This window comes from Tiliqua scincoides, chromosome 5 (genome assembly GCF_035046505.1).
Source record: "Tiliqua scincoides isolate rTilSci1 chromosome 5, rTilSci1.hap2, whole genome shotgun sequence".
NCBI classification, from domain to species: domain Eukaryota; kingdom Metazoa; phylum Chordata; class Lepidosauria; order Squamata; family Scincidae; genus Tiliqua; species Tiliqua scincoides.
The window spans coordinates 122,721,759-122,831,094 of NC_089825.1; the positions used below are offsets into that span (position 1 = coordinate 122,721,759).

At 46.1% G+C, this 109,336-nt stretch overlaps 8 protein-coding genes, 1 non-coding gene and 1 pseudogene across 12 annotated transcripts; 3 read left to right on the forward strand and 7 right to left on the reverse strand.

Moving 5' to 3' along the window:
- Positions 1 to 3,496: 3,496 nt before the first annotated feature.
- On the forward strand, positions 3,497 to 12,435 carry YPEL3 (yippee like 3). The gene is made up of 5 exons (XM_066628712.1): positions 3,497 to 3,731; positions 8,138 to 8,341; positions 10,299 to 10,342; positions 11,870 to 11,978; positions 12,089 to 12,435. The coding sequence occupies exons 2-5, from the start codon at positions 8,225 to 8,227 to the stop codon at positions 12,176 to 12,178; spliced, it is 360 nt and encodes a 119-aa protein (XP_066484809.1). The 5' UTR covers positions 3,497 to 3,731; positions 8,138 to 8,224; the 3' UTR covers positions 12,179 to 12,435.
- An 8,760-nt stretch (positions 12,436 to 21,195) lies between these two features.
- Positions 21,196 to 31,433, forward strand: TBX6 (T-box transcription factor 6). Its single transcript, XM_066628857.1, has 8 exons — positions 21,196 to 21,319; positions 22,567 to 22,795; positions 24,084 to 24,351; positions 25,289 to 25,432; positions 28,444 to 28,514; positions 28,757 to 28,824; positions 29,817 to 30,009; positions 31,175 to 31,433. Exons 1-8 carry the CDS (start codon positions 21,196 to 21,198, stop codon positions 31,431 to 31,433), a joined length of 1,356 nt encoding a protein of 451 aa, XP_066484954.1.
- A 771-nt stretch (positions 31,434 to 32,204) lies between these two features.
- PPP4C (protein phosphatase 4 catalytic subunit) lies at positions 32,205 to 40,942 on the reverse strand. 2 transcript variants are annotated; one of them, XM_066627160.1, is made up of 9 exons: positions 40,849 to 40,942; positions 36,870 to 36,975; positions 36,736 to 36,787; positions 36,567 to 36,617; positions 35,535 to 35,636; positions 35,224 to 35,397; positions 34,914 to 35,040; positions 33,871 to 34,060; positions 32,205 to 33,679 (listed from the first exon to the last, which is right to left on the reverse strand). In XM_066627160.1, exons 2-9 carry the CDS (start codon positions 36,965 to 36,967, stop codon positions 33,550 to 33,552), a joined length of 924 nt encoding a protein of 307 aa, XP_066483257.1. In that variant the 5' UTR covers positions 36,968 to 36,975; positions 40,849 to 40,942; the 3' UTR covers positions 32,205 to 33,549. The 2 variants fall into 2 exon arrangements, with proteins under 2 accessions (XP_066483257.1, XP_066483258.1); XM_066627161.1 differs by having other exon boundaries at positions 40,776 to 40,932.
- A 2,998-nt stretch (positions 40,943 to 43,940) lies between these two features.
- Positions 43,941 to 54,996, reverse strand: ALDOA (aldolase, fructose-bisphosphate A). 2 transcript variants are annotated; one of them, XM_066626868.1, is made up of 9 exons: positions 54,893 to 54,996; positions 48,707 to 48,832; positions 48,357 to 48,568; positions 47,530 to 47,584; positions 47,224 to 47,384; positions 46,470 to 46,553; positions 46,156 to 46,330; positions 44,991 to 45,190; positions 43,941 to 44,358 (listed from the first exon to the last, which is right to left on the reverse strand). In XM_066626868.1, exons 2-9 carry the CDS (start codon positions 48,816 to 48,818, stop codon positions 44,263 to 44,265), a joined length of 1,095 nt encoding a protein of 364 aa, XP_066482965.1. In that variant the 5' UTR covers positions 48,819 to 48,832; positions 54,893 to 54,996; the 3' UTR covers positions 43,941 to 44,262. The 2 variants fall into 2 exon arrangements, with proteins under 2 accessions (XP_066482965.1, XP_066482966.1); XM_066626869.1 differs by lacking the exon at positions 54,893 to 54,996 and adding an exon at positions 49,699 to 49,784.
- Positions 54,997 to 56,491: 1,495 nt separating this feature from the next.
- Positions 56,492 to 60,411, reverse strand: LOC136651481 (crk-like protein). The gene is made up of 3 exons (XM_066627914.1): positions 58,527 to 60,411; positions 57,924 to 58,379; positions 56,492 to 57,206 (listed from the first exon to the last, which is right to left on the reverse strand). The coding sequence occupies exons 1-3, from the start codon at positions 58,698 to 58,700 to the stop codon at positions 57,081 to 57,083; spliced, it is 756 nt and encodes a 251-aa protein (XP_066484011.1). The 5' UTR covers positions 58,701 to 60,411; the 3' UTR covers positions 56,492 to 57,080.
- Positions 60,412 to 62,562: 2,151 nt separating this feature from the next.
- On the reverse strand, positions 62,563 to 67,836 carry LOC136654270 (uncharacterized). 2 transcript variants are annotated; one of them, XM_066631219.1, is made up of 5 exons: positions 67,681 to 67,836; positions 66,036 to 66,113; positions 65,412 to 65,549; positions 64,779 to 64,925; positions 62,563 to 62,904 (listed from the first exon to the last, which is right to left on the reverse strand). In XM_066631219.1, the coding sequence occupies exons 2-5, from the start codon at positions 66,039 to 66,041 to the stop codon at positions 62,782 to 62,784; spliced, it is 414 nt and encodes a 137-aa protein (XP_066487316.1). In that variant the 5' UTR covers positions 66,042 to 66,113; positions 67,681 to 67,836; the 3' UTR covers positions 62,563 to 62,781. The 2 variants fall into 2 exon arrangements, with proteins under 2 accessions (XP_066487316.1, XP_066487317.1); XM_066631220.1 differs by lacking the exon at positions 67,681 to 67,836 and adding an exon at positions 67,479 to 67,637.
- TRNAG-GCC (transfer RNA glycine (anticodon GCC)) lies at positions 67,570 to 67,640 on the reverse strand. Its single transcript has one exon. It is a non-coding gene; the product is annotated as a tRNA-Gly (tRNA).
- Positions 67,837 to 76,542: 8,706 nt separating the features above from the next.
- Positions 76,543 to 82,145, forward strand: TLCD3B (TLC domain containing 3B). Its single transcript, XM_066629054.1, has 5 exons — positions 76,543 to 76,667; positions 77,887 to 77,970; positions 80,346 to 80,577; positions 80,719 to 80,814; positions 81,584 to 82,145. Exons 1-5 carry the CDS (start codon positions 76,543 to 76,545, stop codon positions 81,893 to 81,895), a joined length of 849 nt encoding a protein of 282 aa, XP_066485151.1. The 3' UTR covers positions 81,896 to 82,145.
- A 3,544-nt stretch (positions 82,146 to 85,689) lies between these two features.
- Positions 85,690 to 101,800, reverse strand: MVP (major vault protein). Its single transcript, XM_066628339.1, has 18 exons — positions 101,722 to 101,800; positions 101,412 to 101,483; positions 100,897 to 101,026; positions 99,663 to 99,858; positions 99,354 to 99,477; positions 99,146 to 99,277; positions 98,966 to 99,060; positions 96,543 to 96,779; positions 95,695 to 95,820; positions 95,432 to 95,590; positions 92,328 to 92,566; positions 91,532 to 91,729; positions 91,054 to 91,189; positions 89,969 to 90,180; positions 88,018 to 88,134; positions 87,789 to 87,915; positions 86,524 to 86,712; positions 85,690 to 85,957 (listed from the first exon to the last, which is right to left on the reverse strand). Exons 3-18 carry the CDS (start codon positions 101,016 to 101,018, stop codon positions 85,835 to 85,837), a joined length of 2,532 nt encoding a protein of 843 aa, XP_066484436.1. The 5' UTR covers positions 101,019 to 101,026; positions 101,412 to 101,483; positions 101,722 to 101,800; the 3' UTR covers positions 85,690 to 85,834.
- On the reverse strand, positions 86,216 to 86,336 carry LOC136655090 (5S ribosomal RNA; annotated as a pseudogene).
- Positions 101,801 to 109,336: the final 7,536 nt, after the last annotated feature.

A 109,336-nucleotide genomic window follows, 5' to 3' on the forward strand; every position in this document is an offset into this window, starting at 1 on the left:
GGATGCAAATACCCAGTCCTAAGCATATCTATTCAGAAGTCAGTTCCATTGAGTTCAATGGGACCTACTCCCAGTAAGTGTGCATAGAATTGCAGCCCAGATGAACTCTATCTATGCCTCTAATACATATCTCCTGCTGTGGGTTACAGCACAATCCTATGCATGTCTACTCAGAAGTAAGACCAATTGAGTTCCATGGGACTTACACAGTACTGCACCCGTAGAATGCAGACTTGCCTGTGTGCATTCAAGACCTATCTCGAGCTCCCCTTTTCACCTTGAAATGGGTGTTTCTGGCCAGTCATGCAATAGGTGACTATGATGTTGGTTATACCAAACCCCTTGGCTGGGTTCAAATCTGTCTTACCTGGTTCCCAGCCTGCTTAGGTCTTTGTCAAAGAATACCATCATCCTAGAAAGATGGCAATTAGGAATTGACACCTTTTGGGGTATACTGAAGCCATTTTTAGATACATATGCACAGAGTATCTATTGTAAATGGATTACGGTTTGTTTATGGATTTGAAGAATTTATATCCTGCCTTTCAGATAAAACTGATACTTTGTATTGGCAACCTTCAGTCTCGAAAGACTATGGTGTGCTCTGAAAGGTGGTTCTGGCACAGCGTCTTGTGTGGCTGAAAAGGCCAATCCAGGAGTGACAATCCCTTCCACACCGGGAGCAGTGCAGTCTGTCCCTGGTCTGTCTCCCTGGCTATGGGCCTTCCTTCTTTGCCTCTTAGCCTCAGACTGTTGGCAAAGTGTCTCTTCAAACTGGGAAAGGCCATGCTGCACAGCCTGCCTCCAAGCGGGCCGCTCAGAGGCCAGGGTTTCCCACTTGTTGAGGTCCATCCCTTCAGATCCCTCTTGCAGATGTTCTTGTATCGCAGCTGTGGTCTACCTGTAGGGCGCTTTCCTTGCACGAGTTCTCCATAGAGGAGATCTTTTGGGATCCGGCCATCATCCATTCTCACGACATGACCGAGCCAACGCAGGCGTCTCTGTTTCAGCAGTGCATACATGCTAGGGATTCCAGCACGTTCCAGGACTGTGTTGTTTGGAACTTTGTCCTGCCAGGTGATGCCGAGGATGCGTCGGAGGCAGCGCATGTGGAAAGCACTCAGTTTCCTCTCCTGTTGTGAGTGAAGAGTCAATGACTCGCTGCAGTACAGAAGTGTACTCAGGACGCAAGCTCTGTAGACCTGGATCTTGGTATGTTCCATCAGCTTTTTGTTGGACCAGACTCTCTTTGTGAGTCTGGAAAACGTGGTAGCTGCTTTACCAATGTGCTTGTTTAGCTCGGTATCGAGAGAAAGAGTGTCGGAGATCGTTGAGCCAAGGTATACAAAGTCATGGACAACCTCCAGTTCATGCGCAGAGATTGTAATGCAGGGAGGTGAGTCCACATCCTGAACCATGACCTGTGTTTTCTTCAGGCTGATTGTCAGTCCAAAATCTTGGCAGGCCTTGCTAAAACGATCCATGAGCTGCTGGAGATCTTTGGCAGAGTGGGTAGTGACAGCTGCATCGTCGGCAAAGAGGAAGTCACGCAGACATTTCAGCTGGACTTTGGATTTTGCTCTCAGTCTGGAGAGGTTGAAGAGCTTTCCGTCTGATCTGGTCCAGAGATAGATGCCTTCTGTTGCAGTTCCAAAGGCCTGCTTCAGCAGGACAGTGAAGAAAATCCCAAACAAGGTTGGCGCAAGAACACAGCCCTGCTTCACTCCGCTTCGGATGTCAAAAGGGTCTGATGTGGAGCCATCGAAGACAACAATGCCCTTCATGTCCTTGTGGAAAGATCTGATGATGCTGAGGAGCCTGGGTGGACATCCGATCTTGGGGAGAATCTTGAAGAGGCCGTCTCTGCTGACCAGGTCGAAAGCCTTTGTGAGATCTATGAAGGCTATAAAGAGTGGTTAAAACAATATTTAAAAAGTTAAACATAAAAACTATTAAAACAGAACAAATCCCCAGGAGCACACAAAATTACAAAACTGTAATTATTAAAATTAAATGGTTAGTAACCTTCAGTCTCGAAAGACTATGGTATAAGCCTACAGCACCCAGTATTCCCAGGCGGTCTCCCATCCAAGTACTAACCAGGCCTGACCCTGCTTAGCTTCCAAGATCAGACAAGATTGATTATATCTCATTTAAAAGTGCCAGCCCACAACATCAGTCAAAGGCTTTCCTGAATAAAAAGGCCTACAAAATTGCTACAAAATTTATTTTTTGCTGTATTTTTATATGTACAGTAATGTTAATTATATGTACATAGCCTTGTTTGGTTTCCTTGTTTTCCCCTCTTCTTTTTTTATTCGCTTTTGTTTAAACTTTTTCCTTTCTCAAAAATAAAAGTTGCTTTCAGTTTTTGCCCCCTTGCTGTCTGGGCCATAGTAGTTTCTGCAACAGGAGGCACTGTTTGAGATCCTTTTGTCAGACAGGTTGTGTGCTGGCAGCTCCCCCCATACTTGGCAGCAGCAGTGGTGGCTGTGTCAGCTTTTCTTGGAAGCCACTAGGAAACCTTAGCCCAGTGCAGACCTTCACTGGTGCCAGCCACTGCTTCCTCCTCCTTTGCAGGGAGGGTTAGTTTGGGGGGGGACAGACAACAATGGTCTGGCAGAGGCCACTATGTTGGACTGGGTGGCTGATTGGTTTCTTTCATGTCTGATCAATGGGGGCCATTTTGGGGCAACTACCACATGGCTGTTCTGTACTTTAGGTTTCCATGAACACTGGAAAGGTTACTGGGAAGGCGACGTCTCTGTAGAGTTGCTCAAGCCCTTGCTTATCCCTCCCTCCTTGCACTGGAGGGGCTTAGGAAGTGATGGAAATGGTGCCATTTAGGTATAGGATTACACCATACAACAGCTGCACTTCAATATTAAAATAAACTTGCTCCCTGGTAATTTTTCAAGATGATGTTTTCAGAGTTTGACAGCTCCAAGAGAAGGTTTTGTTTTGATGTGATGACTTTGTAATTCTTAAGGATATGCTCGCATTCATACTCAGGCTCACTCTTTTTCTTTGTGCTTCTCTGTTACTGAGGATAACGCCAAAGACGTGATGAAGTGGGCTCCTCTAGTCCACAAAACATTATACTGTGTACAGTCCTACAATAAATTTGCCTTTAGACTCTGTTGCTTTTTGTTGCAACAGACTAACACGGCAACTTGTCTGAAAGTTTCTAACACAGGAAATGGGGCTGGAGGCTGCTTGAAAGTTGTATTCTCTGATCAAGAATCCTCAAGGTGGACACATGGTTCTCAAGGAAGGCTCAGTGGTGCTCATTTTGAAATGTCTTGGAGCGCTTGGACATAGCAGGCTGGTCTGGTGACTTCTCCACCCACCCTCATACGTGTCCATGGTCTGCTTTGGCTAATGACTTCCCCTCCCCTTTAAAAGTTCTGCAGTTTATTTGCATATCCTGCCCCCATTGGCTGGAAAAAAAAGAGGAAGAAGCAAAGGGGAAAGCCCGCAGAAAGGAGGAGGGAGAGGGAGAAAAAAGGGGAGGAGAAACCTTTGTTTCTCAGCTTTGGTTTGTAAACAAGAGGAAGGAAGTCTAGACTCCCAGCTGGATCTTTTTCTTGGGGTGCCATAGGTCTCTTGGTGGGGTGTCTCCCCTCCCTGAAAGCGGTATCAGCACACTGTCATCCTGATCTAGTGGGGCATCAGGAGAGTGAGGAGGATCCATCAAAAGAAGGGGATCGTCTGCATTTCTCTTCTGCCAGGTGAGCGGCGTACAAAGTGGGTACAGAAACCTAACATGCAATAAATCTATTAGCCTTTAAGTGTCACAAAATGCTGTGGTTTTTTTTTTTGCGGTTATGTCTTATAGGAGTTCAGCATTAAGGGCCCAATCCTATCCAATTTTCCAGTGCCAGTGCAGCTCTGCCAATGGGGCATGCACTGCATCCTGTGGCAGGGAGGCAATCATAGAGACCTCATCAAGGAGCTCATCCCTTACCTTGGGGTTGCATTGTGGCTGCAGCGGTGCTGGAAAGTTGGGCCCTAAAAGAGAGGTGACAGCAGTGGTAACAGTGGGCATGTAATCCTGGTGTCAAACTATAATCCAATTTGCTACAATGAGACAAAGCATAGCAAAGCATAGCATAGCAAAGCATAGCACATATGCCTTCGGGTGATTTTAACCATCCTTACAGCAAACATTGTCAATACTGTTTCCATTCTATTGGGCAAAGCCTGAATGTAAATAATCTATAAAATCAGAACTATAGGAGAGCTTTCCTTTATTACAATAACATGCTCACATTTGAAGGGTCCTATAATAAGCACATATCTCCATCTTCATCCAAGTGAGTGCAGCTTTAGGTTTGCTTAATCCAGAGTAATATGGCAACCCTCGCATCTTGAGCAGTCAGTGTTGTTGTTTTTCCCTAGAATACAACTGCCAGCTCAGTATTGATTGGCGGCACAGAGCCAAGCCAAATGGAGTCACAGCTCTGAGACTGTTTATGAAGAGGGGGCTACTTAAACCTATCCTTATAGTCTAAGACAGCAAGTACAACCACCCCATTCCTAGACTCCAGGAACACAGGATTTTGAATTTATAACCAGATGAAGAGGAAGAAGATTGTCTTTCCTGGCCTGAAATTTCAGATTTTGACAAATATTTCAGCTGGGAAAAAAATGCTCATCTTAGCCCCAAGAGCAAACTAACAACTTTTCCCTCTTGAAGAGTCCCTCGTCAATACTTATTCTACATCTGTATGAGTGTATGAAATTCAGATTTTCACAATTTATCAAAAACATTGAAAAACAATAACATTTTCCCCAAATAAGCCTACCCTAGAAGTTTTCTTGGAAATAGCAAGGCTGGCATATTATTCCTCAACTTCTATGCATTTTTTACTATAAGCCATTAAATTAAAATGCTACTATTTCCATGTGGCAAAGAATGTAAATAGAAATTCTAATTTATGAGCATTCAGACCCTACCTTTACAAACTGCACAAATAGGATACCCTTTATTGTGTCGTCGCCCCACTGTATATGTTTTATAGATTTCCTGTTGAACCTTTTACAGTTGTTCATATTTATTGCTGCCTTTTTACTGATTGTTTGTGTTTATTGTGTTAGATTGTGTTTTAAAATATGTTGTAAGCAGCCTTGGGAGTTCTGACTGAGGGAGGTAGGACTGAACATAAACATTTTAAACAAACAAACCGATAAGAATCAGATTTATTTAAATATACATCATCAATAACTCATAACAAAGGAGAGAAAACAAGACACCTGATCTTGTTTAGCTTTCCCTTCCTGACCCACCTCCTTCATCACAGGCTCCTCCCCATTCATCTATTAGCTCATACTGTATACTTTTGAAAAGAAATATGTTAATAAATCATATTTTCCTCAAGAACTGGACTGCTTAAATATTATTTCCCACCAATATTCACATTGAACTTTCTATAAAATAAGATTAATAACTTCGATTCATGTATTCTGTAATTTAGGACCAAGTCTATATTTTATATATGGTGCCATAAACATATTTGTTTATATGGGCCCGAGAAATCAGGAGATCAGGGGCAAGATGGACTCTGTGACCTCATAGGGGGCCCACATACCTGTTTACAGGGTTCCTACATTAAACTGTCTTAAGCAAATCCCTCTTCACATTGTATCAGCATGCATAGTTCCCACAGTCTTAAAGGAAATCCACATTGCTGAAACTAATATATAATATCTTATTAAGGAGTGTTCATACCTAAAAGATATTTGGTATCCAGATTAGAAAGAATACTGTATTTTTTTTGTCTGTGATTACTATTTAGCAGGTGATCAAGAGGAATTTAACAAAATAAAATGATTCCATGTTAATGAAGCTACTGGCTAGTATGTTTCCATTGTCCATTAGACAATCCCACATTCTGCATAGAAAAGAATCCAAATCACCATTAATATCGGTGATTTGCCGTATCTCCTAGGAGACAAATATTTTTGTTTAAAATTTCTGTTTAAAATTTTTGTTTAAAATGTGCATGGTATTTCTCAGAGCATGCAGCCAAGACTGGAATGGGAATATAGAGACTATATTCAAGATATCAGTTAGATTCCCTCCTTTCTTTTACCTGCCTCTTAATTCTTTCTTATCTTGCTTTATATTTACGTTCCCCTTTTACTTTCACTTCCACTAATTTCGCCTCCTTTGTCCCTTTAGTTCTACCAGATCTTTAGCAAGAAACTACCTACTGATCCCTAGGAGAAATAAGGGGCCACGCTAGAAATGTGTAAGAGGATGAGAATTCCCATTCTTCTCCCCTGCACCCCCTCAACTTGGACAAAACAGAATCTGTGTGTGTTTGCTTAGTATGTAGATCTGATCTAGAGAATGCAATGGTAGGGAAAGGGAGCTCTGGGAAATCTGGGCATGCAGAATCTTATGCATTACAGTGCTGTGAATGCCCCCCCCCCCCAAAACAGTACTAGAGCACCCGGAACCAGCTTTTTGTTTGCAGAGATGCAGCCTCCATTTTCCCAAGTCAGCATTCCCCTGTCTGTAGGGTTGGCTGATTTGCTTCACTTTCAAGGAACCGCCTCTCTTTCTCTCTCCCCCACCCCTACATCATGTTTCAGACTTCCGCCCCCCCAGCCCACCCCACCCACTCTTCTTTGCAAAGGAAGCTTCCAGTCCTCCATGCAAAGGGTCCGCCACAGGCTTCCCTCCCACCACCACAATCCCTCCCCTACAGCATTTGTCTAAGACAGTGTATTTCCCCCAGCTCTGTCTACCCTCTCATAGATTCATCTGCAGGCTGCTTTGTGTCCATCTTCCCCCTCTGAATTCACTTGGCATTTATAGTTTCTTTCCTGCTCTCAGTTCTGTACTCATCTGCCCTGTTCCTTCTTTTCCACACTTAGATGCTCCCAACACAGCAACTGCTCTCCCATCCTTTCATAGCGTTTTTTTTTCTGCAGTACTCCTCTCAAGCTCTCCGTCATTTCTCCTTCTTTTAAAAGCCCCCCCCATATCTTCTAATACAGTAGTTCTCAAATATTTAGCACTGGGACCCACTTTTTTAGACAGAGAATCTGTCAGGACCCACTGGAAGTGATCTCATGACCGGAAGTGACATCATCAAGCAGGAACATTTTAAACAATCCTAGGCTGCAATCCTACCCACACTTACCCAGGAGTAAGTCCCATTTTCTATCATTGTTAAATATACATAGTAGCCTGTTAAAAGTACAGAGCTGTAACATTTCACCATATGCAGTCACATACCATGGTAGCATCAAGTCTAATATATAAAATTAAAATTGAAATGAATGGGGACCCACCTGAAATTGCCTTGTGACCCACCTAGTGGGTCCCGACCCACAGTTTGAGAAACACTGCTCTAATAAAACTCCTTCTGCAATCATCCATGATTTGTATTATCTCCTCCACCCCAACATCTTTTCATAACTGCATTTTCTAGCATTTTAAAATCAGTTGTTTCTCTCTCCCCACCCATTGCTTCTGCATACTTTACACATTCCTACATATAGCCTCCATGCATCCTCCATCCCAAAAACTTCCTGAGCCTAAAGCAGAGATTTTAATCCCGAGTATTTGGGCGAGATCAATAAACCAAAGGTGGGTGGCAGAACTCTCAAAAAATGGCTCACTGGAACAAACAGTAAAATGGAATCTTTGACCATATATCAGAAACTCCTGGATCTTTTGGTGGGGGAGCACTGGAGGGGCTTGAATGCCAAGAATTCTGAGGTTCTTCAATAAGGGGATAAAATTCACTTTGGTGCAGCAACCCTCGTGTTACTGGAAAAGTGAAATGGCCATAAACCAAAGGTCCTTTGGAGAGGAGTGGTTTGGGACAGCTTGAGTTCTATTCCTGGTAATGCCGCTTCATCACGAGATGATCAGTGCCGACCTACAAACTGAGGTTAATTACAGGCTGAGCCTCCAAGAAGCTGCCTTGGGAGAGAGGGAAAGCACATGATACTGTTTTTGTTTAGATACCAGACCGGTTAGACAGAACTTGGCTAGCTCCCAGAGCTAGGAAACAGCACCCAGGAATTCTGATTCCCATACTGTTCCCCCACCCACCCACCCATCACACACATAGCTTTTGGTAACTATTTCTGTTCTCATACCTGCCTTCTCTTTCAGGGTTTGTGGGTACAGTCCCTATAGGGACTGTCTGTTTCTTCACAACTCTCCTGTGGGTTCTCTCTCTTTTGTGACCCCCCCACCACAATGGTGAGGCTGTCCAAACCCAAAACCTTTCAAGCCTACCTGGACAATTGTCACCGACGCTACAGCTGTGTGCACTGCCGGGCACATCTGGCCAACCACGACGACCTCATTTCCAAGGTAAAAAAGGGGACGTAAGATGTCCCTGTTAGAGAAGCTCACAGAATATGAGGGTAGGGAATGCCGCTCTTCTCAGCTGCTGAAAAAATGAAAGAGAGGAAAGTTGGCAAGCAGGCCCTACTACGCTTAATTATTTTTATCCTATCCCAAGTCTAACGATTATTATAACTATTATCTGTGTAACACTTTCAAGGCGACCAAGTCCTTTACAATCTTTGTTTTCCTTATCCTCACAACAACCCTGTGAGATAGGTTGCTTGGGGACCCAAGAGGACTAAATTAAAAAAATATTTCAAACAAATAAATACTGTAATATGTACTTGCATTTTGCATATGGGGACAAAAGCTAGAAGGGTGTGGGTTATTCAGGGCTATGATTTGGGCTGTGATCTCTTTGACTATTTTATCCACTGCTACCATTCCAGCATGAGGCACCTTCCCCACAGTACTATGCTCCATCTTTGCTTTTGCTCAAATTCTTAGACAGGGTATCTTGAGAAAATCCTCAAGCCTTTCAATCCAAATCAGTTAGAAAAGAGGCCTGGAAGTCTTCTTTTGGTGAGCAATACAGTTAATTCAGCAAGATAAGAGGGATCCCTGATTAATTTTACTTATTATACATTTTTTCATCCTGTCATAAGAACATAAGAAGAGCCCTGCTGGATCAGGCCAAGGACTTATCTAGTCCAGCTTTCTGTATCTCACAGTGGCCCATCAAGGGAGCACAGAAGACAACAGACAGAACCTGCGTCCTGGTGCCCTGGTGCATCTGGCAATCAGAGGCAGCCTGCCTCTAAAACCAAGAGCTTGCACATACCTACTATGACTTGTAACCCGTAATGAACTTTTCCTACAGAAATTTGTCCAATCCCCTCTTAAAGGCATCCAGGCAAGATGCCATCACTACATCCTGTGGCAAGGAATTCCACAAACTAATTACATGCTGGGTAAAGAAATATTACCCAGCGTGTAATTAGTTTGTCCTGCCAACAGGACAATATATACATGTCTCTCTTTGCTCCTGTTTTATCCCTACAACCTCCCTATATGAGGTAAGCTGAAAGATAGTAACTGGTCCAAGGTAAACAATAAGCTACATGGCAGAGTGAGGAGATCTGAACTTGGGTCTTTCTGGTCCTAGTTGAAGTCTACCATGCCATCCTCCAGAAAGTTGCATTTCATACATCAGGAATAAATAATATGCCAGGAAGTTGCAATTCAGCAAACAGGTACCACTGTAGACTTCCCCAGCTCTCAAATGAGGGAGAGGTGTCTGGAACTAGAAGGCGGGGAGTGGGAGAGATCCGGGTAGCAGCTGGGCAGTGGGGTATAGGCTTCCTTATGCCTAATGCTTCTCTCAAAAGGGGCCTGTTCTTTCTTGCCATGTCTCCTCCACCCTCATGCTTGAGATACTGCAAGGTCAACAGGTTTGTGCTGCTGGCTGATTAATGATTAGAGAATTCAGTGTGTATAGCTGGGGTGTGTCTGAAAGTGAGCCATAAAAACAAACAGGGAAGTGCAGACGGGAGCAAGGAAAGCAAATCTTGGCCTATAGTCTATCAGAGGACAGAGAGAATTGGGGTTTAAGACTAAAGGCTGTTGGTCAGGACTTCAGTGAAACTGGAGATCTTAAGGTGGAGAGAATTAATTATTATTATAACAGTATTTATATACCGCTTTTCAACAAAAAGTTCACAAAGCGGTTTACAAGAGAAAAATCAAATAACTGCATTGCAGGGATAGAAGAACTGCAGGGGAAAACACTCAAGACTTTTTTTAAACAGAAAGGAGAGTCTTGTGGCACCTTAAAAACGAACAGAGTTGTGTTATGGCTTATGGTACAATAAATAAAGCCCTAGGACTCTTTTGTGTTTGCTGTAACATATCTCCCACTCTAGAACTTTTGTATGTGTGGTATTGTTGTTTTAATGTGTTCACTGTCTCCTTGTCGTTACAGTCTTTTCAAGGAAGCCAAGGTCGGGCATATTTATTCAATTCCGTGTGAGTATCAGAGGTGGGGTACAGACTCTGGTCAGACAGCACCCAATACTCTATCCCAGTCCTGCTGCAGGCTTAAGATACTATGACTGTGGTTTGGCTTTCATTGAGGTGGTCAACTTGTATCAGGGCTGTACCACTTCAGACTGCAGGTGGGGGGCTCATATGACTGAATGCTCCTCTCTACAGAAAATCTAGATCTCAGGAAGAAAGGTTCTAGTCTAGCCTTCAGTACTGACAATGCTAATTTCCTATGTTTAGGAATGTTTTTGTCCACTGAAGAACATTCCACTGTGTGAGACCCTAACTTCAGTTTGAAGCAGTACAGCCTCTCAAACACATGTTCACCTTCTCAGGGAAAATCGTCCCCTTCTATCTTGTTTTTCATGAATGTATTGTTAATGCCTGAGAAATAAGGTTAGAGATAAATCTGATGCATAAAAGAAGAGTGATTACAAAGAGGGATGTAAGCACATAAACGAAGAGCGTATTCAAAATGGGAGATTCCAGACACAGTCGTTTGCAAAGGTCCCTCCATGACCAAGCCAACCCAAGAATCTGCAACATACAGCTCACAGGAGATGGCAGGAATTGAACCTGGGACCGCATATACAGAAATCCACAAACGTTGGCTGGCTGCAGTAGCCAACCAAAAATTTATGGTTGCCAGGGATCTGTCCCTCCCCTTGCATCCCAAATTTTGCAGGAGGTCAAGGACAACTCCCACTTAAGCTTGGAAGAGGGCTAGATCCAATCTTTATTGGACTGCATTCTCGAGGCACTAAAAATATCTAAACATACATGGCTGCACAGAGGAACCCTAGGCCTCTTCCCAAGTGCAAAGTTCAGGAAGGAAGGAGGAGATTGCTTGCACAGTCAGTTGTGCTTCTGCAATGCTTGTGGTCCCTCAAAAGCTCAGTGCATCATGAGCAACACCCCAGCCCTCCTTCCTGACTCTAAGGGAGTTCCTGCTTCTGAGCACCTCTCTGCTGGGATGATTGCACTTTCCAGCTTTATGTTCAGGAGGAGGACTGCAGTTTGTCCTGTTGCACTGCATTTTCAAACCATCTGGAATATCTCAGAAGCACAGCCCAACAGTGGGAATGCTACTCCACACCTTTCCAAGCTCCAAGGTCAGAAAAACTACAGGGGCTAGTCATGCTCACCAGTGGAGGATGGCATCTGGACACTTTCTTTGGAGAGCAGAATTGTGGATTGCTACCCATACATGGAAAGCTTGAGGTCTGCCACTGGTGTATGAGCAAGGTGAAACTCGGTTTAGGACAAGGGTGGCCAACCTTCCAACTTTAAGGCTCCTGGACCTTCAATAACTGTGTAGAAGAGGGAATTTCAGGGCACAACTGCTGAAATTCCCTCCTCTTCACATTTGTTGAAGGTCCAGAGCCCTAAAGTTGGAAGGTGGGCTACCCCAGGTTAGGACAATGCAAGGAAATGTGGGTAAGAACTAATGGGTGTTGTCAGACCCAACACCCAATAATCCTGTGCTCCTCCACCTGTTTCTGCATACAGAGTGAATGTTGGATGCGGTCCAGCTGAAGAGCGGGTACTACTGACAGGCCTACATGCTGTGGCTGATATCTACTGTGAAAATTGCAAGACCACACTTGGATGGAAATATGTGAGTCTTCACTTTGTGCCCCTTATGCTCTCTCCCTAAAACTGATGTACTGCCTTAAGGAAGCTCACCACACTTCTTCCACCACCACCTTTCTTTCTCTTATTCTGCAGGAGCAAGCCTTTGAGACCAGTCAGAAATATAAAGAGGGAAAGTACATCATTGAACTCAACCACATGATCAAGGACAATGGCTGGGACTGAAAAGAAGACTCCCACCACCTTTTGCCAGCTGCTCGTAGGGCTGGAGCATAAGAAATGACAATTTCCACAAAACCTGCCTCTGCCTTCCCAACCAACGGGCTGCCATCCAAATCACCTCCAAATGCATCTGAGTTTCGAAGGAGGAGGCAGAGCACCTGCCACTTGGACACACCCATGGCTCAGATATGTAGCCATCGTGTGACAAAAGGTGGCAGCACACCAGGAGACACCTAGGCCGGGGCAGTGTGCAAGTAGGGTTTGGGGGAGGGGGGAGGAGTGGGGGGTGTACAGAGGATGCCTGTATTAAGAGGGCAAATGTACAGTGGAATGGGGAAGGGTTGGGTTGGGTTGTACAGTATTTGTGAGCTTGTGTGAGTATGTATTATATATAAAAAAATAAAAGCATTGAGGCTATACATTTTTCCTACAGTAGGGAGCAGCGTACACTGAAACTGAGGAGACCATCCATAAGCAATTGACTGGCTACTCCAGTCTTGAGTAGTCTGAGCAAGGCCATGTTTCCAGTTATTCAATTAAATTTCCAAAACTTCACAAGGACCAGTAGAGGCAAGCCCCAGACAGAGAGCGTTAGATATAGCCAGTCACCACTCCCATTATATTTCATCCATCTTATACTGAAGGTACGAGGGCATACAGGTGTGCACCACTTAATGACAGGGATACGTTATCCTGTCCCCGTTGTTATGTGATTAGGTCATTAAGTGAACATTCAGTCAATCTATTGCCTTTGTTGTGTAAACAGGCACTCCCTGCCAGACACTAGCTGGCTGCACAGGCTACTGGCGATAGATTGCCTCTTCTTTGCATTAAGAGCCTCTCTGTTTTGTAAACACTCTGCTGTAGGCTATGGGAGATGCGATTGCCTCATTAAGAACATCTTTATTGTGCTTTGACCACCATCATATATGTGGTCCATTGTTAAGCAAATGGTTTTTAAGTGGCACATACCTGTATTTCCAAACGGGCTAAGCCAGTGGTTCCCAAACTTTTTAGCACCTGGATCTACTTTTTAAAATGATACTAGTGGGACCCACCCAGGTTTACCAGCCTTTAAAAAAGAACTGGAAAGAAATAATATTTTATTTATTTATAAGGAGTAATAATCCCTCAAACATTTATCTCCCTATATTTACATATGCTTGCAAACTGCAGGAGCTCAGCTCCTTGCAGGGCAGTTAGCAGCTATCTTGCAAACTGCAGGAGCTGAGCTCTTGGCAGGGTAATTAGCAGCTACAATATCTGATTTTTTAGTAGCCTCAGGGCTTGAGGCAATTATCTGATCTTGGTTGAGGATTGGAAAAGAGTTGGTGATATATTTGCATGCTTATGAGGAAATTGAATTTATGAAGCTGCCTTACACTTTGTCAGAGCACTGGTCCATTTAGTCCAGCATTGCCTGCTCCAACTGCCAGTGGCCTTCCAAGGTTTTTTCCTGCCCATCTGGAGATCCTTTAACTAGAGCCAGGGATATATCTTGGGCTTTTTCGCATGTAAAGCATGCAGAGTACAGTATATGTAGAGCATGCATCTACTAGCTATTTGTGCATGAAGTAGTTATTTAGGTAAAGGGCCTCCAAAATGTGTGGATTAATACCAAGTCCCTTTTAGAGGTTCAGACACCAAAAGTCTCCTCCCCTGATGAAGAACTGCAAACCCTAGACAAAAGTCTACCCATCCCACCAACGTATCTACCTCCTTTTCACATATTTCTCCACACATGCTGCCCCGTCTGTCACATAACACTTGTCCCCACCTCCAAGACCAACCAATTCAATAACTGCAGAATGGAGCTCGTTCCAGAGTGGAGAATGTTCCAGAGTGTGAATGTGTATGCTGTGATATAGTCGAAGGTTTCCTACCCTCATCTGGGTGGCTCAGTGAGAGCAGGGGGCATAACCTCTTTCCCAGCAGGCCTCCTAATCAAGATGTCTTTGGAGAACAGAACACACATCCTCAAAGGAACCTGGTGACCCACTTCAACCATCACAGTTCCTTTGTTCAAAACTGTGAACTTCAAGTGCCCCCCCTACTGTTCAAATGCAGAACTAGAGTTCTAATTATAGCTTAATCCATACCTGACAATATGCTGTGCTCTTCCCTGTGGTTCTTAAAATCACTAACATGGATTAGAATAATTGCTCCATACTTTTAAGGCATGTCCTCATGGTCACCTAGTACAAATGAAATGCCACATAATACTTTAAGCACCCATTTTAACCACACTTTCTATCTAATTCAGTGAACAAAAGGATCACTTTCTCTTCCCCCCCCCCTTCAAAAACTGTGGAAGTTTTTGAGAACAAGAATTTCCTTGCTGGGTCAAACCAAAAATCCACCTAGCCCAATGGTCTGTCTCCAATGATGACTGGCAAGAATCAATCCTATCCCTCTTCAGCAGCTAGTTATCAGATATATACTGCCCCAAATATGGAAGCTTTATTTCAAGGGGGAAATACTTATGGATCTCACCAATTTACTGCACAACTTTTGTTTTGGCCCAGGACAGGATAAAGTCAGAGTCTCTCAGCTCAGTATGAGAGATATTATCAAACTCAGATGAAAACAAAACAGCTACTGTGAAAACAGAAACCTCTTGTATTTTTCCCATACCTTGAGAAAGCTATAATAGCATCTACTGATTTCACAGCAATCCTGAAATCTATGAATACCATGGACAATTGCAAATAAATGGGGTTTTGTTTGAAGGCAAATATAGAGATAGGTCTTCTGGTTCTAGATCTATTAAAGTGATAGGGGGCTTTACAAGACACAAGGGAGGCTGTCGTCTAACATTCCTATTCCTCACAGAAATAACTCAGAGGTATATATATCCGGAATACATTGTAGACACAAGTAATGCGAGATGTCTTCTACACATGGCATCTAAACTTAAAGTCAAAGAGAAGGAAGATGTCCACATAAACCTTCCTCCCATGCCAGAAATGCAACGAAAGAACACTAGGATCAGAGGGCAGCAAGAAGAGGGAAATGGGTGGAGGCTGTATCTCTCCACTGAAGGGAATCAAAACTTCTCTTTTCATAGGACTTTCTCATAAAGAGCATCACAAGAGGGCGCTCAAATCCCACACTCTATGGCAGTGGTATTCAAACTTTTCCGGCCAGTGGCTCCCTTGACCCCCCCTCCCCCATGGCTGTTGGCCAAGACTCCCCATCATGTTCCTGATGGCTGGAAATGACATCATTAAACAGGAAGTGGCCAGAAATATTAACTATATTAATATTAATTATATTAATCATATCATTAATTAAATGCAGATCTTAAAAATATATTATTAATACACAGCAATATACATGCTTTATAAATGATCAGCTGCTGATCACTGTTGGAGACAGGATGCTGGAGTAGGTAGATTTTGTCTGGTCCAGGAGGACTCATTTTTTTAAACTTTGTAAGCATACCAATAGAATTGTTTTAACAAATGAACTTTGTGAACAACCAGCCTGACCAACATTACACACACACACCCCTGTGGACCCCAATCCAACCAGTCATTTCTCCCATTCTCCTTGGATAGGATTGAACCCTTTATTAATTTAATGAAATTAAATTTTTCCAGCAGCTGATGGGGGAAAAAAAAATAGACCATGAAAATATATCAGAGCTGATAAGGGTGTGGTTAGGAAGCTGATTTGTCTCCTATACTAGGAGATGCACAGCTCAAGTCTATGCATGTCTACTCAGAAGTAAGTCCCATTAGAGTTAATGGGGCTTACTCCCAGGAAAGTGTGGATAGGATTGGGCTGGCAATCACTTCATCATTGGCTGATAAGTATTCCCTTCAAATAGCAAGATTCATCACTTTAAAAATACAGCCTCTCCTCTTCAGTCAAACAACAAGATTAATAAATCACTTTAAAAACAGTACCCTTTTTTTGCTCCTGGCCAAGTAAAGTGTGTGATTCTCTCTCTCCTCCCCCTATGACAAATGCATGGAAGCAACTTTAAGACCCCTGGTGACTGGTAAAATAGAAAGCCTTTTATTTGGGGAGGGGGGAAGAAAGCAGGAAGATTTGGAGATCAAAAGGGGGGAGTGGAAGAGGGAGGGGGTTGAAAAGAGAGATTTCACTTTGATGAGAAGCGATCCCAGGTTGGGAACTAGGAACCAACCAGACAAGGATCAGCCAGGGTTAAGGACTGCAAGTCGAGCATAGTCGGTACTTGCCAGATGGGGGTTGGAGTCGAACAGCTTAGGAAACAACATGCAGCGAACACGGAAGGCAGCAGCCTCGAAGTGGAGGAAGAAGAGGGCCGGATGGCAGCAGCCACTCTTGCAGCTGAGCATCTCCCTTTTCTTCTGCTTAAAAAAAAAGACAGGCTCGTATTCTGCCCAGGGGTGTGACTGTATCGCTGCGAGAAGACATCCCGCGCCTCCCCTTTGAGTTCCTGGCACCTCCCTAAAGAGTCCCGTCTCACAGTTTGAATAACACTGCACTATGGTATAGTCAGTAATGTGGTGTTGCTGCCATAGAGGAGATTTCTGATTTAACCACCTTGGCATATAAACGAAGTTATTTCTTCAGAGGAGGCAGCAGGGGTCAGTCAGGCTGGGCAAAGGCCAAAGGTCCACAACCATTAGAGGACCAACCCAGTCAGGTCAACCACTGAACCCTTAATACTGGTGGTAACAGTAGGGTCCAATGCACCATCAGGAGGTGGGCAGGGGTGTCATGGGGTGCCCAGTGCAGGGTTTTGGCCCAGAGCTCCCAGCAACTTGGCACCAGCACTGTTGCTAAAGCAAGATGTGTAAGAAAGAAAACAAAACACACACCCCAACAAATGGCTCAAGTGAAAATTTCACTTTCACAAAACTCTGTTTTGTGCAGTTTCTCTCAACAAAATGCTCATTCTATATGAAACCCACTCCCGATCCCACTTCTTAGGTAAAGATGAAAAAATAAGGAAAGGATTTTCAAATCTTGCTTCCCACTGAGCTCTGAAGTTCTCAGCCTTAGGCTACAGTTTCTTCCCACAAAGCACAAGAGGCCTAGGTTCCAGAATATGTACTGTCCTCTTCCTTCAATTTCCTCCTAGCCAAAAAAATACCACACTGCCTTCTGACACTGAGGACAGATTATGATTCACCTGTCGCCCTGCTGCACAGAGAGGCAACTTCTGCATTCAGTTCTAAGTTAAAAGCATCAGTTATTGTAACTTGTTTAAGCAATAAGAACAAATCTAACTATGGGATGAACACAACTGTAGGCTTCCAGCCAACTCTAGGGTACATAATGCAACCAATGGAAATAATCACAAGGTAACTTTCACATTATAAAGAAAAACCCTGAAGTGTGTTGGTCACATCTACACTACTCCAGAGGGATACGTCAATAATAAGTCCACCCAACAAGCAACGCTAAGATTCTAACCATATATTCTAACCTATATAGTCTAACCATTTAAAGTCTAACCTATTTTATTACATCTATATCTCACCCTTCCTTCACGGACCTTAGAGTACATGACTCTCTTCTTCCTCCTCCTCCTCATTTTATTCTCATCACAACCCTGTGAAGTAAGCTGAGAGACAGTGACTCCCAAGATCACCCAATGAGCTTCATAGCACAGTGAGAATTTGAACACAGGCCTTCCTACTCCTAGGGTCCAGTGCTATCCAACTTCCCAGCACTGATGCAGCCACAATGCAGCCCCAAGGTAAGGGAACAAATGCTCCCTTACCATGAGGAGGGCTCTGTGACCCCCCCCCCCACATATACACACCACAGGATGCAATGCATGCCCCATTGGCACAGCTGCATCGGGGCTGGAAAGTTGGTTAGAATTTGGCTGTAACCTTTGCTAACTAAGTAAGAGGCACTTTTTCAAGTGGGTGCTCCTCTTTTTTTAGCAGGGGAAGAGTAACTGGCCCCCCTCACCCCAGCAGTGTCTTTTCTAGTGGCTACCTGCTGGTGTTCTTTTGCATCTTTTTAGATTGTGAGCCCTTTTGGGACAGGGAGCCATATTTGATTTTTCTCTGTAAACCGCTTTGTGAACTTTTTGTTGAAAAGCGGTATATAAATACTGTTAATAATAATAATAATAATTCTCTAAATCCTACATCACACTGGCTCTCTAACCTACCTCATAGGATTGTTGTGTGTACACATTGGGGGAACTGAAGGGGGAACCAAGCAATTCTTTGAGCTCCTTGGAGAAAGGAGCTCAAAGGATAAAATGTAATCTTTTAAAAATCAGGATAAAAATGTAATCTTTATACATATAAAAAAGACTCATTGCCAAGCCCAAACCTGACTCATTGTCTTGACTCATTGCCCAGCCCAAACCCCTGGACCAAGAAACATGAAATTTAGGGAGTATATTCCTTCCATGACATAAGGACCCACTAAGAAGCATTTTTTAGAAATTTGACCCCCTAAGGAGGTGAAAGGGGGTGAAATGTGTGTTTCACGGATTCCTCAATATCTCTCAGGCCCAATGAGAAACTGACTTGGTTTTTGCTTACAAAGGTTACCCATACAAATGCTTATTCAGAATTTCACCCTAATCAACCTCTAAAAGGGCAAATCTACTGTATATTCTGGGGTGAATTAAAGAACCCTTCCTATTACTTAGGCCTGACTGTCTTTTTCCCTGTGCTACTGTCTGAGAAAGGCTTGTGGCCTATACGGCAACTGAGGCCAGACTGGCCCTTTTAACTTAACCCTTTTTAAGTCGGGATGCCAAGGGGTAGTCAGTAAAATGACAGAAAAATATCATTTTAGTATTTACTCTGAACAGTAAAATAAAGTGTATTTCTGGTTTAACGTGAAGTTCTGCTATCCCAAGATTTTGACAAGCTTTTCTCCGGGGAACTTGTGCTATCCCCAGCCCTTGCTCAGCATATTCTTGTGTTCCAGTCAGAGGAGCGTTAGGGAAGGGCACTGGCTCAAGAGTTCTGTGGTGCAGTCTAGTTTCCCTTATAGGAGGCATTTCTTAATCACTATAGTTACTGTAAATGAGGGTTCCTCAATTTAAGTTGGCATGGGAATTGAGTATTTAAATGTCAATGGGGCGAAGGTGCCTCATACTACTGTCCCCATCACAGGAGAGGGAACCTGCCTGTTCTGGTCGGTCTCCTATCTCATGTATGACACTTAGTTAATGGCTAGGGAGTTTGTGAGCTCATCCTGAGGCATGTGGTGGACAACTGGAATTCTCCATCATGTCCCACGACAGCGAGGGGGACAACTACATCAGCTCTGCTGAGTACCTTGCTCACATGTCCCAACCCTTTACTTATGGTGGTTTATGCGAGCTGGTCACCTCTGGACAACTGTTCGAGTTTATCTTCGAGGTTTACCACAACTGGGAGCTCTATGAGAGTCTTGGTGCTTAAGGTCACCCTGTGAGGAGGCTATACTTCACACAGGACCTTTCTAGGGGCCATTTTGATGCATTCCTGCCATGCGAATCTGAAGAGGTGTCCACCACACCATCCCTCCCTCAGCCCAATTCATCATTGCCACAGGCTGAGGCACCTCTCACAGCTATCGCCTCTTCCTGTTCCCGAAAAGGCCCTTGGCAAACATCATGCCAGATATACCAATGCTAAAAGGAGGAAGCAACTTAAGGATGCAGCAATTACTTCCAGTAATTACAGGGTGTGGCCTGACATGAGATAGTTGTGCTAAATTTCAATTGTTCATTGCAATCAAAGGAAAGTTTATTGGAGTCAAAATGAATTTAAAGTCGCTAAATACTGTAGCAAAGCACAAGTATCACGCTAGTAAATAAATATGATTACCTGGAATCTTAATTTTAGGTTTTTCAATTACAGTAAACACAGTCCTGTTAGTTGTAGACACTTCCCAGTATAGGAGTTATCCCTCAACCGGCATAAGATGCACTGAATTTGACTATCCATTTGGCACTGTACCCTTATCAATGGTACAACACACTTCCATCTATCACAGTACAAATTTCCTCCTCTGGGCCAATTACTGTCATAGTACCTAATCACATACACCTCCTAATAGTAGTTACCACAACACTACTGTAAACCAGAACAGTTTTGTATTATGAGGCTCCAGGAATCCAGGTATCCTGGCTCCCCAACTATCACACCCTAAACCCCACTCTGCACTACCAAGAGCTGGCAGTCTCTTGCAGCTGTCCTGCCCAGCTGTGAAAACATCTGGATGACAAATGACCATGGCACCTCCCCCCTCACCCACTTGTAAACCAAGGATCCCATAGGTCAGGATCAATCAGGAAACTTTGGAGTCTAGGTGTTAATTAGGCAATTAGGAGGATTCAAGTGGTGGGCAAAGAAAGGGACTCAGCCAAGACTGTTAATGAAGTCTGAGATGAAGTGAGGAAGCTAGGCATGAGGACCACAAGAGGGGGGCACTTGGATTGGGGGGGGGCATCAGAAGAGATGGGGTAGGGGCAAATGTTGAAACAGTGTGATCTGGATCTTGAGACAACCTCATGTCTGAGGGATGCAGTGTACAGGCAAAACAGCACAGAAAATGGAAGTGGGATAAAATAGAGGGATGTTGATAGAAATAGCTGGGAGGTGTAAGGATGGGACATCCTGGGATATATGTTCCTGCTACTGCAGTTCCCCTGCCTTCAGCCCCAAAGCCCTCCCCCCTCGAGGTGTGAATGTGCCATTTGGGGTCTCACTTCAAAGAGCCTTGGCGGAATCATAAAGACAGCCACAGCCAGGGGCTCTTCAGGGAGAGAGAAGGAGTTGGAGGTGGACGCATCCCAGACCTGCCTGAAGAGACATAACTAAAGAGACCTGGCTCCCAGCCCCTCAACTCTACTCCAACCCAAAGAGTCTCCCCTTCTTTTTACTCCAGCACGCTTTATCCTACTCTCCGCATCATCCCTCTAATGCTATAGACCTTCCTCCCTACCCACAGAAAGCACAACCTCTGGCTTCTAGCCTCACCTGTTCCAGCCCACCAAATCACCACTCCCTGTTTAGAGAACCTAGGAGTCCTGGCTCCCAGACTTCCTCCTGCACCCCATGTATCACCCCCCAGAGATGTTCCCACAGTATGGGGGCTCCTATCCTCTGCGACCTCCACCACCTCCTGGGGCTGGGTATCCCCAGAGTCAGGCATCTCAATATGAAGCCTTCAGATACCCAGGTGAGAAATTGGGATATGGCGGTGGGAGAATGGGAGGAAAATGAAATGTTGATGCAAGATAGAAGGGTGAGTGGAAGTGAAAACTGGAAACTAGAAATACCGAGTATTTTCACAAGTGATTGAGCTTGAGAGCAGGGAGGACCCAGGTTCAAATCCTCACTCTGTCATGAAGCTCAATGGGTGACCTTGGGACAGTTTCTATTTTTTAGCCTAGCTTATCCTACCTTACAGGGTTATATGGAGGCGGGGAGGTAATGCATGCTACCCTGAGCTCCTTAAGAGAAGGGCAAATGTGATAAATGAGTTTGACCAAGAGGGTGGAAAACGCATAGAAGGAATAGAGAAGAAGAGCTGCAATTCTGAGGTTTCTCCAGAACAGGAAGCACTTTGAAGGCTGGATTATTCTGACTGGTTGTTGTTATTTATATAGGATCATCAATATGTCTGGTGCTTTACAAAGTATAAGAAGTCAGATCCCTACTCCAGGGACTTAAAATCTAAAATTTAGCTGTGGGAAACAACAGTGGAAGGGGAAAGAAGCAGAACTGAGGCTGACAGCAGAAGAATGTGTACAGATTTCAGTTACATGTGGTTTTAATGGATTAGAAGACCGAACAGAGGACTGTTCCTGATTTCTTCAGGAAGGGAATGGGGTGTGTGTGTGTGTGTGTGTGTGTGTAATCAGTCAGAGAAATCAGGGTTAGAGTGATGCCAGGGCCTCTGAGTTCAGCAAGGGGTATATCAGAAAAGAAAGGGATTCCTGAGGACTTCTGAATTCTTAGAGAGAGTTGGGTACAGCAGTGAGGTTCAAAGCTAAGTTGCTTTATGCTCTGAGCGAAAAGTAGAACTTAATTTGAAAGAAGAGAATACTTGACAGTGGACAGAATCCGGAACATGCCAAAAACACAGGCATAACTCAGTAATAGTCAGAGGAGGGAAAGGGGCCAGGGCTGAGACAGCAAAGAGGGTGAAGAGCTGCAAAATTCACAGAAATTCAGTGGCTTGCTCTCTTCCAGCATCAACCCCCAAGTCAGCTGGACTTTTAGCACCCAAGACCAACTGGTCAGGGGAAGAGTGGGGGGGGGGGACAGGCGGAAGCCAGCAGGAAGGTGACAAATTCCTGGATGATGCCCCTTCGTGTTGTTTATAATCCCCCTCCTCTCTATTCTTATATTCTGCTCAGTGAATACCTCTTAATTCCATCAACTCTCTTCTCTGACTTGTCATCTTCTTTTCCTTGCACCCAGACCTGGATGCTGCCCCCAAGCTGGATAGCTTTTTCCCTGGTTTGGAACCTCCAGGGCGCCTCTTACCTTCAGCCCCTGGCCTTTCTTATGGCTCTGGTCAGCCTCTGCCACCAGGACCCTCACCAACTACACGGCTACCTCCTGGAGTACGGATGAGCCTGGAGAACGGAGAGCTTTGGAAACGTTTCAGTGGCATTGGCACAGAGATGATCATCACCAAGGCAGGCAGGTGAGAAGCCAAGTAGGAAATGACCCTGAGCCAGCCTGACCCCTAGAACTCTTTTCCCAGTGGCAGTACTAGTCCTGGAACCAGTGAGGATTGTACTTCTGAAATGACTTAAAAATAAATGACATTTATTTTACTACTGAAGAACCAGTCAGTCCCGATTCCCATCCCCCATGCCAAATAATCTCTTTTTAAAAATTAAAGCATCACCCCATAAACCTGTAATAAGATCTAGGAATACGAGACAGAAAATCTTCTCTCTCCTTCCTCCTAACACCAATACAGGGTCACTCTAATGAAATTGTTCACCTGAATCTTCTGACAAACAAACAAAAAAGTGCATTATGGAATTCATTGCCACACAAGATGTGTTGGTGGCCATCAGACTAGATGGCCTGAAAAACTGGGTAGATACATTTCTGGAGGATAAGTCTATCAATAGCTATTGTTCATAGTAGGTAAATGGATCCTTCAAATTTAGAGGCAATATTCCACTGAAAATTAATAGCTGGGAGACAAACAGCAGGGAGGGCTATTATTTTTATGCCCTGGGTGGGTTTGCTGGAAACATCTGGCTAGTCACTGCTGGCATCAGAATGTTGATTAAAGGGACCTTTGGTCAAATCCAGCAGGGCTCTTCTTGTGTTTGTGTGTTTCTTTCCTATTTCCTTACTGAAACAGTTAACATAGTGACAGTGATCTTTTGAAGTGAGGTATGGGGACAAGAGAACTGGGTGAGCAGCCTGGTGGTGTCTGGGAGTGGAGGTCAATGAGAATGAAAACAAAACACACTCTAGCTTTCAATCTTTAGTTTCTTGGATAAAATTATTGAAACGGGAGAGAATCACACAAGAAATTAAAGCACTAGGAAATCAGGGGCAGGTTAGTTTATCTAATCAGCCCAAAGGGAGTGTTTCGTATGCTTCCCGTCTCCCACAGAATACAGTAACACACATGCTGTATGGGGAAATCCTGATATTGTCCCACTATTTCAAGAAGACCAATTTTTATTCCGCTCTGACAGCCAGATGAAAAATGTTATCATGAGCATAACACGGAGGTCAATCTGCACCTCTTTCTTGTGAACCTGACAAATGCCAGTTTGACTGGTAGATCCAGTTCACTCATCCTACAATTTATTATTCTGCAGTTGTTTGCCTTAAATTTAAAAACTTGGAGCAGCTCCAAGGAGCAGGGAAGAAGGTAGTGCAAACCCTACTTTGTCATGTTTCCAAAGTCAGCTTGCCCCAATTAGAACTTTCTGACCCAAATAAATGAATTTGTTTCCCAGGCGGATGTTTCCACAGCTGAAAGTTTCAATAACAGGGCTGGATCCTGAGGCCAAGTACCTGCTGCTGGTAGATGTAGTCCCAGTGGGTGGCTCCCGTTACAAGTGGCATGGCAAGCAGTGGGAGGCCAGTGGCAAGGCTGAACTACCACCACCAGATCGGGTCTACATCCATCCTGACTCCCCAGCAACAGGGGCCCATTGGATGCGCCAACCTGTATCTTTCCATCGGCTCAAGCTCACCAACAACACCCTGGACCCCCACGGACATGTATGGCGGGGGGGGGGAGAGAGAGAAGGGCTGGATGGTTTGGGAATGGGGGTATAACAAAGCCATGAGGCTGTTACACCAGGGAGGGACTACAGCTCAGCAACAGAGCACATGCACTGTATGTAGAAAGTGCTGGATTCCATACCAGGCATTGCCAATTAAAAGGAATGGGTAGCAGGTGATTAGAAAGATTCTAATGATAAGGGATTATGGGGATGGAGCCATATCCAGAGGTTTGTACACTTTGCTTGAAATAAAATTAATGCCCCTCCAGCGTAACAATAATTTTATATCAAGGCAGAGTTAATGTATACTCTGTGTATACATAGTATCTATATAGTATATGTACATAGTATGTATGTATATAGTATATGTATACTATATACATAATATACATTATGTGTAACTGTATACACATAATGTATGCACAACTGAGAACATTTATACATATTTATTTTGCTTCTGCCATTCATGAGTAAAGAACTATATGGCTCAGCAAAGTACCAAACTCTGATTACTGGAAGTCCCATGAGATTTACCAGGCATTCAAGCCTAGTTTTGTAACCGGCCCATAAGGACTAGAAACTTGATCACCTTTTATGTCTAATATAATTATTTCAGTTCTCAAGATGGCAAATCCTGAAGGCAATATCTACGCTTATGCAGAATTCTAGAACGCCCACAAGCTCTGATTCCACTGAAAAATAAAGATTAGGAGGTGGGCAAAAATGAGGCGTGGCAAGGAACACTGTACAGGCAGATAAAGAAATATATATTGTTTAGAATACAGTGTAGATTACTGTATTTTTATTGGATGTTTTCATTATGTGTGCTCACTGCCTTGGGCATCTCTTGTTAAGAAAGCAAAAGCAGAGGGTAAACTTTTAAAATGAATTAAATACGTCTCACCTCTGGTTCTTCCTGTGCCACTCCTCAGCTGATCGTTCACTCCATGCACCGCTACCAGCCACGAGTACATGTTGTCGGAGCTGGAGGGCGCCGAGGTGCAGGAGGGGGCTGTGCTTCCTTCACTTTTCCCGAGACGCAGTTCCTGACTGTCACAGCCTACCAGAATCCACAGGTGAGAACAAGACTATCATTATAGATTAATATTTATTCCAAAAAAAAAGGTCATTTTTTTCCCGTTAGCCCCAGAGAAGGCTGCTTTGGGTCACAAAATAATACCATTAGTCCCTCCAGCATAAAGTAGCAAGCCCTTGAACTCCATCAATTTTCATTTTAGGGCATAAGTATTGCCTGGTGACAGTTGTTCCTCCATTTTGTGCCAGAACTCTGGAACTGGGCTCATTAAGGTTACAATCTTAGGAATATTGATCTGGTGGGAACATGCCGGCTCCTTTACCTCAGCAGGACTTACTCCTGGTGCAAAGGATTGCATTGCATATCCAGGATCAGCACCATCAACAGACATCTCCCACCTTCCTACAAACCTCCCATCCCATATCTGTCAACATCCAAAACACCCTCTCCTACCTCTCAGACCTTCCCCTTTACCTCTCTCTGATCTTCATGCATAAACGCTCCTTGTGCCCTCCATGCTTATATACACACACATACATTATACACGCTTATACACATTTATGCCCCATGTGTTTATCCCACTACCAGGGTTATCAAGCAGCCAGGATTGGCCCAGAGTCTCCAGGAATCACTATCAATCGCCAATATATAGACACACACACACACACACACACACACACACACACACAGTTTCAGTCAGAGATGGCAACCCTGCTAACCACAGCTGTTGCACACTGCCTTATCTACACGACATCAATCCCTGTCCTTAGACCAACCATTTTCAACCACTGTGCCATGGCACACTGGTGTGCCGCGAATGGTCTGGAGGTGTGCTGCAGGAGTTTGGGGGAGGGTCATGCATTAGTAGGGCCATTGGGGGATGTGAGCCCCCCACCAAACAGCATGATGTGCCTTGTCAATTGTAAAAAAAAAACTGATAGTGTGCCTTGACAATTTTAGTATCTTGTCAGTGTGACACGAGATGAGAAAGACTGAAAAACAATTAGACCAGGGGTGTCAAACTCCTTTCATACAGAGGGCCAAATAGAATTCATGATGCCTTCTGAGGGCCAGAAGTGATGTCATTAGGCAAGAAGTGATGTCATTAAACTGGTCATAACTAAAAATATGCACCACTTTTTCTCACTTAGGAACTCATTAGTTGCAAATGACAGAAGACAAAATACACAAATCTTGATAATCGTTCAAGATATGGGAGAGCCCAATTTTCATGTGGGCTGCCTTTTCAGCAGCAGCCTCCCCACCAGAGTCCTTCAAAAGGAGCCGCTGCTGCTGTGTGAGGTGTGCAAGCACACTCAACCTACGCATAATGTGCGTGGGTTGGGCATGCTTGCACACCTCACCTGGCAGCAGCAGCACTTTCAAAGGACTCCGGTGAGGAGAGTCTGCCTCCCCACCTACAGCACATCCCTGGTGGAAAGTGAGATGCTCGACCGAGAGCCCAGAAGCAGCCCTGGAATTTCAGTCTCCTCCCTCTCATGTATGGCTAAAAAATGCTTTTTGTTGTCAGATGAAGAGACAGGGGAGTAGAGGACTAAGAGCACTAACTACCAGGCAAGGCATGGTCTGGGTTTATTTTCAGCTACCCAGGTGCTGCCTGTAGCTTAGTATTATACCACACTATACAAGGACTTACATCTATCCAGAAACTCCCCAGAATCTGCAACTGCTGGTTCCTCTTCTCATGTTCCTCTGGTGATCTAGTGGTTGTGGCAGGTGCTCTTTAGGCAAATATCCAAATTCTAGGCCTATGCAGGCCAATACCTGTCTGAATAAGGTGAGTTCTTCATCCTTCTCTAGCCCAGCCCTTTAGTATTCCCAAATCACTGCCCCCACACCATTGCAATCTTCTTCCTAATATATCATTACCGAATATACATCCATTACATACACACCTATACACACTGTACTCTGCACATCAAAACAAAGTCCTTGTTAAAGGAATTAAACTCTGTAACCAGATGTTGTCCAAATATACAGCAGCTCAATCCTAACCCGCACTGTATCCAGCGCAGGAGAGCAGGTGGCTATGTCGCAACTGGGAGTAAGGGGATACGTATCCCCTTACTTTGTGTTGTTTGTCAACTACTCCTATGGGGCTATTTGGATTTGGACCAGCAAAATCACTGGTGCAAAGTCGAGCAGCCTGGTATAACACCGGGCTGGCTGGGGAGGGGAGTTAGGATCCAGCCTAAGTTGCCGAGGCCAGTCCCACCCTCCTCCCACGACCAGTTCCACGACCACAACCCTTGCCCAAAAGCACTCCCGTTCTACCTTCCCCCCACCCTCTCCAACCCCCCCCCCATGCCAGCCACTCTTGGCCAGTGCAAACGTACCCTCCACTGGTCTGCATCCAACACCAGAAGGCAAGTGCGTGTCTTCACACCAGCCTACCCAACTCCCAAGGTGGTGCAGACATGCTTTACGGCACATTCATAACAATGGAAGACTGTGCAAGACCCTTGAGCTGGCCTAAATGCCAATTAGGATTGCACTGTTAATTTGCCAATTTATTCTGCTAATCCCAACAGAGTACCCTACTCTGCCCCTACTGAATCAACCCACCCCAACCTTCTCTCCAACCAGGTTCTGAGATTTCAACCATGCATTACCCACGCTTTCTTTCAAGCTTACCTTCATGAGGACTAGAAATATAAAGTCTTTTTAAAAACTTGTTTAGTTCTTATGCCTGTATTTATTGTCTATATTGGTTTATGAATGCTTTCTGTTTGATTAAGCTTCCTGACATTTGTTTAGACTTCTCATTTTTGTATAATATATGGAGGGATCAACACGTGGGAAGGTCTCAATACATTGAACAAGTTTCAGCACTGTAAAAACAAAATCACAGAATACACACACATGAGTGTGTACACTTTCTCTCATGTTCTATAGATATATATAGAGGCATCTGGTGGACTACTATGAAAGGAAGCTGGACTACATGGGCCTTTAGCCTGAGCCAGTGGGGCTCTTCTTATGTTCTTATATAACCCTTTGGCCCCTAATAATCATCTGTTGCCCCCTCAGATCACCCAAATGAAGATCGAAAGCAACCCTTTTGCCAAGGGCTTCCGGGAGAATGGCATGAACAGCAAAAGGTGAGCAGGACCAAGGGGGGAATATGATGATGTATTGTAGATGATATAATCTTCACACCTTCTGGTGTCAAAGGCTATCTTGCACACAAATTGACAGGCCAGAACAATCATCAGTAGGCAAGGGGATGGAATGAGTATATTAGACAAATAGCTTACCAGCCTAGAGAAACACATGGAAATGGAAAACAGCCTTTACCAGTGTTCGTCCACACCTTACTGTGGTCCCTGTTACAAAAATATAGGGAGCGTGAAGCCCGCATCAAGAGGAAGATGAAGGCAAATGAATGTGAAGCCACCATGGGGGAAACTGGTAAGAGAAATATACCCACCCCCATTCACAAATTCCTCCCATCTCTGCATCCTTTCCTCTCCCTAAAAGAATATTGTTCCTCTGCAGAGCTAACTAAACTGAAGGTTGCTTCTTGGGACACTCTGTAGATTTAATCCATAATTCTGGATCAGGGGTGTCAAACATAAGGCCCAGGGGCTAGATGAGGCCTGCAGAAGCTTTTTATCTGGCCCTCAGGCTCTCCACTACTGAGTAGTGCTGAGGTGTTACTGCTGAAAGGGCAGCCCACTTGAAAACTGGGCTCTCCAATATCTTGAAATATGATCAAGATTTGTGTGTTTTCTCTTCTGTCATTTGCAGCTAATGGGTTCCTAAGTGAGAAAACGTGCTTATTTTTGGTTATGACCTGTTTAATGACATCACTTCCTACTTAATGACATCACTTCCGGCCCCCAGCAGGCATCATGAATGTTATTCGGCCCTCAGTATGAAACGAGTTTGACACCCGTGTTCTAGAGCTGCACACAACACTATGTACCCAGCTTTCCTCTTCCATTGATCCCTCTTGCTTCCTTTCACAGAGTTGCCCTTATTAGACCTTCTGCCCATTCGCACAACCCCATCACTCTAATACTCTTCCTCAACTCCTATAACTCATCAGACCATCCCTGCCACCACTTTAGAACTGTTCAAATGCTATTTTTCTTTTTCTTTCTACTAATACAATCTTTTCTCACTCTATCCTCAAAGCGCAGACATGCAAGGGGATTCTTACAAGCTCTACAACCCCATAAAAGATAATGGATGTTCCCTTTATTTCAGATAACATTCCAGAGTTCCAGTTAATTTTGGAAATTTTGAGTTGTGAACTCTAAGGGTTGTGCCACCGTCCTCCATATGTCACATTATTCACAAGTGTCTCTGGTCACTGGATCCATATCCCTCTCTTCTGATATAGTCCCCATTCCAAGTATGTTGTTCTGTCTTCTCCTCCCCCCACCATGTTCTCATAGAAAGCAAGAAGGGTCCCTGTGACTCCACCCTGACAGAGGAGACATCTCTGGAGCAACAGCAGCCACCTGCACTTCCACATCCTTCCTGCTCCTTCTATCCACCTGCGGGCACCAATCCTAATGGGGCTGAGGCTTATGTGCAGCACCCAGCTGCCTTCCATGGTTTGCGTGGGACACCATCCCCATATGGCAGGTAAGCATAGAAAGATGTAGTAAGTCACAACACATTCTCTACTAGTCAGCAACCTAACTTCTGTATCTGTAGTCATTTAGGGAAAAGCTAGCCTTGGAGGGTGCCTATAGGGTAGTGCCCCCCCACCCCAAAAAAACCCCCAAGAGATGTTACCAATACACCTCCCCCTTTTAAAAATCTTTTTGGCAACATAGTCATGGGCTAGTTCATTTTTAAAAGGCAGACTACTCACCAACTGTGCCAGGGAAGGGGCAAAACTAGCAGCAAATGCAGCATTCATTTTGCTGGAATACACATTTGTAAAGCAAGTTGTACATCCAAAGTCAAGTTGTTGCAAAACCCATGGTAGCAGACCCTAGAAATGTATAGGTCGTAACCAAAGAATTCAAATTCAGGCAAAGCACAATGGATATCAATGCAACATGACTAACTTGTGTCTCATTACTTTCAATAGAATTTAGTCAGCATTCACTCTCATTGAATAGAACCTCCTATCTGTCACCACCCCTCTATTGGCAGGACCTGCCTCAAGTACACCCTCTAACTTTCAGCTACTACGGCCCAAATCCTAATCCAGTTTCCAGCACTGGCATAGCTGTGCCAATGGGACGTGTGCTGCATCCTGCAGTTGGGGGGCACTCACGGAGGCCTCCTCAAGAAAGGGAATGTTTGTTTCCTTACCTATGGCCTGCATTACCCATGGCAGTGCTCGAAAGTGGGTTAGGACTGCGCCCTAAATGAGTGCTGGATGGTTTTACACTCATCCTTAATCTGCAACTAAGAGGAGCCACTGCTTGTTACCCATTGCTTGTGGCAGCCCAGGGTCTGCGATGCTGGATGTTTTTTGTAACTTTTAGATATTGCACAGTACCACAGAAAAATTTACCAATTTTCTATTAAATTAAGAAGGACATATTGGGGTAGATTAGGAAGAGTGTGTGAGGGAGATTAGGAAGAGGTTGCACAAATAGGAAGGGAGCAGTATGTATGTAGCAGGATATAGGGTAGTAGTAAAAGAAACTAGAGCAAGTAGAATGTACAGAAAAAAACAGAGCTGTCTTTGAGACAGTGCAGACATACCTAGTGTGCCAGGAATATCCAACCACCCATGCAGAGCTAAGCACCCATCTTTGATTCAGTGTTTCTTTTCCTTTTCCCCCCACAGCCCAAGTCAAGAAATGGCCGCTCCACCATCTTCCCCCACTACCAAATCACTTCCTGAGCAATCGGATTTCAGAGCAATGCTCCCAACAAGCTGGAACGGCCTTGATATTATTCCTTTCCTAGGGGGGACAGAACCATCAGATGCTGCTACCACCGCCAACTCGTCCTTCCCCCCTTTCAAATTCAGCTTCTATCCACCTCCTCCACGCGTCTATGGACCTCCTGCTGGCTATCCTGCTTCCCAACCACATATGCTCTAACTCCTGTTCCTCCCACAAGAACTTGGATTCTGTCTGCTCTTCTATGCACTTTTGCCCTTAATGTAGCATGGTGCTTTCCCCTCTTTTTACTATTGTCTGTTTAGGGAAGAGCAGAACAGCTTGTTTGGACCTTGCTTATTTTATAATTAAATCCCTTTAAGGTCATAATATGCTTTGGTACATTTGTCTTATTCCATGATGTGTCCATAAGTAAGCTAGAACAAACAAGTTCCACCCTAGGTTTCTGCACCAGCTCCTTCCTTAGACTATTTCAGTTTTCTGCTACACTGGCTGGTTTGTATTTGTCATTACTTAAAGAAGCTTCAGCAATACATCTTAAAAGTATCACTCAGACATTTGAAAATAAGTTCAAGGCAGGAGTTCTCAACTACATTTGCATAACATTTTGAGATAGGAAGTACTGATGGTGATATGCGGGTGTAACAGCACCATGTAACCTAGATACTTGATTATAAAAAAGTTTTTAAAGGTGAGATTCTCCAACAATACATTAAACACAAAGTTCATCAGATTCCATATTGCATGATCATAGCCCTAAAGCCTCCCATCCCCTCCTAGCTTAACGACTACAGAGGATGGAACCCCCCTCCTTCTCTCTACAAGACCCAAGTTCATTAGAGTATAATAAGGAATGACAAGAGATGACATCTGCACAGAGCAGATTAGACATTTCTGCCTATGATTGCATAGCAGTCAACATCATTGTTGCTCATGGCTACGTGGAAATAGAAATATGCAATGCACAAAATGTCAATTTTTTCTTAGTTTTATTAGTTTTTTTATCTAAAAAGTTGTCAATAGGAAAAACCAAAACGAAAACAAAATAAAATTAGAGCAAGAGACAGATCATGAGAGATGGAGGGGAAAGCTCCTCCTATATGTGGGGAAAATGGCAGGAAATCTCCCCTCATGCCCCACTTCTAACGCTAACTAGATATCTTGACAGAGAGTACTCCTTTGCAGGAACAAAAGGGAATGGGGTGGGGAATTTTGACCCTAGGAATGGATGGAGATAGACCACTCCCCACTGGTCAAATGTGTTAACGATGTGGTCCCGATCTCCCCACTCAGGGAAAAGGGGGGGGCAAGATATATATCTGCCAATAAAGTTTTAATAAATCCAACACCCTCCAAAACTGAATGGATTCCATAGAGTACTTGGGTCCTCCAGTGATCCAAGGACTACTACATTTTGCATGGTTAGGACTTTCTGGAACAATAAACTGGGGACAGTCCAATCTTCCACTGGCCAGAGCACTTTTAAGAAGGGAAGTAGGAGAGGTGGCAACACTCAGGACAACCACTTCCTAGTCTAGATCAATCTACTTCGTATGGTTAAAAGCAAACTACACAATGAAGTGCCAAGAAGTCACCATTTCAGGTCTTCCAGCAACCAGATACAGCAAGGTTCAAAGCACTTCCTGTCTCTGCTTAAAATGTTATAGAATGGCACCAAATTCAAAGTTCTGAGGTCAGCTGACCAGAAAAGTGCATCCTGGTTAACTCCTAAGTGGCACAAAAGTAGAGAGCTAGTACAGAGACTTGGCTCTCCTAAAAATGTCAGGTATTTTGGTCACTGGTTTCTCTGCAATTGAATCTAGTTCTCTGTAGCCAATACGTTCTCTACTATTAAGTTTCTAGTCTTCTGAAAGGTAGAGAAACACTGCAGATGAGCCAGAGAGCTAGAAAAAGAAGCTGTCAACCACTCCTCTATGCAGCCAGAGAACCCTGAAGTTCTACAGTTTCAATTTCTGAGTTTATTTTATTTTTTTAACAGAGTGATCTGGAAGCCACAGAGGTCTGCATTTCTCCAGTGACCAGAAGTCCCAAGAAGTGTTTTAGAGATGCAGAATAAAAATTAGGGCAGCCCTGATAAGACCATAAAAAGACTGGCTGGGATACAGCACTGTGGACAAAGATGGTCAATTCTGACTCTAATGGAGTCCAGAATTGAAGATTTATTGGGCAAGGAGCAGGGAAGGGGAAATAAGGAAAGAAAGACCTGAACCCTACCAAACTTGGAAAAAAGGCTGCCCATCCCAGCCAAAATAGAAAATGGAAGCAGCACAAGGGGGTGGGGGGGTGGGACGAACATTCACAGGAAGTAGTCCGCAACAGGCTTCTTAGATGGGATGCCCCTAGTTTCTTGAGGGGCTGCTTCAAAAATGATAAATTCCTTCTGAAGGTGTTCATCTAGTTCCAAGATGGCTGCCACATTCCCACATCTGCAGATGAAGAAGAAGAAGAAGCATCAACACAAAGCATCTCCCATTTGATCACTACCACCCAAATTTCTGACAACACTCTTTGGAGTGAAAGCAGACCGGAAAAGCTGCCCATTTCTCCAAACAGTATGCAGCCTTAGGCTAACAGTACCTGCCTAGATACCCTCCACCCCATCTTGCTATCTCCTCACCGGTAGCAGTAGTTAGGAGCTGACCAAACTGTGAGGACTGTCTCGTTGAAATGCCACTTGTACCCTTCCATGACCAGCTGATGTGCCCGACAAATCATGTCAATGTCATTTGCTGCATTAAACTGTGCCACCACGTCACTGCCAAATAAATAGCCAGCACCTCGAGGACTCACTCCCCAGCCTGTAGTGTCTGTAAAGGAAGAAGAGCAGCATTTATGACTCAAAAGGAAACAAAGCATTAGGCATTATCAAGGCGAAGGAAGAGCCTGCCCTTGGTGGATTTAAAGGACAAAGTAGGGTAGCAGTTGGCAAGATGATGTGCATGACATAAGTGAGACTAGGAGGATTGTGCAGATGAAAGTCTCCTAAAGTCTAGCATAGGAGCTGCTGCAGCACCCCAGCAAGATATCACTGACCTACTGCCTTAAACAAGAACAGGAATAGGGTACATACTGATCTCCTTCAGTGATGGACCCAATTATTTCTTTGGTTTACTAGGTCATTGACATTCAACCAACAGGGCACAAAAGCTATACAGCTCTCTGCCCTCTAGTCACCAAAGCTTTATCCATTTCTGCACATCAAATTACTGATCCACCAGAGTGCTCAAATAATGATAACTCTTCAGCCTCTTGTACAAAAGAAGCAATTCACAGTATCAAAGACAGAGGGGACTTCTAAGGAGCAGCCAGCAGAGCATTATTCGATTCCAGGATAACTGCGCGCAAAACAAGCATGGCCCTTTCAGTCATGGTGCCAAAGTTATGAAAGACTCTCCTGATGGAAGTCTGTTAACCCAGTCACTGCTCCTTTTTCCGCAAGCGTGGTGATTTAAGAAAGTTTTTGGGTGTCAATGTTCTCTGCTACTGACTATGAGAGTTTATTTTTGCTGTAACGCTGCTGCAATTTTATCACAAAGTTTTAAAACTTCATTTTGTAAGCCTTGAAACCAAAAGTATGGAATGTCAGGCGTAGTAAATATATATCACCCAATACCAAGAGATCCCCCATCCTTCCCGCCCGCCCCCCACACAGAGCTATACCTTCAGGGTCAGACCAGAGAAGATCACACATGGGACCATCATGGGGAACCTCTTGTTTGCGATCTATCGTCCGGATCTGGTCAAGCGTCTGGATGGAGGGGGACAGACCACCATGGACACAGAAAATCTACCAGAGGAAAGAGACATTTGCACTTTAGGAAAGCTGCATATTCAAGGCTATAGGCAAATTGCACCCTTAAGCCGCTCTCCTCCTTCCCAATATGTCATGAAGAACCCCCAAAACTCTGCTACTGCCTCCCACTTTAAATGCCTGAATGCCAATCCCAGAAAACCTAAGTGTCCTATTTACTTTGCCGTCAATGATGGCTGAAAGGCTGAGGTAGTCAAAGATCTCAGTGCAGTAGCGCCACACGGTGACAGAGCCATATTTCCTCAGGCACTCATCATAAAAGCCATATACTTGGGTGATCTGTCTGCTCTCATGGTTGCCACGAATCAAGGTGATCCGGTCAGGGTAGCGGACCTGGAAAGAGAAGGGAATCAAACCAGGTTAGAGCACAGACTTCAGAAATCACCCAAAGCCCTTGGAACCTCTGAAAGAAAGTAAAGCCTATACAGGTAGAGCAAGGAAAGCTAGAATTCCTCAACCAGATTCCTAACCTTGAGCGCCAGCAGTAGCAAAAACGTTTCAACACTGTAGAAGCCACGGTCCACAAAGTCTCCCATGAAGAGATAGTTGGTCTCAGGCACATCACCCCCCACCTATAAAAAGGAAGAGAAAGAACAGATATTTTGCCTATGAAAGATGTAATAGACTGGCATTTCTTAAACTGTGGGTCTAGACCCACTTGGTGGGTCATGACCTGATTTCTGGTGAGTGCTGCAGAGCCTCCAATGAAAACATGGGTGATAGAAAGACCAGATAACTAATTCCTTCAAGTCCTGAGGCTGTTCAAAAATTAGATAGCCACAAACTGCCCTGCAAAGAGCTGGGCTCCTGTAGTTTGCAAGTTTGTGTAAAAACAGGGAGATAATGTTTGATTGCCTTTTTTCTGCTGTGTTTCCCCCCCCCCCCAAGTCTGTCAATGACAGTGGAGGCAGGTGAAGGGTAGGTCACATAATGAAGCCCCTCAAGGCTTGAGGCTATCCAATAGGGCTGCCTCATTACAAGAAATGGATTAAGTTTTTTTTTCAAATGAACAAAAACAAAATATTACTTAATAAATATTATTTCTTTCTAGATCACTTTTAAGTAATTGTATTACACTATATTTACATGACGCTCTTTTTTAGTTTTTAATTTACATAGAATAAAAAACAAAGCTTTTTTAAAAAGTCTCATAAAACTAGATGGGTCCCGATAGAGCAGCAATTTTCAACCAGTGTGCTTTAGCGCACTGGTGTGCCGCATATGGTCTGCAGGTGTACCGCAGGAGTTTGGGAGAGGGTCATTTATTAATAGGGCCAATGGGGATGTGAGGCCCCACCCCACCAGCAGCATGATGTGCCTTGCCAGTTGTCAAAAAACTGATGGTGTGCCTTGACAATTTTAGCACCTTGTCAGTGTGCCATGAGATGAAAAAAAGTTGAAAATCACTGTGATAGTCATTTTAAAGCATGGGTTCTGGTGCTAAAAACTTTGAGAACTATTGCAGTAAGGCACTCTGGAATTGAATGGAAAGCAGTACTCACCCTGAAAAGCTCTTTAAGGTCATAGAACTGGCCATGGATATCTCCACAGACCTGGAAAAGAATGATGCATCAGAAATTTGAAGAAGGGAGAGTGTAAAAAAAAAATTGGTATTTTTGAACTGGGATGGTAATAGCAAAAATCCCAGCACCCCACAAAACCTTGACTCACTGTTACAGGGGAATCTACTCTCTGGACATTGCTTTCCTCCACTAAGATCTCTCTGTTGAAAGAAAAAAGGGAAATGCATTATACTCCATCACAGCAGTGTTGGCTTCAGCTCACTGACGCATAACAACTCCTACCTGGCCTTGGCACAGAGAGCTTTAACCTCACTCTCCTTGATGAGCTCACAGCGTCGCAATTGTTCAATCTGGCGGTCAAGGTCGCTGATTTCAGCCATCTTGTCCCCTATAGGAGAACAGCTGCGGTCAATTTCATTTAAAAAAAGAAATTTTTCATAAAGCTATATCATTCTGACAAAAGAAAAACAAAGATAACCGATATTAAAATCCTGACCATATGTCTAACTACTCACTGTTTATTTAAATTAAAGAATTTATATCCCACCTTTCCCAAGTTGAAGCAAATGCCCAAGACTGCTATGGCCCTATCACAAGGGCCATAGTTTAAAGTTTTCCATAAAGGAATCACCATCTACCATTCCCAAAGTTGTAGGGCATCTGTTACCATTATTTGAATACTTTAGGAATGGGGTTGAGTGTCAATGACAGCACCTGCTTTGCACACAGGAGAAACCAGGTTCACTCCTTGGCATCTTCAGGCAGGACTGGGGAAGACCACTGCCCAAAACCCTAAAGAACTTTGTCAGTGGGTTGACTTGGAATCAGGCAGCTTCATTTGTATGTTCACACACAACATACAATGGCCAAACTGCCACCACTCAGGTAGTCAAGAAAACTAAGAAAGTAAAAGGAATCGAAGATGAAAGACATCCCCATATTCCTCCCAATAGGTTACTACAATAACTACCTCTACAGTTCTGAAGAGATAGAAAATGCTTTATCTGAAACCAGAGTAGATGGCTCCTGTGACATGGGGCTGTCATATCAGAGACACTCTCAAAGTTTAAGAACATAAGATTGTGCAAACTGCTTTCCAGGCAAATGCTGTCCTTATGATCCTGCCACTGCTCATTCAGAGATACAATCCAGCCACAGGGGAAGACACAGACTGAGAAAGAAGAATGCCTTTTTACTAACGAGATAATCATGGCTCCATTCCCTCAGTGGACCTCCATCTGCTTCACTTGTGCTATGGAAAGGGGATGACAGAAAGTGATTTTTTGTTTTATGTATACCATCAGAAGCTATATGGATGATGCAGCAATGGAGGGGCGAAGAGCATAACCTTTTAAAAAAACAAAACAACAATTAATCCATTTCTGTCCAGCCCACAGGTGTGCACATTTTATCCCTGTTGCATATATGCAACGTTGGGCAGAAATGGCTTAAGGGAGAAGTCCCTCAGACTCCCTTTCAACTCTAAGAAAGTGGTCTGATCACCACCAAGAAAAGGCCCTCTTCTTATTCATCAGTAGTGGATAGCTGTCTTATGGCCAAACACATCATCCTGCCACTTCACATCTAGGCCTTCTCTGCCTCAGCCCATCTCATTCCTTCACTACCTGAAATTTTAAGAGCAAGGATGATAAGAGAACAGGAGGTTAAATAGAAGAATGGAATGGTTAAACAGATGGAAATCAAGCCAAAGAAAAAAAGAACATTGTAGGATCGAATCCCTCCTGTTCCCATGGCAACACCAGACCTTCAATTCCCCTAAAGAGGTTAATACCCATCATAGCACCCAAAACAAGCTTTTAGATAAGTCCTAATGGTTCAGGCCCAGGGCCCATCTAGTCCAGCTTCATGTATCTCAAAGTGGCCCACCAGATGCCTCAGGGAGGACACAAGACCACAAGATACTTGCATCCTGGTGCCCTCCCTTGCACTTGGCATTCTATTTACCCTCGCACCCCCCCCCCATGAAGACACCAGCCTGTGGCTTGCATTTAACTTGGGCCACTTTATTAAACCCAAGTGACCAGTTCTGAAAACATGAAACCTACTAAACACACAGTCCGTCCCTCCCTCGCCAGTCTGAAGTAGGCAGTAAAAAACTGCAAACCACAACCAATTCGGATGACAGAAAAAAATTCCTACCTGGCCCTCATGATGAGCAATCAGATAATCTCAGACTGTACATACCCATCATGGCTTGTAACCGGTGAACTACTGCTTGTTTTGTATCCTGACCAGGAAAGCAACCGTGTTCCCTCCACCTCCAAAGCCTACTTTCAGAGTCTGCCTTTGCTTCCCACAAGACTGGATGTGGCCTGGGCCAAAAGAAGCCTTGGTACCCAACACTTTAAAAATAAGGAGAGCTCTGGTGGATCAGGCCAAGGCGGACCATCTAGTCCAGCTTCCTGCATCTCACAGTGGCCCAACAGAGGTCTCAGGAAGCACAGCAAGAGACCTGCATCCTGGTGCCCTCCCTCGCATCTGGCCTTCGGAGGCAGCCTCCTTCTGAAATCAGGAGGAGGAACAAGCCGGACAGCCTTGTAAGCTGTGATGGACTTTCCTTCCAAAAAGATGTCCATGCCCCATGCAAAGGCATCCAGGCCAGTCGCCATCACCATATCCTGTGGCAAGGAGTCCCTGTGGCAAGGAGTTACTCCTGTAACTCCCTGTCCCATCCCCTTTTAGAGGGATCTGGGCCAGCCGCCGTCAGCGCATCCTGTGGCAAGGAGTTCCACAGACTGCCTGTCCCATCCCCTCTTAGAGGCACCTGGGCCAGCCGCCGCCGGCACATCCTGTGGCAAGGGGTTCCACAGACTCCCTGTCCCATCCCCTTTTAGAGGCATCCGGGCCAGCTGCCGTCGGCGCACCCTGTGGCAAGGAGTTCCACAGACTCCCTGTCCCATCCCCTTTAAGAGGCATCCAAAATGCCTTTAAGAGGCCTTTAAGAGCCAGCAAAATGGCAGATGCGCTTCAATGTCAGTAAGTGTAAAGTCATGCACATTGGGGCAAAAAATCAAAACTTCACATATAGGCTGATGGGTTCTGAGCTGTCTGTGACAGATCAGGAGAGAGATCTTGGGGTGGTGGTGGAGAGGTCGATGAAAGTGTCGACCCAATGTCAGTGAAGAAGGCCAATTCTATGCTTGGGATCATTAGGAAGGGTATTGAGAACAAAATGGCTAGTATTATAATGCCGTTGTACAAATCGATGGTAAGGCCACACCTGCAGTATTGTGTCCAGTTCTGGTCGCCGCATCTCAAAAAAGACATAGTGGAAATGGAAAAGGTGCAAAAGAGAGCGACTAAGATGATTACGGGGCTGGGGCACCTTCCTTATGAGGAAAGGCTACGGCGTTTGGGCCTCTTCAGCCTAGAAAAGAGACGCTTGAGGGGGAACATGATTGAGACATACAAAATTATGCAGGGGATGGACAGAGTGGATAGGGAGATGCTCTTTACACTCTCACATAATACCAGAACCAGGGGACATCCACTAAAATTGAGTGTTGGGAGAGTTAGAACAGACAAAAGAAAATATTTCTTTACTCAGCGTGTGGTCGGTCTGTGGAACTCCTTGCCACAGGATGTGGTGATGGCGTCTAGCCTAGACGCCTTTAAAAGGGGATTGGACAAGTTTCTGGAGGAAAAATCCATTATGGGTTACAAGCCATGGTGTGTATGTGCAACCTCCTGATTTTATAAATGGGTTATGTCAGAATGCCAGATGCAAGGGAGGGCACCAGGATGAGGTCTCTTGTTATCTGGTGTGCTCCCTGGGGCATTTGGTGGGCCGCTGTGAGATACAGGAAGCTGGACTAGATGGGCCTATGGCCTGATCCAATGGGGCTGTTCTTATGTTCATCCGGGCCAGCCGCCGTCGGCACACCCTGTGGCAAGGAGTTCCACAGACTCCCTGTCCCATCCCCTTTTAGAGGCATCCGGGCCAGCCGCTGTCGGCACATCCTGTGGCAAGGAGTTCCACGGGCCAACTGCAGGCCGGGTACAGAGCTACCTGCTTGGTCCGCCCTTTCCACGACCCTCCACCGCCCGCCACCCGCGAGTCCCCCAGCAGGTGCCGTAGCCCCGGCGGCTGCCACGACCTGTGCGACCCCGCAGCCCACTGACAGCGCCCCCGCCCCGAACTCCCGTCTCCACAGCAACCAAGTTTACCTGGCACCCCAAACCCCCTCCAGGGACGGCGGGCCCCGCGCACGCACAGGAGACGGCGCCCCGTCGTACGCACCGGGTCCGGCGGCGGCGGCTGTAGCGCTGCTCCGCGGCTCCTCCGCTCCCGGGCCCGGCCCCTCCCCCTCGCACTTTCCGGCTCTCCCACTAACTCCTGGGCGCCGGCGTCACTTCCGCTTCCTCGTCGAAGGAGCGGAGGCGGGGCGGCCTCCCGCTGCCACTCTGGGGGAGCAGCCTCGGGCACCGGAAGCGCGTCACATCGCTGGGAGGAAGGGGCGGGGTTAACGCAGCCGCTGCTGCACCCGAAGTGGTGACAGAGTAAGGGCGGAAGTGACGTCGGAGGCTTGTCGGTGAAGCTCGCGGGGGAATCACCATCTTGTCGGAGAAGGGCGGGGGAGCATCCGGGTATTCAGAGCCCCTGGCGCAGGCGTGCTGGGCTGGGCAGGCCTTGGAAGGGAGGCGCTTGAGGGCGCACGGTGGACACGCAGACTCGCGCAGGGGAAGCACTCGGTGGGCAGGGCTGTGCTCTTCCCTCGCGCACAGCCAGGACTAGGGCATGGTTGTGTGTCTGCGGAACTCCTTGCCACAGGCTGTGGGATTGCGCTGGCCTGGGTGCCTGTACAGGGGCTTGGACGGGAAATCTGTGGAACTCCTTGCCACAGGACGTGGTGACGGCGTCTGGCCTGGATGCCTTTACAACGGGGTGGTACAGGGAGTCTGTGGAACTCCCTGCCACAGGATGTGGGGGTGATGTCGTCTGGCCTGTGTGCCTTTAAAGGCAGCTTAGACAGGGAGTCTGTGGAACTCCATGCCACAGGATGTGGGGGTGATGGCGTCTGTCCTGTGTGCCATTAAAGGCAGCTTAGACAGGGAGTCTGTGGAACTACATGCAATCTCCTGATTTCAGAAGTAAGCCCCCTGAGGACACAGCATTCTTGCTGTCTTTCGTGCTCCCTAAGGCATCTGGTGGGCTGAGAGATGCAGGAAGCTGGTCTGGATGGGCCTTTGGACTGATTCAGTGGGGCTCCTCTTATGTTCTTAGCATCCCCATAAGGGTCTGGTTGAATCATTCCATCAATCTGCTTGTCTGTGAATGGTAGACTAAGGTTCACAAGGGCTGTCCCTGGAGAAGGTCCCACAGCTCCTGTAACCCGACTTACAATGTTTATTCCCTGGTCCATTACGACTTCTCTAGGAAACCCCACCTGTGAAAATACCCATGGTAGCTCCTGGGCTTAGCCCCCACATTCACAAGGGGGATCATTTCAGGATACCAGGCAGCACAGTCAACAATCATCAATATATCGTGATTGTGCAGAGGAAGGCACAGGGATGCAAGTATCTTGTGTTATGTGCTCCCTGAGGTATCTGGTTGGTTGCTGTGAGATACAGGAAGCTGGACTAGATGGGCCTTTGGCTTGACCCAGAAGGGCTGCTCTTATGTTCTAATGAGCCCATGGAGACTATCTTTAGAAACATTCTCAATGTGCTTAAGGCCTAGTTTTCCAAATTAAAAGGGAAATCACAAATCTCCCCAGCACCACAAAAGCCTCTTTGACAGGATATGGCTGCTGGCACCAATCCTTTAAGATAACACCCCTCATGAAGTGGCACTCAAGCGATTATACTTTTGTTGTCAGCATGGTGGATAATTCTAAATGAGGCAAGAGCATGTTCTCTGAGTTTACTGTATTGTTTATTAGGAATGGCTATTCTTGCTCATGTCCTCACCTATTCTTAAGCTCCCTCTTGTAATTGGCGACTGACCACCAGTTTTGTGCTGTTCATGAAATGCCATATGAAACCTACATAGGAGTAAGATACCTCCTAGCAAACTGCTTTTCAAATTATTTGATCTGGCAGACTGGCAACTCTCCCCCACCCCAAAATGTACCAGGGATCTCTACCATCAAAAATATGAGCGAGGAGACAAGGAATTTTGAGAAATTCATGGCAGAAACGTATAGGTTTTGTGCTAGAAGAGGGAAGGCTGTAAATAAGACCAGTGAGAGCATGTATGAAATGATATATGGCTATGGATCAATTTTTAATGGTACTATTTTTTTCCTGGAAATGCACTGTGGACCGGCACCAGTCTGCAGATTACCCTTTTGAGTATCACCAAGGTGGCACAATCTTTTGTTGGTCTGCTAAAAGACATTGTCTCAGTAAGCCTTCCCCAGCAGTTCTTAAGGATCTGGTTAAAAGGAGAGCAGCTTTCAGGGCTGGAGTATCCTGCAAATACAGTCAGTCCTTGCACCTGCAGATTTGCTCATCTGTGGGGAGCAAGATTGATACCTACCTTGCTCTAACCTTGTGCAATCTCAGCTATCTGAGATTCAGCTAGCCTGCTGAATGCAGCAGAGGCTTTTAATGTGGTGCCCAGAACTAGCACGGAGTCCTTTAAAGTGGCCAGGGGAAGCTTCAGAAGCCCTCCCTGACTGTTTTAAGGAGGTCTGTATTAGTCAAGTGCACCATTTTGCTTGCTGTCTCTGTTGCCTTAACATCTCTGCTGGCTTCTTGAGGGTCTGATATCAATCTGTCTGCTGGTGTTTGCAGGACCCTAACCCCAATGGATAACAAAAAACGCCTGTAGCACATTTGCTGCAGCACTAAAGGCCAGCTTCACTGTGCAGAATTTGTATAAATTCTGTGTTTTAAGCAGTACACTACTAAACAAATATGTATTGTCTCCTTTGTATGAAAAAGCCATGTTATCAAGTTATCTTGGCTGCTGGTTCAATGAGCAGAAGCCTAGCCCTGTCACTCTCCACCATTACTTCTCTCAAGACCTTAGCCTAGGTAAGATTGAGGACTTACACTTGAAAAGTTAGGTTTTTTATGAAAAAGGGCCAATAATCAATGGCAGTGTGTACATTAAAACCTCGGCTCCCATTAGAAGGCTCTTTGTCTAGCAAGACAAAGACATTTGTCTAAGGCTCCAAATTTATCAGAATTAATAGTATTAATAGGCAACCTGCACCATTTGTCTAACTTGGCAGAAGGCAACTCCCTCCTCTCTTTAGGTGAGGTATAGGACCTAACGTGTTATGGCAGGTAAGAGCTTGAAAATGAAGATTTCCCAACTCCACTAGGGTGGCCTTGTACCTAGGCTTTCTTCAGAAGGAACAACAGAGACACCTGCAAAACTGAAGTAGATTCTCTTTATTCTGAGAGGTCCGTGAGTCAGGTATCCCAGCTCCAGAGACATTTTGGTGTTTTGGCCACGGACCAGGAGTGTCGTCGGTCACCAGAGGGAGAAGCTGTCACAAAGACGTACAAGTGGGTGGGGGGGGGGAGAGAAGGGTGCATGCCAACTTCTGGATTCTTCCAAGGCAAGAGTACGGGAAGATGTTTTGTGTTTCCCTACCAGAGAAGCTGGCAGAAAGGAGAGGGGGAACAGTGCACATTGGACACCAGAGTACACAATGCAACGAATGTTAGAGCAGACAGAGCAACTAAACTCCTGATTTTAATAAGCATGGTTGGAAACAAAGAGGGATTCACTGGCAGCAGTTCCAGTTTGGCCAGTTGAAACATATTTGCCCTGGGCAGCAAGGCTGTTGGCCTACAAGAGGAAGAAAAAGGGTAGATTTTTTTAAAAGATAGTATTGTATATCCCATTCTCCCAGTGCGTCCCCCCTCAAAAAACTCACATTCTCCCAAACCTATTGGTCCTGGATTAGGAAACTCACAATAGAAACCCTCAAGTTTCCCCTTCCCTACACATGCTCACCCTCCACCCTGTGTAATCTGTATCTACAGAGAGTACAAGAGCCCCAATTTGGAATAACCTTCTCTCCCTAATAGGTACTCAAAAAATTCCTCTACCCCTTTTCCTCCCACCCCATAAGTTGTACTTCCTCCATAGAGCTGGTGGAACAGAATCCAAATGCTTAATGTGAAATCTGACCTATTTCTTCTTAAAGATACAAACCATCACTTCCCATTACAACACGGGTTGCTATCCTTTCCAACCTAGTCAGATATGTATTTAGTCCTCTTGCTGATAAGAGTCATCTTAAAGCCTTTCAGTGCTTCCCTATTAGAACAATCTTTTGGGGAGTTGAGCCACATGCATGTGGGACCCTCCAGAACCAATAAATGAGTGGATGCTAAGACCATGGATATTCAGCCCCTTGCTCTGATCTACTAGATCCCATTCATCTTCCCTCCAAGGGTATAATGGGCAAGACATACCAAAGCACGCTTGATGTATTCCTCTTGTGCGTTCTTAGTGTTCTCTTTCTTGCCACTCCAGGCCTTGAGGGCAGATGCTTGCAAGGCACGACCATAGGAGAAGGTCAGAGCCCATGGCTTGTGCAAGGGGCACTTGTTGATGGCGTTGAGGTTGACGGAGGCCTCCTCCTCACTCTGGCCACCAGACAGGAAGGTGATGCCTGTGATCATTAAGACACAAGGTTAGTTCAGTCGTAGCTTCAATATAAGTGGGTAGTGCATTCCTGGAAAGCTGAGCACTGTCTGAAATGCAGTATAAGAGAAGTAATTGACAATATGGCAGGAGTCTGGCACTGACTGCCGGAATGCATTGCTGCTGTTGGCCATCAATCAAAACAGGACAAAGAGCGCTAATGCAACATGAAAGGGGGTGGCATTACTATAGTCCATAGCAGTGGTTCTCAAACTGTTCAGTCTCTGGAGCCCTCTATACTCCTAAATGGAGTCTTAGGGAACCCCAGAGCATGTGCAGAGTGATGCGGCACTAAGTATATGGTGGCCAAGCACATGATGTGCTCATGGAACCATTGAAGGGGTCTCGGGGGCCCCAGGGCTCCTAGGAGCAAACTTTGGGAATTGTTGATCTGCAGGAAATGGGTTTAAGATCAGGAAAAGGCAGGAGGAGGATAGTTTCCATTAAAAGGAAAGGAATCTGATAGAGGATGGTGCTAATGAGGATTGAGGTGCGTCCTCTGCCCTACATGCCCCCCACAAGAACTGCATTGTGAAGCATAATGCCCACCCCCCCCCCACGTCCACTGCAATAATTTCCCATAGTTTGATTTGATGTAAACTTGCTCTAGATGCCTTGTTAGCTGAAGAGTGGGGACAAATTCTTAAAGATATTCTGATCGTGCATCTTTATTCTGAATCACCACCAGTATCCTTCAGGAAACAGTTGCAGGTTAGTGGGCAGAGTTTAACATAGCCATGGCCTTTGAAGCAGAAGTTCGGGCAGTGCCCCAAATATGTGATCACTCTAGGCAAACCTAACTTTAGGGCAGATTCATCCATTAACTTGGTGGCAAAGTAGTCACCAAAAATCCCTGCTTCCACTCTAGCATGCACAGGTCCAAGATATGCATAGCCATAAATGACAAGGAATGCCCGAGTCCTTCTTTCTTACCAGGCACAGCAGGAGGCACAGAGCGTCGCAAAGCAGTGACAGTTGCCATGGCAATCTCCTCAGCAGTGTATTTCTTGGTGCAAGCATGACCAGCAGTCACCATGTTTGGCTTGAGCAAGCTCCCCTCCAAGTAGATGTGGTGGTCGCTAAGGGCCTTGTATACAGCAGCCAGAACCTGTGTGTGGAAGAAGGGGCTGAAGTCAATGCCTGAAGGTGCTTTGCTGGGATCTTTACCCCTCCCATACGCATGACTCCCACTTCCTCAACTTCTGAAGATGGTACATGCTTAAGTCGTTCCCACTTCACTTCCTCACCTTCTCAGTCACATACTGGCAGCGTTTAAGGTCGTGGTCACCATCAGGGAGGATTTCAGGTTCCACAATAGGAACGATCCCATTCTGGAGGCAAGAGACAGTTGATAAAGGGTCAGAACCCCAAGAGACAACAGCTCAGGTAATTAAATTAGATCTTGAGTTGCACAACAGGAAAAAAAAAATGTTATGCCAAGGATTTAGCTGTGTGTCTAGATGTCAGACACTCAGGTCAGGCATGTTTCAGCTTGCTCTAAGAAACCTGATGTTGCAGGTAGAGAACAAAACTTCTAAGTACATCCTTGTTGAAAATGCCACCTGGTGAGGACAACCTTGCAACCATGTATCTAAATTACTTGGTGCCCTCTTGTAGCAGCACATGGGTACTGCAGCCACAGCAGCTCATCTCCACCCACTGGCTGTTACATTCTTGGGAAATTTCCCTGAGCAGTCACTGGTAAAGAACATGAAACTGCGATTTCGACACTACCCCACAGTTCTCTCTGGCCAAACCATGACTCAAATGTTAAGGTGCTGCCTTACATAGAAGGACCACTGGATCCTTCTAGTCTAGTAACATCTCTTTTCCTAGATGGGTTCCTTTTTTCATCCCTGACTCAAGACAGCCTTTACCTGGTGGGGTGCAAACCTCCCCCCCAAAGAGAACTTCTACTGAAACATGGACTATCACCCCAGAGTTGAGGAATGGCCACTATCCAGTTTAAGAAGTGCCTCGCTTCTCCCCTTTGTTGCCCACCTGCTGGCAGATGCTGGCATAGCGAGCGAGCACATTGGCATTCTCAGTTATGGCCAAGTAGGAAGGGGTGGTTGGAGTGATCTTCAAGACACAGCGCCACTTGGCAAAGTCAGCGCCATCCTTCTTGTACTGAGCACAGCGTTCAGACAGGCCATCCAGACCTGCACAAGGAGAAAGTGGTTAACAACAGAATTCCCTCGAAATCAGCAACCTAGAGCCCTGATGCTCCCCCAGCTCCAGGTTTCCCTCACTAGTTCTGCTTCTTCTCAAAACTCACTATCATCACACACAGAGGTTTAAACTCACCCTGGGTGGTAGTCTCTCCGTTAGTCCCAGCAAGAGGCACAACACCTTTGTCTACCTGTGTGGAGAGAAACAAGAGGGACATGTCAAGCCACGGGACAACCACTTCCTGTCATATTTCTTCCCACTGAACTACGCATCCGATCTCTGAAGAGGTCTTTGGGGCAGTAAGAAAATGTTACAAGATGAACTCTTTTTTCCCATTACTATTGTGAAGGTGGCGAGAGGTTGAAATTCCAATCTGCAACAGCATAGTTCAATAATGATGCAATAGTTTACACCTCATTATCCTCTGTTCATCTGGATTATGTTACATAATTGGCACCACCCTGCAAATTTCCTATTCCTGAAGGGCCTCAATCTCTTAGGCACTACCTACCTCTTTCACTTCCTTCTAACTCATGTATCTCCCCTACACACAGGAAAGAATGCCCTCTTCTAAGATGGCACCTGCTGCACTACATGGGCACACCTTATTGAAATACAAAGCGAGCATAAGTTTCCTTCACAATAAGGTTGCCAACCAACCAGTTCATGCTTATGTAACACCCATTAACTACAATTTCTTGAAGCTAAGCATATTATGACCATGTTATTGACAGGGAAGGCTCCTTCAGTTCCAGTCTTCCCTCAAGGTTCAAGCTCGCTTCAGTCATTCCACGCTGTTTTTCTCTGTCTTACGTGATCTCTTGCAAGGCCACATGATCTCTCTAAATGTGTAATACTGGCTTTCCAGTTTACCACTGGAATACAGGCCTCCTTCCTGGCACTGATCACAACTGTGATTTCCAGAAGAGGCTCAGATGTGACACATCACATACAGTGCTTACCTTGATTCCAACAACAGCACCCTTGTCCTTGATGACCTGGGTGAACTGGCGCCCATCATCGGCCTTCTGGTACATAGTCTCATGAAAGAGGATAACGCCACCGATGCAAGGGTTAACACGGTCATCTGCAGTGAAGAGCACCTGCCTGTAGTAGCGACGGTTCTCTTCGGTGTTCTCAGTGCCAATGGAGCTCAGGCGCTTGGCAATGCTGCCTAAGGGGTAGAGACGAGGACAAATCTTGCTTGTTGAATCAAAAACCACAGCCTCCCCAGGATACCGCAGTCTTTCTCCCTGCTTCCACCCCCACAAACCCTACCCTGTGCCTCTGGACTTGCATCTATGGTTCTTACCAGTGGATTCATCAGCAGCAAGGATGCCTTTGCCAGTTGCCACAATACGATGAGCAATATCTGAGAGCTCCTTCTTCTGCTCAGGGGTCAAGGCTGGGTATTGGTGAGGCATCTTGAATTACTAAACTAAAGAAGGCAGGAAAGATTTAATGGCCTTGCACCATGATGAAAGCCCATCAAGTCCCCTAATGATACCACCCCTCTCCAACCATCTCACTTGCCTCCCAGTTCCTGCGGCAGCTACCCGGGTACGCTCACACCAGACTAAATGACCTTGATGACTGTGCAAAGGCTGGCAGAAAGGGGAGGTACCAGGAAACAAAACTCAGAGCTTCCGCCCTGCCTTGTTGCTACAGAGAGCAGAAGATTCCCAGCCAGGTCAAGAGGGATTCCCATTTTAAAAGCAAGAGGGAGTGAGTGCATTCAGAAGGGGGGGAAAAAGAATCTCTGCAGCAGTTGCAAGGTGAACAGAAGGCAGGGACATGTCAAGGGCAGAGGAGATAGTCATTTTATCTCAAAACTCCAGACTTTCCTTACCCCAACTTTTCCCCATTGCCCACCCTCCTCAGACTCTGCCCCTTCCCCAGTCTGCTGAAGAACAGAGGAATTGTGTAACCTAAAAATCCCACTCCTCCTCCGCAGCCTCCCCACTAGGTTTTAGTGGGGGATTTTTAGGAGCAATCGATTATAAACTTCTTTCCTTCGATGGGGGGGGGGGAAGAGAACTTCCCTCTCCCTACGCAACAGTTGTGCATTAAGCTTCTCCACGTGACTTGATCTGCCATTTCCCCATCACCACCACGCGGTGCAATCTCCTTCCTTCCCCCCCCCCCCGCATTTTACCACCTCCATTTTACTCATCAGTCTCTGTCCCACTGCCGCATAGAAGAAAGGGGGGGGAGGGACACCTACACTTGCAGCCTAGTGAAACCCCCTCTTTCTTTACTCCCCCCCCCTTTAGTCCCCGCTGCTGGGATCTAGACGGAGCTCACCGTTCTCCTTGGTGGGAAGAATGCCTGCGTGTGAAAATTAAGCCCGATTGTTACCCTGCCTGTACCAACCCGGAGCGAAGAGACGCGCAGGGCGAGTGGAGAGCTCGAATCGAATGCTCAGGACCTCAACGTTCCAGGATCGAACGTCATGTAGCGCAGTCGGGCGGAAAAGGGTGTGAAACTGACTCACTGAGGAGGGGGAGGGGAGGAGACTTAAAGGGCCCGAGACCTTCCCCCCCAAATAGCAGGGGAGGTATTTATTTAAATACACTGTATAAGGAAATGAAGAAACTGTTACCCTCCATTGAGTCACACTTGGAAATAAAAAAGGTTTCATCCTCGTGGCCTGGCTGGAGATCTGGGACAAAATCCAGGCTATAATCCTAAACACAGTTACTAGAGAGTAAGGCTGCAATCCTAACCACAATTTCCTGAGAGTAAGCCCCATTGAACAAAATATGACTTATTTCTGAGTATACCTATCCCACTTTCCAGCACCAGTGCAATCACAATGTAGCCTCTAGGTAAGGGAATAAATGTTCCCATACCTTGAGGAAGGCTCTGTGGAGGCTTCCCCATCACAGGAAGCAGTGCATACCCCATTGGCACAGCAGCACTGGAAAATTGGATAGGATTGAGCCCTAAGGCTACAATCCTATGCACACTTTCCTGGGAGCAAGCCTGATTGAACAGCATGGGGCTTACTTTTGAGTAGATCTGTTTAGGATTGGGCAGTAAGTTAAATCCCACATAGTACATGCATGGGATCCGGTTGTACAACTGCTTCAAAAATCAGAGTGGGGGGGAGGGGGCCCAATTTTGAGGACGATGAGCAAAAATGGCAATAAATGGAGAAGAAGCGATTGAAACTGCAAGGAAAATAATACCACCCTATGAAAGCATCATATTAGGTACACGCGTATTGTTATGTTCTTTTCGTTTATATTTTGAGTATTCCTCAAAGGAACTCCTCACTGCAGCAGGAGATCCCATCACTAGATCTCTTTTCCTACTTCCAGTGACTAAAAAGCATGAGAACATCCAATTCATGTGTATGCATTGTCAGTGGATACATTGACAGAGCAAAGAAATTCTTAATCACTCTGGTTGTTACTACTCGAGGGATACAACAGTCTGGCTGACTATTAGTAATTTGGGGTACAAGTCACTCATCCCACAGTCTAAGGAGCAAGCAGACCCATCCCCTACAAAGTGTATGCATTGGGGAAAGAGGAATATGCCAAATCAGGGGCTCTAGAGGTCTTTCCCATTTACATCCTTTTTCAGACTCCCTTTTCAGCATTGACCTTTCAAGGGGACACCTGATCTCCCCTCTTCCAGCTCCTCTGTCCTTTTCTGAAGGACAGGGAGCTATTTCTGGATCCACCACTCCATGGAGGGATTGCTGGGCTTAGCTGTGAGAAGAGAAGTCCGGGCACTTGGAGTTGTTTGTGCAAGAGAGAGAGGTGGTGTGGGAGAGATAAGATGGAACTGGCGCCCTGGAGGGAGAGGAGAATTTTCAGATTGGAAAAGAACAGAAACCAGGATGTTTTGATAAGGTTATCTGTGAGAGTCCATAAGCAGAAGCACGGGCCAGCATGTTGAAGTAGGTTCCATTTAAAATCAATGCACTTAACTCCCAAGGAACGATGTTAAGGATCAAAATGCTTGTTGATTGCAGCAAAGGCTGGTAGATCCCAGATTCTGAACTGCATAAGACAGTTACAGGACACAGTGCAACCTGGGAGCTGTGAAGCAGGATTTGCTACTTCCTTGGCTAAGCCCAGATGACATTTTGCTACCTATTCCCCAAATCTTTTTTATGCAGCAAGGTCAGTGTGACAAAGATTTCAAGGATAGCTCCTTGCTAATGCTAAGGACTGCAGTGGACAGAGTGGTGGCATGTAAAATTAACTCCAAACCTTCCTATCTAACCCATACAACAATGGGGGGGGGGGGAGAGAGAGAGATGACAAACATATCATCTGAACCATGTTGAAACCTGCCCAGAGTTTAACGCAAGTCAGGGTGTCTTACTTTGTCCCTGCTCTGGTCCTGTGAAGTGCCTTTTGCCCACCACTAAAAAAACACTTGTTTCCCCACCTCTGGCATTACAGGGAAAACCAAAATCAGAAGACAAGACTCACTTGGGCCCGGGCCCATCTCATTTCAGAATAAAATACATTTTAGAACTTAAGCACTTATCCCATCTGCCTTTCTCTGGAACTTACCATCCCTTCAGTGAAGGGGTCATATTAAGGGTGCAATCCTAACCAACTTTCCAGCACTGACCTAACTATAATGCAGCCCAAAGGTAAGGGAACAAGCTTGCCCTTATCTTGACGAGCCCCCTTGACTGCCTCCCCACTGCAGGATGCAGTGCATGCCACATTGGCACAGTTATGTCAGTGCTGGAAAGTTGGTTAGGATTGCACCCAGAATCACTTAATGTAAATGCAGTCCTAGACACACTTGGGAGTAAGACCCATTCAACTCCATGGGGTTTACTTCTGCATGCATGAGATTGCATTGTTGGTTGTACTTTAAAATACATTTTGACCACACAAATAGATTCTAAACCTGGACAGATTCTGAGTAAAGTTTGTAAATTTCTGATGGAATAAACCAAACGTGGCAGAGGCACTGAGGGAGAAATTTGAGGGGCCACTGTTGGGTTGGGTTAGCAGATGGTTGCTGTCATTTTGGACTGAGCAGGTCCAGTTTTATGAAGGAGCAAATGGAGCAAGGGTAATAAGATGATGTGGGTGTGGGGGGGTAGTTTGTTATATAACACCCTGATGCTTGGGAGGTGAAAGGCAGCTGCTCTTTGATTGATGATGGGCGAGAAAAGGCCAGGCACCTGCAGGGTCAGGGTAACACAGGATTGCAACTTGCACACCCCCCCCCCCCCCATTTTTGCCTTAGCTCCCATCCAGAACCTTCCTTGTAGCCTAGCCCTGTTTCCTAACTGCCCGTCTTTTGGAATGATTACGGTAACAGCTGAGTCACTGTCTCTGTGCAGGAAGGCACGTAGCAAGAGGCAGGGGGTACAAAGGAAGCCCTCCTTTCTGGCTACTCAGCTCTTCCAGCAGCCTTTCAGTAAGGAGATGGGGGCTGCCCTCAAAGAACTAGGCCTACTAACTGGTCAAATGGGCTAGAAAGGTCACCACCCCTCTCACATTCCTCTTTCTCCACACTTCCTGCCACCATCCTGCCACTCCTTCTCTATTCTCCTCCCAGCAACTCCCCAACTTACAGTCTCTTTACACCTCTTTTTTTCCAGACAGTGCTCTTCTGTCTCAAAGAACAGAAACAGGCAGTCATTCAACAGGTGAACCCCCCAGTCAATTTCCATACTGGGAAAAGCAGTCACCTCTTGGATTTCTGCATTTGTTAAAACTTATCCAAATTTCACTTGCCACCTTTCTGTATGAGAACAGGTGTTCAAGGAACCCAAAGCCTCTGCTTCTGGCCCAATGAAGAGGTGACAGCTGCACAGGAAGAGTAACCACAGCAAGAAGTTAACGTGTTCCAGGTTCTTGCACCAAAGTACTTGTGATCATCGAAGTACAGTGACATATGCAGAAGCAAAACAGACCCTCCCCAAGAAACTACTGCAATCCATTGGGCACCAAGAGTGTACTAGTACTGAAGACAACCTACTCCTAGGAGCAGAGGCTGCATGTATATATGGAAGAATTTTTACATGTGCTCTTAACCTCTTTACATCTCATTGAGCAGAGCTGCAATCTCCCCTCATCAGCCTCAATTCTGAGACTATCCATAATTGTACTTTTCCCCCCTTTTAGCCCTCTCTACCCTTTTAGTCTTTTAGCCCTCTCTACCCATATTGGCTCCCAGTTGCATTATGTATTATGTACTGAAAAACAAAAGTTTGACTATGTTTAGAAAAATAAAACTCCAGCAACCTAGTATTCTTCTATAGGCTACAGCAAAGGCTAAAATTGTATTTGTAAAATTTAGATGTAAAGGCTAAAATTGTATGCCAGAAGTACTTTCACAAGCACTGTTAATAAGAACATCTTCTGGTCTGGAATATGAATGTTTTAATGCAGGACAGAAATTTAAGCTATTTCTGCCCAACATTGCATATACACAACAAGGATCAAATGTATACATACACTTGTGGGCTGGGCAGAAATGGGTTAAAATCAAAATATACACTCCCTTTCCATAGCTTTTCCATTAGAGTTTCAAATGCAAGAAATGCCACAGTGGATTGAAGCAGACTTTATAAAAACCACCTTACACAGAAGTGGAAGGAGAAGCTAGGGGCTAGGAGCAGAAATGTTAAATAGTGGTAGAAGTAAGACCAAGTAAAGCTACAGACTTGACAGCAATTAATTGCAAGATAAAAATGGGAAGGTGCCCCCCCCCCACACACACACACACCCACCCAAACCTCAAGAGGGCAGATTGGGCAACCAGCAGTAGCAGAGAAAAGATTGAGACAGACAGACTTTCTGTTCCTATGCCCCAAATAGCAGGATCCTATGAGCACAGGATTTCCTCAAACAATCAGCAACTGTGCAAGACTTTTGCAAGCCACTGCAACAGCTGTGGTGGAGACCATAGGGAGGGGTGTGTGTATGGGGGGGAGGGTGTCAACAACTCCCTCTGCTCCTGTACCAAAGACTGGATAAACAAATAGCCCTGAAGGCTTAAACATCATTAAGGAGGGGATTGAGGAGAATTAAAATAAGATCCCCTAAGTTACTGTTTCTCAGGCTTTACAAAAATGAAAAAAACAGTAATTGTAGCTATCACCCAGCAAGCTTTTAAAAGAGAGAGTCTAATATCCATGTTTGGCTTCCATACCAATCAAAATTTGCATTTGCAGTAAAAGTCCAGAAGATCCCATTTTTCTTAATTTTTGAAAATTTAAAAAGAAAACCTACCACACATCTTATGATGACAGCATGTCCCGTTTATAGATCTGCAATCTCCTACGTCACCCCAATACTCCCTTTCAATGTCACTGCAAACTACCTGTCTATCTGCTTTGTTGCCCTGATACCTTATTTCCTCAGTGACTCTTTAAACCTTCGGACAACTCCTTGCAGGTTTCCTATTCTTCCTGTCAGCTCCTTCCTACTGAAATGCCCTCTTTCCAGCAGTTTCTCCCACCCCAAACCCTGGCACCTGGCATCCTTTGCCTCCGTCTCCCACATACCTTGGGTGTAGCAGGGGTTCTGGCAGGACACGGCGGCTCTGGAGGGCGCTGGGTGACTGGCACCTGCAAAGGCAAGGGCTGGGCTTTAAAAAGGGGGAGATATCAGACAGGAGAGGCAGGGCTAACCTTCTCCCTGACCCCTGGCCTTTTGCAGGGCAGGCTAAATATAGGCCTTAGGATCTGGGAATGTGAAATGCGAGGCCCTTGACATTCCCTGCAGAGCCAAGGAACAGTTAGAGAGTCACGGGGCTAGAGCCTGAGAGACCTGTGGGGCACCCCTCCCCCAGTGTGGCTCAACCCCAGGCAACAGTATCCCCCCCTCCACACACACACAGGTTATCCCTTGCAGTACAGCAATACTATCCCCCTCAATTTTAACCCAGTTTGCCTCAGCTCTGGGTTTGCACTCCAAACCGTATAAACCCTTGGAGATGATTAGCATGATGCCCCCTACCTCAATCTACAAATTATGCACCCCCCCCCAATAGGAAGGCTAAATGAGGTTACTTCCACTCCCATCTTGGATGATGCCCCAACTATCTCTTGCACCCAATACTCCTTTGCAAAATCCAGTTGATTTCAGCTCCTGCCCACCCTCAAGACCTGAGGTCTCCCAGTGCCATCTGCTGTCCCCCAGGAAGAATTGCACCTCAGCATGAAAGGGGTTTCTGGTTTTAAGGAGTCAAATTGTGAACCGTTTGTTGAATGATGGGTCAATTTGGCTTCACAGGGAATGCATTATTGACATTTTGGATGAGGCAGGAACTCTCCAACATGTGTCATTTAAAAAAAACAAACAAACCTGTTTTCATTTCACATTAGATAACTAGTGCCTAAGGAAGAAGCACAGAGAAAGGGCTGGCAAGAACAAAATGCTCCTTCCTTGTGGGCAGATTAAGTTCACCAGTACAAAAATGTCAGGAACTTCCAGTATTTCTCTCTAAATATTATGCTACTGATGCACACAATATGGCTGCCCACACTATTTGTTGAAGTTACCACCACTTTCTGAAACACCCTTTCATACATGCACATGATCTCATGTGTATTAAAACACAAATGACCATAATTTTTAGCATCCGATATAGCATCTAGCTGCTGAATGCCTTCTTATTGGCACAGGACTTTTGACCTTCTGGCTGTACCAATAATATTATTAGAGAAGGATCCAAATAGGAAATAGGATACAACCAGCCAAATATGTAGAGCTAGGTAGTCAAGCCTTCCAGAAGGACAGCCACGCCTGCACCATAGCATTAACAAATTATGTAGCACAGACTCCCATCCATCACTGTAGACACTCAGTAAGGAAACAAGTGCTGCACCAATTCAGCAGGAGTTGATAGGTCTGCTTGCACTGCTAATAATGGTCCTTGCATTATCATCAGGAGAATCACTGATGAGGCAACAGGTGGAAACTGAGACACCCCTCATAAGCACTTGCTGCCTCCTGGCCTGGAGCATGATGCTGTGATTCAGGTTACCGTGGCAACACCCTTGGCCTGGGTTGTGATGCAGGCTGCCATAGCAACACTGCCACTCTTCTTCCATGTTCACCCTCTAGTCCCTCCCCCAGAATGAGTAAAGATCAGTGAGGCATAATCAGCAGGAAACTTTAATTAACAAGGCAGTTTGGAACAAACAACAAGAAGGGAGGTTCCTATTACGGTTGGAGGGATTTTTGTTATCCAGTCAAAGCCAAGCGCTTCCCTTGCCCTATGAGAGCAGAGTAAAATGAAAAATACACAAGGATAAAAGCTCCAAAGAACATCAGTAAAGTCTCAGAGTTTATGGATTCACAAGACTCAGAGCTGTAAGATTTAAGGGCACATAATCAAGTTGGAATTCACAAGGCCAAAGGGGCAATGTTCCTTAGGGAGAAAACATGAAGGAGCCCCTAAGGGCCTAAGTTTATTATAGGGTCAACTACCACAGCATTTAAGAACAGCAAGTCATGGAGCAACATTTAAGTCAAGGAGTTCAAGGTGGTAGAAGAGGCCAAACATCCAAGGAGCCAAATATCAATGAACTGATGTCCAATAAACTCCCGCTGGGTAGGTCAAACTTGAAAAGGTTCATGTCAGGAAGTACAATGTTCAAGATGGCCAGAAGCTCACAGGTGCGGGTCAAACTTCAGGGACCATGACCCCCTCAGGGAAAGTCAGTGTTCAAGGGTGACATCAAATGCTCAGCTGGTCTCCTCAGGGTCCAGCACCTTGACATGGGTGAAGGGAAAGTGGCCACGGCGCCCATTCAGCTCTCCCTCCCATTGGCCATTGACATTCATTTTGGTGACAGCAATGAGGTCGCCCACCTGCAGAATATCATGAGTGACAGACACAAAGGTTAAAAAAAAAGTAGAGGTCACATTTTCTTACCCACTACCCCACCCCAGCATCTACCTTCCCTTCCAACCGCTTTTTCTGAACAAATCCACACCTAATCATGGGCAGCTTCTCATCTTTCCTCACTTGTCATTTAAAATGAGAAACAATATGAAACAAAAGGGCAAATGCGCTTGGAACAATGCAGTTTACCGCACAGAAACACAACCATTTCAAGTGATTTTAAGCTGGGAACAGAAGCATCTCTAATTTTCTTTTTTAAAGTTCTGGGCTCCAATGGCCAGAGAACAGCTTATGAGAATGTAAATGGACTGCTGCATCCTACATAGTCCCTAGCCCCTTCCCCCTTTGTCCCCCTTCACATGCTGCATGCCTCCCTTATTCACCTTGGCCACTCAGACTGGTCCACAACTATGCCAAACTCTGCAAAACCACCCCCCAAACCAGCCTCATGCTACTTTAAAATATTTTTTTTCTAATTAACATGCAAAACTAATTCTGATCACAGGATTTTTAGGGCAAAGAAAAGGAGTAGTACAAAATTCAGTGTATCATAACAACAGGAGACATTGCTTAGCATCAGCCTACAGACTCGTGTCTATTGCGTATACACCCCCCCCCCCAAATAAGCAAGCACCCATTCATTATCTGCACTCTCCCACAATCAAGGCTATCCCAGTACTTGCCTCAAAGGCCAATGCAGTCTTGTCATTAGCACCAGGCACCCTTCGCTGCACTGCTCGTGCTATTACTGGAGCATGGCGTGCAGCCCCATGGCCGCTGGGGTGAGCATATGGACAGGGCTGAACATATGGCACAGGTATCATACCCACACGCCCATCTGCACGCTGTGCTGTCCACCATTGCTCTTCAGGCTTGGCCAGCACCCTCAATGGTTCCCCCTTGGTGAAGGGGAGGTCTTCCTGATCGCGGCCTACGAAGTCATAGAGGGCACGGACCCATTCACCAGCTGGAGGTGGCTGGGCAGAGGCAGGGGCCACAACCCGACCTACAGGGGCTACCAGAGTGGTGGTGTCCAGATAGTGGAGGCGGTAGAAGTCTAGCAGAGCAGGGAAGCCGTCAAATTCATGCTCCCCAATTCGGAGACGTCCAGGGAGGCTGTTTATGATGTAGTGAGACACCTGGAGGAGACAGAATGGCAAAGGAGGTGAGGACCATTAAACTCTCAACATGCAATGTGCAATGAAATCTTTACCCCCAAATTCTTCAACAACGCCAATGCTGTCCTTCTGCTCCAAATCCCCACCACCACCATGGCACAGACTCACCTTAGAATTTTCACTGACGGAGAGTACATAGTCACCAGGACATGTGGTACTATCCCGAACTAGGAATGTTCCATGGCGGTGTCCCTGGAGACACGCAGCTGCCTCCTGTCTGCTCAGAGCCCCCATATACCACTCATGGGCATCCCCAAAGGCCGACATGGCTTGGGGGAGCATCAGGGGGTGAAAAACCCACCCCTTTCCTACAGTATTATTACTGGAAACTGATACAGTTGAGAGCACCTCAATAAAAAAAGTTAACCTGTTGAATATTTACAGTGTAGTGTCTACTTAGCAGCTGTTGCTTTCCTCCAGTTCAACATGACTTCCAAATAATCCAGACCTTTCCAAAAGCGAATAAAGTACCACTTGTAGAACTACATATATCCACTCCAAGATTTTACATCCTCAGATCAGCCAGAATTTGATACACCTGGAAAGCACGCGCACACACACACCTTCTTAAATAACTACAATATATTTCCAAAAATAAAAGTGTCACAGGAATGCAAATTAAGCTTCTACAAATCCTTAAAAGAAGGGGGTGTCATAAGTGTCCCCCAGTTCCTTGGTTCCCCCAGCTCTAATTTAATGGGGGCATACTTCTAAGAATGATAGCTCACCTTTACCTGAATTATCTCCCTACTAAATATTAAATGGATTTTGAGTATTCAAAGACAAATTCCACCCAAGTAACCATCAACATACACTTCAGTCAGATCATTCAGTGGCACATCAATAGGGCAATAAATATCGTGGTGTTTTTTTTTTAATCCTCTGCTATCAAAAAATCCCTAAAAAAATTAAGGAGGCACACATGGATAAAGTAGTCCATGCCAACTTCCATCCTATATAAAGAAGGAATCCCTAGAAAAGTGATATGATCGCACACTCCCCCCAAGCCTGTTGCCCTCCCACAATGTAATCAGCACCTCAAGAATGTGATAGGATGCTGAAAGATTTTTCTTGGCGAAGATTTCAGGGGAGATTTTCTGGAGAAACTGGATCTTTTCCAAATGAACAAGTCATACCAGCCAAATGAATCAGACACCTTCTACAGGATTATAACCCTCCAATACAAAATAATTCAGATGCCAACAGAAGATTCAACACACAAACCAGTCATCATCCATGGATCCACTCAGTCACTAGCTCCTGTCTCCAACTAAGTGGCTCTCCTCTGAAGAAGTTACAGCATCCCAAATTTAAAAAAAGACTGCTTTGCCCTACGGTGATCAAGGATGCCCCTTAAGCCCCTGTGCACAGAGCAAATTTAGCAACGGTCTTGCCCAGTCCACACACCCCAGAGTGAGTGAACCCCCAAATTTTGGACCCTCCAGAAGTCTTACACCCAGCCCCCCAAACCTTTCTGCCTATTGCTGCCAGATCAGGAGCAGGACACCTCCTAAGCAAACACCACCCCTACAATCATGCAGCCCCCTCCCTGGTTACATCTTATGCATATACCCTCCACTCCTCACTCAGAGCAAATCCCCCACTGCTGCATTGCAGCCCTTGAATTCTTCCAAGCAACCTTAGCAAGCCTCTCTGGCTAACACCCCCTCCCCAAATCAGCTCTGCACCCTACCAGTGCTCTTCAGCATGCCACTCTGCAACAGCGCCACAAGACAGACAGACCCCCCTGGCTGACACATGTCCTCCCTTTATTCCTCTCCTCCTGCCTGGAAACTCCAGGAGTCCCAGTTTTCCCAGTCCCTCTGCTGGAACCTATTCAAGCCCCACTCCCTCCTGGGTGAGCCCAGGCATCCTGGCACCCATGCCTCTGACTCTAGCCCATCAGAACCCCAGAGTCCTGGCTGCCAGCCTCCTCGCCCGTCTCCAATCCCTGCCTACAACCCTGGCTGCAGCTCCAGAAGGGCTGATGGGAAAGTGACGCACCCCCCTCCCTCCTTTAGCCAGGGCTGCACAGCCATCTTGAGGCTGGGCAAGCAGGTTGGGAAGCCACACAGAAGGGGACGCAACCATCTTGACTGTGGGCATGCCCCCCAATTCCAAGATGGAGGCTTCTTTCTAGCTCCTATAGGATTCTGTGGCTGCAAAGTGGCCAGCTGATTCCAAGGTGGCGCCAATGAAACTGTGGCTTCCCTCTTTGATGGCTCATTTAATTGCTGTAAATCAAAGAGAATAATCATGAAATGTTCACACTGAATCAGGAGCTATTCAATGTAACAAGGGGACACATATGTAACAATGTAACAAGGGGACACATGTTCTGAACTCACCCTTACAGCTCTCTCAAACTATGGGTCAGGACCCACTAGGTGGGTCGCAAGCCAATTTCAGGTGGGTCCCCATTCATTTCATTTTTTTAAATAGCCTTAAAGGAAGAGTCCCAGATATGTTGATGGGGTTAGGATTAACATCGCCCCTGTCTCTCATCTGCCCATTTGAGCTGTGAAAAGCATTGGGAAACACAACTTATGCCAACATTTATAACACAGAAAGACCCGGACCCTCTAGAAAGCTTTCTTGCTTACAGCAGCGGGACACAAGTAGTGTGTCCAGATAGTGCCAGAGTTAGGATCAGAACATAAGTATCAGATGAGTAAGGACACTCAAAATCCTTCTAGAAAATCCTATAACTGACCTTTTAAACTTTTTCCACCATGACAGCCTATATATTTTTTTTAAATTAAATATACAAAGGCAAACATTTCTTTCTACATACACCCTCTGCTTTGGTTTTCACACATAGTTCAGCTCTAATCCTGTAAAACAAAGTTGCATCTTGAGTGAACAATGCTCACAATGTCAGTCACAGTTTATAGCAAGCTAACAAATAGCCAGTCATGGGATCGCCTATCCCGGTAAGAATCTCCTCTAAGCAAGAAAAACATTTTTAGACTGAAGAGTATTGATTCTTTTTCCTGTTAGGCCATTGGCTCTCACTCACACTTGTTGTCGATGACATGATCCTCATCACATTCTTGCCAGTCCAAAAGACTCAGGATTTATTTATTTCATTTTCAACTTGCTCTTCCCCAGAGGAGCTCAGGGCAACATACATAGTCCAGTGGTGGCATTAGAGCAGGGGTGCTCACACTTTTGGCTCGAGAGCTACTTTGAAACCCAGCAAGGCCCGGAGATCTACCAGAGTTTTTTTTACAATGTTCGCGCCATCATAACATATAACATTTATGTGTACAATGTATGTTGGTGTACCTTGAGCCCCACTGAGTATAACAGGACTTACTCCTGAGTAGACATGCCTAGGATTAGGCTGTGAGGCTGCAATCCTAGCCACACTTACCTGGGAGTAAGCCGGCATTTCCTCCCAGAGGCACCTGAAAAGGGGGGGGGTCGGCACTCCGCGATCTACTCATTTTGCCTCGCGATCTACCGGTAGATCGCGATCCACCTATTGAGCACCCCTGCACTAGAGGGTATGGGCCACATCGGGTGACATGCACGGAAGGTTTCATCACTACTGGCCAAAATTTGTAAAATCTTGGTACTTTTGAATAATACTGTCATTTTATATATTATTACATGTGTGATTTCATGCAGAATAAAATGAAGCAAACAATACTGAAATATTGCTATTCTATCAAACATTATAGCCAAAAAACCAGTGGGGTGGGGCAATGGTGCATCCCCATGCCTACCAGCTAGGGCATCACCCTGCCCACTCCATGGGACCAGGTCCATCATGGGGAGGTGACACAAACCCTAGTGACACCACTGCATAGTTCTTCCTCAACTCATTTATTTTCACAACCAGCCTGTGAGGTAGGTTAGGCTGAAAGCCCCGGTCACCATGTGAGTTTCATGACTGAACAGGAATTTGAACACAGGTCTCCAAAGTCCCATTGCAACATTTGACCTGCTATGCATAAATTATCTAGCTCTTATCTGTTTCCTGCAAGCAGGAAAAATGCAAAGGAGTACCTACTTTTTCCCCATTAATTTGGGAAACAAAGTCCTTGTTGCAGAAAATGTCTGTAAAACGGCTTCATTTTCTATTCTCATTGAAGACAGACACAGAGGGTATAAAACTCACTTTATTATAAAATGCCACAACTTAGAAAAACAACAGTATCAAACCTGTTTTAAAAAATTGAACAACATTTGAAAACAAGCAATAGAAAAAGTAAAGTTTCAAATCTCTTTATATCAGGATAGTTGGGTTTCCCAGGCGAGTGACTGAGGACGAGTTGATCATCAACCATTTGTAGAAAATGTCTCATGCTCTCAAATCATGGGCATCATCCCCTATTCTTTAAGGCGTTGCAACCCCTTATCGCAATTTGATTTCAAAGCAAATGCAATTTATTCTCTGACAGTCAGGAGGCTGATACGCACAGGCACAATCACAGAGCGGACACCAGCGAGGAAAGGAGCAGGCCCCTGGTTCCCAGCCCTGTGGAGAAGAGACAAAGGAATTGTACGTGTTAACTCCGTGTTAGGACCACCTGCACCAAGAGGTTCCTATGAGATTCTTCCATCAGCAGAGAGATTCGAGGCAATAGAAAATGACTGAAAATGGACAATGCTTGAAAATGGACAACAGCAGAGGACAGAACAGAATACCGGAAGCAGTTTCCCTTCTGCCCAAGATCTGTGTACCAAGGAGGGTTGGGAGTTCTTCTGGCAAACATTTCTCCCATTTGTGGGAGAAAATTTCTCCCTGAAGAGGCTCAGGCAAGCACCAAAGGAAGTCTCTTCCCTTCTCGTTGCTGCCTCATTTGATCTCTCTTGTCCCTTTCTCTTCAAGTTATAAACAACTTTTTAAAAAATAGAGTATTTTAAGGACAAGGCAGTTTTAGTGAAGAACAAGGACTGCTGTTTTAAAGCATCTCTTTGCTTGACATTACTCAGATACTTGACATTATTCAGACACCTTGTCATCTCAAACAGGACCAAAGGCCACCTACTACAGGGCTTACATGCTTTGCAACTCATGAAGGTAGAATGATGAGTTAAAAAGAGCTCCATGAGGAAAGAGACAGAGAGATCCACGAGGAAAAAGCTATTTCCATGTTTTGTGTTTAAGAAAGCCAACTGTTCCTTGTAGCTGACAAGGAAAAAGCACTGAGCCCTATGCAAACTGAAAGGAGCAGCATGTGTGTTTACTCAGGAGTAGGAAACCATGCTTTGGTTCACTTCAGCAAGCAGGCTGAGGGGAACACAAGGCCACCAAATGATCTTGATCTGATGAACATGGAGCTCAACACACACTTCAGAAAGTGGTTCCACCCACCACCACCACAGTAAAAAGGACAAAACCAGAGGCTTGAGGAGCTTGTAAAGTGAAACATTTTAGTCTCATAAAGCTAGGTGGGTCCTGACAGAATGTCATTTTAAAAAGTTTGAGAACCACTGCAGATGTTTACTTGGAAGCAAGTCCCACCCTTTTTAGCTAGACTTACACCCCTCATAATTATGCATAAGTCTGCAGCGTTATAGATTAATTTTATATCCCACCCTTCCATTGACATACTGAAGACTATTAACAAGATTATCATAGTAAAAAACAATTTGGCAATTCAGAACAAAATCGAAGCAGATATTATATGAAACTTACAGAAGGCACTTGTTAATATTAATTGTGTGTATTTATTTTATTTTCATAGCTGTATTTTATTTGCTACTTGTATTTCTACTTTTATTGTACTTTTATGTTTAGCGTAAGGTCACCAAAAGGATCGCCAAGGCAGCTAAACATAAAACTCAATTACATGTTTTGTGTTTTCTCTTCTAGCACAAAAGATTGCCCTGGAGTAGCATATCCCTCCCCTTCCTGAATGGTCCAGATCTATAATAAAGTCAGTGACACCTAGCATCAAGATAAAAGAAAAGTGCTTTCCAGGCCAGATTGTGATCAAGCTATACCGGGTGCTGTAGGCTTATACCATGATCTCGGAAACTAAGCAGGGTCAGGCCTGGTTAGTACTTGGATGGGAGACCGCCTGGGAATACCGGGTGCTGTAGGCTTATACCATAGAAGGTTGCCAACCATTCAGTTTTGAATTGCTCTGTCTCCTTAGCAGTAGTTCAAGGAATCTGGAACCCTACACTTTCACCTTTGCTCCACCCAAAAATAAATAAATAAGAAACCAAAATACAGACTATGCATGAAGTCAAGTCATTACTATGCACCATATTTTCCATTTGCTCATCTCCGAATTCCTTTCCATGTTCATATTCTCTGTTGACGCCCAGGGACCAAGTCACTGATATTTCTCTAAAGCTGATTGGAGGAAAAAAAAAAAAGAAAAAGATGGAAGAACTTACCTTTGCACAGGAACAACAGCTATCCAGACAACGAGCTGGAGAAGGGAGGGCATAGTCACATGACTCTGCACAGGCCAAGCAGCATTCACACAAGCTTGGCCAAGACCCCTTTTCGCAGGTACAACACTTGGCACAAAGGCCACGGGCCTGGAAAGGGGTAGGAAAAGGAACACAATTAGCTTCGTACAAGCCGATGCCATTCCAGCCCCGCTGGCTCCCATGAGGCCTAGACTCTCAGCATTTATCTCTAGGATTTAAACACTGAAAGTAATTCAGAACTAAAATCCAGAACACATGGAATGCAGTGTAAAAGTAATCCAGAATCCATAGTGGAAAATGCAGTTTGGAGAAATGTCAAGCCCATACCAAGAAACAGAGGTCTGGATATTTGTTTCAGATATTTGGGGACTATTATTGATAACTAGTGCCGAGGACAGGCCCAGCTCATAGCAGATCCACCTCTTTTCCTTGCTGCCCAGAAGACTATTGCTCCCACAAAGCCCTGCTGTGCCTGAGAAAGCACCATGTCTGTAATGCAATATGGGAAATATAGATCTAACCTGGTTTACACCTTTTTAAATTCTGAGATGGCCCTACTTTACCCCTTCAGCTATCTCCAAACTGTCCAATTACCAGCAGGCACTGTCGCAGGACCAGGACCAGGGCAAGCAGCAGCAGGTAGGAGCCAACAGCCAAGAAGACAATGGCAGGGAGGGGCAGGAACAAGGTAGCAGCAAACGGGATGTCTGGTGGAGGGTTCAGTGATGGAGTCTATAGGGTGGGAAAAGTAGAGGTGAAGGGACACTGGCAGTACTGAAAGGTGAGGACATGAGAGGGGATGAAAGGTTGTGCACGAAAGTTACACTTTTGACTTTATGCCAATCTTCAAAAAGTATGTTTAATTTCTATGAGCTGAAGTACAGGCAGAAGAAAACACAGTGATGGGGAAGGCATATGCCATTATAACAGAACAGGAGGCTCTTCAGCTAAGGGCTTAAAATCAGCAGTTGTTGCCCTCCGCTGTTGAAGTCCTTCTTTGATCCCACCATACAAGATTATTTACTGATCATTCTCCAATTTGACATTCTTAGGTAAGGTACTCGAGTGTGCAGTAGCAACCAACTCTGAGGAATTCTGGATTAGTGTCATCTCTACTTCAACAATGGGGGGGGAGTACAACCTCAACTGGGATCTCTCTGAGGGTCAATTTGAGAGGTAAAGGGCAGATCAGAAAAGACAGACCAATCCTCTACTTACTGCCATTCCTCAGCTGGGGAAGGACTTCAGCATGAGGAATTAGGATTCAGCCACTAAAGTCTTCATGGATGTCTGACTCTGGAAAAGAGAGAAGTCATTTTCACCTAAGAGCCATTCCTCCATCTATTCTCCCTTCACTATTACACACACCCGAAACCGACAACCTCCTAGATCTCAAAACTGTCAGGAGTTTCCCCAGTAACAAAGTAAGCCTAGTACTGTACACACTTACTTTGGACTAAATTCTGCTGAACTCAGTGGGGCTTACTTCTGAGCAGCCACAAATAGGATGTACTGTAAATTCTCCCTTCTGCACCATGTTTTCAAAGATATTAATATCAAGCACCAGACTCCAGAGGAACTGTCTTAACAATACGAAGACTAGTCATAGAGTGAGGTTCCAAAGCTTCTTGGAATACCAAATGAAGCAGGCGTTCACATGTAAATACACAAATTATGTTCAGGTTTAATTAAAATTTAAGACCCAGAATAACTTATCTGATTTAGGGTGCAACCCTAACTCCTTATGTCAGTGCTTTCCAGCACTGGCATAGCGGTGCCCATGGGACGTGTGCTGCATCCTGCAGTTGAGTGTCACTCCCGGAGGCCTCCTCATAGTCAGGGAATGTTTGTCCCTTACCTCAGAGCTGCATTGCCCTTGTGCTGGAAAGCACTGACATAAAGGGTTAGGATTGCGCCCTTATATTATAATTAAAAAATAATCAACCTATTTTTTCCCCTTAGGGGGGTGGCCTAGACTCAGAACACCAACCCCCACTCTCTTTTCCAAGGATATTAACAACAAACTTCTCACCCTTTCTTGTCAACGCCCAGGTTTTAACAGAAGTAGCAAGTAGCATCCCTAAAACAGGCCCTCCCACCTCTGTCAGTATGAACAAATGTTCAGTCCAGTTTCATCCACAGTCACTCTCTAAGGAAGGTTATTCATTCCCCATGTGGCTTCAGTTGTACAGGCAGAAGAAGAGCCCCACTGGGCCAGCCAAAGGGGGCCCATCCAGTCTGGCTTCCTGTCTCTCACAGTGCCCACCAGATGCCGCAGGGAGCACACAGGACCACGAGAGACCTGCATCCCGGTGCCTGCCCTGCCCTTGCATCTGGCATTCTGAGGTAGCCCACTTCTAAAACCAAGAGGCTGCACACACTGGTGGTGTAGCTGGAGGGGGGCAGGGCAGGGAGGCTCAGCGTGGCAGGCTCCAAAGAAAGGGGCCACTTGCCCACTGCACGGAGCCTCCCTGCTCCCTCCTCCAGCTTCGCCACCAGCACATACCCATCACGCCTTGTAACCCGCGATGGACTCTTCCTCCAGAAATCTTTCCAATCCCCTTTTAAAGGCACCCAGGCCAGACACCATCACCACACCCTGTGGCAGGGAGTTCCACAGGTTAACCCCACACTGGGTAAATAAATATTCCTTCTGCCTACATGGGCGCCCTGCTGGTTCAGTCCAAAGGCCCAAAGCGGTCCGGCTTCCTGCTTCCACCAGCGGCCTCGGGGAGCACCCAGCAAAAGGGGTTGCATTGGCCGGGAATCGAACCCGGGCCTCCCGCGTGGCAGGCGAGAATTCTACCACTGAACCACCAATGCAGCTGCTTCCCTTCCACTCCCAGCCCCGAGGATGACCCACCTCCCGCCCGCAACTGCTCTCCCGAGCGGCAACTCAGCCGCTTCATATTCATAAGGCCCGAGGCCTGGGCAGCACTTGCTCCGCGCTTCAGGCGTCCCCCTGTTGCCTAGGCGACCCTACGGGCGCTCACTGGGACCTTTTCCATCACGCCCTCGGTGTGACTTCGCGGAAGTGACCAAACAGCGCAACCCGGAAGTCAAAATGCCGGACGTGACCTCAAAATACTCTCACGGTTCATAGAGATAGGAAACCCCTAGAGTAACACAAAGACCCAACTAAGGGTTGAACACTACAACCGCCACTTCTCATTATTCTCAATTAGAAATCAAGGCTTGAGAAAACCACGAATTTCAGCGCTGTTCGCCGCTGCTTTTTATTGGGATGGATCATGGTTTAGTCTTTTGTTCATTGATTGCTATAGACAGCTGCCTCCGCCCTGAAAGAGGTAAAAAAGTTTTCTAATGTCCACCCGGAAGTGATCTATAACGATACGGAGATTAGTCACTCTGGCATATTCTTATCTCAGCACAGGAACCGTCCCATTTGGCTGGTGATGCCTTCACCTTCGAGGATTCGACGCCTGACACAGCAAAGAGGTTGCTCCGTGGCGGCCCAATGGCTCCCTGCTGCAACCAATCAGAGCTCGCGTTGTGTGCTCGTATTCGAAAGATAGTTAATAATAGACTTACGTACACAGCTTCCGGGTTGACTCTGGAAGCTATGTTTTTTCCATTCTATTGTCAATAGAAACTAATGGCGAAATTTAGGCTTTTAACAGAGTTTCCCCCTCCCCAGTTGAAAAGTTAGCCACAGAGATCAGAGTTTTCTGATAGATAGATATATTTTTATATATTATATATCTTTATTTATTTATTTATTTATATCTATATAAATTTATTTATTTATAAAATGTGAGGCTTATTTAATGTGAAATGCTTTTTTTAAAGTTTTAAAATACTGCATTAAAAAAAATATGTACACGTGCAAGGTAATGGAAGACCATACAATTTCTGCATGCAACTCACAGGTTACAATGTATGCTTTACTATAACTACAAGGCTACTTATACGCTGCTTTTTCCAAGAGGGGTTCACAAAATGGTTTGCGTTGCAAAAATACAGTCAATGGCCCAACCTCACAAAAGATGCAAAGAGAAAATGTTCAGCAGGTAGATCGACTTGACTGCAATGTGAAAATGTGGTTTGTATGAATGTGGATTTTGGGTGGGAATGCTAGGCAAACCCAGCCCCACTTCTAGCCTGCAATATTAATGGTCCCATGAGGGGCTACCATAAACCAAGCCCTTTCAGCCATAGCCCTGCAACCTGAAATATGGCAATAATGACCCATACTGCGATTGGCAAAGCGGTTTTTCAGTGTTTAAGAAAGGGAAAAAAAGAACACCAATTTCTTTCGCTAAGACTTGGACTCAAAAGGACTATGTTTATCCCCCGCCATACCACTGTCCACCTATTTGAAGTACCACCAGAAAAAAACTGGTGATGACATCAGTACCATTTACGCCCAGGTTGGGAGGCCAGATGCGATGCAACATACACCAGTAAGAGGCTCAGTGTGGCTGGGAGGGCTTTGCTGAGTGTGTGAAAAGCATGATTGAAGCTCTGCCTCCCACTGCTTTGTGCTGCGTTCCTGGTCTCACTGCCGGGTGGCAGGTGTTTGGGGGGCCCACATGTACCGCTGGACACCACCTCAAGTACCACCGGTGGTACCTGTACCACTGGTTGAAAACCACTGGACAGCTCTTGTATTTGCTGCTTGGTTCCATTTGGGATGGGGACACGGGCAGGGCTGCCAATCAGACGTAGCTATGTTTAAATCCTCATGTCTCCTTCGCAGTGGTCACACTAGGGGTCACGTCACCCGGTGCGGGATGCCAATGCGTCACCCCCCCATGCAGTGGGTGGGGCCCCAGATGGTGGGCATGGTGATGTACCATCACTCCGCCCCCACTGGTTTTTTGGCTGTACCTTTGGATAGAACACATTCTGCATGAAATTACGCATTGATTGCTATATAATATGATGGTATTATTCCTCCAAACTGTGATTTTAGTGATTTTGGTCACTAGTGGTGTCACACACACACACACACACACCCCAGGTGTCAACTTACTAATACCTTATTGCAGCAGTTCTCAAACTTTTAGCACTGGGACCCACTTTTTAGAATGACAATCTGTCCAAGACCTGATGTCATGGTGGAAGTGACATCATCAGGCAAATTAAAATAAATAAGTCTAAATAATTAAAGTAAAACAAATAATTAAATAAGCACCAGCCAGCCCTGTTCCACCAAGTGAATTTTCTCTGTAGCCTACCTGCAATAACACCCCCCCCCTCCAAAATCAGTAAGGTTTTCAGCCCTACCCAGTGCCCAGTTCAATTTAAGAACTTCTGTTTCAACCAGATCACTGTCAGGATCCACCTGGCTTTGCAGGCCTCAAAAAAATTCACCTTATCAGCTGAAGCCTCTGTTTTGATCCTTTTGGGGGGGGGGGAGGCTGCCTTCTGGAGTATTTGTTGAGCTCCAGTTCCATCAGATCAGGACCATTCTGGTGGCTTCACATTCCCCTTTGCCTGGCCTCACCACCAGTCAAGGCGCGTTTGCTTACTCACTAGTAAATGTGACTGTGAGGCTTAGTTTCTCTTTCCATAGGGCTCAATACATTCATCTGCTTGGAGGGAGGGACTTCCTTTTCAGGTGTTTTTGGGGGCTGCATTCATCGGATCAGGATTGTTTTGGTGTCATTGGATTCCTCTCAGTCTGCCCTTTCAGACGAACTAAGGCAAGTTTACCTAGTTAGTTAGTTGGCAACCTTCAGTCTCGAAAGACTATGATATCACGCTCTGAATGGTGGTTCTGGAACAGCGTCTAGTGTGGCTGAAAAGGCCGATTCGGGAGTGACAATCCCTTCCACACTGGGAGCAAGTGCAGTCTGTCCCTGGTCTGTCTCCCTGGCTATGGGCCTTCCTTCTTTGCCTCTTTGCCTCAGTCTATTGGCCAAGTGTCTCTTCAAACTGGGAAAGGCCATGCTGCACAGCCTGCCTCCAAGCGGACCGCTCAGTTCACCTACTCACAAGTAAACGCACGATACGGCTCACTTTCACTTTCCATAGGGATCCATGCATTTTTTGTTCTCCAGTTTTTTGGCCGTAACATGGTTTTTTGCATTGCATTCTGCTCGAAATTCTGCATCCAACTGTATATAATATGATGGGTTTACTCCTACCCACCGCGATTTTAGCGTGTCACCCCCCCAGTGCGCATCACCCCCCCTTGTGCGCGTTACCCGGTGTGGCCCACACCCCCGCACCCCCTAGCGACGCCGCTGCTCCTTCGCTTTCTGTGGGCAACTCAATTTGGTGCAAAGAAAAAACTCATAAGTGCTGTCTCCAGACAAGTGGGTTGTCACTCTAGCTATTTTTCTATCTCTATGACTAACTTTCAGGGTGGCCTGTATTACATGCCCACCCCCCCGGCGGCGCATGCGCACATGATTCTTTCAAACCCTATTACGCGCAGCGCGCGCTCTCACCTTTAGAATGAAGAAGAGCTGCAGCCTTGCACATGCGCAGAACGTTTGTTCCTCCCTCCTCCCCCCTGCTCTGTTGCGGGCTGCTTTGTAGTCGCTATGGAAACCACAAACTCTCGCTACAGCGACAAAGGGGTACAAGAGCGCCGGCGGGGCGGGGCCAAAGCTCTGCCCTGAAGGCAGAATTGGACAAATGGGAGGGGCGAAGGACAGGCTCATTCTTGGCCACGTGACTTATTAGCCTGCTACTATTTACTGCAGCAATTTAAATTGACTAATAGCAACCGCACAACGGAAGAGCAAACATTCAGTTGTGTTGCAGGTGGCACTAGGAGGAGATGCAAATATATTAATTCATATTAATTATTAATTAATGCATTAATTAAAACTCCAACTCTATGCAAATCTCACAAAGAATCTATCAGAAGAAAATGTTTCTTTTTATTTGTATTAATATTCTTGGTCTTGGTGAGTCACAGTCCAGATCCTGTGCATGTCTACTCAGAAGTAAGCCCCATTATAATCAATAAGACTTCCTTCCAGGAAATGGCACCTTACAGCCTAAGAGTGTTTATTTTCTTAGCCCTTAGCAAAGTGTTTCTGAAACACGAGGTGGGTCGCAAACCAATTTCAGGTGGGTCCCCATTCAGTTCAATATTTTATTTTCAATACATTAGACTGGTATGTGACTGCATTTGGGGAAGTGTTACAGATCTGTAATTTTAACAGGCTACTATGTAGATGCAGTACTTTTAACCATGAGGGTCAGTGGGACTTAGTCCTGGGTAAGTGTAGGTAGGATTGCAGCCTAAGATTGTTAAAAATTTTCTGCTTGATGATGTCACTTCCGGTCATTACATCACTTCTGGTGGGTCCTGACAGATTCTTATTATAAAATGTGGGTCCGAACCCTAAAAGTTTGAGAACCACTGCCTTAGCCTATTCCGAACTTGGTAGAAAATGGCAGTTTGTCCCTGAAATTGGCGACAGACAGACAGACAGATACTAAATTATGTGAATTCCTCCAAAGAGCCCACAGTGGCATGCATAAGAACATAAGAACAGCCCCACTGGATCAGGCCATAGGCCCATCTAGTCCAGCTTCCTGTATCACAACAGCCTACCAAATGCCTCAGGGAGCACACCAGATAACAAGAGACCTGCATCCTGGTGCCCTCCTTTGCATCTGGCATTCTGACATAGCCCATTTCTAAAATCAGGAGGTTGCACATACACACCATGGCTTGTAACCCATAATGGATTTTTCCTCCAGAAACTTGTCCAATCCTCTTTTAAAGGCAACCAGACCAGATGCCATCACCACATCCTGCAGCAAGGAGTTCCACAGACCGACAATATGCTGAGTAAAGAAATATTTTCTTTTGTCTGTCCTAACCCTTCCAACACTCAATTTTAGTGGATGCCCCCTGGTTCTGGTGTTATGTGAGAGTGTAAAGAGCATCTCTCTATTCACTTTATCCTTCCCATGCATAATTTTGTATGTCTCAATCATGTTCCCCCCTCACGCGCCTCTTTTCTAGGCTGAAGAGGCCCAAACGCCGTAGCCTTTCCTCATAAGGAAGGTGCCCCAGCCCAGTAATCATCTTAGTCACTCTCTTTTGCACCTTTTCCATTTCCACTATGTCCTTTTTGAGATGTGGTGACCAGAACTGGACGCAATACTCCAGGTGTGGCCTTACCATTGATTTGTACAACAGCATTAGAATATTAGCCGTTTTGTTTTCAATACCTTTTCTAATGATCCCAAGCATAGAATTGGCCTTCTTTACTGCCGCCGCACATTGGGTTGACACTTTCATCGACCTGTCCACCACCACCACCCCAAGATCTCTCTCCTGATCTGTCACAGACAGCTTGTCTTCACCTTATTTTTTTCATCCCAACAACCCTGTAAGATAGGTTACAGGCTGCAGAATGGGCAGCAATATGGCAGATGCGTTTCAATGTAAGTAAGTGTAAGATCATGCACATTGGGGCAAAAAATCAAAACTGCACATATAGGCTGATGGGTTCTGAGCTGTCTGTTGTACAAATCAATGGTAAGGCCACACCTGGAGTATTGTGTCCAGTTCTGGTTGTTGCATCTCAAAAAAGACCTCCTGATTTTAGAAATGGGCTATGTCAGAATGCCAGATGCAAGGGAGAATACCAGGATGAAGTCTCTTGTTATCTGGTGTGCTCCCTGGGGCATTTGGTGGGCTGTTGTGAGATGCAGGAAGCTGGACTAGATGGGCCTATGGCCTGATCCAGTGGGGCTGTTCTTATGTTAGGCTGAGAGATGCTGACAAGGACAAGTGACAGCCCAATCCTATACATGTCTACTCAGAAGTAAGTCCCAATATAATCAATGGGGCTTACTCCCAGGTAAGTGTGGATAGGATTGCAGCCTCAGACAAGGAGGGATTTAAATCCAGGCCTTCCAGGTCAGAAAGGCCAACCCTCTAGCCAGGACATATGTATTCTGAGGCAAAGATAGGAAATAAATAAATGAATGAATGAATAGTGCACAGCTTTATTACAGTGATTTTAAATCTTTTTCATCTCATGGCACACTTACAAGATACTAAAATTCTCAGGGCACACCATCCGTTTTTTGACAAATGACAAGGCACACCACACTGTTGGCTAGAGGCTCACATCCCCCAATGACCCTACTAATATATTATCCTCCTCCAAACTCTTATGGCACCCCTACAGACCATTCATGGCATACCAGTCTGCCATGGCACAGTGGTTGAAAATGGCTGTTTTATTAGCTAAGGCTGCAATGCCAGGCATGTTTATTCAAGAGTAAGGCTTGTTGCAGTTATATAATGCGCTTACCTGGGAATAAGTCCCTTTAAACTGAGTGGAACTTACTTCTCAGTAGACATGCACAGGATTGCGCTGTCTCATATGGACTGAGTAGGACTTATTTAGTGTAAATATGCACAGAATGGGACTGTCAGTCTTTTCGTCCCCATGGTGAGTTAATTAATTGTGTACTGTGTAGGGATATGATAACTTAGCTATTAGTAAAGTGGAATCCCTGTTGATGACATTTCAATTACATCTTAATTAGCCCCTTAGGGAAAGATCTCTTGAACATGGAACACCCTCTATAGAGAATACATAGAAAGATTCAGCCATTTATCACCTTTGCTGTGTCTACTAGGATGGCACTACAACAGGTGAGTTGATTGGCTGAAGAGTCATATGTACAAATTCATTTTTATTTTGGTGCCAATGGAGCAGAGAGAGTCTTTCTTTGTGAAGCAAAAACAGCTCAGCCTTTTGTTGTACGTTACAGACTAACAAATTTAATGTAACACAACCTATTGTGAACTACAGTGCACTTCACCAAATGTATGAAGGGAACTGTGGCCCATGGAAGCTTATACTACAATACCTGTGTTTAAGGTGCCACAAAACTCTTGATTTTTTGCTGCTGCAGCTTAGCAGGGTTAAATCTCTGGAAGTTTGTGAAGCAAGAGAGACAGCATTGTTGTCCAGCAGGACCTTGGAAAGCATAGGACAGAAAACATACTGGCAAGAAGTTTAAAAATCCAATCAAAGTTGATCATGATGGCGATCCTCTATTGTTTTCCCCAGCATCTGATATTCTGCCTTTGCCCATGGAGCTTATATCAGAACACAGAAAAAGCCCTGCTGAACCAGATCAAAGGCCCATCTAATTCCATACCCTTTTCCCATGGTAGCCAGACAGATGCCACCAAGAAGCCAGCAAAGAGGGCATGAAGGGAATAGCCCTTCCTTGCATTCAGTAGCATTCTGCCTTTCAACATGGGGGTTCCATGTAGCCACCACCATGGTCAGTAGCTGTTGATAGACCCCTCTTCCATGAACATACAGTATCTCATTCTCTTTTCAAGCCATTTAAGCTAGAGGTTACCACCACATCTTGTGCTAGGGCAGTGTTTCTCAACGTTTGTCCTCTGCTGTAGCATTTCACATGGTCCACCTATTTGAGGGACCACTAGAAGTAACTGGTGATGATATTGTGTCTAGGCAAAAAAGAAGAGCTCGTTAATCTCTCAATTTCTCCCCCTCCCCTTTTTGAAGTTTCCCAATCTCTTCATCTTGGGTTTAGCCAGCTATTTCATGTCCTTCAAGATGTTGCTGTTCTTCACGCATCGGTGTGGGCACATGGAACTCCCCAATGCAGTCTATGTATCTGCCAGGTGAGTGACGCCCGGGTTCCGAGAGAGGGGAGAAGAGAAGATGTGTTCACCCCAGGTCTCCTGGGTTCTTTGGGAAGTCGGTGGCTGCGGTTCAAGCATTTGGCCGCAAGATGTCACTGTTGTTCCAGTTACCCCCACATGCACCTATCACCCTCTTTCCCTATCAAATAGGTCACATCAGGGTCACCTTCTCAGCAGGTTGGGGCTTTTGTGGGAGGATTAGCCCTACTGCCTTGGGAAGGAAGGGAAGGGGTTAACTGCCCCCCCCCTTCATTTCACTTCTTCCCCCTTCTGGGCACAGCACTGACCTGATGATCCTCGGAAACCAGGCTGGGATTATGGGATTAGCCCAAATCATCCTGTGAGCTGAACTTCCTGCCAAGCCAAAGAAGTGGTGGTGGTGGCGGCATCTGGCATGCAAGGGGTTAACCTGCTCTCGCCTGATTAGCTGGTCCTTGGGAGGGGGGTGCGATGCTCCCCCCTCCCGCTCCCAAATCTTATTAGCTGCCTCTCCCCGTTTAAAAGAGAGCAATGCTGCGCTGGCGGGACTCCCTCCCATGGGATTGGGAATGAATGGCCGGATCCCACCCCTTCTGAGTCGCAGACCCCCATTGCAGCCTTACCTCTCTTCTGCAGAGCTCCCCATCCCAGTTCGCGGGCTCTGCCCTCCTTCCCACCCCACGATGCTCCGCACGCCCTGACCCCCAGCCCGGCCAGCAGCCCCCACTGCTGGTCCAGCCCGCAGATCCAGGCTGCCGCTTCTCCTCCCAGCCAGCCAGTCCCCCTGCTGCACACCACAGGCCACTGTCTCTTTAAGTGTCTCCCGCACTGTGCTGCTGACAGCTGCTCTCCCTCTCCCCTCCCTCCCTCCCTCCCTCCCTCCCCGGGCTCTGTCTCTCCCTCTGTCTGTCACAGCAGCTCTGCCCGGGACCAACCCGCACGCCGCCACCCCCCCTTCCCTCTCCATCCCCCCTCGCCCCCTTGGATGCCATGAGCCTTCCCCAAGAGGGCTGCTTGGAGGGACCCCAGCCCCGCTGACCCTCCCCCCGCCTGTGCTGCCCCCTCCCGCCCACCCCCCGCCCCCAACCCTGCAGCCGCCGGAGCGAGATGGTTCACGCCTTGGTAGCAGGGGGTATTGTCTTCCCCGGCCTCTTCTTGCTGTCCAAGAACGGCCTCAAGTGGCTGCCCTGGCTGCGATGGGAGGAGGCCGACGCGGTCATCGTCTCCGCCAGGTAACCAGGGGTGGGGGGGAAGGATGCAGCAAGAGTCCTGCTGCTGCAGCAGCAGCGGCAGTGGGGGGCCCCTGTCACCATAGGCCGGCCGGCTACAGGCCGCAGGTGTGGGGGGCGAGGACTCCAGGGACCCCCTTTTTCTTTTCTCCCCCCTTTCTTGAGGGAGGGGGCAAAACCAGGGTTTTTGAGGGCTTTGGACAAGGGGAGGGGAGCTGAAAGGGGAGTGGTTTGTGTGCAGTGAAGGGGATGGGCTGCCAACGCACACTCTTGAGTGAGGATTCTCAGCAGGTCCAGAATTAGGGGAGTCCCGTCACCAGGACCCCTGGGTCTGCTGGGATTGGTGTGGGGTGCAGGAGGGTGCAAAGTGGGTGTCCCTAGTGGCTTTTCAGGGGTATCAGCCACTACGGAAACCCCTGGATTCTTAGGGAGAGTTGCATGGAACAGAGCTGGGCTGTGGTCCTGGGGGCGGCAGAGTCTGGGGCTTATTTACTGAGGCTGGATTAGGGCTGGAATAGAATGAGGAGGTGTCACTAACCCACAAGGACAATAGGTGGTAGTGGAAATCCACAGAACTCTCCTTATAGTTGGGTGTTTAGGGTCCAGAGAGAATGTACGCTTGAGTGTGGGGTTAAGGCTTGGGTTTGGCCAGATCTTTGGGTTGCTTGATGGGATACCAACAGTCCTGCACTGCACTGATGGACTTCCTTGGGATCAGGTCTTGGGAGAATTCCATCCAGGAGATCAAAGGCACCTGCTAGGAAATGCAGACGGGTGTGAAGATGTGGCATCTGTAGAAAGGTTCCAGGGGTCTGGGGTCAGATAGGGCCGCATGTCTTGTTGCCCTCACTTAGAACTCTTACCCAGAAGCAGCTTCTGTGTTGACAGTGATCACATGACAATGGTGCCTTTTGGGGTCAGGAAGCAGCTGGGCCTCTCCACAGCCATGGCTGATCCACTAAAATGCCTTGTGGATAGCAGCTGTTACAGGATGATAAAGGGAGTGTGGATTGGAAAGTGAGAGTGGTCGGCAGGCTTGGGGGAGGCCTTGGGTCAGAACTGAGTAGCATTTGATCAGGTTGGAGCTCTGCATGTTTAGAATGTAGAGCTCAGGACTGGCATGGGAGGTGGGCTGTGGGCCCAGCCAAAGAGGACAGAGTAGGGCCAATCAGCTATGTAAAACCTCTTTCCATTTCCTGCTCTTCCACACTTCCTATGGCAGGCTCGTCTCATCGGTGCAAGCCATCATGGCTTCCACAGTCGGCTACATCGTCTCCTCGTCCTGCAAGCACATTATCAACGACCAGTAAGTCAGCATTTCTGGGCACACCCGGGGTACTACTGCAGTGCAGAGCCTTCTGTCCCCACCTCACCTTCTTTATCCCACCCGGCAGCATGTTGGCAAGGTCACGCTATCGAGAAACCTGACACCCGCACCGGGACGGGCACCAAATTTAGAACAGGATGACAGTGACATGTCAAAGGCAGATGCACTGCAAAGAGTAGCATGTGGTTCAATGCTGAGAACTGGGACCCACGGTGCCGTGAGTGCATCCCACCAGCAGGAGGTGCTGTGAGGAGCACTGTGGCAGCAGTGGCTTGTGGAAAGGCGAACAGGGCCTTTGAGGCTTCTTGGCCTGTTTGCAAGCAGGTGCTGTCCATGGTGCTGACGAAACGCGAAACATTTGCAGCTGTCTCTTCAGCACCATGGACAGTCCCCTTCCACCCAGATGTCTCTACTGCCCCATGCAGGCAGTGGGGTGGGAGGTGGGGGACTGACCCGAGGGTTCCCTGAGCCTGTGTTGGAAAGCGTCCAGAGACCAGAGTTGCCAAAACTGTTGGATTCTGGGAGAGTTGCCAGACCTCTGTCTCTGCAGAATCCTGTTTGGCAAGAGGGCAGCTCTGCAGGACAAGCTAGGCGATAAACACAGCAGGACTCAGAGGAGTGGGTGGGTGACAGGGGTGTGGCTGGGAGCCTGGCTTCTGGGTCCTGTATGGTCAGAGTCCTCTCCTTGCTTTGTTGTCTGAGATTGTTTCATTTCACAGATAATGAGTTTAGTTGGGATTAGTCCCTTCCCCCCCACCCCCCCACCCCCGAAAGGCTAGATGGGGCATCTGTGTTAATTCCCTTCCACAGGATGGAGCAGAGTAGGGGATTAAATCAATGCAACAGCTGCTTCCACCACTGATTTGAGTTCTTTGGACCCATAATTAGCTTTGTTGAGCACCCTGTGATGATAGAATCCCTGGTTCCTTAGAAGGGGGAATGGGCTCTAGTGGGTTAAATCTGAAGGAGGCTGGATTTTTGAGATCTCTGGGAGTGAGCTCCGATTGGCTAGAGTTGGGGGGGGGATTTGGAGGCAGGTCTCCTGGATTCTCCTCAGATTGCAGGAATGGGCTCAGCACTTCTTGTCAGCTTTTACAATGGTTTCCATTTGCTCCAAGCCCTGGGAATCTCAGAGCCGTACTGGGAAGTGAAGTGAGGTTTTCCTGGCAATATTTCAACTATGCTGAAGTGTCTCCTTAATTAACCCCAGTGCTGGGGCATCCATCAACATTGTTAGTCATGCAGCATGGGAACGATACACTAACTATCCTCACTCCCCACCCTCCCCCCAGTACAATAAGTTCCTCTAAATTGTGCTTAAATGCTGAATGCCCCATTGCTCTCCCATACCTGGGCACCCCATGATGTCCCCCAAGCCCTGCGTCCCGCATAGCACTGCAGCAGCCAGCCTGCTTCTCTGGCATGAGGCCTAATCACCTTGCATGTAGCAGAGAGTGCTGTCAGCACAAATTCCTGGGCAGGCTGCAGCGATGAGGGAGGAGGGTGAGGAAACTCAGTCCGGATGTGGCAGTAAGTCACAGCCAGTGCTTAAAGAAACAGTAGTCCAGTTGCCACCCTCTTAGCTTACTAGTTTTAATAAATTGATCAGAAGTACTTTTTAAAAGTCTCACAATTTACCTCTTCTCACCTGGGATGGAACAGGATTACGTCCAATATCCTGAATTTATTTACATTAATCCTATTGCCTTTTATAGGACTTAACAGGCTTTTAAATAGTTATGAGGTCAAAGGCATACTTGGCAGCCACCAATAAGCACAAACATCCTGAATGTAAGGGGATTGAAGGAGCACTGGCTGTGATGGCAGCAGTGGGGGGGGGGGAGAACCCAGGATTGAAAGGCGGTGGCAGGACAAGGTGAGGGGGAGACCGACCATCCATGTCTTGGTGTCACAATGGTTGGAGTGGGCTGGAGACGAGGGGTAGAACTGGAGGGAGCCCAGCACTGCAACAGCAGGGGATTGTGGACCAGAATGATGGGGTGTGATTGGGAAACATGGAATGGAATGGTGAGCATCATTTGGGACCATGACTAAGGCACACGCTGTGTTCTCATTAACCTTGCAAGTGGAGCACATCAGCAGGTCATCAATACTCATTGATTGTGGCCTTGAGCTGGTTCCAAGGGGGTGGGGCTTTCCTGAATGACTGAGTTCCCTGCAGTGCATATTGTGAGTGGCACCTTGAAGACAAAATTACTGAAAGGAGTGTTTTTAAACCCTGTACATGGGGGAGCTTATGAGACGCTACAAGTCCTTGTGTTGGTTTCACGGCCTCAAAACACACAGCTACCCCTCTGTCTGTCCTCACTGATGCTCCATTTCTACCTCTGCAGGCACTGGCTGACCTCCGCCTACACCCAGTTTGCAGTTCCCTACTTCATCTACGACATCTACGCCATGTTCATGTGCCATTGGCACAGGTACCGAGTCAAGGGACACGAGGTGACCTCTGGGGCAGCAGGGGCTCGAACACTGAGCACTGTCACCCGCACCTACTTGCACAAGGAGTTTCTCATGGTGGTCCATCACCTCTTCATGGTGTTGGTTTGCTTTCCTGTGTCTGTGGTGAGTGGAGCAAAGGGACTTAAGTGGGTGGAGGGGACCTGGGGAGCAGGTGAGATACCAGCTCATGGGGTGGAATGAGGGCTCTGTGTTGAGAAGCTGCTCCCCAGAACAGACACCCTTCCCCACATTTCCCTATTCCAGCTGTGGCGCCAGGGCAAGGGCGATTTCTTCCTGGGCTGTATGTTGATGGCTGAACTCAGCACCCCTTTTGTCTGCCTCGGCAAGGTCCTCATCCTGGTAAGTATTATTATTATTATTATTATTATTATTAGAACAAATGATTAGATTCCATGGCTTGGGGGGGAGGGGAAGACCATCTTATTTTAATTGGCTTTATTTCTCATGCACCATTTTAAGCACGGCCAGATTGTAACAAATGGTGTTGACAATCATAACAAGAGATCTAGTGGGACAGTCAAGTTGAAACCAGGCACTGGATTGATTCGAATCCCAGGGGATGGTCCCATGGCATAGCCTGAGTCAATGGTTCCTAAAAACAAAGGTTTAACCAATCACATGGAGTTTAATGCATTTACATGGGTCTTTCTCAGTTCATTTCTACAGCCCTTTGGAAGGAACCTATGCATTTTGGTGAGCATTGGCTGTCATTCATTTTCGTACATCCCCACTTCTAGGAGCCCACGTATACCCCTTCCTTGATGGTAGGAAGGTGGGATTTAAATGTGACAAAGGGCACAATCCTAACCCTTTATGAATGGCAATGAAGCTCTGAGATAAGGGAACAAACATTCCCTTACTTTGAGGCGGCCCCTGTGAGTGACACCCAACTGCAGGATGCAGCACATGTCCGATCGATCGGTACCACTATGCCAGTGTTGGAAAGCACTGACATAAGGGGTTAGGATTGCACCCAAACAGTGAGCTGGAGCAAAGGCTATTGAAGGAAATTGGGTTTGGTGGTGGAAGGGGATGATGACTGGGAAAGACTTCCTGACTGCCCTATCAACCTCCTTTTTCTTTCCCTCTCTCTGTCTCCCCCCTCCAGTACAAGCAGCAACACACCCTTCTTCATAAGGTGAATGGGTTGCTCATGCTGGTGACATTCTTCTGCTGCCGGATCCTGCTGTTCCCATACATGTACTGGGTCTATGGGCAGTATGCTGGGCTACCCTTCTATCGGGTGCCCTTCTCCATCCCTGCTGAATACAACCTGGGATCAGCCATCCTCATGGCACCGCAAGTTTACTGGTTCGGCCTCATCTGCCGTGGAGCGTTACGTGTGTTTCGTACTCAGCGGGCCACTAAGGACCAGGTGTTACGAAATGGGCACAGATCAGAGACACAGGCGCTGGACTGATTCCTCCCCCTTGCCCCACAGTCACAGATGGACAGACCACGTTTTCCTCTAACTTATTTATTTATTTATTGGGGTGTGGGAGGGACTGGATAATTGGGGGAGTGGGCTCCTAGGCCAAAATTTGAGATTTGAGAGGGGTTAGAAAGGGAGTCTGTAGTGAAGATGTGGCAGGGCACACAAGACAGAGAGAAATCCCTTGGTTTGGTCTGGGATTCCTTTGCCAAAGGCAACCTTTTACATTTTACAACCAGTGCAGTATTTTGAAACTTCTCAGGGGGTGGGGTGAGGGGTGAGGTTAGGGTCCCAAGCCAAAGGATAATAGATGGGGGGTCTGTTGTAAGGACATCTTTGGGCCAGCAGAGTTTAGGAGGGCCAAAAATCTAGAAGAGGGTATGGTTGAAGTTTATGGGGGGGCTGCAAGACAAAAGGTGTGTCAGGGATTCTGGTATGCCAAAACCAAAAAAAAACTGTATGTGAGATATTCCCATTTTCTTGCAACACTGTGCAGGAAACACCTTATCTGAACATATAGTAGGCAGGAAGACAACCCCTGCTTTTTGATTAGGGAGATATGATTGCATGGACACCAAGGAAGATACTCCTTTTGGGGTCAGGGGAGGGAAGACAAAGTTCTCTCTCTCTCCTATTATGTGTAGAGTCACAGGAGCTCAGAGGTGCTAGGGAAACAGTATGGGATCCCCTTGCACTGTGATTAAGATTCTGTCCTCAGAATTAGAAGTTTTCATAGGACTCGCAATCAAAATTTTGGGATGCTGCTAAATAGGAAGCAATCTTCAGTATTATTGGGGTGCCACCCACCAAGAACACCCCTAATTCATATGGGATAAAATCCATCTCTTTGCTATGGAATGATGACTAGAAGGGGGCCTCCTAACCACTGTATGCCCCCCAACTAGCAATAACCCATGTAGGGGAGCACCTGGCCCCTTGCCGCCACCTCCTCTTTTCAGCGCACAACCCCCCTCACTCCTCCCTTTTAGAAATCCCCACTCCATGGGAAAGGGATCCAGCTGTAAATAGGGGGAGGGTGGGGGTATATTTATAACCTGAGGTCTGCAAAGTATTAAAGGAGCCTTTATCTAATGCCAGAGGAGGCCCATGTGAGTTTTTTATCACCCTCCCCTACATACAAATTCAGAATATAGGTCTACCTTACTGATAAATTCCTTAGCTGTCCATAACTACACATCTCATTCTCGACTCCCCCCCCAAAAAAAGTTTCCATTGTTCATCACAGTTATCATAAGCATGAGCTTTTTATTATTTTTTTATTGCACTGGAGCGATTCTGGAAAGTGGAAAAGGGGTGGCTTTTGGCTACATAGCAGTGTCTCACCTCATAATGACTTATGTAGTAGAGGAAGCCTTGAAGACCCTGAAAGAAATCCAAGAAGAAGAATGAAAACCAATGGGGAAAGGAGGGAATAATCATCCCCAAAAGGTAAAAGTCACGATGGGACAATACTCGCAACAGAGTACAACCACCATATGAGCTAGTGCAACACATACACTTTGGAGATGATCTGGTAGAGGAAGAACAGCAGGATGAGGACCACAGATCCCACCAGGATATAGCGCAGCAGGTTGGGGAAGGTGCCTGCAGGGGAAGGAAACGCAAGGGGGAGAGTTTTTCAATGGGAGATCATTCATCACAAGAAGGCTAGGACAGGCTGAGGGAGCCCACAGTTCTGAATCAGACTGCAGTGGAGGCAGGGCAGAAAACCTTGTTGGACAGGGCAAGTTGAATGTATGAAGATACTTTGGTTCATCTAACTCAGTGGTTCTCATACACCAGGACCCACTTTTTAGGATGAGAACCTGTCAGGACCCACCAGAAGTGATGTCATAACTGGAAGTGACATCATCAAGCAGGAAAATTTTTAACAATCCTAAGCTGCAATCCTACCCACAGTTACCCAGGAGTAAGTCCCATTTACTATCATTGATGAAAGAATATACACAGTAGCTTGTTCAAGGTACAGGTCTGTAGCATTTGCCCAAATGCAGTCACATACCATGGTAGCATCAAGTCTATTAAAAATAAAATATTGAAATGAATGGGGACCCACCTGAAATTGGCTCATGACCCACTTAGTGGGTCCCGACCCACAGGTTGAGAAACGCTGATCTAGCTCAATATTGTCCAAACTAACTTGGGCAGCTCTTCAGGGTTTGAACCCAAGACTTTTGCATGCAAAGCAAGTTCTCTATTATGAAACACCTCCCCCCTCCAAAAAAAAAACAAAACCTGAGATGGTAGAGAGATTGCAAGTTATGGATTTGAAGGGAGTCTCACTTGGAGCAATAAATTCTGGTTTTTCTCCAATAAGCTTGTAAATGGCAAGGATCTTCTCTCTGTCTGAGTCAGGGTAATCAAACCAGAGTGGCTGGTCTAGTAGAGGGTGCTGTCTTGATGGCATTTTTCATTCAGCTGGTACTGTGGGTGCAAGAAGCCAAAAATGCCCCCATCAATGAGTTTTTTGAGAGCTATAGCTGTGCTCAAGGGGAACATCACACTTCCTCTGAAGATGTTTTCACATCAATGCTATTTCCTAAGCATATTTGCATCCTTGGATTTCACTAGCAATAACTATGCCTATGGGAGTAAGTCTCATTGGGGCTTACTTCTAAGTAATCATGCATTGGATCACACTGTACACCTCTTCCTTCCATACGATGCAGATGCTTTATAAAAGTCCTGATGTAGGCATATATAGAACATATGCACAGAGAGAGTTGCATTCTTGTCCCAGTGTGCTCCACTTGGGTTTACGATCAAGGAGGAGAAATGTATGCAGATCACATTGCAGGATGAATGTGAAGAAATTAATCCTAGAGGTCTACTAGGATTGAACTTCAGCAGAGTAATCACCCCTGAGAATGCAGAAACACTCTGGTTCAAGGAGAGTTCCTAATGGTAACATTATCCCTTCCAACAGTGGTGCTTTTCTACAGTATGATATTTAAACTGGACTCAAATGGCTTTGTGTGTCCATTTCCAAAACAAACATGCAAACTGCAAAGTCTGGTGGCACTTTAAAGTGAAACAGATTTATTGGGGCATCAACCTGAAAAGTTCACATGAAATGTTATTGTGCATATAGGTTTGTATGTATATGTGTACACACATACCAAGAAAAGTGTTGTAAACAGTGGAGCCAAATGACTATGAAATGCAAGAGGCACAATTTCTGATAATTCAATGTAGAATTTAAACACATGCAAGATGTGCTGGCGGTTCTTAGTAAGAGATCCCTTGCCCTTCCAAAGAGCTACACTTCCCAAAGTTCTTTGTTCAGGAGCCATAACAATGCTAACAGTTTATATCCAGACACATCCAGGGTTGAAGTTATGCTGTAGTCAGATCCTTCATAATGGTCCCAGACATATATGGGGTGCATTATACTGCAGTATGCACAGCCAGGGTCTCAAGGAAAGGTTGATGTGCCATACATGTTGGTGGAAGGAGTGATGCAGGAGGACTAGTGCTCACCTGTCACAAACTGGAATTGGTCAGGATCACCCTAGTGAGCTTTGTAAAAGGGTTCAGGTGCTCCAGTAGCAGAAATCAGAAATCAATATAGCTGCTCTCTTGGCCACACCCACATTCTATGACTTCATAATGCAAGCAACTCCCACTTCCAACCAATGCTCCTCTCCCATTACACCAGCCTTTTGTCTCCACCTTTCCAGAACTGATCATTTTCCCAATCTCTATCCCACAATTAAAACCACTCATCTGGTTTTGTCAAATAGATGAGGCAGGAGCCAGTGTTGCATAGAGTAGAGCCATGTTTGTGGCATGCTCTTCCTTTAATCAAAAATACACATTCAGGGAGGGTCCAGAGGTAATGGATGAACAGCCCCAGGCCAAAGGCACTCAAAAGACTGAAGGGACAGTATCCCACTCCAGTACACATCAGGCCTCTGGCAACTTGGGCAGAACCCCCAGCAGTCCTCCAGCAGTTGTGAAAAGGTTGATAGGGGAAGAACCATCTGTGATGAGTGTGGATTGGATGCCCAGACCCTGGAGGAGTTTTGCCTGCATGAAGAGAAAGTGAGAATTTCAGTGTCTTAACGTCTCCGTTGTTAACACACAAACCGTTCGCAGGAACACCTATACTGCCTCATGCAGAGCCAGGGCATGGTCCATCCAGCTCTGTTTTTGTTAACTGACCGGCAGAAACTCTCCAGGGTGTCAGGTAGGGTATGTGCAACTCATTCTCAGCCCTACATGGAGATGCCAGGGACTGAACCTTGGACTGGTTGGCAACCTTCAGTCTCGAAAGACTATGGTAAAAGTCTACAGCACCCGGTATTCCAAGGCGGTCTCCCATCCAAGTACTAACCAGGCCTGACCCTGCTTAGCTACCAAGATCAGATGAGATTGGGCATGTGCAGGGTAACCTTGGACTGTCTGCATGCAAAGCACTTACTACTGAGCAGCTGCCAATATCCCACAGTCCCTTTCACCACACTCTTGCACTCTCCCTATGGCTTCCTTTCAGGTCTGCTTCGACCACTCATTTCTCAAGCTCTTCCCCCACCCTGATCCCTTCCAAAGAACCACCCTATTTTCCTTCCAGACCCACCACTTGCTCTTCTCACCTGCATCTCTGGTCCAGCCACAGCAATGTCACGGATGGTGCTGGCTCCCAGTGATGTGATCACAGCCTCAAATTTCTTCACTTCCACAGTAGCCAGAGCCTCAGCACGGGCCACGTCCAGGTCGGCCTGAGCCTTGGTGAAGCGGAGCTCCTGTTCCCGTGCTTTTGCCAAGCGCTGCAGCTCAGAATCCTGCAAGGAATTATGGGAAACAGCACAAGGCATTCAACACATCGTGAGTGAATGGCATAAATCTTCGTGGATCCTACCTGCTTTTAAGATTTTAGAAACACTGCACCTAGGACACTTTGGACAAGATCTAAAGAACTGCAAATTCAAAGAAAAGGTAGCCACTCCTGCTCTTCCACCCTCTTGTGCAAGACTTTGTGCAGCATGATTGTATGTAAATTCTATAGCCATACTCAGAAGTGGTTGCACAAGTGGAAGAACATCTCACGTGCCTTGTCTATGAGCAAGAGACAACTTCGGTATGCAGAAGGGCACTTTTGAATCCAAATCAATATCTACAGATGAGCATGTCCCAGGCCACACAACTTCTGAGGCCCACCACGTCAAGCACCAGACACAATGCCCAAAATGCACCCAGAGTGTCAGGCCCAGTCAGAGGGCTTAAAACGGATCTCAGAGCCTACCTGATCCAGCTTCACAAGTACAGGAGAATGCACTTAAGAACTACATTTAACACAACAGGGCTATTGTTCCTGTGTTTTCGAGCCTATTCAGCTCAGCTCAGGAGGGGAGGGGCAGCAGCTAGAAACTTTGTGCAGAGAAGGAAACAAGGATCCTGGGAAAGTGGAGGGTCCCTGCCCTGGAGGGACCTGGAGCAGGCTTGTTCCACCCCCAGGGAGGCCTCAGATTGGCTGAAGGGGGGAGGGGGTTCCAGCACCCTTGTCCTCCTCCCTAGCAGAGCTGCCAAACCTGGCCTAGGAGCTGTTGACCTCACAGCTCCCTGCTTCACACTGACTGCCTCTCATCCCTGGCCTCCCTGTTTTATGGAGCAAGCCCGCCCCCTTTGGCCCCTCCCCTTCCTCCAGGTGGGGCAGAAAAGGCCTTTTTTTGGCCCTGGCTTGTTTCCTGCAGTGTTTGCCCTGCCAGCCCCCTCTGGCTGGTTGGGGTGAGCCAACCTGCTTTGCCCCCTTCAAGGGCAGGGAAGCCTCCCCACCCTAGGCATGGGGTGCCTGCTCCAGGGTAAGTCGGGGGTCAGGGACTCTGGGAGGGGCTCCGACAGAAAGGATTATGGGACTCACCGTCTCTATGGCAGTGGCTTCAGCCTTCAGTTTGGCCTGCAGCACTGCCCCTTCACCCTCAATCCGGGCTGCTTCTGCCCGTGACTGAGCCTCAGCCTTGGCCGCCCCAGTGCTCTCAACAGCAGTGCTGTGGAAAGAGAGAGAAGATAGGCTCCCGGGGACATTTCTTGCCACCACATGGACACTGTTCACCCACCTGGTTGTCCCTTCAGCCTCAACCCCACCTCACCTCATGGCCTCCAGCTCAAGCAGCTCCTTCCGAGCCCGTTCAGCCTCTGCCTGGTCAAGGATCTTCTGCCTCTCAAGACGTCCTCGAGCCTCTTGCTCCAACCTCTCTGCTTCATGCCTGGGATGTAGGAAGAGGGAGGCTAAATTAGAGAAAGGGTGCTGTAAGTCAGAAGGGAACAAGTATGGCCAAGATTTGCCCTAAGAGTGGGTCCATTCATGGGCCAACTAAAACTGTTGCCCCAGATGGTGGATTGGCAGAGGGTGCCAATCTCCATCTACCCGACTGCCTCCTCTGCTCCTCCTGTTGCTCTCTGGATTAGAAAAAGAAATGTAGTGGGATGCCTTAGTCTACCTCACTGCTCTCCTTCACACTTCCTTTTCATTCCCCTTTCGGAATCTAGGGAGTGGGAAGAGAAGTGGCAGCAGGTGGGTAAGGGGTAGTGGTATTTGGCAGGCTATCTCAAGAGGTCTTGAGCAGGCCCTCTTCCACTTATATCAGGGGCTGCTACAAAGTGTCCCCCAAGAGAAGCACTAAGGGAGCTGGCGTTGAAAGCAAAAAAGTAGGGGAAGGGGTAGCTTGTAGCTCCCAAGAATTCAAGAAAGAGGAGGAGGGGGAAAAGTCATTTCAAGGCTAAACTACATGCTGCTCTAAGAACATGCAATTGCTTGTTTTCTTTGTTGAAGATGTGTGTGGTGGTGGTGGGGGGGGGGGTTGATCCAAATAGGGACCACAGCACAGCTTAACACTTTAGGGGTCTGCACTGAGTCCCACTCAAGTGTTATTTAATGAAGTAAAAGCAAACATGCAAGTCATTCCTTGAGGGGTGCCTTTAATGGCCCTACAGAGAAGTCTGGGCAGCTTCAAACTGCTCCTAGGGCTGCAAAGATCTGCTGCAACCAACTGTGTAAGCAACGCCTACTGAAATTTCAGAAGCTACAGAGATGGCCGAGTAAGATTTCCTGTGGGTTGTGTAGTCCTGTATAGCTCCTCGCCCATTTCAGTGGCTAGCAAAAGCAACATAAATTACAAGAAAATTGTATGCTTGGTTGCTTTCTATGGAAAAGTGCTTCAACAGAGCTCTCCTGTATCAAGATAAAAGACCCATTTAGTTCAGCACATCCTCTCTTCCATAGTGGCTAACCAGATGTCTCTGGGAAGCCCCATATGTAGGGCAAGATGACAAATAGCCCTTTCCTATTTCTCAGCAACTGGTATTCAGACACATGCCTTTCTGAACATGGAGGCACCATTTAGGCATCATAAGCCACTCTGAATGCCCTTCGGGGAGATTAAGCGGGGTAGAAATTTAGTTAAAAACATACAGCCATTGATACACTTCTATCCTTTATGACTTGGCCAGATCTCCTTTTGAAACTATCTCAACTAGTGGCCATCACCCCACATTGTGTAGCAGCAAAATCAATCAATCAAATGTTTGAATAAGTCCTTTCTCCTGGATCTCATGCCAGTCTATCTCATTGGGTGACCCTTAGTTCTCATATTAGGAAAGGAGGAAAGCATCTTTATATTCCCCTTATAGAAAAACTTATGTTCACCCTAGTTATCTTTTTTCCAGACCAAAAGAGGGCCAAAATACATTCACCTTTCCTTACGGGGAAGATACTCCAACCCCTGATCATTTAGGCCATTATTTGCTGTATACACTAACGTGGGCTGAAACAGTGACACAGAATTGCAGTTTATTTTTTACTTTTAGTGCTGAGCATACACAGCACTGCCAACAATAACGTCAAGGAATTCCAGAAGGATACTGAATAATAATGCTCAGGTAGGACTGTAGACTGATGTTTGTTTCAGGGGCATCGATACTAATGGGGGAGGGGAAGGAGATACAGTTCCTTGGTCAAGGAATTGTCACTCATAGCTCAGACCATAGCTGCATATTTGGCATTTCCCATCCCCAGCCCTTGCACCCAGAGCCATCCAGTACTTGGCAGCTGCTTCCTGAGAGTTGGTGGTGATCTCAATAGCCAGCTGGACGCTGCGCTGGAGGGCATCTCGGGTCCTCTGGTCCACAGGCTCAACACTCTGGATGTCAATGCTGCTGATGACAAGCCCATTGGGGGGAAAGCGCAGGGAGGTACGCAGTGTCCCTTCACCATCAAACCCAAACACAGCAGCGCAGATCAGGCGGTTCGAGTTCTGGGGATATTTATTCCAGTAAGAAATGGCAACATAAATTCTATTGACTCTGTGAAGTACAGTGGCTGTCCAATACACATTGAAGCAGACAGTGACTTTAATAATGACTCGTACATTAGGACTGCACTTTGGGTCAGAACTTGGCAAGAACAATTTCTCCCCACCCAGCAATAACCTGCAATATCAAGAGGTAGTGCAGCATAGTAGTTAGTCAGACTACAATTGGGGAGGCCCAAGGTCAAGTCACCAGTTAGCCATGAAGCTCACTGGATGGTACTCACTTTTAGCCTAACTAAAGAAGATAAAATAGGTAACAAACATTGTTCCATTTGATGGTCTACATTAGTACAGCACTTTCCAAACTTTGCCATCCCGCAACACCTCTACGTGTTGCAAATGCAACATGCGGGTCCCAGAAGTGACTGGCAATTATGTCATCACCAGTCACTTCCAGCGTGGGCTGCTGCTGTAGCCTTTTAGAAGTCCGGGTGGAGCCTTCTCAAAGGACTTCAGCTGTCTGGTGGCTCACAACTCCCTAGGGAGTGGCTTGTGATGCCCCAAGGCATTGCCACTCACAGTTTGGGAACCAGGGGTCTAGATATAGCCTGCAAAGACTATTACCATACAAAAGAGAACAAGTATCACTTGCTTAGGATAAGCATCTCTGTCTATGGGGCCAAGTCAAAGAAGTGCTCTTAGTACTCTGTACTGATACATCACAGGGTTGGGACACACTGTTGTTCACCCCCAGTCAAAGCCCTCACATCTATCAGTTTGGCCTTGAATAAAGAAATAGGCAAAAAAAGGAAAAAAAGGTTTGTCAAGTCATAGCAAAAGGGCAGGGAAAGTGCTAACAGAGAACACACAACTCACTTTATGGAAGTCATCAAAGGTCACGGCAGCCACAGCTCCCCGGATGCGCGAGGCCAATGTCTTACAAGCATCACCTATGAAATCTAGGACACTGAAAAGGCGGGATGCCTCGGTAGCAGGGGGGATCTCAAAGTGCCTGATGGGGAAATGGACAAACACATTTTGTAGTCCCCAGGTGTACACTAAAAACTTGGCAGCAGCAGCAGGAGTTTCAATACCTGCCTGCATCTTGGGCTGGGCTTTCAGGACTTGGAAGATAAAACTTAGTGCCCAGTCTTGCACAGTTTACATCCCTGACTGCATGACCACCTGATCTGGTATGCCGTTATCACACGCCATCCCCTTCCTTCAAAGTTAAACGCGCACACAGGAGAATACTTACGATCTTGTATATATTCCTACCCCTCCATGCACTTGTTCTTATATAAACTTCCATTCCTCCATCCTAGTGGTGGCCTCGCTCCTCCCACACACTCACCAGTTGTAGGCCAGCTGGAGCTGCAGGCGGGCATGATCAGCTGTTTCAATAATGACAACATCAGTGCAGAAGTCGGGACCCAGGAGGAGGCAGAGAGCGCGGCGGGCATGGGGGCGCTTGGGTCGCCCCCCTGACAGACTCAGCATTGTGAACTGCTCGTCTGGCCCCAGAAGCACCAGTTCTGGCCCAAAAACCACCCTGGGATAAAAGGATAGAAGTGTTAATTCTGGAACTTCTTTCTTGGAAACAATCTCAGAAAGGGGAAAAAAAACTGGTCAACATCCCCACAAAGACAAATCCCTTATAACTGCCCTTGTTCCCATCCACAAGCATGGAAACAATTTGAGCTAGGCCTAGCCAGGGCTTACTCATCCAATCTGCTTTCAGTGCCAGGTCTCATTCTTGGAATACGAGTGTGCATTTTTCTCCCCACTAAGTACACAGAGGCAGTCACACATTTGTTATTAGCAGGAAAGGCTTCCAGTCAATTACAGAGCATGAACTACAAGCAAGCTTCAGGGTTAGCCCATCTCATTTCAGACATTAAGCCCTGGGACCAGTAAAATCCCTTCTCCACTAACCTGCTCTTCACACTCCAATTTATGTTCCTTCCCTGAATTCTATTTCCTCCTTCCCTCCCACATCCCAATCCACCCTTTGCCAGCCCCTTTCTGTCTTCACTCAACAGATATCTCCTTGGTCCTTTCTCTTCTTGCATGTGAAGTGCTTTTATCTCCTGCCTCAACTCATCCACAGTCAGAAAAGAAACTAGCCCCATCCTCAGCGCTTTGCTCACCGGGACTTCCGCTCCTTGTAGTCGTACACCTGCACAGCTGCATTGTGGGGCACACGGTAGGACACAGCCCGGGTCTTGTCACGGGTAATCACATTGGTCCCTTCAGCAACCTCCCTGGAACGATCAACAACAGGGTCCCTCCCTGTAACCAACAAGGCCTCCATGTACGGTGGCAGCTCCTTCTCCCACAGCTCCTCATCCTGAGAGAGCATGCAAGTTTGCCCAATTACAGCTCGGACCTGCAGGAGAAAAAGAAACAAAGGGAAGGGTTGACACTTCCTGGGAGGGTTTGAGGTAACTGTTACCGTCGTCGACAAGACTCAAGAGAGGGTGGGGATACAAGCAAAGCACTGCCTATGAGGATTAACTGCCATCAAGCCATCCGGACCAGAGCCAAGCCACCTATGAGGTGGGGGGAAGCAGCTATTTTGAGCAGCAGGGTGGGGAAGATGGCAAGCAGGGGAGGCTGACTGTGCTGCAGACCACCGTTTCTGATCTACTGCCTTCCCCGTTGCTCCACCCTCTTTCAGAAGAGTATTCAAGGAAAGAACTGCTCCCAGTGCCTCCCCTGTCATTTCTTTTAAACTTGCCAAGCAGGTCCCTGCCGGACCATTGTAATAAGAAAACAAAAAGGCTGCAGTAATGCAAGGTGGGGGGGGGGTACAAGTACAAAAGAAAAAGAGACAGAATTTGAGTACAGCTTCAGGTACCAATTTGGCTTGGGTCAGGCCTGAGTGTGACCCTCCAGAATAGACATTGGGTGTAGGGTGGAAGATTTATATGTGGGAGCCTTGTCCCCAATGACACGGAAAACAACTTCATTCACATCTATTTGAAAGCCACCTCAAAGACAAGATGGAAATCAGGATATAAATCTGTTAAATATTTAAGTACACTGAGTTCCAGTACCAATAGACTAGAGCAGAACAAGGTTCTTACTCCTACAATCTGAACTCTAATATGTTGACTTTATTCTATAATCTAGGAAATATAATGGCTTATTTTTGTCACATTTCAAAATTACACTCCTGAACTTGGTTGCAGAACTGAAAAAGAGAAATGGAAAGTAAGGGAGGTACCTCCACTCTGGAACTCTTTACTTCTATTGTGGAATCACTTTTCTATATTAACTGACAGCAGACTAAAAATTGAGATCTTCCACTTAACTCAATGGAATGTTATATTAAACCAGCAATGCCCTTTCCTGTGGCCAAGATCCTCTATAATGTTCAGACACAAGGAAGGGCCCAATCCAACTGTCCAGGGCTGATGCAGCCCCAAGTTAAGGAACAAATGTTCCCTTACCTTGAGGAGGCTTCCATGACTCCCCCCCCCCTTTGCTGGATGTAGCACATGCCCCATTCACACAGTTGCACCAGCGCTGGAAAGTTGGATAGGATTGGGCCCCAAGTCCCTTTCAGCAACAGTTATTCCAGTCTTAAGTAAAAGTTTGCTGGTTCTAGCTGTTTTGTTAGAAATTTATACAGACCTGTCTATGTGCATGTCAAAATTTTAAATATAAACTCGTCCCTCTTCTGAAGGTTCACAATTTAAAAGAGACAAGAGAGGCAACAGGGGAAGGGAGGTGGATACAGGGAGAGAATGAAGAAGGATATGCGATTATAATTATCAAGTACACATATTTAGGCTTAGTTATTACTTTCTTTTCAATACACCTAGGGAGGATTACTGATAAATTGTCTCCTCTCGGTCACATACTATTCCTGGAAGGAAGGAAGCTTTAACACATTTTTGCCCAGCCCACAGGGGTACACATTTGGTCCCTGTTGTGTATATGCAACATTGGGCAGAAATGGCTCGACTAGTAGTTTCCTTGAATTTTTTTTGTTTATAGCAGACTAATACTATTTCACTATAAACATAAAAAGAAAAATAATGCTGGGAAATCCATCATTAAAGCACCCTCCTCCATGGGCAACTGTAGTTGACTAAGAGGGACAAATCAGCAATTCCCCAGCTGCAGTGAAAAGGCAGTAATAAAACAACCAAACCCGCACACAGGAAGCTTTGAGGTGAGGGCACAGTAGTTCTGAAGAGCTTCAGTAGCACTTTGCCAGCCAGCTAGTACCACAATTAACCCATTTCTGCCCAGCCCACAGGTGTACGCATTTGAACCCTGTTGCGTATATACAACATTGGGGCAGAAATGGCTTAAAAAGGGAACAAATGCCAGCAATTCTGGGGAAAAGAACTAGTGTGGAAGCAACCCACAATCACTCACTTCCAAACTCCTGTAGATCCATCTATGCTATCCAGACTGTAATACACTATAAGCAAGGGGTGGGGTGAATTACAAAAATGATTTCAGAGAAAAAGCTTCACATGACTCACGTCAGACAGCACAGTTGCATGCTAAAAACATAAGGACTGCTTTGCAGAAAATCCAGGATTCTGTTTCTAACAGTGGCTAACTAGCTGCCCTTGGAAAATTCACAAGCAGGAAGGCAGTGATTGCCATCTCCTGTTCGTCATCAGCATCTGATAAGTGGAGGGATCCACATTCAGCAACTGTGATGAGCTAGTCATGCATTTGTCTAATCTGTTATGAAAACCATGTAAGCCGATGGCCACCATACAAAAATGCAGACAAAAGCAACATACATCTCCCCTGCAACTATTAAGTTATTGGCCAGCCTGGCTTGGGAAAGTTCTGTCCTTACCCCAAATATCAGTCAGATCCAGAGTTCACGCTACAACTCACAGCTGCTACAGGGAGAGGCTGTTGAGTGATGTCCACAGGAGAAAATGTCCACAGGAAGACTCCATGGATGAGTCAACTTGTGGACATTTTCTTCTGTGGACATCACTCAACAGCCTCTCACTGTGGCAGCTGTTGATGCTCCAGATGAAGACAAGAAAGAGCTCAAGATTCTATGCAGCGGGACTCTTCCTAACCACTCAAAACCAGGCACCTAAAAATAAACCACATTCTGTCCTTCACGGCCACAACCGTTGCAGGGAGCTATGATATTTGTAAGAGGTGACCTCGGGAAGCACATATTCCCAGGGGTGTTTTAATTGGTAAGTTGAGGCTGCATTGGATAACAGCTGATATTCCCACAACTGCTGCTGTACTCGCTCACCTTTCCAGTCTTGATATCTCTCACATAAATGCCTTCATTCTCCGCCAGTGGAATAGAACGGCGTCGCTCCAGAACTTCTACCTCCACAGGTGGCACATACTCAAGGGGACCCCGGATCAGCCAACGGTCTCCTGGCTTACGTGTAACTTCCTCCCCATCCTGGGTGGGAGACAAGAGACAAAAAAGGTGAGGAATTCTGATGGCCATCCCCAGCAAACACTTGCCTGCTTCCCTCCCTTTAGCACAAGGCCAGTTCCTCCAACCTCATTTAAGTCGTCCAAGACACGGAGCGCACGCAGCAAGAGACCTTCCTCTTCGGAAAGGATGTAGATGTCCTGGATCCCATATTCTAGCCACTCTCCTGGCTGTAAGAAGAAGGACATCTCCCCCTGTGGAAACAGCAGCACGGGTTGTGAAAGAGTGAGTGAGGTTCAACAGGTAAACGAAGAAATGCAGTAACTTAGGCAGCCCCCCTGGTTTGGATAAATAAAGTGTTAGAAGAAGATTTGTATACCACCTTTCTCCAAGCTACAGGCCTGGTACTCAAATAGGTACCACAAATAGGTTGTGTTTGAACTGCAGCTGGTTTAAAGAAAGTTTAATTGGTTAATCAAGTAAATTTTAAATCAATTTATTCTATCAACATAAATTTATGTTTGACTAAACAGCTTAGCTGAGAAAAATTTTCATCTTTAGATGGGGATATTACAGTGGGCCTGAGAAGCATTTCATTCAAGGTGAGAGAGGAGGAGAAAAGCATGTTCAGAAACATTAACAAATAATTACTTTTATTAATAAGCGTGTTGCCTGATTAGTTAAGGGTGCCTTTTTGGTGTTTTTAAAAAGACTCTTGACCCCTTGCTCTGGAAGTATTTTATTTTAATTATTCGATTTGTATTCCGCCTTTCTTACCGAAGGGCACCCAAGGCACCGAAGCGCACCCAAGTATTGCTAGTTCCTCCAATTTGAGTGAGAGTGAGACATTGTAGGAAGATACGTGTGTGTGAATGAGCAGTGTTGGTGACAGCATAAGGAGATCTACCAAGACTGCCGGCATAGAACTGCTGCAATACTAGTATCAATATCGTCCTCAAGCACTTGTGGTGCTTACCTTGATCTTCTTCTTCTTTCCAAGCTGGGGTTTGCCATCAGCACCTACTGGGTCACAAACCACACAGTACTGGCAGCTGTTCAGGGTGGTGATATCAATGACACCCAGCACTTCCTCATAAACATCAGGGATATGGGCTTCCGTGTCAGCCATTGTGATCAGCCATTCTTCTCCTGTCCTCCTCACGATGTCCTGGGAGTCCCGGAATGTCTTGGTGGCCCGGAGATGCAGCGCTTTCTTCAAGGAAGGGAGAGATGGAGAATGTATTAATTGGGGGAAATCCCACCCAGGATGTGGGTGGGCGTGGTAATACAACAAGGTTCCCTCCATCGACCTGCCTGGGACCAAATGCTGCTTTGGTTCCTCTCCTCCCAAGACCTTGCCGTAGATACTCAGGTATAGTACCTGAAATTTTTGCCAAGTAATCAAGCTCCAATTCTCACTTTGCCTTATCTTCGGGTCAATCAGAGGGCAGAGCCTTTCAACTCTGAACAGGTTCTTTCTCAGCTAAACTTTGGCAGGCAGCTGGTTAGTTGCTATAGTTACTTTCCTGGGACGTTTGAGCCAAAGTTAACCTTTTATTCCCCTCCATTCCCTTTTGCTGCTGCAACCCGATTCCCTTTTGCAAAGGCTTTGCATTTGGCAGAGGTCTTTTTTTTTCAACACCGGGATGGGATCCCCTTTCCATTTGAAGCAACAATTCCCAGGCTACAATTCAATGCAACATTACTTAAGAATAGTACCCATGGAAAGCAGTGGGTCTACTTCTGGGTAAAAAGGATTGCAAATATATGCAGCTGCATCTCTCTGCTGTGAATTGAATTGCACACTCTCAGTTATGTGTTATGGGTTGTATGTTGTATGCAGAGCTTCTGGCTTAACACACCAGACACCTTAAAGGTGGATTTGATTCATGGTTCTCCTGCAGTGGTTGCCAACCTTTTTCACTTGCATATCCCTTGGCAATAAATTGTACCCTTCATATTAGCAAAATGTTTGTAATAATACAAGCCTTCATCTCCTCTCTGTGAAAACCCAGACTTCATGTATTCATCACAGTGTTTTCTCTTTTTATCTGTTTGAGGAACAGAAGACTCTGCCTTTGCACTGTTTTGCACCAGAAGTGTGCTGAGAAATTCTGGGTGATTTATCACTTTACATATTATGTTTCAGCTTTTTTACTGTGCTGGTTTTCAATCACTGGTTCATACATGAATTGATGGCCAAAAACTAGCTGTTGGTGGGGCTTTCAAAGCCAACTAGCTACCTCCCTTCCTGCCTTGCTGGTCCTTGCAAGGCATTCTGGAGCATGACCTGCCTTTTTCTACCATTATTCCATTCTTTTTCAAGTACCCCTAAAGGTCCTGTTGAGTGTCCCTGAGAGTACATGAATATCAGGTTGGGAACCACTGATTTACTGGTATGTTGTTTACAGTGCACTTACTCTGATAGTGTTTACAAAAAGGTGGTGAAGACCAGAATTTAAAAAGAATAAAAATGTATCTTGTGATCTTTTACTATGTTTTTTAATAATTAGAGGCTACAGTTCTTAGGTAACAATTAGTGGTAGGTTATTTTTCAGGATCTGGCCTGGGGTAAAAATCAGACAAAACTATAGTTAGACATCCCTCTAAGTTTAACCCCCGACTTATCCAAGGGTCATAGAAAATTCCATGATTGTTGGCTCAAAACCTGCCCTCAACTTATCTGTGGGGTTGACTTATAGGCGAGTATCTACGGTAAGTAATGTTGTATAAAAGGAGAGGTGTGCTTTTTTTTGGTTTTATTTTTTCGCAGATTTCTTTTTTTTTTTTTTACAAAAATGGAATGTTTTTATTTTGTTACTGAAAAAGCCCATCTCTATATACAAGCATTTGTACCTAAAAATTTGCTCATTGTCCTCTTTCCTCACCATCCTTTACTATGGTGACTGAAAACATGTGGGCAGGGCCTATGTTTTTTTTTTTAATTTTATTTGGCATCTAGAAATGTTTGGCACCTTACTGTAAAACAGCAATGATTTCTTTGCAAGCAGTTCATACAATTGCCCTGCAGGAATCTTGTAATGCACACACATGGTCAACAGTCATTGTGCTAAATGTGCTGCAACAGCTCCCATGAGTGCTATGTTTACAGCTGTAAATAAGGTTGCAAACACCTGGACAGCCCAGTCACCTACGATTACAAGACCTGTCATATTTGATGACCTAAATACATACAATGGTGCAACCCACTACAGATGGGAAGAGGCAGAGGAGTCAAGAGGAACTGCACATAGAAATCTATTGCGTACGCTCCATCTGCCACAGAGAGGCTCTTCAGCATCTAACATACAGAGAATCCCTATTCAGTTATTCCACCAGACACCAAAACACATGTCTTTTACGCTCTACTGAGGAGAGCAAACTTAGTACTGCAATTACCTTTTCAGTCAGGACATATGCATCAACGGTATCAACTACTTCCTCAAACACACCAGGCAGGTAAGCCCCTACCCGCTTCACCAGCCACTCCTCACCTGTGAGAAAAACAGAAACACAAGTATAACATATAAAGTCAAGCCCACTAGAAGACTGGGTGGGAGAGGGAGACAAAAGAGGTACCTGTCACACGTTTATTGCCCTCTCTGTCCTTGCACTCTTTCCGTGCCTGAAGTCTTATGGCTTGATTGGGCCGAATGACAGTGGCCTGGATGATCTCCACGACTTCAACCTCCTTGTGAGGGATGTATGTGCCTGAAACCAATAACAGGCTTGCTAAGTGAGATGCATAGGCCTCTAAACACACTAGTGGAAAGAAACTGCCACTTACCAGGTCCTTCAAATAGCCATTCATCTCCAGCGACATATTTGCCTCCCTGGTCATCTTCAAAGTCCAAGAGGGCTTTCAGGTGGAGGGCAGTGTTGGCCAAGACAATTTGTAGAGGCGTAACGTCCTAGAGGGGGAGGCAATGAGCCAAATTGGTCATAGTAACAGAAGCAATGCCACAGGCTGCTCCCACAGAGACTCTCACAGAAGTGACCTCACATGTTAAACATCTAACAGCCCTACAACAAGGGACCACAGATTATTCCATGACTGTGGGTACTGCTGTGGAGTGGAGAAGTTTACTCTCCTTACCTGCTGTAGCTGCTCCCCTGGGTACAAAGGAAAAGGATCCTGAGCGAGTCTGATCTCCAGGTCAGCATGTCTGAGTCGCACCTGACCCACAGCATCAAACTGGACCTCACCATCTGCTTCCTTAACCACAGGATTGAGGATTACACAGTAGTGGCGTGGGGGGACCATCACCATCTTCACTGGAGCAAATACAATCCTGGAATAGGAAAGGGATTAGGGGAAGAAGTTAAAGGGGGGGGCAAGGATTTTGGACTTGTAGATTCTCTTTGGGCTGGATGGAGGAGATCTTAGATCCAAGTAGCCAGCAGCTCAGCAAAGGAAGCTGATCTTATCAATTGCAATCCTGGCACCTGTGCCACCCGGGGCCAGGACTGCAAAGTGATACCCTCCATGCCACCCCCCCCCCCCAACGGGGTATGTTTGGAGGCCTTCTCAGAGCCTAAAAATGTTACTTCCTGTTTTCAGCGAAAAGCAGAAGTGACATTTTTAGGCCTTCTGGAGGCCTCAGAGGGTCTTCTGGGGGCCAGGGAGGCAGCAAGCAATAAAAGGGGGAGCAGCAGGGAAAGGGAAATTTGCCCCCACTGTACTCCAGTGTATCTTATTAACATAAGTCTTGCAAAACTTGAACAACGGCAGTTCCACAGTGTGCTTTGCTCCAGGCAAGCTAGCAGACCTTACTGAAATGGCAAACACCACAGCAAAGCTTCAACAGAACGGAGGAAAAGCAAGAGATCAGATACCAAAACTGGAAGAGGTGCTTCTGTACTCTCTAACAGACTGTGGCAACTCTGGAGCACTGAAGGGAAAAATGATTTGGGCTCCACATTTGGCCTAGTTAACTACCTTAAGTTTCCAGAGGACGAGCCACATTAGTCTATAATAGCAGAGAGTTCAGTGGCGTCTGAAAGACCACAGCTACAATGCTACATATACTTACCTGAGAGTTAGCCCCACTGAACTCAGTAGGTTTGACTTCTAAGTATACATGCACAACACATTTATTTCAGCATAAACTGTTAGCCTTTAAGGTGTCACAAGACCCTTCACTGAAGAATAAGTTTAAAAGAAATAAGTTTTCTTCTTGAAAAAGAAGTTTAAAATATCCTGGAGTAGCTCTTGGACAACGCCCTGCAGCCTAGCACCTGGGGCCAGACCCGCCCAGCCACCCTCTTCATACACCACTGCCTAAGATTACGTCTCCGTTATCTAACCACCCGTTTCTGCCCTTGCTCACCTCTCATTGTCCTGGCGTATATAGGTCTTTGGCCCCACTTCCACTCGAGTCACATTTGAGTTCTGGTCCAAGACATGGATGTAATGGTACGGTGGGATTCGGATTATGGATTCAGCTGCCATTTTGTACTCTGATGGTGTTGAGGAAGCAGTGCAATAGGAGAAGGAAAATATGAAGACAACACCGCAGTGGAAAGATCCTCTGAACTTTGAGACACCCACCCTCCAGTGTGAAATGGGCAGGGCATCTGATAACCTCTATCAACCCATTACAAACAATACATTCCACCGCACCTGATCCCTCAATACACAGAGAAAACTAGCCTTACAGGTTGGCCCACACCCAGGAGCGGTTGTGCAGCAACCAGAACCTTTAAGGGGCTTTTTTTTTTAAAGGGCACACCCATTTGTACACAGCAGAATCAGGCACTTCCAGGCAGTTACAGAGAAACTGGTGAGCAGCCAGGCACATAATCTCTATAATCAAGGGAAGTCTAGAAGAGGAAATAAGCAGACCTGAATCTTGTTGAAAATTGAGGTTTCTGGCTTTGATTTCTCCGTGAATTTCTCAGGAGTGGAACTTGATCTCTGAAAGACAAATTACATTTCTTGATATTAGCAATCCAAAGTTCCTTAAGGGTCCAGAGTCTAAAGTTCTCCACCCAGAATATCAGGAATAAATATGATCTCTCTCATAGTTTTCTTTTTAAAAGACAGAAAGATATGAGTTAATTTCCCCCCCCCCATCTGTTCGCTTTCAAGGGACAAGATCACACCAGATTCTCAGAGCCCACCCCAAATGGGGAAAATAACACGAAAAACTTACTGAGGCAGCTATCCTGTTTTCTGCTGAGTTACAGAGGCTGGGCAGGAATTCCCCACAAGGGCTGAATTCCCAGCAGAGGAGGAGCAAAGAAAATTGAGTTTGTTAAAGGGAAAGCACATTGCAACATACATCATGCAGCTTGAGAGGTATCCCTCACAATGTGCTGGGATACCAACAGCAGTGGACACACAGGAGATTCCCCCTCCAGACTTGAGTGGGGAGGGGAGTTAGAAGAGATTTATCGCTTCTTTCCCCTCTCCATCTTTTTGGGGGCTTGTTATCATGATTATCATTGCAAATGTATTAAAATGAATGTGAGTGATGGCTAATAGAGGTGTTTATTTCCAGTAAGATAGGATTGCAGCCGAAGACTTACTGAACACAATGGGCTTACTTCTGAGTAAAATAAATAACACCATTTCCAAGCACCTCTACTAATAGTATGAAGGGATTTTTCTGTTGACATTCTACCTGTCATACCACTGTAAAAGCACAAGCTCCCTGCCAGAAAAAAGGTGACAAACTCACCTGATATATAAACATCACACCACATAGCAAGATGCTTGGGACTGATTGACTCATTAGGGCACTTCTACATGACCTGGAAGCACCTTTATATCTCACATAGATACACCCATGCTGCAGCTAGACATAGGAGAGTCCACATCTCAGTAATAGTGCACTTGCTTTTTAAGCAGAAAGTCCCAAATTCTGTCCTTCGTGATATTCTGTTTAAGGACCTCAACAAACAGGGTTGAGAAAAGTGTGAGACTCTAGAGAGCTGCTGCCACTCACTGTAGAAAGTACTGGGACAGATGAGCCAATAGTTTAGAAGAGGCTTATGAAAACTGAAATTCTGCCCAGTCACACAAAAGAACACAAGCCTTCTCTAAAAGTTGGCAACCAGTTGTCAGGATGTTAGCACCTCATTATCATTTCTCCCCATCTGACAGAGTTTGTTCTCTGCTTTTAATAGCTGCAAGAAAAGAATGTGGCAAAAATTTTCCTTTTTCCTCACTGCATTTCTATGCAAAGAAAAATTTAGCATGGTTGTTAACTGCAGAGGAGCACTAATTAGAAAATGTTGGTCACTGTAACACCTGTAGGCACACACATTAGTATGTGCTCAGATACACCAATACATAAGATTCATAGTGAAAAAGATGGAACAGAGATTTGCAAAGACATCAATGTTTATTACTTTGTTTCATAGTACTATAAAGATCAGGATCTATTAATTTGTCCCACACAAAACATGTTGATTCTGCCCTAATATAAATACATTCTAAGGATAAAAATGTTCTTCCTGAGTGCTTTCAACATTGACAGTCCTTCCTCAACCAGACCATCACATTTTTCTCCTTACTGCAACACCTAAGGACATATTCAGACTATAACTTAAAATTACTTTACTGTCATGATTCCCAGATTCAAGGAATCCTGGAAACTGTAGTTTTCTTAGGGCTCTCAGGTTCTCAGAATCTAATAAAGAAATTGGCCATGGCAGCTTAAAGCCAGTTTTACATTTGTACACTAGATACCCAGTATAGTGTACCATAGTTACACTAACAGGTTAATTCTTACTACTGCATGTCATCTGTGATTCATTACCAGAGGGTGGGGTCAAGTCAAGCAAAGTTGGAAGAAGAGCAGCAGGCAGGAAGCAGAAAAGAGGCTGGTCCCAGAGTAGGCAGATGTACTTCTCAAGAGTAAAAGCTCATGTTTCCAGTGTTCTGAAAGTTAATGAAGTGTTTGTTCATGACTGGCCTCCTTTAAGAGACAACATTGTTGACCACATCTATGGCACACATTTTCCATGCACAGTGTATGCCTTTTTATTTATCACATTTTTATACCACCCTTCCTCCAAAGAGCCCAGGGTTTGTTTCCTCCTTTTGTTTTTAGTTGGTAGAATTATTTAATCTCAGCTCTGTATTTTATTGGGTGGCCTTAGGCAAGGCACTATTTGAGCCTCAACCTCGCCTATCCATTTATTTTTAATAATAATACTGGCCTGTCTCACAAGATTGCTGTAAGGATAACCAAGATCATTAATGTGAAATTATTGAGCAGATTTCCTAATTGTTTATAGAAATCTGGAGAAGCATAATTACCTTGCCAAGCAAATCCTTTTTGGGAAATGTCCTCTATGATTCAAAAGTTTGCACTTTACATTATAAATACAGTACAAGTTCATTCTTCTTTCCTTGCAGGGGCTAAATGTTTCTTCTCCACAAATCCACTCACTATGCCCAACAGCAAGATTATCAGATGTAAACTTGAAAAAAAAATTAGACCAGTGGTTCCCAAATGTTTTTGACTGAGGAGGTCCTTTGACCTACTGTGCCATTGGCCATGGCTCCCCATTAAGGCTACAATCCTATACATCAGTGGTTCTCACACATTTAGTACTAGGACCCACTTTTTAGAATGAGAATCTGTCAAGACCCACCAGAAGTGATGTCATGCCCGGAAGTGACATCATCAAGCAGGAAAATTTGTAACAATCCTAGGCTGCAATCCTACCCACACCCAGGAGTAAGTCCCATTTACTGTCATTGTTAAAAGAATATACATAGTAGCTTGTCCAAAATACAGGTCTGTAACATTTGCCCAAATGCAGTCAAATACCATGGTAGTATCAAGTCTAATATATTAAAAATAAAATATTGAAATGAATGAGGATCCACCTGAAATTGGCTCGTGACCCACCTAGTGGGTCCCGACTCACAGTCTGAGAAACACTGCTATACATTATATAGGGTGCTGAATTTTTTCCTGAGGATTCCACAGTTCCCCTGGCTTGTTTCCACAGCTTCCCAGGGAGCCACAGTTCACAGTTTGGGAACCACTGAATTAGACTGATGATTCAATTGTCTGGTGATGGGACTTGCTGGGCAAAGGGGACAAATGCCCCAGGCACCAGGCTGGGGGGGGGCGGCGACGCACTGCCACCTATTCCCACGGCAGCGCACCCCCCTCAATTAGCTGCTGATAGTATCTGAGGGCTGAAAATCATCACTTCTGGTTTTCAGCTGAAAACCATAATGATTTTCGGCCTTTAGAAGGCATTCTAAAGGAAAGCGCCCTACAGGTAGACCACAGCTGCGATACAAGGACATCTGCAAGAGGGATCTGAAGGCCTTAGGGATGGACCTCAACAAGTGGGAAATTCTGGTCTCTGAGCGGTCCGCTTGGAGGCAGGCTGTGCAGCATGGCCTTTCCCAGTTTGAAGAGACACTTGGCCAACAGTCTGAGGCAAAGAGGCTAAGAAGGAAGGCCCATAGCCAGGGAGATAGACCAGGGACAGACTGCACTTGCTCCCGGTGTGGAAGGGATTGTCACTCCCGGATTGGCCTTTTCAGCCACACTAGACGCTGTGCCAGAACCACCTTTCAGAGCGTGATACCATAGTTTTTCGAGACTGAAGGTTGCCAATACAATAAAAGAAGGCATTCTGAGGGCCAGGAAAGCGGTGGGTGGCCTCTGTGGCCCTCAGAACACCTTTGGGGGAAGGCAGCGGGCACAGGGGGAGGCACCTCCAGGTGGGGGGCAGCACTCCTGGGAATGTGGCCCCGGGCACCACAGTGGCTAGGAATGCCACTGCTCACAGGTAACCATGACAGCTGCTCAAATGAAACAAGAGCAACACCCAAAATTTTATTGTATCTGTAATAAGGTAGCTGCAAGTTCCATCTCCTTAATAAAGACAGAAGCAAAGACAGACGGTCTGCTGGGGTTTGATTCTGGGACTCCCTGCAGATACCAAAAACCATGATTTTATTTAACACTTAAAACAAAAGTCAGTCAGGCAGTCAACCAGAATGGCTATTTTGCAGCTTGCTCTGAGAAAAGTTACTCCCTCCTTTCATCCTGGCTTGTGATTAATTACTTTCGCATTCCATTGTTCAGCACGCCAAGGCAAGGGGAGGGGGTCACTTTCCCTGGATCGAGCTGCAAAATACCAGTTCCAATAGTCTGACTCATGAGAAAAGTGGTTTTTAGAATGGGGATTACAAAGGAACTTTTTCCCCCCCTTCTCCAGGGATCGGCAGGGTGCTTCTTATCTGCAGTGGCCATCAGTGTTGAGTCTAATGTGTGGATAAAAAATCAGTGTATAAAAATACAATATAAAATATATTTGCACTTGCAGCACACCTGTGTGGGTGCTGCCACCACCACCACCACCACCCACTGCCCTGTGTGACCTATCATCATTCTTACAGCTTGAAGGGTTTGCACCTCCCCCAATAGCCACCCACTATTTTTGTCTGCTACCTCCACCAAACACACCACCCTTGCTGGGCTCGCCTCTCCAGCAGCACCAAGTCTGTGCCACCTCCTGACATTGCAGGAGTTGGTGTTTGGCTGGGCGCGCCGGCTACAGGGAGGTGGAATTCCCGGAAAGCAACATTTTGGCTGAAGAAAAGAACATAAGAGGCCTGCTGTATCAGACCAAAGGCTCATGTAATCCAGCTTCCTGTATGTCACAGTGGATGCCTCAGGCAGCACACAAGACAACAAGATAGCTGCACCCTGCTGCCACTCCCTTGCATCTGGCATTCTGAGGTAGCCTACTGCTATAACCAGAAGGTTGCACATACCCATCATGGTTTGTAACCTATGATGGACTTTTCTTCTAGAAATCTGTCCAATTTCTAGGCCATCACCGCATCCTGTGGCAAGGAGTTCCACAGACTACATGCTGGATAAAGATGTTTTCTTTTGTATGTTATTGCTCTCCTGACACTCAATTTTAGTGGATGTCTCCTGGTTCTGGTATTGTGTAAGAGGGAAAAGAACAACCCTCTATCTGCTCTATCCATCCCTGCATAATGTCTCAATCACGTCCCCTCTCAGGTGCCTTTTTTCTAGACTGAAGTGCCTCAAACACTGTAGCCTTTCCTCATAAAGGAAGTGCCCCAGGCCGGAAATATTTTTGGTTGCTCTCTTCTGCACCTCCTCCAGTTCCACTATGTCCTTTTTGAGATGTAGCAACCAGAACTGTGGTCTTACCATCAATTTATACAATGGAATTATAATATTGGCTGTTTTATTCTCAGTCCCTTTGCTAATGATCCCCAGCATAGATCTGGCCTTCTTCACTGCCACCACACACTCAATGACACTTTCATCAAGCTGTCCACCAGCACCCCAAGATCCCTCCCCTGATGTCATGGGCAGCTCAGAATTCATAAGCCTCTATGTGAAGTTTTTATTTTTTGCCCCAATGTTCATTACTTTATACTTACTTAACACTGAAACGCCTCTGCCGTTTTGCTACCCACCCTCCCACTTCTGAGATCCTTCTGGAGCTCCTAGCAATCCCTTCTGGTCTTCACCACCTGCAAAAGTTTGGTGTCATCCACAAACTTGGTTACCTTGCTGCTTATCCCTGTCTCCAGGTCATTTATGGACAGGTCAAAAAGCACCAGTCCCAGGACAGATCCTTGGGGCACTCCACTTTTCATCTCTCTCCATTGTGAAAACTGCTCACTGACACCCACTCTCTGCTCCCTGGTACTCAAACAGTTCCTAATCTAGGAGAGGACCTGCCCTCTTATTCCCTGACTGTGCTGTTTTACCAGTCAGCCTTTGGTAGGGGACTTCTGAAAATCCAGGTGTATAGTATTCCCAGGTTCACCTGCATCCTCACACACTCAATGACACTTTCATCAAGCTGTCCACCAGCACCCCAAGATCCCTCCCCTGATGTCATGGGCAGCTCAGAATTCATAAGCCTCTATGTGAAGTTTTTATTTTTTGCCCCAATGTTCATTACTTTATACTTACTTAACACTGAAACGCCTCTGCCGTTTTGCTACCCACCCTCCCACTTCTGAGATCCTTCTGGAGCTCCTAGCAATCCCTTCTGGTCTTCACCACCTGCAAAAGTTTGGTGTCATCCACAAACTTGGTTACCTTGCTGCTTATCCCTGTCTCCAGGTCATTTATGGACAGGTCAAAAAGCACCAGTCCCAGGACAGATCCTTGGGGCACTCCACTTTTCATCTCTCTCCATTGTGAAAACTGCTCACTGACACCCACTCTCTGCTCCCTGGTACTCAAACAGTTCCTAATCTAGGAGAGGACCTGCCCTCTTATTCCCTGACTGTGCTGTTTTACCAGTCAGCCTTTGGTAGGGGACTTCTGAAAATCCAGGTGTATAGTATTCCCAGGTTCACCTGCATCCTCACACCTGTTGACCTGACACATAGGGGGTGGGATGGGGTGGAATCAACAGAAGGGGGCGTGGGGGGAGGCAAGGAGCCCTCTGCAAGGGCCAGGGCAAATTTCATGGAAGCTCAGCCTCCATGCCCCCTTAGCCAGTGCTTCACCCTCTCCACCCCACTTCTCCCCTCCTGCCCCATGGAATCTAATGAGGCTGGGTTTGGTCCTCCACTTCCATGCCTGAGAAATGGAGGCGGGGGTGGGTGGGAGAGGGAGACAGGGACAACTCTGCCCTCCTCTGCTGAGCTGATGCAGCAGCCATTGCAGCTGCCCTGCCCTTCCCTTCCGTTTTGAAAGGCGCGCGCTAGCAGCCACTGTAAGGGCAACATTCTGGGACCCTAAGCCATCTGTGGCGCATGCGCACTGATTTGTTTACAACCACCTCGGGCGCGCGGCACACCCAGCTCCACTGCGCACGAGCGTATTGTCTGTGCAGGGCTGGCAGGCTACCACTCCCCTGCTCATCGCCACGGCGCATGCGCAGCCCCTTCTTATGTTACCCTTACAAGGCGCCAAACGTCTCTATCCCGCATGCGCGGTAAGGCCATCAGCTTTCCAATCCACATAGCTTTTGCAGTGCTTGTTATGGGCACCTTCATTGCAACTTTTAGGATGTGTGTTTGATGACTCACTTGCATTTCCTGAACGAGGCTGGATGGGACTGGAGGAAAAGGGAGAGTGCAGGTCATATTGGGGCTGTGAAGATCTTGTGGTTGCAAGTGCGTCAGACATTTTCTCCCCCTTCCTCCAGTTCACACTTAAATGCTGCCTGATCCCACGGGTGGGGCAAATGTGGTGCAGCCTGCAGTCTTAATCCTATTTATTTGGCAGCACGTGCACTGAACTCAGAGCCCAAGCTTATGCATGTCTACTCAGAAGTAAGTCCCATTACAGTCAATGGGGCTTACTCCCAGGAAAGTGTGGATAGCATTGTAGCCTTAGATTGGACTAGGCATTCTGAAAACTACAGAGCAAATGGCACTGCACTCCATAGGACTTGCTTCTGAATAAACATGCATAGGAACTTATAAACTTTGTACCTCTAGACATTTTTATTCTGCCTTCCTGCCTCTGAGGTCTCCACAGCTGTTTACAGCATTTTGAATACTGTATATAAAAATGATGATAAAATCATACACTGCAATTCTGGGTAGACGCTCTCTGCAAATACCTGGAGCCTCTTCAGTGCAACTTGGGCAAACAGCTTTCCTACAAAGCTAAGGAGAGAGATGCCGAGGTAGTTATTGCAGTCACCCGTCGCCTTTGTTCTTGTACAGCGCGACAATGTTTGCATCCCTCATGTCCTGTGGTACTCCACCTTCTCTCCAGCAGAGGCAGAGGATTTCATGCAGCTCAGTGGTGATGATCTCTTTGCAGCACTTTA

What these genes read in the sequence shown, in the direction of transcription:
- YPEL3 (XM_066628712.1), top strand. Translation starts at nt 8,225, where the DNA reads ATGGTGAGGCTGTCCAAACCCAAAACCTTTCAAGCCTACCTGGACAAT. An exon ending in GCATATTTATTCAATTCCGT is followed by an intron (nt 10,343 to 11,869) that starts GTGAGTATCAGA and finishes TTCTGCATACAG; the next exon opens with AGTGAATGTTGGATGCGGTC. An exon ending in CCACACTTGGATGGAAATAT is followed by an intron (nt 11,979 to 12,088) that starts GTGAGTCTTCAC and finishes CTTATTCTGCAG; the next exon opens with GAGCAAGCCTTTGAGACCAG.
- TBX6 (XM_066628857.1), top strand. Translation starts at nt 21,196, where the DNA reads ATGTATCACCCCCCAGAGATGTTCCCACAGTATGGGGGCTCCTATCCT. An exon ending in AATGGCATGAACAGCAAAAG is followed by an intron (nt 28,515 to 28,756) that starts GTGAGCAGGACC and finishes ACAAAAATATAG; the next exon opens with GGAGCGTGAAGCCCGCATCA. An exon ending in ACACCATCCCCATATGGCAG is followed by an intron (nt 30,010 to 31,174) that starts GTAAGCATAGAA and finishes TTCCCCCCACAG; the next exon opens with CCCAAGTCAAGAAATGGCCG.
- PPP4C (XM_066627160.1), bottom strand. Translation starts at nt 36,967, where the DNA reads ATGGCTGAAATCAGCGACCTTGACCGCCAGATTGAACAATTGCGACGC. An exon ending in GAGTAGATTCCCCTGTAACA is followed by an intron (nt 36,618 to 36,735) that starts GTGAGTCAAGGT and finishes ATTCTTTTCCAG; the next exon opens with GTCTGTGGAGATATCCATGG. An exon ending in CAGCCATCATTGACGGCAAA is followed by an intron (nt 35,041 to 35,223) that starts GTAAATAGGACA and finishes TTCCTCTGGTAG; the next exon opens with ATTTTCTGTGTCCATGGTGG.
- ALDOA (XM_066626868.1), bottom strand. Translation starts at nt 48,818, where the DNA reads ATGCCTCACCAATACCCAGCCTTGACCCCTGAGCAGAAGAAGGAGCTC. An exon ending in TGCTGCTGATGAATCCACTG is followed by an intron (nt 48,569 to 48,706) that starts GTAAGAACCATA and finishes TCTACCCCTTAG; the next exon opens with GCAGCATTGCCAAGCGCCTG. An exon ending in CGGAGAGACTACCACCCAGG is followed by an intron (nt 47,385 to 47,529) that starts GTGAGTTTAAAC and finishes CTCCTTGTGCAG; the next exon opens with GTCTGGATGGCCTGTCTGAA.
- LOC136651481 (XM_066627914.1), bottom strand. Translation starts at nt 58,700, where the DNA reads ATGCTCCCCCAAGCCATGTCGGCCTTTGGGGATGCCCATGAGTGGTAT. An exon ending in CCGTCAGTGAAAATTCTAAG is followed by an intron (nt 58,380 to 58,526) that starts GTGAGTCTGTGC and finishes TGTCTCCTCCAG; the next exon opens with GTGTCTCACTACATCATAAA. An exon ending in AGACTGCATTGGCCTTTGAG is followed by an intron (nt 57,207 to 57,923) that starts GCAAGTACTGGG and finishes GATATTCTGCAG; the next exon opens with GTGGGCGACCTCATTGCTGT.
- LOC136654270 (XM_066631219.1), bottom strand. An exon ending in TCCTGCGACAGTGCCTGCTG is followed by an intron (nt 64,926 to 65,411) that starts GTAATTGGACAG and finishes ACCCCTTTCCAG; the next exon opens with GCCCGTGGCCTTTGTGCCAA. An exon ending in GCTGTTGTTCCTGTGCAAAG is followed by an intron (nt 62,905 to 64,778) that starts GTAAGTTCTTCC and finishes TCTTCTCCACAG; the next exon opens with GGCTGGGAACCAGGGGCCTG.
- TLCD3B (XM_066629054.1), top strand. Translation starts at nt 76,543, where the DNA reads ATGGTTCACGCCTTGGTAGCAGGGGGTATTGTCTTCCCCGGCCTCTTC. An exon ending in AAGCACATTATCAACGACCA is followed by an intron (nt 77,971 to 80,345) that starts GTAAGTCAGCAT and finishes CTACCTCTGCAG; the next exon opens with GCACTGGCTGACCTCCGCCT. An exon ending in TTTGCTTTCCTGTGTCTGTG is followed by an intron (nt 80,578 to 80,718) that starts GTGAGTGGAGCA and finishes TCCCTATTCCAG; the next exon opens with CTGTGGCGCCAGGGCAAGGG.
- MVP (XM_066628339.1), bottom strand. Translation starts at nt 101,018, where the DNA reads ATGGCAGCTGAATCCATAATCCGAATCCCACCGTACCATTACATCCAT. An exon ending in ATACGCCAGGACAATGAGAG is followed by an intron (nt 99,859 to 100,896) that starts GTGAGCAAGGGC and finishes TTCCTATTCCAG; the next exon opens with GATTGTATTTGCTCCAGTGA. An exon ending in TACAAGGAGCGGAAGTCCCG is followed by an intron (nt 91,730 to 92,327) that starts GTGAGCAAAGCG and finishes CTTTTATCCCAG; the next exon opens with GGTGGTTTTTGGGCCAGAAC.